Source organism: Pseudochaenichthys georgianus, chromosome 7 (assembly GCF_902827115.2).
Source record: "Pseudochaenichthys georgianus chromosome 7, fPseGeo1.2, whole genome shotgun sequence".
NCBI classification, from domain to species: Eukaryota; Metazoa; Chordata; class Actinopteri; order Perciformes; family Channichthyidae; genus Pseudochaenichthys; species Pseudochaenichthys georgianus.
In genome coordinates this window covers 24,759,258-24,903,436 of record NC_047509.1, presented here as the reverse complement: position 1 = coordinate 24,903,436, position 144,179 = coordinate 24,759,258, and the positions used below count along the sequence as shown (strand labels likewise).

Sequence of the window (144,179 nt, the reverse complement as noted above, 5' to 3'; positions counted from 1 at the left end):
CGGCCGTATACGGCCCGCGAGACAATTTTGTACGGCCCTCGAGGTAATTTATAAACACACGCAAAAAATAAAAAAATGAAAGAAATCTAGACCGCAAAAAAATTAAACAAGCGAGTACCTGTTTTTCCTGGCCAAGGTCAGGGTCCTTGAACACAACACGAGCCTAACGTGTCATCACGTGGTATATGTCTCGACTGACAGGGGTGCAGTTCTGACGGAGAGCACCAGAACGCCACTCCAGCACTTCAGAAATTGCAGTACCGATAAGTCCGTACACATGCCACAGTTTCTGCGTGTCTGTGTCTTTAGTTGTAAGCCCAGTGGCGATCTGCTCATCTGTCATACTATAATAACTGTGTTGTTGTCATTAGCATCTGGTTAGCTAGCTATGCTAACGAATATAAGAAGCTTTGTCTACAACCAGTGAGGTAAAGGCACATCTTTATATGATCATTATAGTTATAAAAAAAATAAGAGAATAAAGTAAACAGGTATAAAATACTATAAGACAGTTATTAATAAAGAAGAATACAGTTTGAAAGGGTAGTGATTTGTCAAATATCCATAAATTAAAAGAAAATCTGCTTACAGTTGTGTTTGGGTGTTGAGAGATGTGTCCATAGATCTCCTAATGTTGCTCTCAAAGTGCAACACATCTTGCCAGGGGAGCATGCCCCCCGGACCCCCCTAGAGGAGGTTAGGTCCCCCCCACTTAAACCATGTTCACATGGATAGGAAACTAAATACATTTGCACACATCTTGTGTCCATAAATTATCTTTCTGTTTAGGTGGTCACGCCACACCCTGCACGTGCATGCATACGCGAGTCATGGTGAGATATCTGGATTAGGAGGTTGCTTTTTCTTTGCACAGAATGAAATGAATGAGCTGTGATTTTAGTTTTTTTAAGCAGAGGTCAATAACTTGTACGGCCCTCTGAGGATATTGTAAAAATTGAAATGGCCCATTAACATCGTACAGGAGACAAATAATAGCTCGCAGCAACGTATTGAAAAAAGAACTATGAACTATAAATTAGTTCATTTTTGAAACCATGAACTTTAGTTCAAAATGTTGAATTATGAACTATGAACTGAACTAGTTCATTTTAAAATATGTGAACTGTGAACTGAACTAGTTCATGTAGAAAGTGAACTTTCCCAACACTGCACTTGGGGTATATTGTTTCTTACCAACTAGTATTCTCACTGTCTTGTTTTTTCCGCGAGTGCCCCCCTGACCACAAATTGAAGGGACCTTGTCAGAGGGTGAACACAGGCAGCAGTTACGGAGCTCAACAGAGCGCATCAATCTCCTCGGTTCCTGAACGGACGTGGATGTGTTTCGTGGAGGAGAAATCGGGAGAGCGAAGGTGATAAGGGGGGGGGGGGGGGGGGGGGGAAGGAGGCCTGGTGACCTGAACGCTTTAGGAAGCAATTAGCAAGATGCTTCACAAACTTTAAAACCCTTCTAATTAGCTGCTATCAAAGCTGCGGAGCCTCTTGCTCTGCTCCACTGCAGATGTTTCCAGTTCTTTTTTCCTCCTTCTGTTGAATCTTCCTCTTAATTGCCTTTACTCATTTGACTGAACGAGCCATAAAATGCAGATATGCGGAACAACAGATTGTTTGTTTATTAAAATACAATAGAGTAGGAGTAGAGTGTGATGGAGGTTAATACTGGAATGCTTTGACGCCAATGGAAGCCATGTTAAATACATTCCATTTCATTAGAAGCTTGACAGTTAATTATGTGCATGAAGCCTGACATAAAACGTTTACAAGTTTTCATTTTTTTCTGCAAACACATGTGTCAATTAAGATGTTGGACATGCACACATGAACAGATACACACTAATCCACACCCACCTTGCTGTGAGAAGGACTGCTCAAAGACACACTTGTAAAGACTGCGGAAAGAAGCGCTGAGGTCCTCGAAGTCCGAGAAACAGAGCGGCTTGTCCCGCGACTCGGGGACGGGCAAACCGTACTGGGGCTGGGTGGGAGGGGGGGGAGGCGGGTGTACGGGCTGCTGGAGACTCAAGGACTGGGACGAAGGCTCCGAGTGGCTGCTCACCTTCAGAAATACAGACAGAGGGGAGAGAAAACAGACGGGCAGAGGTTTAGAAATACAAATCAATGAGGGTATTGGTTTGAGAAAAACACACATCAAACGCTGAATTCACATTGCAGTTCAAAGTGTAAAGATTGTGGTCAGACCAGCATCAGCACTGCATCTAAAAAACACATCCCATGCACTTCAATGAGACCAATATGGCAACAGCGGTCATATTATTGGAGTCAAAAAATGCAACACCAAGAATGAAGCAACTAGTTGTGTGCACAATCCTGGTACTTCTGGGGTTTTTAGCAGTTATTGTAACAGAAATACACACATTGTAATTAAATATCACAAGAGAGGCAGTTCTTTGTGCCTGTAGCCATCAGGCTGAACAATCAAGGGTTAACCATGTAACCCATCAAAAATAACCTGCACCTAACATTAATAATATTGGCACCGTATGCACAACCTTTACCCACTCTGGTACCTGCACATTTAAATATGTATATTTACCATGCTAACAAATCTGTATGTACCGGATCAAAATGTAGTTCACGTTATTATTGTCATTTCTATTCATACTGTTAATACATGTTTATTCTTATTTAATTTGTTCATATTTTATTGTACTGCCTGATTATATTCCATGTTTGCTATCTGTGTTTCTTTCTTATTCTGTTGCTGCTATGACAACTGCATTTCCCTATGGGGATCAATATAGGTCCATCTTATGTTATCTTATTACACAAAAGTGTGGATATTAGGTACAGTGACTATGATAAGCAGAAGCAACTCTTACACTAGGTATAATAATGACAAACACCAAACAACCTAAAAGCAGCTGTTTGGGTAATGCATTAAAACAAATCAGCACAGGTAGACACGGACTGACAGTGAGCTCACAACTCCAACAGAGATTTACAACATTTAATGAACATCAACATATACTGTTTTTAAAATCCCTGAGAAACACTGGAATAATAATAGAGGAGGCTGTGGTGGCAGGGGTTAAACTGCTGAAGGCAGGTAGCGGCACGATAGCCTGGTATGCAGATTTAATGAGCGGCAAATGTTTAGATGTATGGTGTTGAGACAGGACAAGGACATATTCAGTAGGATTGGAAGATGAGACTATAACAAAGTCTGTGCCTGTCTAAGCTAAATTGAGGCTCAAAATTATATATTATACCAAATACAGTATATATAATAAAGATTGTAAGATTAATAGAACAATGATTACACGAAAAATCCGCTGAGTTGTCACAGTGTTATATAAAACTGTGCAGTGTTTGGTATTTAAAAAGTATCTTGAAGAGGCCTCTATGCATTGCAGTGGGCTGCTGCCTGTTAGTCACTGCACAGGGCAGCACAATGTTCCTCGTAGGTGAAACTAAATTAAGAAACCTGAATTTCATTTGGGAGAGCTGCACTCTGAAATAGATAAAGAGTTACATTCAATAATGATCACAATTACTTTCAAGAAATGCAATTTATTTTCCAATTGTGCCATTCAAATTAAAATGTTCACATTAATTCTTCCTACAAATCATTTTTTTTTTTATTCAATATGATAAACATACCAAATTCAATTAAAAAGGAAATCTTTTGCTGGCACGGGTTTCTTTTCATATGAACACACAAAAACAAAATCCACTGCTTAAATTTTCCTTCTCATATTGTGAATGCAGCCTGTCGTCCTCTACCCTCAATCATCGCATCCCAGCTGTCATCCTCCTCACCATCCGCCCGGCAAACACAAGCAATTTGCTGTGATCAGTGTGCCTCCGCAAATATAAGCCAACTTAGCATGACACATCCTCCACACATCTACCTCCACCCAGCAATGGCCGCCTCTCCATCAGCTCTCTGTCTTTGAGGTCTCCGCCAGTGATGCCACCAGTAATCACGTCAGTTGAACTAACCCTGATCCCCCCCGTACCACACTGCAGATGAGGCCTGGAGCGGAGGAGGAGGAGATGGTGGGAGGAGGAAAACAAAAGATGGCCTCTAGAAATGAGAGGTTAACGAGATGAGATTGCGCTGACCTTTGCTAATGCAGGTGGGAGGTGAGCGGGGGAAAGTGATTGATGGTAAAAGGTGAGCAGCTGTGACAAGGGAAAAATAATGAAGAGTTGGAGGTTTTTTAAGCGCTCCTGTAATTTCGGACCAAATGTTTGTGAGACTGGCCTTTGATATTGTATTGTATTTGGTTTGAAGGGACGGACAAAAACATATTGATAAACACGACAAATGCACCACAAGTCCTTCAGAAGTTCCCATAATTACATGAAGGAAAAAAATAAAAATGAATAGCCACAATGAGATTAAGCTGTTGAGTAATATGGTCAAAAAAGGTTAAATAAAAGGATATACACGTTTAAAAAAAAAAAGAAGCTATTTTCTTCTAAGGGAATTGCCTGTTCTTTTGTTTTGTTGTTCTGTCTTTGAATTTTTTTATTGAAGTATTCCAGTAAGGCATGTTGCATGTTTTAATTTGATTGTATTTACTTGTTTAAAATGAAATGTGTTTTAGGTCGACTTCTACAATCAGGAAGATCAGGAGAAACAAGATGGAAAAGTTATTGTTCAGCAGCCAATTTGCATCTTAACTTGGGTGACATTTTACATTTAAAGGTCAGATAACTGTTTTTGTTGTTATATCAGCTGGTGATAATAATTTCTTGTTTCTATCAAATATGCTGTTTTAAATCTCTCAACATGTGACAGTTTAGTTCATGACAGAAGAGGTGTCAAGTCAAGTTCCTCCTTCATACAGTAGAAAGACAACTTATCATCATGTCACACACACACTGCTTGAGACTAAGTAATTTGAAGGACCTTGTCTCATAAAGGACGAGGAATCCTTTAAACAGCCAGTGTAAATCTTGCCAAATATGTCTCAGTGTATCAGTGAACTGCCAAGTCTGCAATTTACTTTACACCGGCCAAGACTGTAGGGTGAGTGAGTGAGAGAGGGTGAGTGTGTGTGACTTTGTTTCAAATTCTAGTGGTCAGGCATCATTTATATGCATCAGAGATGATAAAGGGGAGCTGTCGAGACAAAGGGATGACTGGATGTTTCCTGTTGTTTTATTTGTGCTCTAATGCAGCTACTTCTATCAAAGCAAAGCAGCATTTCCTAAAGGTTCAGCATTTAAATGTGCTGGTCGACCCTTAGGGGTGTCAGGGGCTGCTAGCGGTATCGATAGTCATCTGCAAAACAAAAATTCAATTCACAAGCTAAATAATGCAAATGTCTATGCATATAAAGCAACTGTGAAGAGGCAATCTACACTTTTGCAATTGCAGTTGAAGCAAAAATACATGAAGTTTTGATAAAAATCTCTATGGCTTTTGTTCTGAGAGGTTAAATAAATGTCTATTTGGAAAACAGGGAGTTATATTCTTTCTTGTAACTACTCGTTTGACTCCATAGAATAGACAAACAATAAGAATGTGTCTATTCATGCCATCTGTACACCTGAATGGACATTACACCAACATTAAAATGTCATCCAAGCATTGCAAAAGCCAACTGAAAATGTATTTGCTTGCAAAGAATGAGCATGAGACAGGAAATGAGCGTTTAAGCAGCTGGTTATCACCTCCTCAGCCTGCTCAGGGTACAGCAGACACCTTCTGTACTGAGAGTGTCTGCACCGGTGACCCAATCCTCCAGATAATGACAGAATCAAGGGACCAGAAGAACATATAGTACAAATTATTTGAAATGCTGCTGGTTTAAGATATAGCAATTCTAGATCCGTTTTTAATAGCAGGATTAAATGAAATGCTATTAACAAGAGTCTGAGGCAGCATCAGATCAGCTGTCTTCCCCGTGCAGAAGGACTTAAGGAAAAGAGAAATGAAGGAGCTCTCACTAGACTTTCACCTCAAATAAAGAAAAGGTCTTACTGGTGTGTAGCCGTGTACGTTGCTGCCGCTGCTGACAGCGGTTGTCAGGTTGTTGAGGTTGACGGACGCCATACTCTGCTCAGAGAGGCTGTTGCTCAGGCTGCCCAGACTCCCTGGACTCTCACTGCCCTCTGCCTCAGGGTTGTACAGTGCTACCTAAACACACACACACACACACACACACACACACACACACACACACACACACACACACACACACACACACACACACACACACACACACACACACACACACACACACACACACACACACCCACACACACACACACACACACACACACACACACACACACACACACACACACACACACACACACACACACACACACACACACACACACACACACACACACACACACACACACACACACACACACACACACCACACACACACACACACACACACACACACACACACACACACACACACACACACACACACACACACACACACACACACACACACACACACACACACACACACACACACACACACACACACACACACACACACACACACCATGTAAAAACAACATTAAGGAAATCCATGGGCCAAAATGTCGAAGCAATACCCCATATTAACTCTTTTAAAGGCAGTTATTCATGAGTTTATTGCTCCTCTTTCCCCACTTTAGTACTCTCGCTTGTTTTGTCCCCTTGCAAATCCAGTCTGAAGTGAACACTGTCCACCTCAACACGTTACCTACGCACCATTAACTTATGGGACAACTCGTGAGGAAATATGGAAATTAAAGTGCTGGTATATAATAAGTGGTCCTGCTACTACAAAACATCACAGAATGTAAACTAATGATGATTTTCTTTTCTTCCCTGAACATGGTGATTATGATTAAATGTCATGACCCAGAAACCACTGGGTCACTTCAGAAATTACTTTATTGTCTGAGAGTTTGGCACCGATGGAGACACGAGTTGCGCTTCAGAGGAAGTGTACTGTGTATTATCTTGTGGTGACAGATCACAAAGCCTTTAAAAGAAATGCCTCAGGATTATGTTGAATCATGTTTCTCTTGTTTTGTTTGAATGTCAGTACTTGTGAAGCAGAGCGCCAGTGTTACCTCCAGGCTATATTTAATTGTACATACACAAGTGAAATTATAGCCTTCGGGTGAGACAACAGTAAAGGATCTCTGGGGTGGTGCTCTACCCTGTAGAGCATCTTGTAGCTGAAAACAAAGAAGTGTTTTCTGTTTCCTCAAATGTTAATCCTGAACCTTTTTTTGTTCTGGTGTATTTGGTGACATCTCAGTGAACCTGTAATTCTTCTTGCTGTGTTACTGTACCAACAAGAAAAATAATTGTGTGTTTTACTTTGAACATTAGTAGTTTATATACATGCATAAGGAAAGAAAAGGGAAACTGGCAATGACCAGGCATTCACCTTTGAAATTCTTTTTTTCTTCTTAGACTTTCAGTTACTGCAAATTAACAAACTCAAGTAAAAAGATCTCTGAAAGTAATTAATGACTAGAACAACCCTCAAGGTAAATATATCTGTTATTCTAAGCTCTTGAATCATCTTATAGGAATGTATTTTTCAAAAGCACAGGTCCTCTCCAAAGCAAACTGAATATAGTGAGCCAATGTGAGTGAAGCACCGAAGCACTGCTGTGCCTGCAGGACACCGCCTGTCTGGATGTGGGTGGAAATCATTGACGTTGGCATCATTACCATTAAGGTCCTCCTCTCCCTGCTCTGAATCATTTGTTCAAAAATGCATGGTGACGACTAAGACGAGTCAAGTTGTAATCCTCTCTTCAGAAAAAACTGAATTACTTTAGAACAACAGGTTTCTTGTTGTGACACACCAAACTGTACGGAGAAACATGAACTACTTGATGCTGATTTCCTCCGCTGTTAATGATTTTGTTTTCTGTTGTCACATTTTTAAGACGTCCAGAAAACTGGAGAAACTTTAACAGAGTTTCTTATGTTTTAAAATGTTGTTCAAACTATGTTGGTGCAAAATGTGTTGGTACCAGCTATGTGTTTGGGTTCACAACTATGTAGGTAACTTAATCCACAGCACTTCAGTGGTTAGTTTGGATGAAGTAGTAACTTTTAAAGTTCCAATTATATCAATCTATTAAAGGTGGGGTAGGTAATTTTGGAGAAACCAGCTCGAGTGCGCTAGAATTTGAAAATACAGAACCGGAACAAATCTGCCACTTCCTTACAGAGCCCCTCCTCCAACACACACAAACGCGCACATGACCAATGAGGGCACGAGATAAGTTTGTGCTGACAGGCAGGTAGGCCATCCAGTTATTTTAGCCAGGCCGGCTAAAATGATTGGTCGTGCTTTTTACAGTACTATGGCTTCCACAGATGACATTTTTTTGTTTAGAGTTAAAGTTTGATGTAAAGGGTCTAAGAAATGTCAAAAATAATTGACAAATACCTACTACTATCCAAGTGTCCACATTATCACAGAACAGGAACCAGACAGTAAATACTATTTTTAGTGGATTCATTATGATACATTGGTTGTAAAAATTACATTAAGTTAATACAATTGTGTGTATATATCATTTTGTATAATATTGTTGAATTACCAATTGAATTGTTAATTGAAATGTTAATAATCTGTGATAAGTGTTGCATATTGACAACTGCTGGAAAGTATGAGTCAAGACATGTGAAAAGAGCAGAATGGAAAACTGGAACAAGTCGTCAAGTCCTGACCTTAACATCACGTCCAGACCAAACACGCAAGAGCTATGGGAGCTGCTGCTGTGGGACAAATGTGTCTTTGGTTGGGGTCAGACATAGAGGTCACGTACCACACAGTCATTCTGAGAGTGTGTGTGGCCGATCAGACAGGAGTCAGAGGTCCCAGCCGCCGCTTGATCTCTGACCCTCAAACAGACAGTCACACCCAGCTTTAAAGTCTGTGTGTGTGTGTGTGCGCGTGCGCGTGCGTGTGTCATTGCATAAGGTTGTGTGAAAGTGATTGTAAAAAAGAAAAAAAACAGATCTGTCTGCTGCTGCTCTCTTTCCAATGCGCTCATTTCCAGTTAGTAATAATTACAGCCTTCGACACATTCTTCTCAGCTTCAAGTACAAATGACTATATCTTCTTGAATGATTAATTTGTTAAAAATCATATCAATTACACATTGAGAAATTAATATTCATTACTTAGCATCATCTTTCTGAGCTTGTTCATCTATTTTAAAAGTTCTGTATGTGATTTTGAATCAATCGGCATGCCAACAACGTAACACTTACAGAGTTGCCGTGCCGTACCTTGTTGGTGACAGCGTTAATGGCCAGAGTGGGGGACGCCCCCCCCGACATAATGCAGTCCATCCTCAGAGAGTCTGACTCCAGGCTGTATGGAGTCGATGCCTGGAAGTAGAGGGCAGAGGACTGAGAACAAGGGTGGACACACCAAATGATGGATCACCAACAGTAGGACTTTTCATTTTGAAGTAGAAAAGAGCAGGTGTGAACAACCCAAGAATGTAAAAGTAAGGAAGAAGTAGTTGTGCACAGATTCATATCGACTGAAATGTTAATACTCTTCTTTCTGTAATAAAAGCATAAGGAATACAAGATTTCACAGATTGGTTATATGCAGTGTTCAGTGACAGTAAAAGGGAGGAAGGCAATTTAATGTGACAAGGTTATGAGAAATTACTGAACGCTCCAAGTTCATGATTCTGCACTGAGCCTCCTGAATCAGTGCCGCGCCTCAGGCTACAACTACGTGAACTAGTCGAGTCGCACTTTAAATTGCCAGACACTAAAACAGCATGAAACGTGAACACATCACTTGCACTTGATAAGAAATCAACCCATCCCCATGCATTATTCAAGTATCAAATGTATTCAGCAGCAGTGTATGTGCTGCTGTCCTCATATAGAGCTAAAGTCGGGTTAACTCAGTGTGGGGATACAAGGAACTATTCAAAGATCGATGAGGGGCTAAATTGAAGGTCGCAGAATGGGGGAAAATAACAATAAGGACAGTATTTTTTCTCCATGTCTGACTCCTTTCAGGGTTCAAGACGGCTTGCCTGCCTTTCCCAAACTGCTTACAGTAAGAGGATTGGTTGGTAACAATGCAATCTTTAATTTATGATAAACTCCCAGTGAAACGGGTTGTCGGTTCCCTGGTGGAGGCACTTAAAAAGAAGACAACAGAGAGGTGAGCAGAGGAGTGAGGAAGGCTTGTGGAAGAAGGGGAGAGAAAGGGAAGAATAGGTAGAGATAATTGAGTGTTGACGGACAGGCAGACAGAGAGGCATACAGGAAATGAAAGGGAGTGATTATGCCGAGGGCACCGGAGACGCAACTACTAAACTAAGTGTACGCTGGCTGTCTACACATTTACACAATGCATTTATGCAGCCGACGTTTAGCCCCGCTGCCAACTTCAAATCTTTTCAATTGCACAGCCCCTGTCATCAGGAGACTTGAAAGACTTTGACTGTGTAGCCTAGGTGCAACAAAACCCCAATGAAAACACAAGTGCATATTTAGCCTACCTTCTTTTTTTTCTGTTTGACGGAAGCACTGCTATAAATCTTAGCACTTAAAACCTCCCTGTTTCTCCTTAGCCCATGTGACAGCCCACAGTGAGTCTGCCAGCAGTGCAAGTGAGGCGTAAGAAAAGGGGTCGAAGGGCCCCTCCATGTAAGACAAGATGACAAGGCTCTGAATTAATTAATGTTTGTAATAAAAATTAAAAAAATGGTGAAGAAAATATGTCTAACGGCAGCCCCGGGGCCTTCTGTGGTAATTAACTGGAACACAAGCCTAGCATACCCTTCCTCCTCCCCCTCTTACTTCTTCCCTTCCTCCCCCATGATTTTCCCTCTCTGCTCGCTCTACCTTGATTTCCTTCCGTGTCTTTTCCTTTACACTTCTTCCTATTGTTCCCCTTTTTCTATCCTCCCCTATCCTCCCCTCTTTCTCTCGCTTTTACCTCAATTCTTCCTCCAATGAGAAACTGTGATTGTGCACTTTGCCGCTCCACGCCTGCCTGCATTCCCTGGAGAAGAGAAGGCAGCTAAAGCAGCAGTACAAGCAGGGAGAGAGAGACAGTGGCAGAGAAACAGACGCACAGAAAGATAATGATCAAGATACACAAACAGTGACGGAGACGCAGGAGGAGAAAAGAGGGAGAAATGACCAGCTGTGCTGCACCATGATGAAAGACTGCAGGTTTTTAATGTATCAACCAACAGTTATGTGTACATTCAGAAGAAACCTCATTGGGTTCTCAGCTGGATACATAGAGTGTAAGAACAGGAGGCTCTCTGCGTGCTGGAATTAAAACTCCCATTTGAATAAGTTGCTCGACCTTGGCTGAAGAAGGGTGTCGTGTTACATAAAGCCTGCTGTTAATATCGGATATTATCAAGTTATCAATCGTTATCACTTTTCATGATCTGCAGAAAATGCTAACATTGCAGGTGAAATATCAAATCCTAAAGCTTCATTAACATTTTAGAGATAAGATTGAATCAAAGTCTTGATGAGCTGCTAACCAGCTGCACCATTTCTTCTTTTTTGTTTAATCAATGATATTTAATGCCGCGATACAATTGTGTTGTCTAAATTCATAATAACCAGCACGTACTATCTTTCTCATGTGAAATATTTTGACGGAATATCATTTGAATGTTACATTTCTTTCTCACACTTTGCACTAATGTTATCAATTAAATGAGAAATGTAAATTTCAATACATTTGACAAGTATTTAGTTCACATAGGAGCAACCAAAACAAACAACCATGTGTTTGATGTTATATTTATTAATCAAATGACCAAAAAACATACTTTATCGTAATAGATGGTGTTATCAGTATAATTAATGATCTAATATAGATTGGTGCACATACTGTATCATGCAGATGGGAGACAGAGGGGAAGCAGGAGCTGCAACACACCATGGAGCTCACTGCTCTGTGTTGCTGATTGAAAGTGCATTCTGCCGGGTTACAAACATTCACAGCCTCGACTGCTGTCAATCAATCTACAGTACCAAAACCCATTTTCATCTGTTCTGTAGCTTGTTCCTGTTGTTTCTGTGGCATAGTAAAAACTGGAAATCCAAGAGCCACAGATGTAACTTCTATATACAAAACATGACCATGATCTTGTCAAAGTGGTTATCGTATGGCATGTGATATAGAAATTGGCACATGTGCTGGATATGGGTTTTTTCTATCAGACACAGGCACGTTTTCTAGCTTTCTCCAGTGGGAGAGGTCCAGTAATAAGCAGGTCAATATCAATCTCAAGGCACAAAGCAAACCTGATGTCAAAGATAACCCCGTCCGTTCAAACCAGCCAAAATTGATACAAAAGATATAATAGAATGATAATTACAGAATCCTATTCAAACTCTGACCAAATTGTTTTCGGGTATGATAGACAACTGAGGACCTGCGAAACAAGCACAGTGTGCAGCAAGTGGGATGCATTTGTAGCAAAGGCAGGCAGGAAGCTGTAGATGATATGTTGTTCCTTTTGGGCTTTTTTCTTGGTACTGCTGATAAAACATAATCCCAAACTATTTTTTAACAATGATGCAGAATCACCATGTGCAAGAAACGACTCAAAATGTGTCATCAAGCCAAACAGAATCAAGAGCTTGGATATGGACTCTTTACATTACATCTTGACATGCGCCTTTGCCTGCAGGTGTATCCTGTTAAGAATGAAATCATGGAAAAGGAAAAAGATTGGAGGTCTCTTAACTCTTAAATTAACTTCTGTTTTACTTTTTCCGACTTCCACTTTTATATTAATGCAGGCTCAGGCACGGTTATGAACTCTGACCCTTGAAACTTTCTCTCAATTTGTCCTCCAGAGATATGTATGGTCAAATGAAGTAATCTCGATTTCATTTTGTTTCGACACCAACATATCTGTAGCATCTCCAGTGACCTGAGCAGCTCTTTCTCAATTTATATTTGTTCTGATCATGTGCCTTTTTACACGGCTACATCATGTGACACAGTTTCTTCCCCTCCACTACCGGCCTCTTAAAAAAGGCCCGGCCCCCCCTACAGACACTTTACCTCAGCCACAACGTAGACTATGCATTACATTAATGCACACAATGTTCAAATACTGCTTACTGCACATATTTTATATTCTATAATTCACTGCATTCTATTTCCCCTTTAAATTACTGCTTTATTTTATTGCCATCTAACTATATTTTTAGTACAGTGTCCTTAAACATTTGTTGTTTTATATTTTATGTTGCACCATGACATCAAGTCAAATTCCTCGTATGTGTGAACCTACCTGGTAATAAACCCGTTTCTGATTCTGATGACAGTGAGCTTCAACTGGTATGAAGATATTTAATGGCAGCCGAAACAGGTTACAAATAACTTAAAGTTTAAGGCATGGTTAGTACTCACCCTTTCTCCGGAGCGCGGCCTCTTTTTCGGCCTGCTGGGTACCGAGTCTTCTTTAGGGTTGGTGTCTATAGCCCAGTAGGAACCCTGGAGTGCAACCCAATAAAACAAGGAGTTAAGATCTTGGTGTATTCATTTACTGCTTTGGATTGCTCCGTTCGTTTAGGTAAACTTTCATATTGTTTTTAGCCTTTAACGAACAATTTAACCCAACCAACAACAGCCAAAACAAGGCACTGGTTACATTTAAACATAACATTACATGTCATTTGTTAGATGCTTTTATCCAAAGCGACTTACATACATTCAGTACTGTGGAAAATTCCCGCAGGAACAATTTGGGGTGAAGTGTCTTGCCCAGGGACACAATGACATGCTGACTGCAGTGGGACTCAAACTTGCTACCCACTGATTTGAAGTCCAGCACTCTAGCCACTGAGCCACAGCCGCCCATAAAATAAAAAACATTTAGTTACCTCAAAGGATTTTAATTTCCTTAGGAGAAATGACAGACGGTTACATTTCATGTCTATATGAAGCCCCAGATATTCGTGTGAGGAAGCCATTTCAACCCTAAATGTTACTGTGAATAGTGCGCTGTGCTATCATTAAGTTTAATTTAATATTTTACTCATAGTACATATTTGTTAAGGTGGTACAATTCAACACATATGGTTTTGTCAGTCCATTTCCCCCATTTGTTTCAGATGCATCTCCACCTATAGTGGATACCATCTAGTGTCTCTCTTCCCTACTTCTTCTCAGTGAAGCTGTTCAGCCCCTCTGATGGGGAAACAAGTGGCACTAAGAAGAAAAAGCAATGGATGGATCTCCCCTGTAGCTGATAAGACCAATGTATGTGTTGTTATTCCAGCTCTGTATCCAATCAGTTTTCTCTGGGTTTAGTTTCCTGTGGTGCATGCTCCTGCTTCCTTTCCCACAAAAATCCACTGCAATCCCTTTGATACCCAATGCTGAGACACAGCACACTCCAAAATAAAAACTCTGTTTTTTCTCCCCCTTTCATTTCCCCCCTTTTCCCCTCACAGGGACGTATAAGGCTGCAGACAGAATTCAGGAGGTTCAGGTAGACCACACACACAAACACATCTCATCTATGAACATATATCCCCCCACCCCGCTCGCCTCTTCTCCTCCCCCTGTCTCTCAGTCCCACATCAGTGAACAGTACACAGCCAATTAACGTTAGCACATGCATGATTTAGCTTCTCCCCTCTCTCTATGGCTTCAAACTGAGCTTGTACATTCAACTTCTCTTCACACAGATGACCCCCCCCCCCCCACGCCAAAGTATCGACCACTTCGATCCAAGGTGTGAATTAAGGTGCTGGTCAGGTCCAAGTCCAGCTAATCAGAGGGGAGCTGCTCTCTTTGTATCTTTGCAGACTATAGGCCTCCACTCAAGCCCAAGGATTTTGTTTGAATTATTTAAACCTTCTTCCCCCAATTCATTTTTCAATGGCTCCAAAATCCCTGCAGCCTGGAGAAACTCCCTCCTCCGCTTCCCCGCTCAAACAAAATTAGTTTTGAGCATTCAATGAAAAGTTTTGGCTTGTCAGTTTTTGTAAAAGTTGATTGCTTCCCATATTAACCCTGTGATGAGTTCAAATGCAGACATTTGAGCTTTTTATTAAGAAATCTTGTAAAGGGCAAGCCTCAGTGATTCAGCACAAACAAAGCGTTGACAAATTGTTGTTTTTCAAAACGGCCCTGCTGAAGTGGCCGTGGCAACTGTGCTTCCCAACCAAAGCAGAAGCAGTGGTGAAACATACCAATGTTTCCTCAGATTTTGTGTGTGCGTGCGCGTGTGTGTGTGTGTGTGTGTGTGTGTGTGTGTGTGTGTGTGTGTGTGTGTGTGTGTGTGTGTGTGTGTGGTGTGTGTGTGTGTGTGTGTGTGTGTGTGTGTGTGTGTGTGTGTGTGTGTGTGTGTGTGTGTGTGTGTGTGTGTGTGTGTGTGTGTGTGTGTGTGTGTGTGTGTGTGTGTGTGTGTGAGAGAGTGAAACAGGGCCTAATAAAGCAGAACAGATGCATGTTCACCGCCAAGATCGTCTGAGACCAGCCACTCGGACAGCTGCTGCAACAATCGGTTTGCATAACCAAAGAATTTCTGCACAAACTGTCAGAAACCGTCTCACTGAAGCTCATCAGCATGCTCGTCGTCCTCATCGGGGTCTCGACCTGACTCCGGTTCGTCGTCGTAACCGACTTGAGTGGGCAAGTGCTCACATTCGATGGCGTCTGGCACGTTGGAGAGGTGTTGTCTTCACGGATGAATCCCGGTTTTCACTGTTCAGGGCAGATGGCAGACAGCATGTGTGTCGTGGTGTGGGTGAGCGGTTTTCTGATGTCAATGTTGTGAATCGAGTGGCCCATGGTGGTGGTGGGGTTATGTATGGGCAGGCGTATGTTATGGACGACGAACACAGGTGCATTTTATTGATGGCATTGTGAATGCACAGAGATACCGTGACGAGATCCTGAGGCCCATTGTTGTGCCATTCATCCACGACCATCACCTCATGTTGCAGCATGATAATGCACGGCCCCATGTTGCAAGGATCTGTACACAATTCCTGGAGGCTGAAAACATCCCAGTTCTTGCATGGCCAGCATACTTACCGGACATGTCACCCATTGAGCATGTTTGGGATGCTCTGGATCGGCGTATACGACAGCGTGTTCCAGTTCCTGCCAATATCCAGCAACTTGGCACAGCCATTGAAGAGGAGTGGACCAACATTCCACAGGCCACAATCAACAACCTGATCAACTCTATGCGAAGGAGATGTGTTGCACTGCGTGAGGAAAATGGTGGTCACACCAGATACTGACTGGTTTTCGGACCCCCCCAGACCCCCCCCAATAAAGCAAAACTGCACGTTTCAGAGTTATTGTGGCCAGCCTAAGGCACACCTGTGCAATAATCATGCTGTCTAATCAGCATCTTGATATGCCACACCTGTGAGGTGGGATGGATTATCTCGGCAAAGGAGAAGTGCTCACTATCACAGATTTTTTCAGATTTGTGAACAATATTTGAGAGAAATGGTTATTTTGTGTATATAGAAAATGTTTTAGATCTTTGAGTTCTGATCTGGGAGCAAAAACAAAAGTGTTGCATTTATATTTTTGTTCAGTGTACGTTTATTCATTTAGTGGGAATGTTAATCTACGGACGAAAAGTTTACTATTCCGCCCGTTATTTTGCCGGTCTTCTCCTCCCGCATTGAACATCGCAGAAACTCCGTTCAAACTTCAAAACGTTCAGCTCGGTCGGGAATCGATGGCTATTACTTTTCTCATTCATAACTTTCATAATTCCAGAGATACATCCCATAATTAATCACATTTTTAACATTAAAGTCAATGGAGAAAATCTTCAGACTTCAACAAATCTTCATGCGACTTCAACTGCTAACTGTTCATTCATACTTTCACTCAGAAACGTCATTCTAACTTTAAAATGTTACACATCTTTCTGACATTATTCGTGTAAAACAACTTTTAAATCTGATTCTTACTTTTAGAGATATTAAACATTGTTCAGACCTTGTTAAAGAGGTTTTCTTCAGATTTTAACATTAACTAGAGTGCGTGATGTCACAGCTCGAGGGTAGAACATCTTGAAATTTGCCTTCGTATATTTTTTTTAAACTGCCATAATTCCCAAACCCTACATTCCTGAGACATCATTTATCATGACAAACGTAGGAAAACAACTTGTAGCTTGAAAAATGACAAATAATTAAAAAAAATGCCTCTTAAGGGCATGAAGTGACAAAAACGTTCAACATTCCTCCATTAAAGCCCATTAATGCTATAACTCCTATGAAAATGTTCAAAAAGTGCTCAAACTTCACATGTGTGCTAACAGTCCAGACATCTACGGGACAGTTTTGAGATTTCTTCAAATGCCGTTACCATGGCAACACAATGCTCACCTTGAATCAATGAAAATACTACAAACAGCCCAGAACTTCACAGGTTTTGTAACAATGCAGCCATCAACGCATCTAAGCGTAGTATGGGGTGTCATCAAATGCCGTTGCCATGGCGACAGACCACTCACCATGAAACAGGATGTGGCTGTAAGTCCAATCGCCTCCCAATCTTCACTTGTATATCACCGGTCCATGCCTCAACAGCTCTACCCCAAATCTGAGATCTCACCATATGCCGTTTCCATGGAAACGCATCCCTCGCCATAAAACATAATGTCGCTATAACTCCTATGAAAATGTTCAAAAAGTGCTCAAACTTCAGATGTGTGCTAACAGTCCAGCCGTGAAGACATCTACGGGACAGTTTTGAGATTTCTTCAAATACCGTTGCCATGGCAACACAATGCTCGCCATGAAACAGTTTTCTCATAACTTCAGTGAAACTGCTCCAAACGCCCCAAAACTTCACAGGTTTGGTAACGATGCAGCCATCAACTCACCTAAGCGTATTATGGGATGTCACCCAATGCCGTTGGCATGGCGACAACTCATTCGCCATCAAGTTAGTTCAAAAGTTTGCAGTTCAAATATTCTGCTGCTTTTCCAAGCCTTTTTACTTTCTTTTCTTCTCTCATCACACATTCAAGCCCCTTGTGTTCATGTATCATTTCAATCTAAATTCTTCTTACACATTTCTTTCTTCTTACATTTCAGCATAGCAGTTTAGCGTCAGCTTTTCAGCATAAAGCATTCCCACTAGCAATTTCTTCAGGAATTGCATTCGCTAGTTACTCTCTGTACCACATTATTACTTGGCAGAATCAATATCGGAAGAACTGCAGAAAACACAGAAAGTGGCATTAGGCATTCAGATGGAGCTACAAATTGCTTTCAAGTTCAGAAATGTGTTGTGTGTATGTGTGTGTCTGACAAAACATCAGAACACGTGGATTTATCTGTGTGGGCAGCCAAACACACGAGTAATCGCTGAGGCCGTATTTGTAAGCTTGCCAAAAACAGGCTTGTATTTTCGTTGTGTGTCGCACCGTAATTCAAACTGAGTTTTCCGGCATTATATTGTTCGGGAAATACTTACTTTTCCAGGGTCATCTTTGGAGCGAGGCACTTTGAGAAAACACTTGTTCAAGGACAGGTTGTGTCGTATAGAATTCTGCAGGGAGAGACAGGCAGAGAGAGAGAGAGAGAAAAGAATGGGAAGAAAAGTTCATTTATTATCACCTGACTCTTATCCCTATGAGTCCCTGGCACAGAATGCCTCTAATATTTGAGTTGCGGTCTCGGTCTTTTTAAATATTGACTGCCCTGTTCAATGGACTGCATTTATATAGCGATTTTCTACTCTATGGAACCATTAAAAATGCTTAACATAATCCAACATGACTAGCATACAAATTAATTAACAAATTTGGAGTTTAGCATTTTCGACATGAAGACTGCAGGGGACAAAAGCACTGATCTTTTGATTAGTTGACAAACACTCTACGCTCAAGCTGAGGTCCATTTAGGAGGTGGAGAAAATCAATATCATCCCAGAAACCTAGACACATTATATTTCTCCATAGCCACTGCTCCATCTGCTGAAGCCGATGATAGCTACAGGTCAGAACAAGTGTGGCTCTGGACCTCAGTCTGAGCCAGTAGAGCAGTTTTTGACCTTCCACTGTGCACCATGTAAAGTGAAAAGTGAGCCGTTATTCAGCTAAAGTAGACGGATGTATTGGTTCAAACTAAAGCACGTCAGTTTAGTCATACACACCGGTAACTGACATTTGAAACAGGTGTTTAAAACGCATTCAATGGGGAGAGAATGGAAAGAGAGGGAGGATGGGGCAACAGGAGCTGTGAGGAGGGGCAATGAGGGGTAAGATGAAAAATGTGAAGGGGGCTTGGTAGATCTCGAGCAGGGTGTTTTATTTGGCTTTATGGAAACTCAACAATTTTTTAAGCATATACCCAATTCATAGTGTTTGCAATAATGAAGGGAAACGGACATTCCCTCCTAGTATCACCTCTGATTATTTGTGGATGTGCTGTGAACATGTGAATAGAGGTATATACAACAACAAAAAGAGAGAGAGAGAGAGAGAGAGAGAGAGAGAGAGAGAGAGAGAGAGAGAGAGAGAGAGGCAGGCTAACCTGACATGAACCTGTTCTCCACTCATCTGCTGCTGCTGCTAATTAATACCACTGGGGAGGAGGAGGGGAGAAGGCAGAGGGGTGGGAGGTATTTCTCTGCTCTTTCTCCTGAGTGCTCACCGCTCAGCATCAGCTTTGTTTCTCCTACAATAACCACGTCCTCTCTCTGTCTGTAGCAAAGCACAACAGCCAGGTCCTCCTCTGCCTCGCCTTTCTCCTCCTGGAAAAAAGCTCCAGCAGGTTTATGTGCTGTTCCTCTTAGCAGGTCAATGGCTGAATATAACCGTCAGTCCAGGAAAGTGACGGTCAGGTGATGGAAAAAAGGCAAAGAGGACCGCCATCATCTTGGTATACAAGGCAACTGTCTCTTCTAGAAACCTTCCTACAAGAAGTGGCGTTGTGTCATTTAACAGTGAGTCTGATCATTACTTCAGCAGACAGACCATCTTACTTTGCTAATCACCATCTACTGTTTGATAATGTACACACTTTTTGCACACCTGCCATCTCCTCACAATGTCTGCCTAACCCCATGTATGTTAGATGTCGCACTCTTTACCTTCTTGCGTGCAAGACTTTTCCGTTGGGGCTGGGCTGTGTACTGAAAATGTACCAATGTGGCGACAGTGGTGACATATCTAACAGTGCTTATGTGAGGTTGAACAGAGGGGCGTTATGATTATGTGATAGCGACGTGGGTAGGGACGGCAGTATCAGTGGTTTCAACCGAAATAGCTCAATGCATGTGGAGAGTTACGACCATGTTAGCAGCTTTGGAAGCTGGATTCTGGAGAGGCGGTGCTTGGAGCTCAAATTTTAATATTTTACTTTCATGGAAATCAATACTGCACTCGTTGAGATATTTTGGATAATGGTGTACCAACCAACAGAGAGAAAATGTGAATATCATATTATCATAATACAGCTCATATTCGTTTCTTGCTCTCACTGGTGTCTTCGCCTGAAAAAAAACAATGAACGCCTCAACTTCAAGATCTTCCCCAAAATGTTCCTGTCAGTTATTTTCTTTAATCTCCCATAGAGAGGCGAAGTCCCTCCCTTTCCGGGGGAGCTCGATGGGACCTTATTTCGGAAAAATTATGTATTGAAGTCAATGGGGAGAGAAAGATTATCTTTCGATTCCATTTGAATTGTGCCACAAATTACACATAAGATGTTTGTCAATTTAAAAGATAATTTTGCAAGTCAAATTTTTTTAAATGTGTAGTAAAACTGCGAAGTAACACTTTTTTTTTGTGTGAAACCGCTCAATGAACTACGTCTCCCGTCTCGCACCACACACCAAGATGGCCGTCACATTGGCACATTTCACTTCTTTCTTTCAGAATGAGCCGAAAAGTATTAAACGAGGTGAAGATCACTACAAGTCTGGGCATGTTGAGAGCTGTACATACACACAAGGGGAGTTAGTCGGTTCCGTAAGAGCCAACATGCAGGACCGGGATTCTGGGATTTGTAATAATAATAATAATAATAAATTTTATTTATATAGCCCTTTTCACAACTCAAAGATGCTTTACAGTATGAGGGAGGGTAGACAAACAAGGACAGGCAAACAAGTAAGTATAGTAAAATAAAAAATAAATAAAAAGGCAGTCAAGAGGAAGTTGATTGAGAGGGGGGGGGGGGCTTATGGGTAGTGAGTTGAGAGTTGTAGTCTTTCTAGTTGCGTATTTTTCATAGTCTTATATTTCAACAGTTTTACGACAAACTGACTTTTTTGACATGGACATTTTTTAAGATACTTTAAGATGACAAATATCATGTGTAATTCGTGGCACAATTCAAACGGGATCGAAAGATACGTTTTCTCTCTCCATTGACTTCAATACATGATTTTTCCGAAATAAGGTCCCATGGGTCGGAAGTAGATGAGCGGGACTTCGCCACTCTATTGCCACCCACAAACTACTGTCAGCCTTACATCAATACATGTTGATTTCAGTTGGGTTTTCTTTGTGACTTTTTAGTGAAATTACATTTGTATCAAAATCACAAAGGCTTCAAAATAATAAAGTGTATCTGTTCAATTCCATTTAGATTTAATATACTTTCTATTTATACTATGATCATTGACCTTAATACAAAAGTGTATCATCTTAATATCAGTCAGTCTAAGCCTGCTTTTTGCAGATACTATATACACAAGACTGAGTGCCTTCTTTCCTACATGTTATGGAAACAGTAATAACCCCTCACTGAATGGGAATAGACATCATCAATACATGCACTGATTAGCAGCTGTGAAGTACGATAATGAGATCTCTGCTGTGTCCTCCTCCCACCCACTCCTCACCCCGCCTGATTAATGAGCTTATTGGGCCGGGCTGGGCCAGTGCCCCTCCTGCCCAGTAGCTGAAGGAGGACACGGTCACGAGCATTGTGTGTGAGTGTGTCTATGTGAAAACGAAGAAAGGACACTGAAGACTATGGGTCCAAATATGACACAATATGAACCCTCATTGTTTCCACGGAAGGAAAATGTGTCAACATTGTCTTAATATAGTTGTTTTACTTGACACCCCACAAAATCAGTTCTGTTTTTCAAATACAACAGGTATTTGTCTAGAAAGCCTTAAAGAGCCTGTGACACGAGTTTCCCCCATCATCCAAACCCATCAATTTGAGTAAATATTTTCCCCTTGAAAACCGTTACTGAACTGATTTTGGATATTTGTACTTTGATAACCATTAATCTGCCTTCAATGTTGACAATTTTCTGGATCTTCTCGCGGATTCTTCAAGTCCCGCCAAATGATGTGACGTCATTGCGGGCACAGCGCTCCAGCTGCACCGTTCAGGATCCCAGCTTCTGCATGTAAACGCACGACGGCGCACACAGCAGCAAGCTCAGACAGCGATGACAGGTTAATGTTGAACGTGTCTGAGAGCTCATATGAGGCTGAAGGATCGGTTTATGTTGTATCTGTTAGAAGTTTAGGAATGAGGTGCGTCAATATGGGCGATCATATGGTCATGTAGCCAGTGGTGGAATGGGACTAAAAATCATCCCGGGAATCTCGACCGGCCCACTTCGGTACCGCTCCAGCTGAGAGCGCGTTCACGTCTAAGACACGAGTGGATCTGACTTTAATTACATTTGACTCGAGTGTTTCGTCAACATAATGTGTTGCTTAAAATAATACTTCTGCATACAGTCTGTGACACTGTGAGTGTTGCACGGCCAGATACGGCTCAGCTGACTCAGATAAGGAAATATATGATATATTATGATATTATATGATCGATGATCTGATTGATGATGTAATATGAATGATAAGTGCGACACGTCGGCGTCTTCTCTGCATACGGCAGTTTAAACTGTATTTCCTATATCCTGTAATATGACTTGAGAGATTTAAACTCCGCACACTGAGTTGATCTCTTTTCTATAGACGCCGGAGGCGGGCAGCGTCGCGTAAAAAAAGTGAGCTTGGGAAGTTAGCCTTCCCAAACCTGAGCCTCACGCGCCGCCTATGGGGGATGTGCTAGTTACTTATCCGACCGGCCCACTTCGGTACCGGCCCATCGGGATACGTCCCGATGGCCAGTCCGCCACTGCACCCAGCCCACGTAAACTGTCAACGGGGCAGCCTCGCTGCGGGGAAACGGTGGACCTCGTGTCCCGATCGGAGTGGGGAATAATAATAATAATAATAATCCGTGTATTTTATCCATTAATTTCCCCAACATTGTGGTAAAAAAAACACGTTTAATCCATGTTGGTGTACTACAACTACAAAAAGCATCGGTTTGTTTTCTCATCAGGAAATGCAGACCGGCACAAACAAATGATTTTTTAATCATCATCCTCACGATCATTTAATGTATCATATGTTCGCCGAATTGACATGAAAGCACTAATAAATGTAGTTTCATCCACTTGAGTTTACAACAACAAGAATAATCGATTTGTTTTTATATCACATCCTACGGTTCAGCAGCTCTCACTACCGATTTTTAATCCTAATGTAATCATCATCTTCACCACGATTGTTTATGTTTATATCGCCGAATTGACATGAAAGCGCTGACACATGAATATACTGTAGTCAACTTAATTAAAACGTTATTAACGTGCCTAAACTCAGTAATTCACCATTTCTACGCATGACAACACACTTTGTCCGTGTTTGGCTCTCGCCGCACAGTGAAGCGTTCCCGCATTGACGTCACTTCCGGCTTCCCCCAAAACTTCAAAATGAGTCGAAGGAATTTCCCCGCGATGTTCGAAATTATTGATATTTAACGGGACGGTATCGCTTTTTCTTTTTTAAACTGACGGTTCGAGATGACTAGTAGCCCAATATTTCATTGCACAACAGTTGTTGGGATGCTGTCACAGGCTCTTTAAGATGCCATATGCAAGTTGCTTGGGAAACCTCTCCCCAAAAACCTTTCCGACATTGGATTACTGGGGGTCGGTTCCCAACATTTCTGCAACTTTCTGAAGCCAAGAATTTACACATACACAGATTGGCCAGCTGTGTAAATGTGAGATGAGTCAAGGTTTGGACTTCTCCCGTGTCTCTTTTTTATTTGAACAATCAAGAGAAATAATACTATTATGTCTTGCAGAAGTGACAGTCTTAAAATGTGTATCTGTCCCCCCCGGCTTTTTACTTTGCTTTCTGGTATGTCAAACCAACTATAAAATACTTGATTTACAACTACTACTGTGTCTGGCTTGTTCTTACCCAAATATTTTTATTTTATGGTAGGCCAAAATAAATGTAAAATACCCTAATGCACGCACAGTGTGTGTACGCTATAGTCGCTGCTGCTGCTTAACGTAGGGTACAGGTTCCTGGAGTTAAAAGAGGTTAGTTATATAAAAGTCGGGGTTGTTAATTAAGCATGGATGACTTTTAGAATAAATGCAATGTGATATAATGTGATGTGTGACTAAAAGTCAGGTTTTGGAAACATGCTGTCGGGTGGAAGGCGTGTGAAACTGTGTGTGTGTGTGTGTGCGTATGTGTGCGTATGTGTGCGTGCGTGTGCGTGTGTGCGTGCGTGCGTGTGTGCGTGCGTGCGTGCGTGTGTAGATATGCCATGGAAACAGGTCACACAGAGAAGACTGAAGTTACATAAGAAGGTAGGTTTGGAAGATTTGTGTCAGGGCCGCTGAGTTAAATACAAAAGGGGCAATGAGTGGCGGCTTTTCCTCTAAACTCCTCAAAGTTTCACGAGTGAGGCAACAACCCTTGTTCCATTTTTACAGAACAATGCTGACGACACTGACATGGTTGGTCGGTAAAGAGTTGAAATGGGAAGAAGTACATTTGGGTGCCTTGGTCTCCAGGAGTAACAGTCCTATTTATTTCCCGCAGTGACAATTCAAGGTGACACATAGTTTAAGCATGAATCATCGGGTCAACCCCTGTGTTAGAAAAATATCCGTTTTTTTGAGGAGTCAGTCAAATGTTAAAACATGTGTGCATAAAAACAATTGAGGTAATCGCCGAAACAACTCTATTTAGAACAAAAGCTTTAAGTTAAAGTTAATCGGTAGTAAAGTCTATGCAGATACGCAAAAAATGTGGTGTGCACGAAAAAAATACAACTGAATCTGTGTTTCATCCACTACCGTTATGAAATTGTTATGTAACATTAAGTATTAGATGTAGTGCTTATTCCCCAGTCGGGTGAAATTAAACCAAAGTAAGACAAGACCGAAGTTGCGTCATCGCTCCAGACATATCTGATGTTTTTATCTACTGCAACTTTATTCATTTAGCTTTTTTATTGCACTATAATATACTACCTAATGTGGTCTAGCAATCTTTAACAGAAATCTTGAGGGCCTCTGTATTTAAAATGTGAGATATGAAGCCTTCATGTATGTGCTTGTGTAAATCCCTGCTCAACTGTCTGCAGGGAAGCTAAGGTCAGAGAGCATTAGGTTTGCTAGCCATGAAATTAACCTGTTGAGGGCCTGTATGGAGCTCTATGTGAACACACAGCTGAACACCCACACAGCAGTATTCAGGAGCTTCCCATGCCCTTCAGGATGAATGCATTGTGGTGTCATAAAGATAGTCCTTGTGCGCCCACAGACAGAATTAGAGATGCAGAAACAGAGAGGAAAAGAGAATAGAAAAGATGGAGGAGATTTTATTAACTTTCAGCTGAACCCATACAGTGCATAAAGAGAGGGTAATATGTGGGTAAGTTTGAAGGCAAGGCAGAGAAGGAGCTGGGAGGTAGGAGGGGGGTGAAAGATGCACAAAGAAGTAAAGAGCTGGAGTCGGCTGGGAGTGGGGGTACGGGCGCATACGGACAGGTGTCTTGGATGTGAAAGTCTCCTGGGTTCTGAGCATCATCGAGATGCCTTATTATATCCTGATGGTGACGGAGTGACAGACGCTCCGTGAGAATGCAGTGTTGAATACAAGTCACTACTTCAAACCCTATCTAATACATATTCATTTCATTTGATGGACCATTCCCCCGCCCTCTTCACTCCCTCACTGAAGTACTTCAACACAACTATAGGATTTTTTTTTTTTTGGGTGTGTGTGTGTGTGTGTGTGTGTGTGTGTGTGTGTGTGTGCATTTCAGTTTTGCTTTTGCATGCACCTGCGCCAAACTACAGTATGTGTAGCCAGGTGATGAGTGATACAGTGTTTATCACAAAGTTAACAAAGCTTTGTTTACAATGCAAAGTAGAAGCAGAAGCAGTCGCAGTGAGCTGTCGAATGAAGAGCTGCATGCGACAGGCTTTTCTGAAAAGACCTGCACACCCCCAACACGTCATTAAAGGGAGGCAATCCTCATGACACGCATTTTTAAATAATTATCATCCGATAAAACAGACCAGTCTCTCCCAGTCTTTTTTTTTTTTTTATTAATCCGATGACGTTATCAGTGATTTTAAGCTGATTAATTACCGAAATAACATCAACCCTGTGGGCGGCGCCATTTTGACGAGTCACATGACTTATTTTACCGGAAGTGACGTGAACTATGCGTTTGGTGTCGAGGACAAATTGACGTATGTGCTTTGTTCATGTTGTTTTCTCTAGTTACTCTCACAATTCTATTGAAATATGCCTCATTGTATCGCGAAACATTGCCACAATTCGGATAGGAACAATCCACGGAATGCTCGGTTCCATCTATTGCCAACGGGTAAGCGTAGGAAGTACGTTCGGAGGCAGTGGCTAGCGAAATGTGCTCGGCCCGAACCGAAAGATCCACAGGCGCATGTATGCAGCGAACATTTCAAGTTTCCGGACGACTACTCAGAGTATGATGAAACATAAAATGGGATTTATTAATCAACCATTACTTAATGGGGATGCAGTGCACTGCCAATGCCAGCCAGCGTAAGCACATTACGCAGCAGACTTTACTTATTTGTTGCGGACAGTAGTGCTGGGGGGAAACGACATTGGCACAGAACTCAAGATAAAAGTACCCTTATTACTTATCGTAGCTGCACATACAAGATATCCGATTAAAGTTGAGACTCCACAGATTATGTAGGTATATAGTATCATCACTGAGTGATCCGGACTCGCGACAGGGGAAGCAAATACAGTCATCACAATACGTACTTTTACAGAGCTTCTAGGGAGATCGTCTCACCACCGTAGCTGTCAATCTGATCAAAAGACGTGTTCAATGGCATTAAAATGAGAAAAAACGCGGCTGAATCGGTTAATCCATAGGTTTTTAAGGTCTATGTATAAAAAAAATGATTGAATTTATAATCCATAACTCAATTTTTATGTAAAAATCGGAGAGCAAATGCTAGCTGCTAATGGTAGCCACCACAGCTAGCTGCCGCTTTAAATGTTCCAACATAGCCGTTGTGCTTGTGTGATATGCCAACTCCATTTGGCAAAGACTGCAAATGACAATATCTTTGCGTTTAGGACTAACTTTAAAATATTCCCATGCTTTTGAAGACCTAGGGCGAGATGTTTTCGTTTGAGGGCTTCGTGCGCAATCCTGTGAGGAGGAGGTGGTAGCCGTTTCAGTCTCCATTGTGTTTGAAGTGCGATTGCGAACTGCTTTGTTTACACACCCACGTGTGTGTAGCGACGCGTCGATGCGGAAATATGTCGTCGACGATATTTTGAAGTCGACGCGTCGCTACAGCACTAGCGGACAGCAGATAACGGAATTGCAGTTTTATTGCTTATAGATTATCAGAACATTTCAAAGGGGACACAGTCACATTGGATATTAACCTATGGATTAACATCATCGTTTTTATCGTTGTAATGCCATTGAAGACCAGTTTAGACCAGGCAAAAGCGAAGGTAAGCCATGTAAGCCTAGCGCATGTTAGTACCTAGCGCCACTTGTTTTGATGTACGTTTTTGTTGATAACGTCGCGAGTTTGTATCTTTCAGTGTTGAGGTGAGCACCGTTAGATTCTGTGTCTTTACGATCATAAACGATGTGTTGGATGTGCAGCTAGGATAAGTAATAAGGGAGCTAGGAGTGATTTTCGGTGCAGTAATAGGTTAGCATTTTTCGCTCGGGGCTAATTCAGAGGCTCACTGTTAGCATTGTGTGTGTTTTTTGAAGAAAAAAATGAAAAAGATCAGTTAAATTAGTTTTTTTCCCATTATATGGATATAAAATATTCATAGTTTACTAAATATTAAGGTTCCTTAGACGTCATTTCCTGCAAATGACGCGATTTCGGCCCCGGAACCGGGTCCGTAGGGCCTAAGAGGATAACAGACTATGTGTTTTATTTTTTTTACAGTTGTATTTGGATGGAATGAATACCTATAGTGATAATTCAAAGTAATAAAATGATTTTTACAGTGAAAAAGGTCAAATGGAACTGATGGTTCCCAAATTACCCAGAGGTGAGTCCGCCTGGACTTTATTTTTCTAAACTTCTTCCTCGGCTGACGAGTCCGAACTCAAATACCCCGCCATGTTTTAATCGAATGAGCTGTTTGTGTGTTTACAAAGTGAACGCATAGATGACGTCACGACCTAGTTTTTCGGATCATGTGACTACTGAAAATGGCCAAAATGGCAGCTGCCTGACGGAATATACAGGTTTTGATAAAAAAGAGCTATAAAATCATTATTTACCGGGGAATATCGCTGATTTCTTCAGGGTATGGTTTAAACATAATGTTTCACTAAATACTGAAGTTTTTATTAACTATCTAATGACTGGAGCCTTCCTTTAAGGTAAACACCTGTAAGGGACTGAGAGGCAGAGTAGTGGGAGACACCTACATTCCCAATAGGTGGCTCCACCCGCTTCCAATTAGCAGTATTGGGAGCAGGTGTGGAGACCTCACACCTGGTGGATTCATCTTCTTATTACAGACACATGCATTTCCTAACATTCGGTCTATATGCTGTAAAATGTATTATCTCATCGATTTACACACGTCATCTATTGCACGTCTGTCCGGCCTGGGAGAGGGATCCCTCCTCTGTTGCTTTCCCTGAGGTTTCTCCCATTTTTTCCCCTTAAACTGTGGGTTTTCTCTGGAAGTTTTTCCTTGTACGATGTGAGGGTCTAAGGACAGAGGATGTCGTTTTTCTGATACTGATATTCTGAACAATCTGTGTTGTTGTATTTGCTGTAAAGTGTCTCTACTGTAGGCTAATTTTATTATATGTACAGCACTTTGGCTCGACCAAAAATCGTTTATAAATGTGCTATATAAATAAAACTTGATTTGATTTGATTTGGTGCTAATCACTCCCTGAAGGGAGACAAAGCACCCAGAGTTGCTCAGTTGTGTGTGGCACATGGAGGGAGCAGGAGACTCCCAGCGTGAGGAAACAGTTTGTAAGCTGGTAAGTCGGTTAGCTGCCCGGCTACGTTAGCCTTTGTATAGTTAAAGGTATTTTTGAGTTTAACAGCAACAAAGCCTTTTTTTTGGACTTGAACACTGCCTCTGTCGTGATTGCTGCACTACCACTTTTCTCTTCATCTGCCCAGTCCTGTTACAGAATGGCTTTGGTGGTCGCAGTTCAGCAAGACTATTCCCACCGCTCTCAAGTCATTTCCTGTCATGAGCATTCACACCATAAGCTGCTCTCAGACTTTCATTTAAATAGTTATCAGAGGCCTGAGAAGGTAAAACTATCCCGCCTTTAACAATTAAAAAGAAAAGAATATAGAAAATAACTATCCTGCTACATCTTTTTTTACATATTTTGTACATTAATTTATCCTCTCTTTTCATCAGTTTTATGTCTTTCTACAACCAATTTAGAAAGACAAACGCTTTCAGCTGTTATTTTAATAATTAGCGTTTCAGAAATAAAAACAGACACCAAACTAGGTTGCAGAGCACACTTTCTGTGGCTGGTTATGTCGAGCAGAGCAATGTGGCAAAGTGACAGCTTTTGTCAGCGGCTTTCAAGGGAGAGGAGTCGAGTGAGCAGAGGAAGGAGGGGAAGGAGGAAGGAGGGCCCTGGTTACCCTTTGCATCCAATAATGTTTGACAGCCTCCTTTTTTCTATTCTTGTTCATTTTTGATTAATTGAAGAACATGCTACAGTAATCGACTATTTAAATCACTTGTCCGTCTAAAAAAAGACAAGACAAAACAAGCTTAGCAGGTGTTTGCTGTGACGCAAAGAGGATGATACTTAGAGCCATTTTGTTTTGGTTCAGTGTATACAGTGATAACTAGCACATCAAACTCATTGTTATTGCGGAGGCATGTCGTTTCAACATCCAAAGTTGAAACGCCATTGTAGTGTGGATGGTGCACGGCAGTCATAGAGAAAGATTTGAAAAACAAACAAAAAAACAGAGAATAACAAATAATCGCATTCTGTGGTATAATTGTTGCATTCCTGAGTGCAACGGAAACCAGCCTTAAGCCTATTATTAGCCATATGGAGAGCTACAGGCCTGGCTGGTTAGAGGGAAATGCGCTGCTGGATAGGTGCCAAATCCCCGAGAAGATAGCAAGAGAAATTCCTCGCTTTTAATTAAGAATGTAATACTGAGACTGCTATTAGTGATTAGTATGTAATTAAAATCTTTAGCAGCGTTACACACACACACAAGCTAATAGATTAATGTACGTGTGTGTGTATAAACATGTGTGTGCATGTGCATGCGTGTATGGAGGGAGCATACAAATGAAACTCTGCTGATAATCTCAAATTGTTCTTTAAACAATAGCAACAGTTTGTATTAAAAATACAGGTGAAGAAATGTGCCCCTGGTACATATTGCTCCTTTCGGAAATGTCATTACATTATTTCACAGTTTAGTTTTTAATTCCAGCAGAATGGGGAATAATACAAAATGTGTTGCATAAGGGATGAAGACAGTTATACATCTAGACATTAGTCGTGTATGCTAATGATGAGATATTACATGATAAAAAAATTATTTAAAAAAATAGTTTCATAAGATTTGTATTTGGAAGAATCCAAATCTGTGTATTTTCTTTCTTCTACTATTTTTTTTAGATGTCCTTTAATCTTGTGTTGGTTTAAACACTTCACACACTTCTTTTTGTTACTATCAGATTCCAACATGTCTGACCCATGTGTCAAGAGGTAGACTTTGACACAAACATCTGGACAGCAGATTGGTCTGATGTGACATGTAAACTGGGACCACTGGGGTACATGTAACAGTTGTGTATGTCTGTTACCTAGTGACGAGGGGGTCAAACAGGGTCAGAGTTGAAACTCAATAAAACAAACACATCACTGACGTATTCTCCTTTACCCAAAATGACTCAGGGAAACGCAGGCACGTGTAAGCAGCTGCACACACATACAGACCGTGTTGTGCACAGAGCCATACATGTTCCCCAACACTAAGTACTGCAGATGTACAGACAAACACTGCCTACACATTGTCACTAAGCTAATTCACATCAAGCACAATGCTGCAGTGATTTCAGTTCTGCTCTTAGGAAACAAGCTCAGGAGTCTCAGTGCAGCTACTCCCAACAGCCTTTCTCCACATATGCAAGTACACTTGACACAGCGCACCGATCTCTGCTGAGCTCAGTCGCATATCTCCCACAGAGCACGCAGGAGAGGATGGGAGCCAGAATAATGGTCCAGTGCTGATTCATATCAGGTGATTGTCTGTGACATGTGGTGTTCAGCCAAAGGCCAAAGGCCATGGCGGTAGCACTGCCCTTTACAGCGCCACATTAGGCCAGGCTAATTCGCAGGCAATTAGCCTGGCTGCATGGGAGCTAGCCTGAGGCGACGGGGGGTCGCAGGAGAGCAGTTTAGTCAGCACAGACTGCATAAAGCCATGTTGAGAAGGTACAGGTCTAGACTGCATTTCTCAAGCGGTAAATAATAGCAAGACCTTCACATTTCAATAATAACAATATAATGGTAAGGTGAGCTTTAAAAACAACATTTCCCAACATTATATTTATACTCTATAGAATAGAGCAGCATAGAATACAGATACAGTTGTGTACAAATACAGTTGTGTTGATCTACTTTTTCTTTCATTAAAAAAAAAAAATCATTAATTTGTCTATACAATGTCAAACAAATAATATGTTTTAAAGTAACATTTTGTAAATGGAAAGGTAATTAAGGCAAAACACAAGACCTTAATCACAAATATTGTAGGACGTGATCAAGGTCATTTTCGGAGTTTCTGAATGCACTTCAGAAAATCTCAAAACCCCAATTTAATCTCAAACAAATTGACACAAAACAAACAAAGACAGAAAGCTTTGGCCTCCCGCTGCTTCTCCCTATGAGTTGGGGTAAAGGTGGACCCTAAAGTGGAGGGACACGAGGGTGTGAAGGGCTGCGGAGGGCATGGGAAAGTAGAGCGGAGCAGAGTGTAGGACAGAGACAGAGAGAGGTAAAGATAACACTAAAAAGGAGATAATGCTGTTCTCGTGATGACAAATAACGGGGCAATGACGCAGCCTCATGCAAAGCTGTTAGCATTCTACTCCAGTACACTATCTACATTTGTTTTTCTTGAAAAGAAAGCAAAGCCAGATGCATTTAAGGGACCTAAAGAATTGCTCTTATGCATTTGTGTGCGTTTTAATTTGATGTTCTTTTTTTGTTTTTGCTTTCTTAACCTCCTCCACCGCTCTGGAGGAAGGTTCCCATTATAACTCTTTAGATGAAAAGAGCTTTCCATATTCATTTTCAGCTAAGACACAAACATCTCATGACCTTGGAAAGTGTGAGTGTGTGTAGAACGCTTCACCATGAAACATGTGCAACAAGCATGTGCTGTTCAACCAGCGTACGTTATCGTGTGATTTCTAAGGATGGATGCTAGTGTGTGTGTGTGTGTGTGTGTGTGTGTGTGTGTGTGTGTGTGTGTGTGTGTGTGTGTGTGTGTGTGTGTGTGTGTGTGTGTGTGTGTGTGTGTGTGTGTGTGTGTGTGTGTGTGTGTGTGTCCTGGTTTCAACTCCACCATTCCTGTGCTCTCACATTATCATACAGAGCAGACGGCGTGCGTGTGCTGGGTAGTAAAACTCTCCTCTGCTCTCTGACAGTCTCCTCTCTCTTCTCCGCCGCCAACCCCCCCCCTCTCCTCTCCTGCTGAGCTCCTCGCATGTAATCTGCAGACTGCACACGTTCACTGCCGACCTGAGTGGGAGTCTTTCTGTGTGTGTACGAGCTCGTGTGGGCACGCATGTGTGCACAGAGGGTGAAGGAGAAGGCAGGAGCGACGGACCAGGTATGAGGCGTTTCCTGAAAGCTCGAGTGTTCTCCTCGAGTCGGTACATTCAGAGAAAACTAATTTCAAAGTGTGTACTATGTCTGCTGAACGTGGCAGCCAGACAATCTGTGAGTCTGCGTCACTGTGTACAGCTGACGGCAATCACCTGCACTGGAATGACTTATGTAACTTTCCCTGTGACGGTGGGCCACGGCTGGTATAAAACAAGCCCCCTGTTCAGAATCGGGTCATCCAGGAAGCACAAGTGTACAGCCTTTTCTCAAACACTTACACAGAAATGGGACCTGTGCTGTACTGCTTGATTTGTTACTCAACATGCTTCTAAAATGTCAGCTCTAGCACAGGTAAGTGGTTGTGAAAAGGTTTCTGTTGAAACAAACAAGAGTCTCAAAGTGCTGTGCTTTGAAGAACATTATCATGCTTTGTGTAAATGGCCCTAACCTATTAGGAAAGAAACACAACTTTGGGTTATGTATCCTTCAACAAACTCCCTGCACCGATAGCATGGGAAAATGCCAGAACATGCGAAAATATAACCACAGCGGCATCAGAACAGTGCTTTAATGATCCTCCTTGAATGCAGCCACACACACAAATCAATGGATCTAGACTGAGGTGTAATTATGGGATACTAAAACATCCTGGTATCCAAATGCAGCCGACGGGAGAAGGCAGGCATGAGCTGCAGCGAGAGAGAGCCTGAATGGTCTTAATAACCCCCATCCTCTCTCTGCGAACAGAAAATGAATTGATTGAATCCTACATGCAGGTAAGAAGCTCTGCCAGCACAACCTGGCGTCTATCATAACCTTTTTGTCTCCGTCATGCATCCCTGCTCAGGGAATGGTGTGTTGAAGATTATAGACGGGGAACAAACACAGGTTGGTGAAAGGGAAAGAAGAAGAGAGAAGAGGAGTGACTAAGATAGAGGAAGAGGGTTGGTGGAGTGCATGATGCTTGGGAGATGAAGATAGAAAGTGAAAGAGAGAGAAATAATGAGAGAAGAAGAAAAATGTCCCCGCTCTCAGAGAGATGAATAGGTTGATAGTTTGCAGACAGCCTTTTCCAATGTGTCAGTGGAAGGACTAGATCCATTCGCTTCTTCACTAATAAGGTAGAGAATCCCCAAGACACAACCTAGGGATCTATTCATTCGTCTCCAATAACACAGCCACCTCTCTGCTCATATTAGGCAGGATTTGCATAGCTGCATTTACATAAGGATTTAATAATGTCGTCTGAATGAGACCAAACGCATCTGTCAATCACTCCTGGTTCAGTAACAGGTTTCTGTGCTCTTAGCGCTGTGCAATAGATTTGAGGTTTAAAAGCATTTGATCGGTTGAGGAACATATTTGTTGAATCCAAATCCAGGTTTAGCTCCCAACATTTGTAGGTTATAAATAACTTAAAATGTAGATCATTTTTTGTTGGGAGGGAATGTTTGAGCAAAATTGTTGCCCACTTATCCTTTCAACAGTTCCTGACTAAAAAATGGAAGGTCCTCATTCGGAACTACTACGTTAAGTTAATGGAATTATTAATATGACATTGGCAGCGAGGTGATTCTCCCAATCCATGGTTTGGTTCAGACCTCTGCTTGTTTGTTTTTGGGTTGGGTAGTGGTAGGGGTTTCGCGACACAAGACTACAGTCATTAATTCCCCTGAACAAAACATTTATTGTTTATTTTCATAATTGTTATCCCCCCAGATGTAACAATGAAATTATTATAAAAACATAAGTCATTCATAGGCTTCAAAGCCTTATTTTGTATGTGATTGCCAGTTAAAAGCATAAACCTTGAAATAAGCTAGTTACTACGGGCACAATTATTAAGGCCTGGAGTGCACTCTGATCCATTTGGACTCATCAGGTATGTTGACACACAGAAATGAACCCAGCTATAAATCTTAACCCTAAAAATCCAAAATGTATATTACAAAGTGTATGTTTTGTGTCTGCTCTTACCTTCCAGCCGCTTCCTGCTTCTTTGTAGTAGGGGAAGTTGTCACAGATCCACTGGTAGATCTCGCTGAGGGTCATCCGTTTGCGTGGCGAGCCGTTGATTGCGAAGGTGATCAGACTGGCGTAGCTGTAGGGCGGTTTACCGTCTCTGTGCTGAGCCGCCTCCTCCTGGTCCAGCGTGGTTCCCGGGTCCAGATGCACAATTTTCTTTCCAGGTCCGTGCCCGTGATGGTGGCCGTGGTGATGGTGTCCATGGTGGTGGCCGTGTCCAGCGTCTGCCTTCTGGATGGCTGCCCTCATGCTGAGCTGGGGAAGCCAGTCCATGGAGGTCAGGCTGCTCTCCAGCTCAGAGGTCATGGTGCTTGTAGGTTTAGGGGTCCAAAGGGAAGGGGTGGAGGCTCAGTGACGTGGCGTGTGGAGGATCTCCTGCTGGCTCACTGAATGGGTTCTGTGCAGCAACCGTGGCTCAAGTCTGGAAGAGCAGGAGGTTTGTTTACTACCTCTATACATCTCCTTTAGCCAGAGCAGAAAGCACACTTGGCAGAGACACACAGATGTTAACTTGCACATTCTTTTCCACATACAGTGAAGCTTTGTATAATGGAAAACTAAACATTGTGGCATGTTCATCACTTGGTCTTTAACACTGCACATTCAAATGATCTGCAAGGTGAGCTATGGATAAGAAACAAACTTGAATCAAAAAGTGGTTTTCCATTAATAACAGTGAAAAGCAAAGCATAGTGGGGGAGTAGGTATGAGTTAAGTGTCTTACTCTTCCCATTCCTTTCCATCTTTCTTTGGGCCAAAGCATCTGGGGAAGTCACCGAAGTGAAAGGTGGAGTCTTTCCCTCGAGCATGTTCACAAGTTCTTCATTTAGCCACTGCAATGGCTGCTGCTGCAACGCACAAACACAAAACCACACAAGACGGTGAGCTTACACTGCCAGACAGCCTTCATAAGATATTAATATCGCACAAGCGCTCAACTGGCCTCGGCATCTGTCCAACCCGATTAAAACTCTCCTCTCTTTCTCGGTCTGTGTTCTGTCTATCTGGATTGCCTCTCACTCTCGGTCTCTCCCAAGTGGAAATGGCAATTGGATCTGCAGAGTGACTAAAAGCTGGGGAATTGTTTTCACAAGTGCCTGCCAAATGGGGGGGGGTACAGCTCGGGAGGAATTCCAACGCTCTAGAGGAGCCGAAAGCTTGTCCCCTTTCCCTCTCTGTATAACCCCCCCCCCCCCGCACAAGTCTTCCCATTCTCTGACTCTCGACGTGCTTCACTCTCCTGTCAAGTACACCCGCCCTACTCCCCCTGCGTCTCAGATCCTGTTCAGACAGACACAAACAATGAAAAAAGACTCAAGAAGCCCCAAGTTTTTAATTTGGTAGCTATTTTTAGAGCGGCGCGGAACTTGGAAAATGTGTCTTCTGCAAGTAGAGAAGGAATGTTTTGTGTTTTTTTTTTTGGTGGAGGGGGCTTTTTTTGAATTCTTCTACCATGATGATTCAGAAAAACATAAAAAACTAAGACGAGAGAAAAATTACTCACCCATTGTTCTGTACTCAAGTCAGTCACAGAACATTCGTACATTTGTCACTACTGGACTGAGAATGTCATGTAACTGTTACTCATCATGGAGTGAAGATGTTGCTTTCACTCCATGATTAACAAAGAAAATGGCCTCGTTAGAGCTTTGTGTGTTTGGAAGATAATCGCTCTGCATTCTGGGAAATGCAGGTGAACCTACAGGATTTACGAACGAGATAGGAGTGGGCAAATGCCAGTGAACACTTAGCAGAGGCTGGATGGATTCAGCCTAAGGATAGAGAAATCTTCATCTAAACCTTTATCTGCCATCCCATGCACTAACCTTCCCATGTCCTTGAACAACAAAGAGCCCACGCATTTTCCATTCAGGCTCACTGTATATAATCAAGGTGGGAGAACTTCAATGAGCCTGCCTACCAAGAGCAACAAACCCCTCTCTCTCTCTTTCCACCAATCCCCCGGGGAGCCCAATACGCCAGGATGAGGAAGGGAAGTATTCCGCAGCTCCTGTAAAAACCTCGCTTAATTACAAGCAGAAAAAACAAATGTTTAGCAGCAGACTCATCAAGCCAAACAAACCAGGCAGTGGGACTATGTGAAGGAAACTGAGCAGAGATATGCCCGATGAGGACTCATGCACAACACCACCCCCATCTCCTCCTCAAGGCCCTGCCTCTGTGGGAGAAGCCAGAGCCAACCCCCTCTTCCAAATCACAGGAAGCCATCTTAATTAGTGCACCTTTTTTTTCTCTTTTCGCTGTAGGGAAGGTAGCATTGCTAGTGGTAGTGGTGGTGGGTAGGAGGGGATGGGGGTGGTGACACAAGACACAGAACAACACGTACTTATTTTCCCCTCATTAAAAGGAGGCTCAAGCTGCAAATCAGCCTGCCACAAGCCCTGACCTGCTGTGCTGCCGTGGCTGTTGTTGTCGAGAAGTTTTGGAGCGTGGGCAGGCTGCACGGCGGCACGGTGTAGCTTCGCACCGCTAGCCGGGTGAGGACTATGAGTAATAGAAGAGAGCGGAGAGGGAAGAGGAGGGGCATGACTTGGCTTCTGGGGAGAGGGGCCCTACTGAGCGGGTAGACGCAACCAATTACCTAGTCGACTCAGTCAACTGGTCCCACAGTGACTGGGCTCACCTCAGCACTGTGCCTTTTGTCTCTGATATCCGCCGTGTTTCACAGAAGCCTCAGAGGCCCACACGGTATCAGGGGAGGGAAATGATCACTGCAGAGGAGACAGCTTACATCTCTGCTTATCTTAGAGCTATCAGTTTTCAAAATGTACGCATTGTTCTGCAGGCGTAGATGATGAGTATTACATTCTCATCTCAGGTAATTGTTCATGATCATCTAGGAGTACTGAAACAACAGTATGTATTCATGAGGAAATGAACCTTTCAGTCAATGTTGGTCTTTGTAGATGTTCACAACATCTGGACTGGTAACATTCATACAGTATATTTGAGTAGTAGACTCACCTCTCTTACGCAGCATGAGATGACTACAGTATATCCTCCTCAGGTGCATATTCATACCTGAAGGGCCTTTTATGTCATATTTTATCATGTAACTAATGGAAGTCACTTTAAACACTATACTTTTACAATTAAATGCTATTATGTTATGAGTAAAACATGTGTCTGTTTTCATACATATGATTAACTGATTGTTGTGAAATAAAACTGAACAGTTTAATTGAGTTAATTTCCTGAAAGCAGATCTCCTTGCTGCAGGGCAGGAGAGGACTGATTGTAATGCAATAATTGCAGGCTCATACAGACACCATAATAACAATTCCTGCACATACTCAAAACCCAATAAGATGTAACTCGTTATCATTGATGAGCACACATCAAAAACGTAACCAACTAGACAGATTTCAAAGAGATGTAGTTGAATAGAAAATAAAGGTAGCGAAGAGGGGATATTCTGGCAACCGATCATACAGGATTAGGAGCGGTTGATTAAATAGTTTAAATGCTTGTCGTATAAATATGCATGGCAACATACATTTTCAGAGATAAACATTTGGCTGACATTAGTAGGTATCAAAAGCGGTTCAAAATCGGGCAAAAAATAACATGTGGCATCACAGATTTCTATTTACAGATTTTAAAAGTTAACTTTGGTATCTTGAAAGTTGAAAGTTAGTACCTGGCACTTCCATAAAATATTACAAGCATGAGTATAAAAAGAAGAGCAAGGCTTTGGCTTTTTCATCCAAAGAATTTTAGTACATCACTCTCTGCACTGTGGAAGGAGCTTTCATGACTGGGAACATTGTCCCTTTAAAAAGAGTTGAGGGTCTGTATGTGATTGAATGTATTCACCCATTAGACTTTGTAGCTGTGATGCACTCACTCAGCTGTATGCATCACTAACAGCTAACAGTCTCCCGCTGCTAGCAGGCTTTTAGACTGAGAGAGGCTTTACAGTTCTGCATTTTAATAGAGAACTTTGAATGGAGTGACGGGGGATGGGTGAGGGAGGGAGCCAAAAGAAAGAGGCATCAAAATATTTTCAGAGGAAAATGAGGTAATGACAAAATGTATTAAATACCCATCCGGAGCGTGCCGAGCAGAGGGGGTTTCTTGGAAGAACTGCCTTGGCAACGGTAATGCTAATGTGTCAAAAGAAAGTCTGTAGGCATACTGAGCGCTGTCATGTCGAAGAGTGTGGGCCTTTCAGACGAAGGGGGAAAGGTCCAAAAAGCAGTATTGAAAGTCTTAATTACTTTTGGCTTCAGAGCCAGAAAGCATACCCTTGAAAAGGTTCAATTATAAGATATCAAGGCAAATCAGCTGCCCTTATGGAAGATGCTTACTCATCTCTCAATGGAGCTGGGTTAAGCAATTATCGCTTGATACTGTAGTGTGTACTTATTCTCAAAGGAGACCTGGAGAGCCGTCGATGTAATGCACCGTTTCAAACTGAGATTTAGTGGCCTTACTCCTTAAAGCGAGTGGTCAAGAAAACTAATCCTTTAAAAGGAAAAAGTAAGGCAAAAAGAGAGATTCAGAGAGAGGGAGATCATTTATCCCTGACAGTGCAACACTTTAATCAGAGGTTTCTGAATACTGATCGCTGGCCCAAGTCCACCAAGTCAATCAAGTGGCATCTCAAATGAAAACATAACGTGCTGATTAACACAGCTTCTGTCAGGTCTGAAAGAACTTCTGATTGTTAGAAGGAAAGACAAATCCAGAGGTTTCAATTAATTCCTTAAGGCTTAGAATAAAATATTTAATTCGCTAAGCCCACACAGAATATAACACCTGAAAACATCTGCCAAGGTAGAGGGAGTTAGCGACCCAGAAGACTTACCACTGCCAAACTAGAAAAAGCTATAACAATTCCAGATTCTGACAACGGCAAAGTTAAAAAGGCATTTTTTGTCATAAATAAAACATAGGCGTGCAGCATTTCGGCAAACTCCCTCAACGATCGGTCCCAAGAGAGAGAGACGGGATGCTGTTTGTGAACTTGTGCTTTGCACAGTAAAGGAGGCTACAGCACTGCGTCACCGCGACTCAAACCACATTCCCACATCTAGCTCTATTCAGCAAGGACTAGTCCTCTTTAAAAATGCATTAATTTACAGCAAAAATAGATTAAAGCGCCCAACCTAAAAAGTTTGGCTTGCGAATAGCATTAATAATGGAAACGAGCATCCAAAACCTAGAGGCCCTGGCTCCAAGGCATGGCTTAGGTTTTGTTGCACTTTATAATAGAGTCATTTACATGTTTTAGAAGTATTACAGCTTTTTGATGCTTGTTTATAATAACATTGTTTTACATGCAAATTGGCTCACAATTGTTGCTCATTAAAACATAACCATGAGAGTGCAACAGAGCTGAGCATGTGTAAGACAGAGGCTTTACATCAGGATGCTTTGCACTGAACTCTTGTTGCTGGCAGCCCCACTGCCGAGTTCAATCCAAACGACAGCCTTTTCAAAGTGATCATCCCCCATTTTATCTTTTACATCTTGCTCTTTCAAATCATAGCAACGCTTTCCTAACAGAATCAAAGAGGATTTTGACAAGATAAAAGGATTTGCTGCATTTGAATCCAAATTGTGTGTACTTTCCTGGGAACAAGACACAAATTACACTGACTGGGAGCACTCGGAGAACTTAAAAAGGTACTTAAAAAGGGGAGTAAGAATACTCTAATGCGTTGTCAAAATTGTTCCGCCATCCCAGGCTCAAGATGAAGGAGTTTGCTGTGAGTATATAGGCAAACCAACAAATAAGAGACAGCTGATTTGAGATAAAGGGTTTTACACCCACAAAATAGCAGGGGTCAGGTAATTACTTCTAATATCGGGTCATTCCTATAATCACTTTTTCCTAATGATGATTGAAACAGCTGATAATTGATATGACCCGAGGTAATGAAAATGACCTGTTGACCTAGTGCCATTGTACAGGCCTGTTCATTGCAAAGCAAATTAGAGGGCTTTTTCTAGCTGAAGCATACGAGACCTCCTCCTCACCTCCTAGGTTTAGCTACAGCGCTCTGGCGGAAGTGTTCACGACAAACAGAAGAGGACAGAGATGCTCGCAGGCATCAATCCATACAACTGAAGAGAGTGGGTGTTTGCTAAAAGCATCATCTTACTTGGCAAGTCCTTAAGTAAACAGATCTTCTTTCCAAGGTTAAACACAGATTCTGTATAATGGAGGAGGTAAGAAAAGGTGAGCCTATAGTCGATCTGTTTACAAGAATCAACATGTTTACAGACTAACATTTTCAGCAGAGCAACTGAAAGCAATTGGTTTGTAAAAAAGCTGTAACATTTCTTTTTTTCTTTAAATGATAAATGGCAAACCTATGACCTCTGGAAAACTGCACAGAAACCAGGATGCGGCGAACATCTTTCGATTCTATTATGTATTCAAACAGATATCTTCATCTTTTTCGAAAATGTAAAAATATGTATACAGTATATAAACTGTACATTTTGTTGCCACCAGCTTGCTTAGTTCAGGGACTTCACTTTTGTTGGGCTGTAAAATCCTTCTGGGCAGACAGTGAGAAGACAACATTACTTATGGATTCACACAAAAAGAATATATTACAAGCCATATGAATATATGCAGAGAGACAACTCCAAATCTTTACAGCCATGAATGATTCACAGTTCCTTATTTCTTTGTGAATTTGATTAATTATTTAATATTTTTTGAATTTTTCTAAGAATTTGATCTCATTGAGCAGCCTGAGCTATTTTTATGTACCAATGTAAACCTGTGATCAATAAGTCAAATGGCCCTTAAAGTACCTGCCAGGTCCCCATAGCACCCTCCCACTGCTGCTGCTGCTTTGCATTGACTGGGATCAGTTGTTTGGTGTTATTTTACTATTTTCTTTGAGACACTAATCATTTATTTGTAACCTTAAACAGATATTATCTACCATTAGTTTGTGGTTCCTCTTTTTTTAAACATATTTAAACAAATTGTTTTGTAGATCATTCTTAACACGAAACCAGGCCACCTTTTTTTTTTTTACACTTGAATCACTCAACCATGTAAAAACTCTGCAGATATTTTGTCAATATATGTCCAATATTATGCTTTGTGGTGATTTGATTATGTTATTTAGTCCTAAATACAATCATCTTAAAACACTAGATTTTTTAATGTACCATTGTTAAACTTGTCAGTAACATAGTAAATGTTGTATTGATTATTTGATTTACAAAAATAAAACAATAAAAAAAATGACATGACAACCTTTTGTAGTATTCTTGTGTTGCTTAAGACATTGTAAAAAAAAAGTGCTCAGTGTGAAGTGAATGATCCAGATGTGCAGTGACCAACCTGGAGGCAAACCTCAGTAGGCTATATGTTTGCGATATAGTCTTCCTCCAGAAGATGGAATTAATAGTGGAAAATGGTACGCTGAGGCTTTCCCAAAGAAACTCAAATGCATGTCGTGCATCCACACAAAAAAACGTAATGCAACTTTCCAAAAGTCATTACGACACTTGTTTCTCAGCATTGTATTTGCTGACATTGACGATAATTAAAACGACCTTTCCTATGATAAAACAGAAATCAGTAAACATTATGAGGGTCCCTTCTCTTCACGTTTCATGCGATTTTGCATAACGTTTTAATGAGGCATTTAGGGGTCTATGAGTGATCTACTGAGAAAGTCTACAATGGCAATCAGCAGTGAGTGTGGCAGCTGTTCGGCAATTAAAAGCCAAATTACCCTCAATCAACACCATTTACAAGCGCAAGTAAATCTCAGAGCAAATAATGATGAGAGAAATCTGTTCAGACAGCTCTCATCTTGATAGGAATTAGAGGCGCATCCAAATCAGGGACAGGGTACTCTCTAAAACGTTTTCTCAGTCTGTCGCCCACCAACACACATACCTCCCCTTGTCTGTGTGCTTTTGGAGAGAAAAAATGTACAGTATTGTCTGGCTCTCCCCACTGCAGCATGATGAAAGATAATTACTTCTTTACAGTATAAGATGGGCACCGTTTATTGTTGGGTTGTAGTCTGTTCATGGAAAGAGAATACACCAATCCATTTAAGACAGCCTATAGAAAAGAAATCCATAGTGGGGGGGAATAACTGCTCTCTCAAAAAACTCTACTGGAAAATGGCACAAGAAAGTGCTTCATGCATTGTTGAAAAAACTGTTACTCAAGAATACAAATTATAGTAGCTTCTGTATGGTAAATTATGTACCCAAATATGTTAAATGTAGTGTTATCTGTATCAAATATAAAGCACATGCCTGTAAATATGGTATGCCCAGTGTATATGATATATATCTGACTTGGTATTGTAGGTCTCAAGCTTGTATTTATCCTTTTCAATTGTCCATGTGGAGCCACTGAAAATGACATCCTTTAAATAGTGTGCTGACTGATAACAACGAACCATAGCATGATGCATAGAGGCATAGCATGTGCATGCAAACACACTGTACATTAGTGCTTTCAAATTAAATACTGTACACAAAATCTACACAAAAAAGAAAGCAACTCAAATGTATCTATATGGAAGATGTTATGCTGTGAAACAAAGTTGGTATATCTTCAATGAATGCTTTGACTTATTCTCCCTTCTGTTACTACTTTCCTTAAAACCATCGAGTTCATTTGTTTTAAATTGTGTAGTAGCTGATTAAATACAATAATTTTGCCTCTACATACTGTAACGTTGTCACCAATACAGACTCTTTGAGCTTGGTTGTTCCTCGGTCAGGCTCTAATCTTCCACTGTTATCACTTCTAAAGTGTTTTCAGCTGTGCAAGCCACTGCCCTTACCATCGTCCAACACAATTCACCACTCCAATATGATCTGTTAAACACCACTTTATCCACAGCCTGTTAACCGACAGCCTCACCGTCTGAATGGAAAACTTAAAATAAGTTGACTTTATCTGACCGACATTAAGGATAAAGACCAATGCTACGGTGTCTGAATGCATGCATACTGTGACAGGCAGCGAACTTGTCATAGCCTGCCATTAAGTCAAAGCACTGGGCTTTAGAAACACTTATTTCCAGGTAAACCACGATAATGTCACCAACATTCACGACTGACATTCAAAAATGCTTGTGGACAGACTACTCACCGTCGTAGGTGAATGTGAACCGGCTCAATGTGGTCTACTGTGTCTCTCAGAAGCTCCAGACGCCTTTTATTCTGCACTTGAAAATCCCACTCGAAGACAAAAGCTCCGGCGGTGCCTGGGCGCTGTCACCGGGCAGCATGCACGGTGCTCGGGGCCGTCACACTGACCGCTGCTGTGGTCAGTCGACAGTCATGACGGGCAGACTCTTCGTGCAATTCGCATTTGCGCTCAACACGGCGGAGATCCCGGGTCTCTGTGCTGCGCTCGGCTGCTACACCACCGGAACTACTTCCCAAGCCAGCCGGAGCACGTTGAAGATAAATTCATGCACCACAATGGGAAAAATGAAATCACATCCATTTAAATAGTTCCCAATTTCCTAATGAGATTCTACCGGAACACACATACTCCCGCCATAAATACGTCAAGCAAAAAGCCTATCTATAGGCTAATGGCATAACTAATATTATGAATAATGTGACATAATTATCATACTGTTGTGTTCAGGTTTATGTATTGTGAGTAGGCTTTCACCATTATCTAGACTCTAATCATTGTCACTATTAGAAGTATTTAAACATGGCAGTTATTTTTAACCGTTTCACAAGGAAAACTATAAAAAAGAAATAGATAAAAAAGAACATTGTCCAAATACAATGAATTATTGTAGGCAAGGAATTGAGGCCTAGACTCAAACATAACACTGATATTATAACAGTATAGCATTAATTGGCATATTGGTATTATTCTGTGCTGACACACCAACACATTGAGGTGGTGTATTATCTGTTACGGTTGAGATATAGGCCTACAGTCTAGGGTTGAGGTATTTCTCAGTTAGGCTACATGACTGTGATTTGAATGCATGGAGAGGCTTGATGTAAGCCATAGCACACCCACCTTGACATGACATCAGTCAGGACACCTTGTTGCTTTAACACACAATCCTCTTTTTCATATCTGCATATAGCACTATGTTTTATATTTTATGTATCTCATCTCATCTTCCTATTGTCATTTTGATCTTATTTATTGATAATAATAATAATAATAATAATAATAATAATAATAATAATAATAATAATAATAATAATAATAATAAAGAGCTTTTCTAGAACTCAAAGTCACTTTAGGCTGGGACGAACAACTGACAACTCGGACATCCACACATATGACTTAAAGTTAAGCTTAATGTTGTTGAAGCTCAAGATGTGTGTGAGAGAGATATTTGTTTGGCATTTGAAGTCAAATCACACTTCTCAGGATGTGTATTTCAATGTATGGATCCATACTGTTGCTGTATTATTGACCAACTGACTCTTATGGTATTTACTTTATTAAAGTTGAACATGTACTTTCTTCTGAGAAATTCAAAAGTTCAGCAAACAAAGGTATCTTTATAAACGGGAGCTGATGCAGTTTGCTTGTGAACAACAGCTTTGTCTGTTACAGCTCTTCATGATGTCCTTACAGACAGCCTTTATGTGTTTGTTGTTGTTTTGCTATAAGTTGTTAACTATAGTGAGTTAAGTGGATGTAGCTCTATGATATGTATCAGCATGTTAGACATGAGAGTGGAACAAGGATGTTTGACCTTCAATGTGCAGAATTATGTATTTTCATATGTTGCCAGAAGGATATGTTCACATGTATCTGTTGAAGGGGGCTTATGTCTCTGCTTCACTTAAACTCTTACTTTAAAACCCAGGATTTTGTGACATCACAAAAGGTTGGGAAACCATCACTCATGGTCAAGTGCATAGGAGTTATTGTTGAAGTATATGTAATAATAAATTGTCTGTGTTTGTTTGAAAGCCCCAATCTGTTAGAGCTTGAAAATATCTTCAACTTTGTGTTATTTCCCCTCAGTCTCTCATTCTGACTGTACCTGAAAAATATCTATTACTGGGGAAATATCGTCATCTATAGGCACACACTAAAAGTAGCAGGCTCTGTCTTGTGTCTGTTGTGTTAGCCATAACCCGTTCAGTCGTGTCACCGCAGCCAGGAAGCTAGCCAGTTTATGGCCTATGGAAAAAAAACAACCAGGGTTCAATGAGTGAAGCTCAGAGAGACAGAAAAGTTAAGTAGAAAATAGGTGGCAGGAGAACAAAGTGACCAGGGGCCTGTACTACGAACCTGGTTCAACCTAACCTGGATATGTTTGAGTTAGCCGGTTGGCCTAATCCAAAACATACGCGCTCTCGCTAAACTGTACTACGACGCTGGTTATCAAGTGGATCGCTCAAGCCAGCCGTGTCCTATCTAGTTAGGTGCGCGTTCACATGAAAGGGGTGGTATTTGGAGCATTCGACCAATCACAAACATGGAGAAGCGTACTGACAGCGCAGCGTCATACTTCCTGAATGAAAAGTGAACTTTAATACTAGTCAAAAATGAAGAAGTTAAACTTTAAACATCCATGACTTAAACACTTTATCCAGGATAAAAGCCACATAGCTGCACCTGCAAGGTGAATACAGCTGGTAAAAGAAAAAGTGTTTGAATGCGTACATTAACAGGTTTATGATATCACTGCCCCGTCTAAAACACGATCTGACTTCAATTACATTTGTCTCGAGTGTTTCGTCAACTTATGTGTTGCTTAAAATAATACTTCTGCATACAGTATGTGACACTGTGATTGTTGCACGGCCAGATACGGCTCAGCTGACTCAGATAAGGAGATATATGATACATTATGAAGTGATATGCCGCGGACTGTACTTAATGTACTCTGATCCGGTTACTTATGTTGTGGCCGATATTTAAGTAAGCTTTCTTAACGCTAATGTTATAATAGTCAGATTGCTCTGAAGATGGAGGTGATATTCTATTCATGTTCACGTTCACACAGTCGGTGATTTTTGCCGGCCGTCTTTCCTGCGACGGCAGTTTTTCTGTATTTCCTTTCTCCTGTAATATGACTTGATCGCTTTAAACTCCGCACACTGAGCTCTGATTGGTCAGCAGGCGGTGCTTTCACTGAGTTGAGCTCTTAGGCTGCGGCCCCACGAGGACGAAAACGGCTAAACGCATAGGATTAACGCAAACGCAATCGCAAACGGCTTCCGTCCACATGCAATAATTATCCGGATAGTGTCTGCCCACACGAGACCGCTCCGTTTAGCTCCAACCGCTGGAGAAGCTGCAGTACATATGCAGGAGCCTCTACGTGGCGCTGTAACTTCCTCCACAAAAGCAGCGAAGAAGCATGGTTGTCATGGTTGCCCTTCTGTTTATTCTCCGCGGTGGGGGCCGAGGGAACCGGGCAGAGTTTTTCGCCAGTCAGCGTGTATTAAAGTTGAAATCTTCCGGACAAAATTATAAAAGTGCCGGTCAAAGGTCTTCTTTGTTATTTATTGAGCTTTAAAACAAATGAATAACGACTCTATATAATATAATGATAAAATACACGGAGCCTCTCTTTTTCCTCCTTCTCTTCGGACAGCGTCAGTGTCTGTCTCATGCAGCAGCTGATCCAGTAATGAGTGACCCGGCCGACAGTAAAAAATAAACATATTTATAACTAGTTTAGGGAGTTTGAGAGGTAATTAAAATAGCTAAGGGCGATGATCTGACTTGAAGTGTGTGTTTTGCTGCAGCGGGAGGAGCTGTAGGTGGGCAGAGCTGCGTGTCTCCGTCCTGTCAGATTAGACTTCACTCGCGAGAGAAAGATAAATAATCTGAATTCAGGATGCAGTTTACTTTGACGTGGGGGTGAGCAGCAGAGGTGGGGAGAGGCGGGGCTATTGCCTCATCATTATTGCTGTAGATGTTGCACAAACAACTGTAGCATGGTCAATAGCGTCCGGAGCACGATAGCAACTCTGCGATCCGCCATTGTTGTTGTTGTTGGTGGCGAAACACTTCAGCACTGGCGCGGGGTAAACGGAGGTGAGCAGAAGAGGTGGGGAGAGGCGGGGCTATTGCGCAATCACTATCAGTGATCTGAAAATGTCCGTATAGGGCGCACACACGGAGCTGTTTGACCCCCCAGAGAGTGGCGTATGCATTTCTATCCACCTTGGGACCCGTTGTCGTTTCCTCAGTCGTTTAGTGCCATATTCGGTCGTCCTCGTGTGGCCGAACGGTCTATATGACACTAAACAGTAACGCAAACGACCAAATTCGTCCTCGTGGGGCCGCAGCCTTAGCCTGCAACCTAACCTGGGGGGTATACTGCGAAGCAGGATTTTCGCTTAGCCAGCTAAATTCAGGGAAAACTCCGGCTTTCCGGTCATCCGAAGCTGGTTCTCTTTTTAGCAGGCTAGATCTCCATGGTAATATATGCTAAGCAGCTAACCTGGTCTGTAATCAAAAAGCTCCTCAAAAACACTATAGAAGCAGTTCCTGCCGTTGTTACGTTAGTTCAAACAGTAACAACGGACTACTTTTCTTAGCGGATGCATGTCAATTTAAATCAATACATACAACTATTTTTTAAATCAATAAAATCTTTTTCTAAATCCATAAAAGCATTTCAATTATTATTGGGAGTCATGTCGTTACTTTGTTGAGAATGTGACCATGTGTAATAAGCGGGATAATGTCCACATTGCACATTGCATAATGTGCCTTCATGCCGATCTAGATCCCTCCGCAAAAACAAAACAAAAAACGGCTCGTTCGCGGGCGAGAGCCGGCTCCCGTCGTTCACTATAGGAAACGCCCCTATAGGAAACGCCTCCTTGCTGCGGTCTGCAGCCAGACTCTATTGTTACATTGACTTAATTATGAATATTGTTACATCAAGGCCGAAAATTAGGATGAGCCCCAACGGTAAAAAATGTTTTTTTGCAACTCGCAAATATCTCTCTCTCTCTCTCTCTCTCTCTCTCTCTCTCTCTCTCTCTCTCTCTCGAACCGCAATGACACGTCCTAAAACCCGGAAGTAAACTTCTTCCGGTTCCTTCGTCAAAAACAAAATGCAAATTCTCCATAGAATTTGGAAAATAGCTCGAAATAAGGTCTGTGGTTGACACACATTTAAGAGAGGGATCACGTTTTGTTCAGCCGGATAATCTCCACATGTCTACCCTACATTTATAATTTTTGAATCATAAATCTAGTCGCCAAAAGCGAAATGCTAACGTTATGCTATAAACGAACTACAAGCCAGTACAGCAGCAGGGTTGCACGACTTCAATGTCACGCCAATTTAAGATCTTTTCAACTGACTTGCACTGAAACTGCACTTTGAACACTTTAAATATAGTATTAACATTTTAAACTGTATACCCCGGTTATCTAGGCCCTTTTTGTTTTGTTTAATGTATACCACGTGTATCTAGGCCCTTTTTGTTTTGTTTTATGTCACACTGTGGGAAATGATATTTCTGGATGTATAACACATGTAGAATTTTTGACAATAAAGCTGACTTTGACTTTCGCGTGCTTGCATATTTTAACAAAGCTTTTCATTTTAGCCACACAGAATTTAACTAGAAGTCATGGCTGTGTCAATTACCAGTCTGATATCGTTTTACAAAGATGACAAGAAGAGTGTATAGAGGAGAGAACCACTACAAGTCAGGACACGTAAAACAGTGCAGCCTAGATGAAGGTGTGCTTACCGGTGTTGTCAGGGCTAGCATGAGGGACAAGGTTTATAGTGTCGGTGAGTAGTGATAGCAAGAGTACCGTTAACCTAGAGTTCATTTATTCACATTAGTGACATTAATTCCCATCAACAAATCCATTTTATGTGTCACATGAAATCTTTATTAGGCAAGGCAAGTTTATTTATATAGCACTTTTCAACACAAGGCAATTCAAAGTGCTTTACAAAAAATGAAAGACATTAAGAAAATGGCATTTAAAATCAGTCATTAAAAATAAAAGCTAATAAAATAAACATTAAAAGAAAAAATACATGGATAAAAGTTGCAGTGCAGTTTAAGATATGAATAGTTCAATTAAAAGCAGCGGCAAAAAGAAAAGTCTTCAGCCTGGATTTAAAAGTAGTAAGAGTTGCAGCGGACCTGCAGGTTTCTGGGAGTTTGTTCCAGATATTTGGAGCATAATAACTGAACGCTGCTTTACCATGTTTAGTTCTGACTCTGGGGACAGAAAGCTGACCAGTCCCTGAGGACCTGAGAGATCTGGATGGTTCATAATTTAGCAGTAGGTCAGAAATGTATTTTGGGCCTAAACCATTCAGTGCTTTATAAACCAGCAGCAGTATTTTGAAATATATTCTTTGACACACAGGAAGCCAGTGTAAAGACTTCAGAACAGGAGTGATGTGATCCACTTTCTTAGTGTTAGTGAGGACTCGAGCAGCAGCGTTCTGAATCAGCTGCAGCTTTCTAATAGATTTTTTAGTGAGACCTGTGAAGACACCATTTCAGTAGTCCAGTCTACTGAAGATAAAAGCATGGACAAGTTTTTCCAAATCCTGCTGTGACATTAGTCTTTTAATCCTAGATATATTCTTTAGGTGATAGTAGGCTGATTTAGTAACTGTTTTAATGTGACCGTTGAAACTCAGGTCAGAGTCCATGACTACACCTAGATTTCTGGCTTTATCTGTTGTTTTGAACATTGCAGACTGAAGCTCAGCGCTAACTTTTATACGTTCTGCCTTGGCTCCAAAAACCATTACCTCAGTTTTATCTTTGTTTAATTGGAGAAAGTTCTGACACATCCAGTCATTGATTTGTTCAATGCACTTACTCAGTGTTTGAATTGGAGCATCGTCTCCTGGTGAAATGGTTACGTAAATGTGTGTGTCATCTGCATAGCTATGGTAACTTATTTTGTTGTTCTTCATTATCTGAGCCAGTGGTAGCATGTAGATGTTAAAGAGAAGAGGCCCCAAGATTACAAATATTACACACCAGAAAACACATGGAAATATCCATGAAATAAACATACAGTAGGCTATAAACAATTAAAGGGATAATTGGGAAGGCATTACAAATGTAAATATATTTTAAATAATAAAACAATCCCACCACCACAGGTATCTACAGGAGAAGAGGGAATGCTCTCCACAGAATGTGAATGCCCACGTGGAGAATGGAAATGCAGTCATGCGGCTGCATTAGCCATCTTTGCCATCCACAATTTCAGCTGCACTGACTCCCCCTATCAGTGGAAGAAGCCAAAGGCAGCTAAACGTACACATTCAGTGGAGGAGCTATTTCCTCCAACCAATAAGTCATTCAACCCGCTGACAAGAGAGCCCACCTCCGAAGATCGTGACTGGCTGAGGGACAGACTCGGGGGCAGGTTCTCAGGAATTTCTTGGCTTCTCTCCCCCGAGCCAGAAGAGGAACACTCCAGCTTGGAAACACTTACTGTTCCTGAAATTCTCAAATCTGTTGGGCATCAGGGACCTGAGGCAATTATGGCAAGCATGGCATTGTCTGAGGAGCAACAGAGGGAAATTCATGTTGCTACCACTGGTCAGCGAACCAACCCAAACTGGCATTTGTTCAGGAAAGGAAGGTTGACTGCCAGCAACTTTGGAGCTGTCCTGAGGTCAAAGCGTGTGACTGCTTCCCTTATTGCCAGGGTGCTAGGGCAACAATAGGCCCTTGATGGTGTTTTGTCTGTACAGTGGGGGGACTATGAATGAATGTGAGGGCGTCAGGTCCATGAGTCAGGTTTGTGGCTCTCCCAATCAGGATTGTTGGGGGCATCTCCAGATGGTCTGGTAGGGTCTTCCGCTGTGCTGGAGGTAAAGTGTCCCTACGGAGCCAGGGAAATGACAATTAGTGAAGCATTGCAAATCAAGGGCTTCTGTGTCAGTAAGGAGGGAGAAACATTCAGCCTGCGTGAGGAACATCCTTACTGGCACCACGTGCAAGGTCAGCTTCACCTCACTGCAAGAAAGAAGAAGAAATTAAAAAATTGTGAATCGTTTTTAATTTACATTTACTCGCCTTTGCAATGTTGTGGTTGTTAGAGTGTTAGGTTTCCTGTCAGCTCGTCTGTTGGGAAGATATCAAATATTAGTCTCATGGAAGTCACACCGTCACATATAAGAGCATTAAGACATACAGTACATAAGCTAAAACAAAACATCTAAAGATATAACCTTGCACTTTGTCTCGTGAACATTTTCACTATTTTGACATTTTTATAGATGAAAATTGAACTAAAGAAATAAATGGTAGATTAATGCATATTGAAAATAGGTGTCAGCTGCTACACTAATTATAATAGTTATATTTCTTAATTAAGATAAGATATTACTGTATTGATCCCAATTTGGGAAATGTTTGTGTTGCAGCAGCATAACAAGAAAAACAAAATATAAGTTATTATATATACAAAAGTATGTGAGGGATGGAATATTAAATTGAATATAAATGTAAAATGTACATGTGATTTTACGTCCAAGAGAAGCTATGGAGCAGAGTTCTCTGCCAGCCAGAGGTGATTTGTTATTAGTTCAATATGTCAAACTGATTTCCCTGACTACAATCTTTAGTTACATGGTGAAACGTTATGCTGCTTGTACTAATTAGACTTATCATATAAGCGACACAGGTTTTAATAGGATGTATTCATTATCTTTACTTATGTTGCGGTCTTTTCAGCATCGCCATCTCTTAAACGGCGATACAGTCACTACCCATCATTTAAATTTCACCGTGACATGGACAAAAATGTAACGTCAGCTTACCTCATAGCACGAATCCAGACTCTCCTTTGGAAAAAATTGGCCGGGAAACGATAGAACGAGCACGTTTCATGCGAAGACCTGTGGCTGCAACCCGGAGCAAAGCAACAAACCATTGCGTAGCTAACTAGTAGCGCTAGCTTTAGCTAACGTTAGCTAACGAAACGAACTGCCGAGTAAAATTGGAAAACACCGGTAATTAATTATTCTATAATTTGTAAAACTACGGTGTTAAAAATGACCATTTCAAAAATACAGATTCTAATGGTCAGATATAGATATACAGATACTAAAGATAGGCAGGTACTTGCTTTCAATCAGAACACAGGGGAAAACAAACTTAGGTGGAGTGTTTACGTGTTAGGCGTAATGACGTACAACGGCCTCGACAATTTCTGTAGTCCTATTCAGCCACTCGGTAACAACCATCGTTTTTCAGACACGTAAACTCTTCAAAAATCACCAGTGGGGTCACTGCTGATGTATTTAATGTCGTAGAACAAAACGTGATTTATCTCTTAAATTTGTGTCAACCACAGACCTTATTTCGAGCTATTTTCCAAAACCCTATGGAGAAAATGCATTGCTTTTGACGAAGGAACCGGAAGTGCTAAAAATGCTAACTTACTTCCGGGTTTTATGACGCGTCACTGCGGTTCTCTATGTTGGTACGCAAATGCGCGTTTTTTCAAATGACCCGGTGCTCTTTTTTTGGCGGAGGTGCGCATGGGGAGAGAAGGAAAACGGGAGTGAGTGAGTTTACACATAAAACACACTGAGGGTAGAACATATTATTCAATCTTTTGATCATATAAACAAATTATTCTTTAAGAGATTCTTATTCATGTGTGCATTTGGGGAAAATGTAATATGTTACAATATAGATCTACAGTTCAAAGGGATAGTTTTAGTAACCACTCTATAAAAGCAGACAAATCTTTATTTGAATGGAAAATGTTAAAGGTAGAGCTAGAACCAAGCCAAAGAAAGTATTCCAATCTAGAGTATTGATTTCTCTATTGTAGCATGGTTATTACCATAGGAGAACTGTTAAGGTGGAAATAACATTTGTTTGTCGTCAAAGATGTAGAGTTTTAAAGACACTAGGCAAAGAGCGATTGCAAATTTTAATTTTGAAAAACTAATATAATTGGGAGTAATACATGCGGGGCCTTGGATCACTTATTGTGATGGTGCATATTTTTGACAACCAATATCGTTCAGGGAGAAGGGGTCGCTCGACCCACCCTGCAGATGTTTTAAATCGTACTTGCTGCTTCACAGGGAGCGCACGGCACCAGACTATGAGTTTTAAAAGACAAGCGCCACCAGCTCCTAATGGTCATCCACACACCAGATGACCTGACATTTAGAGATGTCATTTAAAGGAGAAACATACCTGCCATAAGTGAAAATTCCTGAATTGAACTACAAACCATTAAATAAATGACTTCAGTTTTTAAAGTCCTTAGTAGTAGTTAAAGGAGGGAGTAATTATCACATGCTCGGGCACCCAAGATTCCACACACTGTTAAAGGGGTTAGCATAGTTATTTAAGTAGACCAGAATTGAAAATAAATTAGTATAATGAATTATTGATATTCCACTGGTTTTCACACCATTTCAGGGACATTATCACATCATTAGAACAGACCACCCAAAGGTACTGATGTAGGAACTTTTAAGTGATCAAATTCTACAACTGTTGTAACTGACCAAAATCTTCTCCTAGAAATGACAGTCTAGAATGCCGTTTCCCAGAGTAGGTGTTTGGTGGTATCATGGAACTAAAACCTCGTATTCAGTCTTGTCACAGGATTGGACTGGGACCTGTGCACTAGCACAGCCTGTGATTTTTTTTATGCAGTTAATCAACATGGCGAAACACCCCAAAGCCAGTAGGGCTAAGAGACCAGTCTCAGGGGGAGTTTAGGCTCCACAGTCTACAATGATAGCATAGGGGTCCACTGAGGAGGGCTATATGTTGCAGTTGTATTCCATGTCCTAACGTACCAATTGATCACGATGGCCTCTTCTCGAGAACATATTACTTTCATACCTTAAATGGTATTAAAGGAGGGAGGGTACATTTCTCATGAGGAGACAGTTACAAATGCTAGCAGAACAAGACAACCCACCATACCCATAGATATAGTTGAAAATCATGAATTAGATTAAATGATATGGATGTTCAAAGATGAGATTGTTCAATGAATGTCCAGCTGAAATCATGTGAAGAAGTGAGCAAACTAAAATGCTAAAATGGAGTGAATCCATTTCAATTTACTTTATACTATTCCAAGATAGTTTATTTTTCAATTTACTTCACACGATTCCAAGAGTTTATTTTATTCTTATTTTATACTATTCTAATATGGTAGATCTCGTGTTTTATAAATCATTGCTATTCTAAAATGGTTTGTTTCTTTTCACTTTGTAAAAACAAGTGCCTTAACACTGAGCGTGGTATGAGAAAGGTTTCTGTGAAAGGAGGGAGAAAGAAATGTTCTGATACCAAGCCATTGCTGCTATTTTGAAGAATGATATTGAATGTTAACACTAGAAGTTATGCACAACACTTTTATGTTTGAACAGTTATGTATGCAAAGTTCAGATGAAGAACTCATTCATTTCAGTATTATACACACCTTTTAGGTGTGTGTAAGGAGGGACTGTTAGAAATTAAAATCAACGTTTTGATGGCATAAAGTACCTTAAACATACCGTCAGTTTAAATGCTGATTTATACTGAAAAACCAGAAGTTCTTGTGCACAACCAGTTGTTAAGCTTTTATTCTGAAAATCTTTCATCTACCGGTTAGCATTTAGCATGTGGCTAATATACCATTTACTATAGAGGTGAATTTAGTAGCGATATGACACGGAGTGTTGCACACTGAAACCTACTGATTTTAACACTACAGACCATAGACATCGAGATATTATTATTGTTGATTATTAAATGAAGGTACAGTTTATTTGAATAAGTTATTGTTTACAGATGTGGGTAGCATGTGACAACATCCGGAACGACCGGAAACCAAACTGCCGTGAAGTATTTCCTGTATTTTTTGGAGTATTGATTACAGCGTTTAGAATGTGTTAAATGAAAAGTCATGAAAGAGTTAAGGAGGAGAAAAGGCGTGTTTAGATATATATTGGATGTACAATGTCTGTAACCTCTGATATGCGTAACAATGGACATTAAATACGTGGAGGGCCGGCCCCCAGCAGCGCCAACCGGCCCACAGGGAGGAGCCAGCAGAGGATATATATATAACAGCTGGAAAGGTGGAGCGGTCTCTTTCCTTGCTCATGAGAGCCAGAACACAGCTGTTTTTCTGACTGAACAATCTCCTGCTTGTAACATTACCACACCTATTTTTTAATTAAAGTACAATTTGAACCTTCTCAGAGACTCCATTTAGTCTCCTTTTTAAAGCCTCTCTCCTGGACGCGAGAATAACGAACATAGATAACAAAACTCAAGCCAGGCATCCCTGGAATCGTCTCAGAGAGTAGATGATCAGTGGGGCCTTGTTTTTACTGAATGATGTGATTTTTGATGGGGAATTCAAATATGAGCTTATTTTTAGGATTTTCGGAGACTTTGCACACGTTTTTCACAAACATTTTCACGCTAGGAGTATACTTCCATTCGCTTCGTCTTGATCTGTAGATGTGATTTGATGTGTCGTGTGTCTCCCAACTCCTCTCCAAAGTTCAGATACAATATAAAAATACTAAAAGGTAAATAAAACATTAAACATAATGACAAAATAACAACCTGAAAGATGTATTCTATCTACACATTTCGTAATTATCTAATCTAGTGGCCTTATAAAAGTGTTGGCTAAAGTAACGCAGAATATATTTTTTAATTGTAAATAATTAGAAACATTATTTATGTGCACAAGTAGGCTACATACATATAAAAAAGGTCCAAATGCGGGAATAAGTATAAACAGTGAATGTGTAAATAAATACATGCAAAATATGAAAAAATAAATTAACAGGGAAAGTAAATGAGATATACTGACAAACAAATAGCTACAGATCAAGAAATAAAAATTAGTACATAAATGTGTCATACTTAAATTAGTATTAATTTCTATTGTATTTCACTGTTCCTATTATTAATATTATTATTATTATTATTTCTTTCTTTTAAATCTATTTCCCGTGTCAGTTTTGGGACCCCACCATAGGACCCCACACATAACAAGCTGTTCCGAGTTCCTCCGGCTGCAGTTCCGTAGACGGCCGGTGTGTGGCAGCAGAGCGCTGGGAGCAGAGGGAGGTGAGTTGCGGTGAGTTGCCGTACAATATGACGGATGACGGATGCGACGGAAATACTTTTAAAAAAAATTATAAATGTTTTATCGAACATTTTTAAAACATACAAAAGCTCGGTGAGGATATCATCAACTTATCAACATAATAAGTGCAAGACATTCATTCACAATAAGACACAAATAATACATCCAATAAGAGCCAGGGGAAGAGAAAAAAGCATAAAGGCACAAAAACATTTGAGAGGCATTAAGCTTACTTAAAATAATAACCATTTGGAAATGTCATTACAAATCTTTATAGACATGTTACAAGATTGTATTTTCCTAAGGGACAGAAAAAAGGACTTGAACTCATTTATGAAACAGGGAAAGGAGGGCTTGCCTCCTCTCCATTTACTACAATGTAAATGGTATTTACCCAAAATAATAATTATATTTACCAAATTATCAATATAATATCAAATGTGATATATTTTGAAGGCCGGAATGTTTGTTAATTTAAGTAACAAGCAATCTCTCACATTCGACCAAAACAATTTAGAAACAGGGCATGAGAAAAATAAATGTTCCAACGATTCATCAGATAAATTACAAAAGGAACATGGTTCCACTTCAAATTTAAATCTTGAATTTTAAAAAGTAGAAACCGGGTAGATTTTATGAACAATTTTAAAATGAGTTTCTTTTGCTTTAGGAGCAATAGGCCATTTTATAAAATAAGATAGAGCTTTTCCATTACAGATAAAGTGTCTAAATCGGTCCCTTGTGGAAATAAGCCTCTGTTCAAATTGTGAAAAATGTGGGATTTAAATTCTATCCTGTGTTCTATAGGGAGCCAGTGTAAGGCAGCCAGAACAGGAGTAATGTGGTCCCTTTTCCTAACTCTGGTTAGTACACGAGCCGCAGCATTTTGAATCAGCTGAAGCAACTTGATTGACTTCTTGGTACTCCCTGATAATAAAGAGTTACAATAATCCAGCCTAGAAGTAACAAATGCATGGACTAGTTTCTCTGCATCGTTTTGAGGCAAGATATGCCTGATTTTTGCAATGTTACGTAGATGGAAGTAGGCGGTCCTTGAAATTGATTTTATGTGGGCGTTAAAGGATAAATCCTGATCAAATATAACACCAAGATTCCTTACAGTCTCACTGGAGGCCAAATTAATGCCATCCATAGTTAGTATATCTTTAGATAATTTGTTTCGTAGATTCTTCGGGCCAAGTACAATAACTTCAGTTTTGGTCGTGTTTAACATCAAAAAGTTTAAGGTCATCCACGTTTTTAAGTCCTTAAGGCAGTCTTGAATTTTATTTAGATGATTAATTTCATCAGGCTTGATTGATAAATATAGTTGAGTATCATCCGCATAACAATGAAAGTTTACAGAATGATTCCTTATAATATTGCCTAACGGAAGCATATATAATGTGAACAAAATAGGTCCGAGCACTGAGCCCTGTGGCACTCCATGGCTAACTTTGGTTTGCGTGGAAGATTCATCGTTAACACGTACAAACTGAGAGCGTTCAGATAGATAGGACCTAAACCAGCCTAAAGCAGTTCCCTGTATGCCAACTAAGTGCTCTAGTCTTTGCAATAGGATATCATGGTCGATAGTATCAAATGCAGCACTGAGATCGAGCAAAACAAGAATAGAGTCCCTTGTCTGAGGCTATTAGAATATCATTTGTGACTTTAACCAGAGCTGTCTCTGTGCTATGATGTGTTCTAAAGCCAGACTGAAAGTCTTCAAATAAATCATTGTTTTTTAAGTAATCACACAACTGTTTTGCGACCGCTTTCTCAAGAATTTTTGAGAGGAACGGAAGATTAGAAATAGGTCTATAGTTGGCTAAAACCTCTGGATCGAGGTTGTGCTTTTTAAGAAGCGGTTTTATCACTGCTACTTTGAATGATTGTGGAACATAGCCTGATAATAAAGACATATTCATAATATTTAATAAAGAAGTGCTAATTAATGGAAAAACTTCCTTCAACAGCTTAGTTGGAATTGGGTCTAACATGCACGTTGATGGATTAGAAGAGAGAATCATTGAATTGAATAATAAAATGCACACATTTACCTTTTTCTAGACTAAACACAGGTATGATCCTAAGTTAAAAACATATGAGGTTATCAAGAGGTTGTTAACATCGCAATTTATCAGTGGATGTTTGCTGGAACTACTTGTAAACAGCGTGTTTCCTGACGGACACACACAGCGTGACTCCGGTCAGGTAGAGACCGGTCTCAAGTCAGCACCGCTGCAGACTCGCTGTTTGAGGGATTGATAGCCCACTCCCCCTCCACACTCGTTGCTTTGGAACAGCCCTCAATATGGCGGACCCTCCGCGTGAACGCGCAAACGGAGGGGTAGGGTGTAGGGGGTGGTTTGGGAATGGGCCTTCGTCACACAAATGATGTCTGTCTGTTTGTCTCTGGATCATATGGATCCAGTCCCACAACTCAGTGCTGCACTCTTCTGGATGGTGGAGGTATTCGAATTTGGAAACATTTATCATAGAATTAGATGATTTGCAAAGCAGCAACAAAAAGAAACTCCAAGATGAGTTTTTATTTATTTGTTATTGTGTTTGTCCTTAAAAGAAAAAGTAATGCAATATACATGTGGAGAAAAACCATAATATTATCAACTTGTTATGAGTCACTTTAGAAATGTTGAACATCATGTTGCGTCCTTTGTGTGGTTGTTGCGCATATTGTTTTGAGCAGTCTTCTTGTTTACAGTCTTCCAATTTTATTCAGCCATAATAAAATATCTATGAAGAAAAATTCCAGCACCATGTGTTGCGGGCCATGGGTTGTAATCTGTGAATCCACCACATGAGGTCTCTCTAAACTAAGACAATATCGCCTTAACGTAGGTTATTTTTGGGGGGGTTAAACCCTTCTCTGAGTTTTACCTTGTATTAATAAAATGTCTTTAATCACATAAAAAATTAAAATATGTTTTATGTTAAATGATTTAACCATCTTTCATGTCTCGTCTTTGAAAATGCAACCATATGTGACCTCACAGCTAATTAAGAGAAAATGTCTTTTCACCTCATGATGAGAAAATGTGACTGTGGCCCATTCCCAAACCGCCCCCTACACCCTACCCCTACACCCTTACCCCTCCGTTTGCGCGTTCACGCGGAGGGTCCGCCATATTGAGGGCTGTTCCAAAGCAACGGGTGTGGAGGGGGAGTGGGCTATCAAGCCCTCAAACAGCGAGGCTGCAGTCGAATAGTCCAAAAATCAGCTCCTAAATTCTAACCCTATCATCTATTCCTTGACCTCTGAGTGAAACGTCACGGGGTTAAGGGATAGTGGATAGGAGAATTCAAAGGGATTTAGGAGAAGAGACTGCGGTACTTTAGAGAATCCGAATGCACTTTCACTATCCGACGTGTTTATGATGCGCCAGCAGACGTCATTGTGTGCGTCTGCTGCTGTGGGGAAACCATGGAAACCACAGTTTTCTATAGCGGACTACAACATGGATGTTTAATAAGAACGAAGGACTACTGTAAACTCATCTGGAGACTCTGCACCGTGCTCTGACGCTGCTGCTTTGCTTCATGAACGTGGACAACAGAGAAACATATTCTTCTTGACCAAAGTTGGAATTGAAATAAAAAAGGAAAGTGAAACTTATGCTCATCGCCTCTCCCTCCGGTCCACATTAATACTAATGATCCCAAAGATTGTATGAACTATGAAAAGATTTTAAAATCAATACAAATGTATTTATTATAAACGTTAGTCCTTACCATCTATCACTGTGTATATCACCATTCAAACATCTTTTAAAAAAACCCCCACACAGCTCAGTAAAGACTGAAATGTTGACTTTATTTGATCATTTCAGTCAAAACTAACGTTCATATTTCTCTTTTTGATTATAATACTGATGAACGTTCAAAACAAAGCACTTTGGCAACTTACCACCTATGTTTTAAAATGCTTAATAAGCACCGTAACGTTCATGATATAATTTCTCGGTCATAATCGGTTGTTTCCGTGAACGGCCGACTTTTGAGTGACGGCAAATGCTGCGGCTGCAATGCATTGTGGGGCAGCATTTTCTCCTCTCCTTTCGTCAAGGGAGGTCCAGTGGTTCCTAAGCTAAAGGAGGTTATAAAGGAAGTTTGAAACCTCCTTTCCTTTCATTCTCATCATTCTAGAGAATTCGAACGGCACTTATCATGGCTGCCACTGAGGGACTTCCGGGTCATTTCACTCCTTTAGGAAGGTTCCTAAGCTAAATGGACTATTCGATTTCAGCCCGAGTCTGCAGCGGTGCTGACTTGAGACCGGTCTCTACCTGACCGGAGTCACGCTGTGTGTGTCCGTCAGGAAACACGCTGTTTACAAGTAGTTCCAGCAAACATCCACTGATAAATTGCGATGTTAACAACCTCATGATAACCTCATATGTTTTTAACTTAGGATCATACCTGTGTTTAGTCTAGAAAACGGTAAATGTGTGCATTTTATTATAAAGTTGTGTATATTTACAAAACTAAAAGAGCTTTGAAACACAATGAAAGATGTTTGGAGTTTTATTTGAGTTATTCATTTAAACTTTTTGTCTAAGAGATGCTGATTTGAAACCGTTGTTACATACAGTTACGGCGAGGGGAGGCCGTCCCAAAGCTTGCTGCTGTATTTACTCCCTCCATCTGACAGGAGGGAGCCTCGTTGAGCTGCGAGTGTGGCTACAGACGGAGTTCACTCCGTCACGGAGGGGTAGGGTCGAGGGAGTGGTTTGGGATTGGGCCTGTGGGGCGCCGTAAGGGGGTGAAAAGTTAGGACGATTCTAAGGGCTCGTGACTGACAGGGGCCCCAAAATATTTTAGAACATTAAGAACTTAATGTGTAAGTAACCTTTCATCAATCATCAATAATGAACATTAATATAACGTTACATTGATAATGTACTCACTAAACTTACGATTCATTTCACTTTTTATCTTCCAAAAGTTAATTATCCAAAGCCTCTGTACACCCCCCTCTATTTACATGTAATGGTTTGGTCCTGCCTCCAAACGCTGTGCGGCACCACTCTTTCTGGTAGAGAGTAGGGTTGCGTTCCGATAATCAAAAAATCAGCTCCTAAATTCTAACCCTATCTCCTATTCCTTGACCTCTGAGTGAAACGTCACGGGGTTAAGGGATAGTGGATAGGAGAATTCAAAATGACTTAGGAGAAGAGACTGCGGTACTTTAGAGAATCCGAATGCACTTTCACTATCCGACGTGTTTATGATGCGCCAGCGGACGTCATGAATGTGCGTCTGCTGCTCTGGGGAAACTATGGAAACTACAGTTTTCTATAGCGGATTACAACATGGATGTATAATAAGAAGGAGGGACTACTGTAAACTCATCTAGAGACTCTGCACCGTGCTCTGATGCTGTTGTTTTATGCTTTATGAACGTGGACAACAGAGAAACATATTCTTCATGACCAAAGTTGGAATTGAAATAAAAAAGGAAAGTGAAACTTATGCTCATCACCCTCTCCCTCCGGTCCACATTAATACAAATGATCCCAATACGTATGATTGTATGAACTATGAAAATATCTTAAAACCAATACAAATGTATTTATTGTAAACGTTAGTCCTTAACATCTATCACTGTGTATATCACCATTCAAACATCTTTTAAAAGTTGAACAAACTCCACACAGCTCAGTAAAGACTGTGAAATGTTGACTTTATTTGATAATTTCAGTAAAAACTAACGTTCATATTTCTCTTTTTGATTATAATACTGATGAACGTTCAGAACAAAGCACTTTGGCAACTTACCACCTATGTTTTAAAATGCTTAATAAGCACCGTAACGTTCATGATATAATTTCTCGGTCATAATCGGTTGTTTCCGTGAACGGCCGACTTTTGAGTGACGGCAAATGCTGCGGCTGCAATGCATTGTGGGGCAGCATTTTCTCCTCTCCTTTCGTCAAGGGAGGTCCAGTGGTTCCTAAGCTAAAGGAGGTTATAAAGGAAGTTTGAAACCTCCTTTCCTTTCATTTGGAGAATTGTAACGGCACTTAACATGGCTGCCACTGACGTACTTCCGGGTAATTTCACTTGGTTATGAAGGTTCCTAAACTAAATGGACTATTGGAACGCAACCTAGGCTTGTTTGAGACGTGTTGCGGCTCGCCTCAAAAGTAGACGAGAATAGCCGATCGCAGCCGGGGGAGGTCTCAAAAAGCTTGCCTGAAGTCGGACAGCTCAGAGTCATGGATGTATAATAAGAACTGGATACAGCGTGGGAGGCGGGGCCTCATTCATTCCTATGAGAGTTGCTCATTAGCGCATGATGATAAAATGTCTCAACTTTTGAGAGAGTGAAAAATCACAGATTACCTGGCATGCCTGAGAAGTACCCGTATATGCGCTCATAGCGCATGCGCAACTTTAACCAAGATGCTCGTTCACATCAAGCACGTCAATTTGCGTACACGTAACAGCACCGTGCGTTCATGACAGCATGGTAATGGCTTGTTATTATGCAGTTAGCAGCTAGCTAGTAATTATGCTAATGTACATCAATCGTTATGTACTTCTATTATGCTGTAACAGGATCTAGTGATATCCAACAGAGCTTCATTTAGCATGAAAGAATTATTGTTATTATAGTTAATAACGGTCGGTAATATTAATGCGCATATATAATATGTCGTTTCCCATCAAGCATTTCGCTTCCGCAGCCCGTGGAGAGGAACTGCGCACAGCCTCGCCACGCCTCGCTCTCAAGGCTGCGGGCGTCTTTTTTCCGCGAGATTTCAACGTCTCATGTAGGCGAGCCTCCAGAGCAAGTCGGACAAAATGACTAACCATCATGCAACGCACTAGCAAGACGTTGATCGAAATTGCGCAGGTCTGTGCAGGTCTCACTTGTCTCAAACAAGCCTAGTGAGAGCATGTGAGGAAGGATCATGGATGCTAGTACTTACGTGCGTACGATGTCTCAAAGACTCACAAAGTCAGGCTTTCAAAAAAGAAAAGAAAGGAGAGAAAGACAAGAGAGAGGGACTAAAGGGCGACAGTATGTCACCCAGTTTTTCAAAAGAAAAGGTGGGTGTGGTCCATGAGTGGTGGAAATTAGTCTGTTCATTTTATTTTATTTGATATACTTTATTAATCCCTGTGGGGAAATTGTTTCTCTGCATTTGACCCATCCTAGTGTTAGGAGCAGTGTGCTGCCATTTTGAACGGCGCCCGGGGAGCAGTGTGGGGAACGGTGCCTTGCTCAGGGACACCTCGGTAGCACTTGGTCTTGCCGGGACTTGAACTGGTGACCTTCCAGTTGCCAAGCCAAGTCCCAATCGACTTCGCCACCACCGCCCCACTTTTCACACTTCATCTCAACTTTAACAGTCATGCCAGAGTCATGTATTTTGCTTGTAGGCTGCTAAATGGTAGCATCTGTTAATCTGGAAACAAAATGCAAAATGTTAAAGAGTTCAACATGACAATAAGAGGAGAGGTTGGTCTTGAAGCAGACCTTTAAGAATTAATTTGAAGTTTCTGTTTGCAAACTGGGCACACAACACTCTGTAGGCTAAACACATCAAACTATCACTGGAGTACTTTAACACAGCAACAAACTTAAAAACGTGACTCCAGAGTTTAAAGAGCGAAATGTTTCGGGAATCGGAAAATAGGTGTAATATGTGTGTTTAGATTGGAATGAGATAACCCTCCACATCCATGGTTAACCCCCACCCACAATGCTGGCGCAGGGACAGAGAGAGAAAGTGGGTCACTCGCAAACATTTCGCACCAATATCATGGGAGTGTTTTCCATCTCCTCCGCAGACACAGTGTTCCCTGGATGGCAGTGCTAAACCCGTAGCCTCTGCGGAAATACAAGTCATTGGTAGAATAAACGCCTCTCAGACATCAGTGCAGAGCAGAAGAAAGAAAAAAGGAAGAAGGATAGTGTCTTTAGTTTGTGATGACCTTGTTTAATTTCCTGCCACTTCGGCATGGAGACAGCGCTGTCGGTTTTCGCCAAACCTCCTCGCACCATCTGGTCTGAACTGGTTCGGGATGTGCGCGGTCTCGTGCTCACTGCAGAGTCCACGCACGCACTGATTCGCGCAGCAGTCCGCGCCCTCTTCACGCTCCGTGCAGAAACGCTCTCATTGGTCAGGATGTGCACGACCCACCCACATCTCCCGCGTGCTGTTTGGACGACGAGTGAGTTCCCCAGTTGTGATTGGTTGATGCCCCTCCAAAACTTTTATTTTGGGGCAAGCCCCGTTTATTGTGCACGGGCACGCGGAGAAATGGAGTTGTAAACGAAGCTCGTGCACTTTTCAGCACCAAAAACTCGTGGACAGCAGCCAACGGAGGAGAAGGGGGTGACGCTGAGGGTTAGCTTATTGTGATAAACACAAGACCGAGCGGTTTGCGACGCCATACTGCCGCTGCGATCGCGGGAAACCTTCACTGGTGGCACTGAGTCGGGGAGGGACGACACACAGCGGCACAGCCTGTGCTTTGTTCGCCCCGGCGGGCAGATCGTGCCGCGAGCTGGATATCGGTTAGAGACACGTTTCAGCGGGTGAACATACCGTTTTTCTCGGTTCGCTCGTGTCGATTTTTTCGCGGTCTGGAGCCCACTAACTGCACCCCGGGAAAACCTAACGCCTGCAGATGAGGGGAAACAAAGGTGATAACGACTGTTATTCATCGGTCCGCGCGACGGTTGAGCCGGGGTCCTGTTTTTAGCCACATAGCAACCTGCTCGTGCTGCTAGCCTCTCCATTGTGTGAGCAGCTCTGCCGCCAGACCCCCGAGTCACTCTCTGCCGCCACACACCTGCTATAACTGTGTGTTATCCTCCGGATTTTTTAACTTTTTTGAATCCACCCATCCAAAATGTGCTCTCGGATTTGGTTCGTGACCGACCGGCGGATCAGCCAGGAGTACCCGCAGGTCCAGATCCTCCGGGCGCTGAAGGAGCGCTGCTCCGACGAGGATGTTGAATTCCGCTCGCTGCTCATGGATCAAATCGTGCTAACGATCAGCGATGGACAATTAGGCAAGTATCTCACACTTACTCAAAGCACTGGATGTGTTGTCGTAAAATGTGCACATAAGTGGTGCAGTGTAATTAATTCAGATGTACACAAAGTCAGTGGCATGCGGGTATTGTTTGGGTAGCTCGCTGCTGTGAGGCGGGGAGAGGGCTAGCCCGGTCTGCCTGCTAGCAAGGAAGCGGATGGTAACCACAGACGTGACCGCCTAACCCACTTTCCAGCTAGACTGCCTCCAGAGGGGAGCGATGATGCTTGATTTCATTTCGCTGAATACGGTACAATCCCAACAATGCCGTCGATTATTTACTTAAGCATCAACGCACTGGGGATATTCATATTACAGAAGCATAGTAGCTGAAACAATACGATGAGTATTTGACGTGTTAAAGTGGGGTTTTCATGTGGTAACCTGGCGCCAGGCCGAATAAGCCACACATGTTTCACATAACGTTAGAGAAAAGGCCGCCAGTAGACCAGTCTGGTGATTACTTTAATGTTCTCTTCATTGATTAAAGGTTATGAATAATACTACACCAGATGTAACCAGCACCAAAGAGGCTATTTTAGAATGTATTCTTATATGAAACAAAAGCCCCCCTAAAACGTATTCAGAATAAACAAATGAAACAAGTAAGCACATATTGCATCTGTAGAGCCATAATCTGTACCTGTTTATTGCTATTTATTGATTACTTACTTGTTTTGATCTGATTTGTATTGTTATTTGTAGCAACGAGATGTAGACTAACAATCAACAACACAGGACTGAATACAACAAAACACTGTATGAATGCTAGAGTATAAGGCCTAGTAGGAATACTATGACAGATCCACAGAAAGCACACTTGTGTATAAAGACAAATTAACTTCAGCTCACTCTTTCATATTTTCTGTTTTTGTTTTACTTTATCTATGCTACTAACATCGTGTTGTCATTTTGGCATTGCTATGTCCAGAAGACATAATGTGTGTTCTGCTTATTATGAGATGACAATGTTTCCCAGTATGGACTCAGGGGGGCTTGATAATATGGTGGTAACAGTAAGAACTCTCAACAAACAGACACACATTGAATGTATCAGGGCGGTGTGAAGTGGGGCCGGTGTCACCAGATGAGAGGCGTGCAGGTCGCAATTAACACATAAACGGTGTAGGCTGCCCCTGGCAGAGGCTGAATAGTTGGGAGAGTATGTTACATTACATTGCATTTAGCTGACGCTTTTATCCAAAGCGACTTACAGTACATTCGACCAGGAAGACACAACCTTGAAGAAAACAGAATCATATAAGTACATCAGGTTTCATAGAGCCAAACATTTCACGTGCTACTCAACTGGCTTTAGATAAGCCAGTCCTTTATTAGGCCCCGGCCACACGAGGATGAAAACGGTCGTTTGCGTTACTGTTTAGTGTTATATAGACCGTTCGGCCACACGAGGACGACCGAATAACGGCACTAAACGACTGCGGAAAGATAACAGGTCCCAAGGTGGATAGAACGGCATATGCAACGCTCTGGGGGGTCCAACGGCTCCGTGTGTACGTCCTATACGATCATTTTCTGATAATGATGAGGCAATAGCCCCGCCTCTCCCCACCTCTGCTGCTCACCCCGGTGTCAAAGTAAACGGCACACTGAATTCAGATTATTTATCTTTCTCTCGATATGGACATAAACGCGAGTGAAGTCTAATCTGACTGGACGGAGACACCTCTCAAACTACCGAAACTAGTTATAAATATGTTTATTTTTACTGTCGGCCGGGTCACTCATTACTGGATCAACTGCTGCATGAAACAGACACTGACGCTGTCCGAAGAGAGGGAGGGAAAAGAGAGGCTCCATGTATTTTATATAATATATAGATTCGTTATTCATTTGTTTCAATAAATAACAAAGAAGACCTTTGACCGGCACTTTTATAATTTTGTCCGGAAGATTTAAACTTTAATACACGTTGACTGGCGAAAAACTCTGCCCGGTTCCCTCAGCCCCCACCGCGGAGAATAAACAGAAGGGCAACCATGACAACCATGCTTCTTCGCTGCTTTTGTGGAGGAAGTTACAGTGCCACGTACAGGCTCCTGCATATGTACTGCAGCTTCTCCAGCGGTTGGAGCTAAACGGAGCGGTCTCGTGTGGACAGACACTATCTGGTGAATATTGCGTGTGGATGGAAGCTTTTTTGCGATTACGTTAATCCTATGCGTTTAGCCGTTTTCGTCCTCGTGTGGCCGGGGCCTTAGTATATAAGTGTTCTGTTAGCAGTTATTTGTTAGTAATTCTATTGCTCGAAGTGGAGTCGAAAGAGATGAGTTTTCAGTCTGCGCCGGAAGATGTGCAGGCTTTCTGCTGTCCTGATTTTCAATGGGGGATGGATAGGGGTGAGATTGAGCAGCACGTCCTTCACAGACTGTTACATCAGGTCAGCTGTACAGACCAGTCATGGCAGAGCTTTGAACTCAACATGGGTTTAACTGAAATGCCAACAATGGAGTATTTAAGGTGTTTTAACTAGTGGTGCACGATAATTATCGGTCCGATATTAGGAATTATGACGTCATCCCGATAAACCCGATAAAAGTATTAATAGCCCCGATAATATACAATATATTTTTTGGGTAAAAAAAAAGAAAAAAATGCTGCGGTGTGGGTGGATTGGGATGAGGGGCGCTTGTTTTTCACTCGGCTCCTCCCGTTTTGCCAGTACTGTGGTATTAGTGGTTTAGGAAGAGGGGAGTTCTTCACAAATCCAGCGCTCCCTAACTCATGCCTGGCTGTGACGTAAATGGTGTGCGGCCGTGAAGCCAGGACAGTAAACAAACATGTCGTCGGTAGTATGGGACTATTTCAAAGTTTCAGAGTTAGATAGTCCGCTTGCTATTTGTATTTACAAATGCAATGCAGAAGTTCCACGAGGAGGGAAAAAGGCAACGAGCTATAATACTTCCAACCTGATTAGTCACCTGAAACATCGGCATCGCTACGATGGTGTGTTAAAAGCGTACGAAGACGTCTGCGCTGCTAAACTAGCGTCGAATCCAAAGCCAGCTGCAAAGGCACCGGGGCTTTTACCTATCGGCGAGGCTTTTGAAAAAGGCAAGAAGTTTGGGAAAATAAATATGGGTCAAAACTGTTCTTGGCTTTGTTTTGTTCATAGTAGTAATGCTCATGTCATTTGCTCACTACTAGTCTTTTTTTTACCACCAGGTGTGCAAAAACTACAGGTACATTTAATATATTAGGGCTGTCAGTCGATTAAAATATTTAATCGCGATTAATCGCATGATTGTCCATAGTTAATCGCAAATTAATCGCACATTTTTTATCTGTTCTAAATGTACCTTAGAGGAATATTTTTCAAGTTTTTAATACTCTTATCAACATATGAGTGGACAAATATGCTTTATGCTAATGTTTATTATCATTTGAACAATGACAAATATCCTCATGAATATTAAACACAACAACCTCTGAACATTACAAATATTCGCCTCAATTAAACCTGGAACCTCTCTCATTCAATAATACAATACAAATGGTGTGTGTGTGTGTGTGTGTGTGTGTGTGTGTGTGTGTGTGTGTGTGTGTGTGTGTGTGTGTGTGTGTGTGTGTGTTGTGTGTGTGTGTGTGTGTGTGTGTGTGTGTGTGTGTGTGTGTGTGTGTGTGTGTGTGTGTGTGTGTGTGTGTGTGTGTGTGTGTGTGTGTGTGTGTGTGTGTGTGTGTGTGTGTGTGTGTGTGTGTGTGTGTGTGTGTGTGTGTGTGTGTGTGTGTGTGTGTGTGTGTGTGTGTGTGTGTGTGTGTGTGTGTGTGTGTGTGTGTGTGTGTGTGTGTGTGTGTGTGTGTGTGTGTGTGTGTGTGTGTGTGTGTGATGGATCGTTGGAGCTATGTGCAACTCAAGGCATATTATGCTCGGACGGGAGCTGCCTGGACGCTGCAATCATGTGTGCGCTGACAGCTCCTACAATGTCCCACTGTCTGGCTTCCTGCATAAAGTCAAGTGCTCGGCGCAGTTGTGGCGAAATGTCGCTCCTCTGTTTTCATTTAAACAGCTAGACCCTCCAGAAAAACGCGATTCTGCGATCGCAGAATTTTCCGCATAATCAGCAAAATGGCGCATATTTTTAAAAAGCCGCATATTTATCAAAAGGCCGCATAATCCCCGCATTTTTCCACACAAAGTTGAAAAAAAAAGTTAACTCATTTTGACGTGAAGTGATGATGATGCGCGACGTCATCACAGAAGGTAAACAACACCGTAGAGTGAACGTGTGGAGCTCACACGATGAAAAAATCGAATCCATCTCATTTACCGACGAACATTTCTGCTAAAGACCGGGCAAAGCAGTACCCCGATGTCTTGCATGAAAGTGGGGGGAAACTATTCTGCACCCCGTGCAACTGTGTGTTGGAGCATAAGAGAACATCCACGGTGACGACCCACTTTGATTCATTCAAAGATTCGAAAATACTTTCTGCTGCTGCGGACAAGAAAGCCAAACAACTCACGTTCACCGAGGCATCAACCTCCAACGCGTTAACTTGACAGCCCTAATATATATATATTATATTATTATCGGTTATCGGTATCGGTCTTGAGAAGCAGGAAGTTTTCGGTAAAAAAAACAATATCGTGCATCCCTAGTTTTAACAAACTGCTTGTCTGTCACATACACTAGTAAGGCCAAAGGACTATTTATGAACATAAACAAATCCTAGAGGTGCTATTTGTGTCATTCATACAACATATCTACCAAATGATAATTCAATGCAGTTGTTGCTACCATGGCTAGATAATCTTATTTTAAGACGAAGCTACTCTGTAATCAAAAATGCTAAACATTTTCTAGGAAATATACTGAAATTAGACAATATTAGCCAACACAGACAGATAGGAAGCGGGCTGTCTAGATCTTTAGCTTAGCATGCAAGTCTAGAAGGGCAGTTAGCAGGGTCTGTAATCCATGCTGGACCCTAGTCTGCATGCATCTTCTGAGCCTTGGCTTGACACCACAGATTACCAGCCAGTAGGCAGATTAGACACGCTGTAGGCCTGCATCACAGGGAGCCATAGACTGCAGACTGGCTGGGCTCATGTGCATACTTGCCCTGAACATCTAGCATTACATTCAGCTTTTTGTATTACCCACTCTACATCTACAATACAGATGTATTGTATTGTATTAGAGTTGGAGGGCAACATCTAAACAGGAATTGACCAACTAACTGCAACGTCTTGATCTAGATAAAGATGGCAACCTTTGTTAAATGCATATTCTTCCAGGCTTTTACATCTCAATGTGGATTCACATACATACAGTATAAGATTAGTGTTTCTACAACGTTTCTACACTAGAAACATAAGTGATTGTGATTGGAAAAAGCACTTAAGGTAAATCACCAACTCTTTAAGTGGTAATAGTTATTTACCAACACGGTTCTTTGTCTTTAGTGCATTTATATTTGAATAAAACTATGCATTTGACTCAAGAAATATGTATCAATACAGGGCACTTCAAGCTTAAGAATGATATGCTACCATAGGGCTGTAGCGATACACTAATCTCACGATACGATACACGATATTCAGCTCACAATACGATATATATCACGATATTCAGCCAACGATACGATTCGATACGATTCGATATAATTCGATACACATATCATTTTCTGAAAGATTTTAAAGGGACAGTGTGATTTTGATGATATCTTGTGAGTGTTCCATTGACTTCGATTGAATTAATTCAACTGAAAACTGAAAGCATCAATTATACAATATATGGCTCTGACAGAGAGTCTACAGCTTGCAAATGCTGGACAAAATAAATCAAAAGATGTGGTGAGAAAATTACTTTCATTTATTGAAACAGTGCAAACTGTAGCTTACAAGCCTTTGAAACGTAAGTACATAAAGTGCAGTATCACAATGGACAATGGAGAATTAAAAGGTGCAGCAGGTGGCGGAACACGGGGGATTTGAATGGGACTTGTTAGAAATTAAAATCAATGTTTTGATGGCATAAAGTTCCCTAAACATACCGTCAGTTTAAATGCTGTTTTATACTGAAAAACCAGAAGTTCTTGTGCACAACCAGTTGTTAAACTTTTATTCTGAAAATCCTTAATCTCCGGTTAGCATTTAGCATGTGGCTAATATACCATTTACTATAGAGGTGAATTTAGTAGCGATATGACACGGAGTGTTGCACACCGAAACCTACTGATTTCAACACTACAACTATAGACGTCGAGATATTATTATTGCTGAATATTAAATGAAGGTACAGTTTATTTGAATACGTTTGTTTACAGACGTGGGTAGCATGAGACAACATCCGGAAATGATACCAGCCGTGAGGTATTTTTGGAGTATTGATTACAGCGTTTAAAATGTATTAAATGAAAAGTCATGAAAGAGATAAGGAGGAGAAAAGGCGTGTCTAGTTATATATTTAATGTACAATGTCTGTATCCTCTGTAATGCGCAACAACGAACATTGGTGACGTGGAGGGCCGATCCCCAGCAGCGCCAACCGGCCCACAGGGAGGAGTCAGCAGAGGATATTTAACAGCTGGAAAGGTGGAGCTCGCTCTCTTCGCTCACGAGAGCCAGAACACAGCTGTTTTTCTGACTGAACCATCTTCTGCTTGTAACATTACCGCACTTTTTATTATTTAAAGTATACATTTGAACATTCTCAGAGACTCAATTAGTCTCCTTTTTAAAGCTTCTCTCCTGGACGCGAGAATAATGAACACAGTTATCAGACTTAATGTATCGATACCCGCGGCTGAAATATCGATACTTTCTCGGAAAACTAAATATCGATATATATCGCAGGATCGATTAAATTGCACAGCCCTACTACCATAACTGGTTCAAAGATGCCTTTAGACAACCTCAACCAACTAAAGCTGAGGCGTTGCATGAGTATTTGCTTTAGGATAGGGTAGGTCAGAATGCAATCCTAAAACTGATAGGCTAACACCCTTACTGCTTGCTATTTCAAATGGCTCTGCATTCTCAAATCAGGTTGAGGTCCAGGTTTCACACTGAAGTTAATGGGTTCAATGTGTCCCTATTAGGGCTGCAACTAACGACTAATTTGATAATCGATTAATCTATCGATTAATGAAACGATTAATCGATTATTCGGATCGTTAAGGTTTTAACTGTACTACTACTTATATCGATACTGCTTATCGATCCGGTCCTTTTAACGATAGTATTAACGGTTCTTTTGACAAGAAATAAGGTAAACTAACTAAACAAATTGTGAACAAAACTAACATCGCTTTTTATTTTAATTAAATACATAATATTTCACATCAAAAGAAACAACAATGTTTTAACAAATCATATTAAATAATCTGATGACAGAACTGTAAACAGAATAGCTGAAACTTTAACAAAATAAATAACTCAGTTACCTCTAATCATTAAAATGTTTTTATAACTGAGTTAACTCTGTGTGTTGCTGCTAGCATACATAACACCTGATGTGGAAACGTTACTCGTGGACGGGGCTACAGAGCTGTTAGAAAGACAGTGGAACCCGGTGCATTTCTCCGTCTGGATCTGGAGCACTTTTGCTAAATGTTTAGACAAACTGCTCGTGTTACCGCCCTTACATGATAAACTGTTATTGCACTTTTGGTAACGAGTATTGTCCACATCGAGACGGCTAAAGTTTAACCACACCTCGGAGCGCGTTCTCTCCGCCATCTCCTCCGTGTGTGTGTGTTGCTGCATGTAGCAGCTGCGTGTGTGTGTAAACTGCCCCGCCCCCTCGCAAGCAGGCGGGGGAGAGATCTCTCGTCTGAATTGGGAAGATCGAAAATACATTATAGACGTATTTTGTAGTCATATTGCATATTAGAAACGGAGTTGGCGACACTAAGACTGCGATATAATGTTTATGTAGCAATAATACATATGACATGTTTTAAATGTCTCCTGTACCAATAAAAAACAGCGATAACGTTGGAGCTTAACGGGGTGTAGAACACGTGATGACGTCACCAACGAATCGACGACTGAATTAGTTGCCAACTAATTTGGTAATCGATTTTAATCGATTAAGTCGATTAGTTGTTGCACCCCTAGTCCCTATGGGGGAGAGATGAGTGTGCGCGCACACACACACACACACACACACACACACACACACACACACACACACACACACACACACACACACACACACACACACACACACACACACACACACACACACACACACACACACACACACACACACACACACACACACACACACACACACAGTTATGTTTTAATGACCAATGATGGCCCCTCACATAAGACAGCCAAACCCAGCATTCAGCTAGCTAGTGGCATTTCACATCCCATGATTTGCACTGAGGGGTGTTTAAACAGAGACTGAATATGAACGCCTGTCGCAATGCTTTGTGATCCCTGCACATGCCAGTGGGCACACTTATACCCAGAAGATGATAAATGCAACGCTCCTGTGTCAGTAAATTAGAAGGTGGAGCACTAAGGAAGACTCAGAATCTTAATTTACCTCCAGACATGTGAGTGTGTATCAGCAATTTTACATGCAGTTGAGAAACTGTAGCTCTAATGCCAATACTTGTCTACTTATTTATGTAGCACAGATCCCCTTTGATGAGAAATGAACTTTATGATGATCAGCAGTATGGCTGTTTACCTGATTTACATTCACAAGCTGTTGTGCGTTATTTTACAGGTGGTTAAAAAACTGAGTTCATGCCATAAATTAGGAAGATTTGATAGGCCTTTATCATAGTAATAACCTGAAACCCACTTTAAATTCAAAGCTATATTATACAAAATGTTTACCTTACAAATACATTGTTATTATAATAAGAGATAATAATTGGGCATGCCCTTTGCTCATGTCACACCCCCAGAGGAAAAGAGCTTGCTCATCTCATTTGCAGGTTCTGACGTGCAGACCACAAATATTTGCATTTTATTGGTATCACCGAAGAGGCTCACAGTGCCTGTTTTTTCCTCTAGATAGAAAGAAGAATATATAAAGGGAGCTCACATTCTAGTGACGGCAAACACTGGACTTTTTTTCGTTTTAATGTTATTGTTCTTCCTGAAAATACTATTTCGATAATCCAGAGGATTAAAGGGCCTGTGGCTTGGGTGCTTCGTCATATAGCCAGGGGTGTCTCATTTGGTTCTCACAGTACTTGATTTCTTCTCTATATATAGGAAGAAAGAAATGATATATGAAGGGAGCTCATAATTCAAGTGAGGACAAGACTGATTGATAAACCCTGAACATATTGACTGTCTTCATTAGCTGTAGTGAAGTTAGATTTGCATTAAAATCGTTCTTGTGCCAGAGTCCAGTTAACGTCCCAAGCTGCTGCTCCAGACTCTTGTCGGCATGCACCCACTGATCTGAAAACCAGCCAGAGCAGCTGCTCATCAACAACATTTGTGTTGTAACTGCAAGGCAAGGCAAGGCAAGGCAAGGCAAGTTTATTTATATAGCACCTTTCAACACAAGGCAATTCAAAGTGCTTTACAAAAAACGAAAGACATTAAGAAAATGGCATTTAAAATCAGTCATTAAAAAGAAAAGATAATAAAATAAACATTAAAAGATAAAAGTTACAGTGCAGTTTAAGATGTAAATAGTTCAATTAAAAGCAGCGGCAAAAAGAAAAGTCTTTAGTCTGGATTTAAAAGTAGTCAGAGTTGCAGCAGATCTGCAGTTTTCTGGGAGTTTGTTCCAGATATATGGAGCATAATAACTGAACGCTGCTTTTCCATGTTTAGTTCTGACTCTGGGGACAGAAAGCTGATCAGTCCCTGAAGACCTGAGAGATCTGGATGGTTCATAATTTAGCAGTAGGTCAGAAATTTATTTTGGGCCTAAACCATTCAAAGCTTTATAAACCAGCTGCAGTATTTTGAAATCTATTCTTTGACACACAGGAAGCCAGTGTAAAGACTTCAGAACAGGAGTGATGTGATCCACTTTCTTAGGCTGCGGCCACACGAGGACGAAAACGGTCGTTTGCGTTACTGTTTAGTGTCATATAGACCGTTCGGCCACACGAGGACGACCGAATACGGCACTAAACGACTGAGGAAACGATAACGGGTCCCAAGGTGGATAGAACGGCATACGCAACGCTCTGGGGGGTCCAACGGCTCCGTGTGTACGCCCTATACGATCATTTTCTGATAATGATGGCAATAGCCACGCCTCTCCCCACCTCTGCTGCTCACCCCCGCGTCAAAGTAAACTGCACACTGAATTCAGATTATTTATCTTTCTCTCGATATGGACCTAAACGCGAGTGAAGTCTAATCTGACAGGACGGAGACACGCAGCTCTGCTCACCTGCAGCTCCTCCCGCTGCAGCAAAACACACACTTCAAGTCAGATCATCACCCTTAGCTATTTTAATGACCTCTCAAACTACCTAAACTAGTTATAAATATGTTTATTTTTACTGTCGGCCGGGTCACTCATTACTGGATCAGCTGCTGCATGAGACAGACACTGGCGCTGTCCGAAGAGAGGGAGGAAAAAGAGAGGCTCCGTTTATTTTATTATTATATTATATAGAGTCGTTATTCATTTGTTTTAAAGCTCAATAAATAACAAAGAAGACCTTTGACCGGCACTTTTATAATTTTGTCCGGAAGATTTAAACTTTAATACACGTTGACTGGCGAAAAACTCTGCCCGGTTCCCTCGGGCCCCACCGCGGAGAATAAACAGAAGGGCAACCATGGTTCTTCGCTGCTTTTGTGGAGGAAGTTACAGCGCCACGTACAGGCTCCTGCATATGTACTGCAGCTTCTCCAGCGGTTGGAGCTAAACGGAGCGGTCTCGTGTGGACAGACACTATCCGGATAACTATTGCGTGTGGACGGAAGCTTGTTTGCGATTGCCTTTGCGTTAATCCTATGCGTTTAGCCGTTTTCGTCCTCGTGTGGCCGCAGCCTTAGTGTTAGTGAGGACTCGAGCAGCAGCGTTCTGAATCAGCTGCAGCTTTCTAATATATTTTTTAGTGAGACCTGTAAAGACACCATTACAGTAGTCGAGTCTACTGAAGATAAAAGCATGGACAAGTTTTTCCAAATCCTGCTGTGACATTAGTCTTTTAATCCTAGATTCTTTAGGTGATAGTAGCCTGATTTAGTAACTGTTTTAATGTGACTGTTGAAACTCAGGTCAGAGTCCATGACTACACCTAGATTTCTGGCTTTATCTGTTGTTTTGAACATTGCAGACTGAAGCTCAGCGCTAACTTTTATACGTTCTGTCTTGGCTCCAAAAACCATTACCTCAGTTTTATCTTTGTTTAATTGGAGAAAGTTCTGACACATCCAGTCATTGATTTGTTCAATGCACTTACTCAGTGTTTGAATTGGAGCATAGTCTCCTGGTGAAATTGTTGTGTAAATTTGTGTGTCATCCGCATTAGCTATGGTAACTTATTTTGTTGTTTTTCATTATCTGAGCCAGTGGTAGCATGTAGATGTTAAAGAGAAGAGGCCCCAAGATGGAGCCTCAGGTACCCCACATGTCATATTTGTCAACTCAGATGTGTATTATTTACCTATAGAAACAAAGTTTTTTCTATCCTTTAGGTAGGATTCAAACCAATTTAGAACTGTTTCCGAAAGTCCCACCCAGTTTTCCAGTCGGTCTAGTAATATGTTGTGGTCAACAGTGTCAAACGCAGCACTGAGATCTAATAATACTAACACTGAAGTTCTGCCACTGTCTGTGTTTAAGTGGATGTCATTGAAGACCTTTACAAGAGCAGTCTCAGTGCTGTGGTTTGGACGAAAGCCTGACTGGAACACATCGAAACAACTATTTAAATGTTGAAAAATAACTTTTTCAATGATTTTACCTAGAAATGGCAGGTTTGATATGGGCCTGTAATTGTTCATTACTGAAGCATCTAGATTATTCTTTTTTAAGAGCGGTTTAATGACTGCAGTTTTCAGGGCCTGTGGAAAAAAACCTGAGTGAAAAGATTTGTTTACTATATGAAGTAGATCTGAGGCCATGCAAAGAAAAGAGATCAATGATCTCAATGGGATTTTATCTGTATAAATAAAGGTTTGAAATGAAATGAAATGAAACGAAAAACATCTTTGAAAAATCCTGTTGGAATAATATCAAGGCAGCAGGAGGAGGATTTCAGAAGTTGAATAATTTCCTCTAGGTTTTTATCATTAATCTGATGGAATTGTGTCATGGTGTTTGAATTGATATTAGGTGGACATAGGGACAACACATTTGCTGTACCTGATGCAGAGGCACTGACTGCTTGTCTGATTTTCTGAATTTTGTCAGTGAAGAAGGAGGCAAAATCATTGCATGCCCTGGTGGATAGAAATTCAGAGGCTACTGACACTGGGGGGTTAGTTAGTCTGTCGACGGTAGCAAGCAAGGCACGTGCATTGTTTTTGTTTTTGGTAATGATGTCAGAGAAGAAAGACTGTCAATTCCAAATTATAAAGGCCAAGTCTGTCTTTATAGATTTCAAAGTGAACCTGGAGATTTGTTTTTCGCCACCTTCGTTCAGCTTTTCGACACTCTCTTTTTTCTGCTCTCACGGTCATGGCCTTTCTCCATGGAGATATTTTCTTCCCAGTCACTTCCTTTACCTTAGTTGGAGCAATGGCATCTATAACATTTTTAATTTTTGAATTAAAATGATCTACTAGCTGTTGTTAGCAAGGGCAAGTGTGGAAGAAAAATTCTGAGTAAACATTTCCCTAGTATTTTCAGTTAAATATCGCTTTGTGGTTACCTCTTTTTGAAAAATGTTGTGAACAGAAATAGAGCTCTCAAAGAAAACACAGGAATGGTCAGACAGTGCAACATCAGTCACCACAACCGTAGAGATATTCAGACCCTTTGAGATAATTAAGTCCAGAGTGTGCCTCTTATTGTGCGTGGGCTCCGTCACATGCTGAGTCAGTCCATAGCTATCAAGAACACAAAACAGTTCTTTAGCCCCTCTGTCCTGGAGGTTGTCAACATGGATGTTAAAATCACCAACAATGACTAGACGGTCAAAGTCAATACACACTATAGACAGCAGTTCAGTAAAGTCATCAAAAAAGCTTGCACAGTATTTGGGTGGTCTATAGATATTTAGGAACAGAGCTCGAGAGGAGCATTTCAGCTGAAGGGCCACATATTCAAAAGAAGCAAAGTTCCCATAAGATGTCTTCCTGCATTGAATGGAATCATTGAACGAAATAGCAACTCCACCCCCTTTCTTATGCATTATTTCCTGACTCATAAAACTAAAGTTGGGAGGGGTTGATTCAATAAGAACAGCTGCACTGTTATTTTGTTCAATCCAAGTTTCCGTTAAAAACATAAAATCAAGACTGTACTCAGTGATAAAATCAGTGATAAAAAATGTTTTTCCTGCCAAAGACCTGACATTTAATAAAGCTAGTTTAAGTTTGTTAGATACACTATCAGTAAGATTTTTTTGTGACAAGCTGTGGCTGACATGGAATCACTGCTAAATTAGATAAACTCACATAAACGTTTGAGCACTTTGTTTCTAAGCTGATTCACCGCTCTTAATCTATTACCTATCAACACAGATATCGGCAAAGCTACTGGCAGGCAGTGCCATACGCCCTTGAGCCTGGACCCAGCACATATCAGTAAGAGTTTGTTGCGTTTTGTACACACACATCCTTATCAGGCTTCGGAGACTGCAGATGCTTTCTTAAAGGGAGGGGAGGTGGTTGACGTAGGCACGGTGATGGAGACGGGGGAGATGGTGCGCATCTCTGCAGTGATTTTGGTGGGTGTCGTTGAGGAGCGGGGGTAAAGGACATGCTGCCAACCCTGCGTATCGCCTTAGTTTGGTCTTTGAACTCCAGGAAGGAATCGGTGCCAACCCTCTGTATCTCCTTCGTGTGTTCAGCGATCTCCAGGAGGGTGGGCGAGGGTGAAAGGGTGAACGGAGAGTAGAGAGAGCTGTGGGGTGAAGGAAGAGTATCCTCAGAGGTGATAGGGGGGGTGAAGGGCGGTGGAGACTCCTCCATTTGTCTCCCATAATCAAGACATTCCTCAGGCGGGTGCAGTGATAGATTTTCAAGGTTTTCTGAGCGATGTGTTGTGTCTTTCTCTTGTTTTGATTCCTCTTGCCACTTGTCCTTGGTAGTGTTGTCACGATACCAAGACTTTGGTTTCGATACCGATACCAAGTCAAGAATTGCGATTCCGATTCTTTTTCGATACTTTTCTTAAAAAAAGGGAAACAGTCTTAAATATAATCAGGGATGCAAACTCATCAGGTATGAAAAAGGTGACAAGGATCCGAGCCCCACGGAATATCGGCTTTAAAATTAGGAATAACAGATGATTTTAGCAGTCAGAACAACTAAAGCAGCAGTGTTACTAAGAACAGAAACGCCAAAGAGTCACATCTAATATAAATATATATAAAAGCATTTATTTTAATTGTGTAGCAGTGAGTTTAACATTTTGGCAGCACTGTTGAGCATTTTGAAAATGTATTTTCATGCCTCTGTGCAAGGCTTAGTCTTTCTATCTTTATAGCCACTGGTGTAAAGTAACTAAGTTCATAAACTCAAGTACTACTTGGGTACAATTTTGAGATACTTGTACTTTATTTAAGTATTTCAATGTTTCTTTTGCTACTTTGTACTTCTAATCCACTATAGTTCAGAGGTACATGGTGTACTTTTACTCCACTACATGTATTAATCCCTTTAGTTACTTCACGGATGTGGAGGAATGATGTGAAATATAACCAAGTGTTAAATCAGACTTTAGTTCCACCTGGAGTAAATTCACCAGCTGCAGTATACAAAGTCATTCAAACTAGCTGCACCTTTACCAGCTTTGAGAACACTTTCATGATCAATCATTATAAAACATATCCTATATATTATTCTGAAATGGACCAATCTGCACAATGACTACTTTTACTGTCGCTACTTTAATACTTTTACTTGAGGAACATTTTGAATGCAGTACTTTTACTGTAACAGAGTATTCCTACACTCTGGTGCTTCTAGTACAAGACCTGAGTACTTCTACTTTTACTGTCGCTACTTTAACTATATTTTGATGATAATACTTTGGTACTTTTATTTGAGGAACATTTTGATTGCAGGATTGTTCCTACATTCTGGTACTTCTACTTTAACTCAAGTACAAGACCTGGGTACTTCTACTTTTACTCAAGTACAAGATATATACTTATACCACCTCCGTTTATAGCCTATGAAAAAAACTAATAGAAAACGAAGGCTAAAGCTAACGTTAGCCGTTAGTTATGCTAGTTTGCTAGTTAAGTTTGCTCAACGATAATATTGCGACTTTTCAGTGCTTTTCAGTGCACATCACGCTCTGCCGCTCCGACAGGGAGCTCTGCTCTGAACACCTGAACGGCCCGTTCACAGACTTCTGGCGTCTTTTTTGTCAACAAGCCGAGGCGCAGCGGCAGTTGCACTCCCACTTGCAGCCATGCTTCTCGTTTTCTCACATGCTCTGGCAGCTAGCGCGTGGCCGCGTGCACGAGAGAGGGGAGGGACTTAGAACGTGCTTGAGAGGAGCGGGACTGCAGGCACGGCTGCAGTGCAGGGAGTGGAAGCAGAGCGCTGAACACACACGGCTCTTAATAAAACGGCCGTTTCATTCTTAAAGTACCGATACTAATGAAACGGAGGAATCGTACCGTTTTTAACGGTAGGGTATCGCGGTACCTTTCAAGTATCGGTACACCGTGCAACACTAGTCCTTGGCAGAGGGAACAGATTGATGACGTAGGCAGTTGAATACGTTAGAGATAAACAATTTCACTCCTGACTTGTTCAGACAAACTCCATTTGCCTTAAAAAGATGTCTGCGGTCCCAGAAAAAGTTAAAGTTGTCAATAAAATGGACAGAATGGTCAATACAGACAGTTGAAAGCCAGGTGTTCAGTGCAAACAATCTGCTGAATCTCTCCACTCCTCTTTTGACTGGCGGTAGAGGGCCACTGATGAACACCTCTGTATTTAGAGAGCTGACAGTTTCCAACAGACATTTAAAGTCTTTTTTCAGCACTTCTGACTGTTGTTTCACAACATCATTTGTTCCAATGTGCAGTACCACATTCTTCACAGTCGGATGTTCAGCCCCAATATGCAGGATCTTCTCAGCCAAGTCAGAGACCATATCCTTGGGAAACAGAGTTTCAGGCCCAGTCGTTAGCTTTCCCTCTAGCCTTTTACTTTTGGAGTAGCTATTGGTCCTTACCCTGCTGTGTGAAGAGGACAGGTTATCCAGGTCATCAGAAAGAGATCTCCGGTTCTGTGTCAGCGGAGCGTATCTGTTCTGGATTGGCACACTCGGTGGTTTAGGAGGATTGTTTGTAATTCTCCCTTTAGCAGCTGTACACGGCTGTTTCCTAGTATGAACAGGGGTTGAAGAGGCGCTCTTCCTGGGTGATAACAATGCAGGCCAGCCGGTCGCATCACAGATTTCAGAGCGCTGGGCTCTGCCTGTTGTTCGTCCTCCCAAATCCCATGGAAATGATTTACTCTTCGGCTTTGCACCCAGAGAGTTCGAGGGAGGACTACCACTTGTAGATTTATTACCCGGTACACAGCCCTCCTGTTCCTTGGAATCCTTGTAGCTGCTAACTAGCTTTGAGTTAGCATGCCTTTGTCCATTCTTTTGCAACACTGGTAAAGTGGTGTCATTCCAACCTAGTCCATTCACTTCCACATTAACTTCCAACCGTTGCATTTTCATTTCCAACACGGCCATCTTCTGTAGAAGTTTGTGGAAGTCATCTGTAGAGAACGGAGGCATTTTGCTGCTAACTAGCTTAAGCTAAATAGCATGCAGTAGCCTACCAGGCTTTAGTTGTTGCTAGGCCATGCTACTGTAAGACTGAGGTCGTCGTAAAAATATTGAAATATGGCTGAAACCCTCCGTCTATTTACGAAGAACAACTGTCCCAGTGATAGGTTAATGTCCAGGAGCCGCTGCTCAAAGTTTTCAGAAAAGAAAAACAGCATAAAAAAGTAAGCAGAGGCAAGAGCAAGCAGAAAAGCGTCTGCACTGTAAGAAGGCTAGTACACACAAGCAACTACTGTGCTTGTTTTTATATTATTCTGGCATGTCACAGAGATGTTGATTTATGACTAAACAAGAGAGCATGTGGAAAGTAAAGAACCTTGCACAACACAAATCTAATCCATAAATCGGTCACAAACCTACTAAAATAATCCATCACTAATAACTGTTGTGAATCTGTGAATGTCAAGCCTTACTTTTTATATATCATCATACCAATCAGACTTTGTCATTTGCATAGTTGCAGTAGCCAAAGATAGCAGTGTCTACATATGGACTCTTAAAAATGTCGAACTTCACACTTTCTGATCCGAAATGATGTTGAAAAATGTGGTGAAAATAAGCTGAAAGTTATCACAAACACACAGTTAATATTTGAAGAATCAGGATCTTCTGCATGCAAATGGCCTAAATGGCACCCCACTATCTGACAGCAGGCATCATGCCAAAAATATTTCCTATGTATACTGGTCACTCTGGCAGTCAAGCATCATTTGGAAAACACATCAGTTAAAATGGCCTTGTTGAATGTTTTTTTTTCAAACCAGTTGCTGTGGCTAGGGGATTCAAAATATTTCCTATGCATGATTATGGCAAAAATACAAAAATAGCCATTATGTAAGGCTTGGCGAGAGTGTACGGACTCACCCAAGCACTTACTCCATTCCACATACAGGGTTTTTACGGTCATTAAAAACCTGGAAAAGTCATGGAAATTCAAAATGCTAATTCCAGGCCCTGGAAAAGTTATGGAAAACAATATTTTTCCCAAAGTTTTGGAAAAGTAATGGAAATGTAACTAAAGTTGCATCAAATATAATTTATATTTTATCTAATCGCCAAAATAGTAATACTATAATGATAATAAATACTGTATCGTATAGTAATGAAACGTAAAATGGCATTTAACTGATGAGGTATTTTGCTGGTGAGAGATTTTAGTTGCTTTAGCGTGTAGTAGAAGCTAGTAAGCCTACTATTTGATTTGTTTTAGATAGGCACAACATGTTTCATATGCATACCTTATTTTCCTGTTCCATGTTAAAATAAACCATTTTCAGTGGTACCGCTGTGAAAGAGTAATGTTTTTGGCCATGGAAAATTAGGTAAAAGTCATTGAAAATCATTGGTGAAAAACTGTATGAACCCTGTACATAGCAAACATTATTTGTATTAAGCGTTGGTAGCAATTGACTCTATTGTATGCTTATAGATTAATATTTTACGATATACATTACAAATATGTTAGAGTCCAGTGACTTGTAATATTGATTCAGGCAATTATGCATGTGCTCCGAATTGAAGTGCATGATGCTGTAAAGTGTGATATCAAAGAAAGCTGGTACCTTCAAAAACATGCAGCTTTTATCAGTACATAATTGTGTTTCCATCATATGGCCAAACCAGAAGAATAAAATATTTTAGTTTTTTTGTCTAATGATAGTTGAGGTACTGTGAATGCTAAATTAAAGTATGCTAACTATCGGCTAAACAGTACACAGGCTAACTAACAGATGATGTCCAGGATAACAGGGCCTCTGTGTTTGATTATCAAATTATCTTTTAGCTTGGGCTCACAGTAGGAATGCAGTACATGTTTTTGCCTGATGAGGTTAGTGCAAATTGACCATTAAAGGCATTATTCGCAAAACCCTATCAAACCAGAAAAACCATGGGTGAACCTGCTGCCCCATCAGGCTAATTTAGACAGTATCCCCAGACACAGACTGCATTCAGGGCACCAATCAAACATTGGCACAGCGTTTGTCGGCATTGCCTGCTTTGTGACGTTGCAACGGTATGCATAGAATGCTCGTGCTTGTTTGCTTTGTCTGGCATATTTAAAATGGGATGCACATATACAGTCCATTGAACATTATTATTGTCTGTTGTAGAAGTCAAGAACACATTGTAACTACAAACGGGTCACAACCACACCAAGTGTAGACACTAAAAAGCCCATGTTGCTTTTGTTATAGAGCAAAATGGTCAGGAGGGGGTCTGAATGTTTTCGCACTGGTCACATGACGTACAGTGCACACGAACACTTGCTCAAATGAATAGGACTGATTCATCTGGCTGCCTCATTGCTCTCTGTTTGGTTCCCCTGGAGATGGAGACGAGCACCATGAACAGTGAATACTGTCTGTCAAAAAGCATGAGACCACATCCCCTGGCACTTCCCACTGTAATACCATTCGCAGTGCTTTCAGTGACTGCACAATCAGAGCAGTGTGGCTGCAGAGACCGCCAATTCTCCTGCTTCTGTACTGAGATTGTGAGAAGGAAGAGGAGGAGTAAAAAGGGAGGGTTGGCAGTCTTTTCATGGCTCCATACTTATTTTTTCATTCGCCCATTTGCCCCTCCCTTCCCTTCCTTCCTCTGTGGTGAGTCTGGAAGACATCCCTGACCTATCCTGCCTCTCTTTTGTTCCCTCCTCTACCTGTCTCTGCACAGAAAGAGCTAAAAAGCGAACGTTGGCCACACCCAAAGTGTAAACTGCAGACACATCTAGCTGTCTGTTCTTATTACTAATCAACCGCCGAGCTTCTGGTGACCTGTGATGATCTCAGCCAGAGGTGCTGTCACTATTGTTAGCTTGCAGATTCTAAAATGGCTGAAAATCAGGTCACAGAAGAGGTGAAGTGCTGTGCAAGTGACAATGCGTCTCCTCCCGTCCCCCTGTACAATACACTTTAAAATACGTGCACACAGGTTTCGTTGTCACCCAATCTGTTCTTCCCGATGTCGAGCTGATGGGTCGCGTTGCCTGCTAAAAAATCTCACAGTCTGTCTCCGTTTCCTTTTCTCATCCATGGTGGAAAGAGTAACACCATTCACAAGGGAAATGCTGCCAATCTATAGCTATGGCAATGGCTGGTGAGTTTGCCATCTGTGTTTGGCAGTTATCAAGCCAATATTCAGCTTGAATCTTGTTCTAATCTGCAGATTAAGATGGCTGTTGATACAGACTGGGCAATGCTAGTACATGTTGAAATGTAGCTGATATTTAGCCTTGTAGTAGAGTTAGTGTATGCCACTTTTATACTGCCATTCTACCATACAGGCTTCTTTTTCAAGTCTCCCCTGTTTTCAATGGCTTGTACATGCTGTGCTGAATTGAAATGGCTGATCAGTGACCTATTCAGATGTGCTCTGTTAGCCTGTTGTATTCACTTTGCTCACATTTGCATAATAAAGTGGCCACAGGCTGAGACATTGAAAACCAATGTCATTTTAACATTCAATGAAACAAAACACCATTATGTTTAGATAATAGTCACCAAAAGACAATGATGTTGCATTGTGACAAAACAAGATTACCATAAAATATCAGGTTACCACCCTGATGTGTTTTGCTGTGTGATTAACATCAAGACCCTTGGGGTTCAAAGCATCTTTCTCTAACCCACTGCCCTACATTTAGACAAACAGTCAACAGTGTGTCAGTACAGAAACAAGGATATCTCTTTTTCAGTCAAAGAACATTGGCCAAAAAGGTAGTGGAGCTGGCAGTGCTGTCCGTCGACTTTGCCTGCAGCATGCAAATAATTGTATCAGCTGGCAATGTTTTGTAAGTCATAATTTAACACCATCATCCTTGGAACTGGATGCCTCTTTCTAGTCACTATAACTCTGCCAACTCTCAGTCAGATCTGTGTGTTCTGTGGGAGGAGGATCGGAGCATATTCCACAAATAGTCTCTATAAGGAGATGAGTTAACTTTTCCAGCAGGAGTTGGTGTTTTCTAAATCCCAGCAACCCATTTCACAATGTTTCCAGTTCCTGTAAACATGACCTTAAGGATATAATGGAAGCTATAAACTATGACATGTTGCTTTTTAACGTGGCTGTGGGTCCTTGAGTGCAAGAAACAGTATTGATGGGAGAAAGTTTTCTTTATTAGTGGCTCGGAATTGTATTGCTCTAAAAAGTTGTTTTGGTTGGTCAGAGAAAAACGTTTTAAAAGATACTGGTTGGTTTGTACTTCTTGTTAGGGCTGCTCGATTATGGCAAAAATCATAATCTCGATTATTTGGGTCAATAATTGATATCACGATTATTAAAAACGATTATCCATTTACTTTGAAAACATCCATTTATTGAAAAAAAAATGTGAACAGTATGTGTTTAACAGTTGATTACCCTGAACTTTAAGTATAATTCAACTGAAAAACCAATACAAAAAATAATCGTTTTATTTCGATTATGTTTTTTTCATAATCGTTGCAAGCCAAAATCGTAATTGCGATTAAAATACGATTAATTGAGCAGCCCTACTTCTTGTCAGTGTTTTAAGGTGTTTTGCTTATTCTTTTCAACAAAAAATCCATCTTCTTGATCTTTGTCATTCAGCATGTAAACTTGTAATCTAAGTGCTATTCATATCCTCAGAGGAAACTACTCTGAAGAACTCACTATATTTATCAGGATCTAAAGTTGTTTTGTTATTTGTAGCTTTTTTTGTGGCTAACTTTTGTTTCACTATAGTAATCTTTCTTCTACCCCTCCTGCCTCTAGGTCTGCGAGTGGAGCAGGAACTAGTGACATCTTATCCACAGGTGGTGGTGGTGCGGGTGCCCACGCCCTGGGTGCAGTCAGATAGTGACATCACCGTGCTGCGCCACCTGGAGAAGATGGGCTGTCGGCTGATCAACCGTCCCCAGGCTATACTTAACTGTGTCAACAAGTTCTGGACCTTTCAGGAGCTAGCCGGCCACGGAGTGCCTCTTCCTGACACCTTCTCTTACGGTAAATCAATAGTTGTCATCTTTTTTTCACAGTGTTGGTGTGTTGTGGTAGCACTGTGCTGTTGTAACCAAGTTTCTGTTCAGACCTGGCATTGACATGCGTCTTTGTTGATCCAAACACGAGTGGTCATCTCTAAGTAAATCAGTTTACAGCTGGTATTGGAAAGTATCTTGAGCGGCATCATTTTTGTTTCCATATATCAACAAAACACATTTTTCAATGAAAAAACGTTTTGTTATTAGTTTTCTGCGTGTGTATACATTTCAGTTCTCACACTCACCTAAATTACATGCATTGACAATACAAAAACCTGCAATGACTAATTTAAAAGCGCCACAACAGTCTTTGTCTGCCTATTGGTGCGCTGTTCTCCACCCAACAGCGGTAACCGAGACACACAAAGCTCCAGAGAGCCGAGGATAAGAGCAGGTGGTCGGTCCTCAGATCTGTGCAGAGCACCGGAACAAAAACACTGACAGTATGATAACAACATCCAAACACAACACTCACTCTTGGTGGTTTCTGTGACATGAGAACGTTCAAAATACTAATGTTTAATATAGAAACTGCTTGAATACACCAAGCTATCCATAGAAAAGACCTTATTGGTCAAAGCCAGTGACTGATTACTTACTCTGCATTAAGCAGAGGATATTGGTTGATTAGACAGTTCTTTAATGTGGCCCATGATGCATTACTCCACCCACAAAAAAAAAAAAAGGTCCACAGGTGGCGCAGACCACCTCTGGATGTGTCCTGAGCAATCAGATCTCCATTCACAGCATTCACATGTGTTGTTATAGGTCACCAGAGAAGAATGTACTCTATACGCCTCCTTTGGGAAATTAATTTTTTTAAATGTAATTGTACCTAATTAACAAAAACACACAAACAGGAAGTCAGGATGATGGGTCTTAGCAGGATAGGTTTGGTACCTTGCTCTAGGGCACATCAGGAAGGCCCGGGGGTTAAACTGCCACATCTTCAGCTTCCAGTCCACACTCTGTATTTGGACTTGATCCGGCTACCCTCCCGTAACCAAGCCACGCCCCTGTGGACAGCATCACTGCAGTCAGTTAATGAATGTGGACGCATGTAGCTTTATTAATGCTTCCACTTCCAAGAGTCCACACTGCATTTGACCTGATGTGTTCAGTGCTTTAGAATGCAGACTGCTATTGCCTTAGCAGAGTACATCAAGTGTTGCATATTCTGCAGATGAATTCATTATGAAATGTATCACTAGTTGTTGTTATAATACAAATAGATATTCTCTGTTAGTACCGATAAACAAGTTCTAAGGTAATATAACTGCACCGTCCTTAATGAAATGGATATGAGCATAAACAGCAGCACTGCTGTGTCACGTATGTTGTTTTTCTGACATTTCAATCACATTAGTTGCATCACAGGCTTTAGTCTGTATAAAAGGATTAATAAACCATCAGTAGCTCATTATTCTGCTGCAATGACTCAAACAACAGAGAGAAGATTACATTTACATATCTGGTCAAACCATTGACACAACCTAAAGACATGAAGGGAGGCAACATGAGCCAGACTGCTGTTTTCATTTGTTGTAGTTTCTGCTTTCCAAAAATCCCCAGTGCTGTGGTGTTTGTGAGAGCAGACAGAGCAGGATACAGACAGAAACAGAAAGAAAGAAAGAGGAGGGGGTGTTTGGCCTACATTCCTTTCGTCTCTGCACAGTGGGCCAGGCGATGCATGCAGAGCGGCTGGAGAGCCTATGGAGAGCCCCTTCTAATCGCCCCACCCCATGGTTTTTCAAAATAAAAGATGCCAACGCCTCTCTCCTGCTACCTCTGCAGCCAATGGCTGTTCCCACATTTGCTATCCACTCCCCCTGTTTCCTCTGCTGTTTCTCCTGCTCACTGAAAACACATGTGAATCAGCGCACGGGGAAACAGCCGTGTGTCAGAGCAGTTCACATCTGTTCCGTTGACCGAATGCCAGATAAGAACAGACAGGCAAACAATGATCGAGAGAGGGAGAGGAGTGGAAATGGATTCTTACACATTTTTCAATCACTTCTTGAGCCGAAGTAGAGAAAGCTGGATCACATCTGCTGCTGCAAGCTGCCTCTCTCTCTTCTGCTTCACATTAATGCATCCCTCTGTGACCGCTTTGTTCCAATCTCATGAATCAAGCCGCAAAATAAGTATAAGCTCAGGACAGCACTCCTACAGCCTTGCTTTATTGAGTCACTTCAGTTGCCATAGCGACAGGCTATTCACCCTGTTCAGATGGCGGTAATGTGTGAACCATGCTATCAAAACAAGAGCTTTGTTTATATATATTTCACCCCTCTGATTGGCTTCATGTTTCTGTGTTTGTGTGCATGGGCATTTACCAGGAGGGCATGACAACTTCCGAAAGATGATTGACGAGGCAGAGCCACTCGGCTACCCCGTGGTGGTGAAGAATGCACGGGGCCACAGAGGTAAGAGCGTCAGTCTGTTTCTCCCTGTCACCAGCTCTGTTCAACACACCTCACCCCAAAAATCAGTACGCAGCTACTGGCAGCTCAGTCCACTTTGACATGAAATTCATTGTCAGTGTTAAATGATTTAGGACTGTGGTGCTGCAACAACCCAACAAAAGCATGTAGCTGTAATGCTTGCATCATGGCCGCTGGGCTAATCATCTCTGTTCCTGCTAAATTGGCCATAGTTTTCTCATTTTGAGTGAACTCACAAGGGGCTTGTGGAACATTCTAGCTTTCCCAATAATGTTGGAGATGAGCCCCAAGTGTCTGCTGACCCATTAGCCTTTCCCTATTCAAATTATTGACACTTGGCTAGCGTGCCAAGGAATAACAATGCACCATGGATAGCCCAGGCTGCCGGCACAAGGCATTGATGGGGAATGCAGCCGTTGGTCAACAACTAACTTGAACCTTTTTATGGGGGTCTTCCTCTCAAGGGTTGCTTTCCTCCCCTCAGTTGTTAACCTTTGTCATTGGCCGAAGTCCAATTCCTTCTCTTGAGCAAATACAAGGCTTGTTAAACATATTTGAAGGGTTGTTTAAAATCTTAACAACCCTTGTTTTTAAAGGGTCAAAATCTAGTGTATGCATTTGTGGGCAGCTCCGCATGTTTTAGTACCATCGATACAAAGTAGTCATGTGTCTCACTGAACCCTGAACAATGACTCGTGTTTTTCTAAGCATGCTAGCTTGACAATGTCCTTCTTCACATCTTCATGATGTTACCCAGGGATTGCTTTGTCATCTTATTTGGATCGTCACCTACACACAATGTACAAACGCACAGCAATCACAAGATTTCCCCCAGTGCCGGATGAGGGCTTGACAACAAGGAGACGAGGCCAAGTGGTACTAATTAAAACAGGCATTCTCTATTCTATGTGAGAAGCAATTCTGTGGCCGCTAAGAGGAGTGTCCGATCCATTATACAAAACACAGGAACTGGCAACAGACTTAGTCAGCAGATGCTTCTAATTGTCAGCAGAATCGAAGACAATGCAACTTATTTTCATGTTAAAAATTGACATTATAACACACATCTCAGACCCTGCAAGCATGCAAATATCTTTGTTATCCTGAAAGTAACTCATATTGATTTTTCTTCCTTCATCTTTTGTCTCTTCCTAGGCAAAGCTGTGTTCCTGGCCCGGGACAAACACCACCTGACAGACCTGTGCCACTTGATCCGCCACGACACCCCCTACTTGTTTCAGGAGTATGTCAAAGAATCGCATGGCCGTGACGTCCGGGTGGTCCTGGTGGGCGGCCGTGTCATCGGCTCGATGCTACGTTGCTCCACGGACGGTCGCATGCAGAGCAACTGCTCTCTGGGTACGCAAACGCCTCCGAGAGCCAATGATGACACACTGAATTACTAAACTATTGAGCACTGTCACACACTAATTACATTACTGAGCTGCCCCCCCCTTCCCCTCATTACAGTTACCAGCACTGCCACACTGGAACTTTTTTTTATTGCGTTTTTTTTTACTCTGACATTTTGAAGATATCTTTTATGATCCCAAATTGGGAAATGTTTTTCACAGCAGCATACTAAAACAAGGCATTGCACATCATTTGATAAATAAAAAGAATAACAAATTAACCAACATAGAATAGAAGCATCTCAAAATAGAAAATAAAACTGAACTAAAAAGTAAAATAAATACTCTTTCTACTGTGAAAGACAAACATCAGTAGACTACCTGTCAACTAAACACTATTAAGGGCCAAATAACAGCTAACACATTTTAAAAGTAGGATATTATTAACAATAAGTGTGCAAGGAATAGCATATTAAATACATATAAATGTGAAATATACAGTGTTAAAAAAAGTCCAGTTATAAATTAAAGACAGGCTTTAATTATTTAAAAAAGAGCCGTGTGCCACATTTAAGGTGTCATGGCTGCTCTTATCATTCCTGTGTATGCGGGTAATATTTAACAGTCATAGCATTTTTGAAATTGTTTATCGAGAATAACAGTCCATCTGCTATATAAACCAGTTTTTGGAATCGTGGCCAAGTCAACAAGCTTGTCCCAAATGTGCCCTGCAGACATCGAGTGAGACAGCATTCCAGCTGATGAGACTGATTTTGCGTGACAGAGTATGAGCAGTGCTGCTGGTGTAGGCTGCTTATTGGCTGTGACATATTTAGGACGCTAGTAAGCAGGTTGTTCTGCGTTTATTAAACAGATCGTGTAGACAATTGCACTCACTGTATGTGTATCTGGTGTTGTATTTATATTATGTATCAGAGTTCTCACATATTTTCATGAACAAAATGTCACATATTTTCCATGACCTTTCAAGGACACACTACAAAATGTCCATGGTGAAGTAAACAAACAGAACTGTGACTCCAGTTGGAACAGCAACCTTTTCAATATCTTATAGGTGTGTTATGCCCATATTAACTTCATATACTACGTCAATACTTAAAACTAAAGGCACAGTGCATACATAGTTCTGTGTTTAAAAACTGTGTTTACATCACTTATCAGTCTTCACTGGCTTTTAAGCATGAGGCCAAACAGAACCCACTGTACGATCAGTGTATTCAAATGCATTTGATAAGACTCTTTTCTGGATGCAAGTCTAACAATAAACATTGCCGCAACATCATTATGTATCTCTTCACAATTTAATTAATATTAAATTATATATATATATTTATATTATTAATATTTGCTTTTACCACTTTCATTACTTTTCCTGGCCTAGAACATATTTCTTAAATCCTCCGCAAACACTGCATGATAGCTCTTGTTTGATAGTAGATTATTCGTGACAGTCAGGAGGTTGAAATGAATGAACCTGGTTGTTGTGGGTATTAACCAGCGCGATGTCTCTGTCTGGACTGTTAGGGGGTGTCGGTATGATGTGCCCACTGAGCGAGCAGGGGAAGCAGCTGGCCATCGAAGTGTCCAACATCCTCGGCATGGACGTGTGCGGCATCGACCTGCTGCAGATGAACGACGGCTCCTTTGTGGTCTGCGAAGCGAACGCAAACGTTGGCTTCATTGCCTTCGACCAGGCCTGCGGCATGGACGTGGCGGGCATCGTCGCCGACTACGCCCTGTCGTTGCTCCCCAGCCGCCTCACCCGTAAAATGTCCCTGCTGTCCGTGGTGTCGAACACCAGCGAGACCAGCAGCGAGCCCGAGGTGTGCCCCGTGCCCACCGGGGGCGAGGGCTCGCTGCCCGAGGCCGTCTGCAACATGTCCGTGGGTTCTACCTCCAGCGAGAGTGACCCCGAGCTGGCGGAGCCCTCCCAGTCCTCGCCCCGCCAGTCCACAGCCCCCCCCCTGCCCGACCTCCCCGATCCAGCCTACAACTTCAACACTCTTCTTGCCAATGAGATCAAATTATTGACTGAGTAAGATGCAAGCAGCTTCATGCACACACACAAACACAACAAATGCATATGAATAATGAGCATACACAAACACACACACACACACACACACACACACACACACACACACACACACACACACACACACACACACACACACACACACACACACACACACACACACACACACACACACACACACACACCTGTACGCATGGCAACTGACATTCCTTTTGTAAACACATATCAATCCAAAAACCCTTCAAACACGTTGTTTAATGCAAAACATGAGCGGTGAAAACACATTCAAACACAACCACGGGAATACAAACACCAACACATGAGCCTTATCCTACCAACTCCCTTAAAAAAAAAAAGAACAAAAAAAAAAAAGATCTGAGGCTGCTCCCCTGACTCCGCGCTCTCCAAAACTGCAAACCCCAATTTTCAAACTTAGCTTACACTGCAGCATGGTGGCGGGAGTGGGATATAGTGCATACGTTTACTAGTTTCAATTTAGCAAAAATACTGAGGGTGAAGGTGGCATTTTTTGGGGTGGGTGTGGGATTCCAATAAAGGCATGCACCTGTCATATTGTTTCCTTACTACACCGTATTATTTAAAGGAGAGTCTATGGTATGTTGTCTTAAAAGAGGGGTTTCCTGCTGAGACTGTAGTACGGTTAGATGGATTGAAGTCGAGATGAAGTGTTCATTCGCTCCTTGGGAGAGCGATACATCCTCATGCTGGGCACATTACCCTGACAGTTCTGATGTAGCCATTTAGTGCTCCTGTCGAGGACACAGAACTAGAGGGGCAGAAACTGAAGCTAGGCAAATGAAATGTCAATTTTACTGCTTTTCATAACGAGAGTTAAATTCACTACACCTTTCATATGTTGTAAATCCAACTACAACACAATGTTTTAACTTTTCTACAACTAAAATCCATGAAATGCCAATTTTTAAAAACTAATATTAAAATGTAGCCCAAGTTGCTACATTGACACTGAATAAGAGGTTACCTTGTTCATGCGTTATATTATCAACCCTCTGTTCACTGTGAATGAAGCAGGATATTAATGTAAGCAGAACTGCGCTAACCGGTGTGAAGTAGTAGAAATAACAAATAGCATTTCTGTCTGAGTCACAACCTGGAATATCAAAATGAATTGAGTGCAATGACTCCATTTTTTTATTTTATATTCCTAGCCTGTTTGATAAGCCTTACCAGCAGCAGTTTGTTGCTTTTTAAAAATATAAAATGTCTAGCACTTTACGATAAACTGATGTATTTGTTTTCTCGCTCAGCGGACATATTTAGGAAACACGAGACAGAGTTTGAAAGCTGCGTCCACACCTGTAAACAGAATATACCTCAGAACAGTGACTCCTCACTGCCATAGCATGACATAGATATTCAAACATACAGAACATATCAGCCGGGATGCTTGTGGTTTTCAAAAGGCCCCTGACCCAGGTGTTCCTTCCTTTATGTCTAAGAGCTGTAAGTGTGTATTATTTTGTATTGCTTTACAGCTTTTTTTGTAAATATTTAGATAGGGATTTAGCTTCGATGCATACTAGTATACAGCTGCTGAAACTGGAACGGCTGACATAACTGCCAATATTGACATTTACATAAGCTATTGTGGAAAAACTTCTTTGTATAGACCTGCCATCTTTAAAGGTTTCAAATGAAATTTGGTGATAACATTTCTGAATTTGATTAGATGTGTTTCCTCAGTCGTATGAGTTGTAGATTTTTTTTATAACAATGAAGTATCCTAACCGTTAGAATATGTTGGCATAGTGTACAAATAATATGGGAATTATATTTTTGCCGCATCTTTGAATAGAATGTTACTTTTTATTTTTCTTGGAGAAGATATGGAAAAACAAAATCCAGGGATTTCAGCGGCCAAGAGCATATTGCTTACGGTTTTTGTGTTCTGTTTATTTACCTCCTGTAGGCCTTCTGAAATATCTACTAAAATAGAGGTAGGGCATGGGCGTAATGCCATTCATTAGGACAAATGGGACAAAAGCACAAACATTAGTTGTTCTCCATAGTGATGTCCATGTTTTTAGACTTATAATAACCCTTCCTGTTGAACATATCTCAGGGAAGCAGCCTGGATCTCACCCCCGACCCCCAAAAGCACGACATATCCATTCGAGCTAGAGACATGCAAAACATTACACATAGCTACAGGCAGACAGAAAGATACACAAACAACAATAAATAAAAGGTTGTGAACTACAGTATAAGACATGTGGTGTATACCATGGTTACCATTCACCTTTTCTCCCTGCTTGTTTTATACTGTTCCTTGTTTTCTTCCTAATTTATGGTCTTTTTAAAGAAAAAGTGGTTTGTGTACACTAATGTCTCAATAAAGTGAAACCGCTGTGAAGCTTAATAATATTTTCCTCTTTTGTGGGCCGAATTTACTAACTGCCTGGGTTCTAACAGGGGCCTGCTTGAGAGTGCCACATCTAAAACCGCCAGACAACAGGAAAGGCAGCTTTCACTCTAAGTCTGCTATCAAGTGATCACAGTGGCTCCACTGAGAGAATTACACCGTTTACACTACTGTGCTGATGGTGTCCGCTATCTCTAGTATCTGACAAACAAACTGGGAAATCCGCTGATGTCCACTGTCCTGACATGCAAGGGGCCGGTGCTTGATTATCAACAAGTCCCATCCTAAAATAAAAGCTTATATGAGTATCTCCAATTGTTGTCCCCTATTTTTCAAGTCTTCGTCTTTTCATTCAAGCCTTTGTCATCCCACATGGTGTATGTCAGTGAAAATGTCAGATCACATATCCTTTGAAGACATAACAAGCCAGCCATAAGAAAGAGTGAATGTGCGTATCTCTCTTGAAGCCCTGTTGTTTAAATCTGTAGTTGACACATCATCCATATCCACACAGTGCACATTCAGCCTCTTCAGGTTCATTTGACTGTGCCCCAACAACTGTTGGAATGCCTTTTTATTGCCTGGCTTCCTCTGGGAGCAATGATTTGAGGATCAGTCGGGTCAAGATCCCAATTCAGGTGGGTTTCTTTCTTCTGCTTTGTATTCGTAGACCAGTGGCCATGATACACGGCATGGAACCTACTGGAAGAAACGGGCACGGCATGTTGTGACACAGGGAAGGAAGAAAAATGTGTTAATCATGAAATGATGGAAAGTGTATTGCCCTGTGGTGCTTGGCCAGCCTGGAACAAATATGAAAGGACCTTTGGACTAGTCACTGTGTACAACAACACAAAAGAGCACAAGGTTACTATTTCATTCCAAACTGCTGCTAATGTATATTTGGCTACAAAATTAAAAAGGGAATATGCGGAAATCAAAGTGTTTCCATGTTTTGCTGCCTCTCGACACATGAAAATGAATCTGAATGCCAAAAAACAAACATTTTGTTGTATAACTTAGTACTAGTAACACTAGTAGTGAGATGATTTTAAAAGTGATACTTTGTTTTGATAATGAATTAATTTTTCAGAATTGTATATAATATGTAGGATTTCTCAGCAATCACCAGGTTCATTTTATGTCAATGTGTTTTAAAACGAACCTGAGGTTTGCTAAAAGTTTACAACATTCTTTGATTTGCAGAAGGAACATGCAATGTTTATGCTCTGTTGATATATAGACATTAAATGTCTTCAATTACATCTGCATAGCATATGGTGAATTGATGAATGGTAATGGTCTGCTAGGTACGAGGTGAGCAAAAACTTTGCAAGAAAAACTGTTGAAGCAAATGCCCTTGCCATGATTCTGTTCTGTATCATTCTAACAGTGTTACAAAACGGATCGAAAAGTCATGTTATTCACAAATGTGCAAAAGGATGTAAATATATATCCCTCTTTTTTTTAGAGTCAAATAAAGATGAGCATTCAAAACCAACCAGTGTTTACTCCTTTTTTGTTTCTACAGGGTGTCCGCGGGGTCTTAAAAAGTATTAAAAGTTGATCAATCAATTTAGCGAAAATGAAGGCTATTAAAAAGTATTAAACGGCATTTTCCAAGGTATTACATTTTGTAGCTTGTTTTCAATAAGTATATAAATTGTGCAAAGAGGTTGTATTCTAAAGTCTGCCTGAATGTAATCATTGCGTAGATGTGTAGTGTGATTCTGTGTAGTTTATGGCATCCCGTTGGATTTGACGTCATCTAAACAGGACATCGCACTTTGATTGCTTGATAGCGTGCAACGGTCCGTTTACGCCGGTTGTTAAACAACTTCGTTATAGGGGAATGCAAGTTTGCGTCAAAATGGTTGGAAGATAAGGAGGAAGGACAATCAATACTGTATAATGTGAGGTAAAGTGTGTCGCCAATGTAACCGGTTAAAACTCGAAGTGGCGATGAGGTGTTCAAATGTATGGAAAGGGTCTTAAAAGGTAGCTACTACATTTGACTTCCGGATTCCTCCATATATCCTGTGCTATGTTAATATAAAATGTTCTCTAGGCATTTTTATTTGCCTGGGGGTATTCGACTGAGCACAAATGTATTTTTCTTCCCCCCATTGTTTTTCATTGTCCGCTTACACAACATCTGGATAAACCCTAAATGACATCATAAGCTCTGTACTCATAAACTTTTTATTTGTGACCAATGCAGGGGGGTTTCTACTTATACATGTGGGAAGTGGTGTGGGGCTAAACAGATGTCCCGGGGGTGTAGATCTCCAGGCAGAGGGCGGGGCAGGGCAGGTATGGGGACTAGCGGGCGGTGTGCAGCAGCTGCAGCAGGCCCTGGATGGGCTCCGTCAGGTCATGGTTTGGTATCAGCTGGCTGGCCTGCAGGGCAGTGTTGCCAAATCCCAGTGCCTGGCACACAAACGGAAACAAAACACTGCAGCTGTTAGACTCACAGGGGAAAGTAAAGCTGACTTATATAATAATATCACTGAAAATTGGATTGCTACCCAGTCGGCTTAATTTATCCCACTTCAACCCTCCGACCACCTGATGTATAGGCTGTCACACTGTCCTTTACAGTTTAGAACAAGGAGAAATATCAATAAATAATAATTGTTTGATACTGTTGACAAGACCATGCTCAGATGGAAACATGCCATCGCAATGTGGGATTCAGCAGTTTTGCGGTGGCATCTCTGGAATGCCTGCACTTTCCATGGATATGCAGCTGGGACTAATCATCGTGTATGTATTGCTCAAGTTTGAACAATGTTATATCTACGGCTCTCTCATTTGTAAATATCCAGGCTCCTGTGCGGCCTTTTTTTTGGAGTTCAATAAACATCAAGAAAAGTTGGACTGACCATTTTGTGTGCTTTGTGTCAGAAAATGTTACTGTTAACAATCACAAGTATCTCCCCTCTCAATCGGCATCACCACCTCTGTCAATCAAGTGTAGACCACTCCCCCACAAAAGTCTTTAAAGCTCCGCCCTTCAGGCCGGTCACTCCCAGAGACTCACCAGAGACTGAAGAACATAGGAACTGTGAGTTGGCACATGGAGCTGCTAATTGTTTGTACTTAAATCAGTTGATGAAATGTTTAGCTTAACTTTAACAGACTGTTTTGTTTATGTTAGATCCGCCTTCTAGATTCCCTTTGACCCACACCTATGTTTAAAGAAAATAGTTGAATCCTGTGGATCAGTGGTTCCCGACCTGGGGGGCGCGCCCCCCTTGGGGGCTCCAGGCCTCAGATGATTTGAGGCCAAATATCATATTTAGACTTTTCTTTTGTTTTTACATTTTTTTTTTTTTTTTACATATAATTGTAACTCAATACATGATTGTCACTAAAAGCCTTGTCTCTTCATTACAATACAATATACAACATAATTGATTAATTCATTTGAATAAAAATTGAAGTTAGTAGCTATTAAAGGCATACAAATACAAAAATGTATAATTTTTTCTTTGATAAAAATGTTTCTTCTGCCCGTAAAGTGTCCAAACCAGGCTTTGCTGGATAAGCGCATTTTTAAAACATAGTCATTGTCCATGCAGGTTTCAGTTGGATTATTTGTCACAGTTGCTCCGATCAGATCGGTCTCCTCCATTTTGTAGATTATTTACGACTTTTTAATCCACATAAACACATCAGCAAAATCCGGCTTACTTTGAGCATGTGTTTTAAACAGTTTAATCCCTTTGTGAATTGTTTCCACTTGTGCCGTCCTTTAATTTCTTCATAGAGCGGGAATCCAAATTAATTAATCTTGAGTCCAATAACCATCAAAATCACTCCAATAGTGCTCCTTGATTACGCTTTCATCCTCCTTTAACAAAATACTTCACATTCATCCAGTTTGTGACAGTAGTTGCAGCACGTGTGTGTGTGGGGGGGGGGCGGCCCTTCCAACAGGAGTCATTTGGGGGGGCTCTTGGGAAAAAAGGTTGGGAACCACTGCTGATGCATGAAATTATGTAAGTGGAATACTGAACCTTATTTATTATTATTATTATTATTATTAGTATTGTGGTTATTGTAAGACTGCTAATAGTTTGTAAATATCCCTTTTATTTAAATAAAGTCATCCACAGCAGCGAAACCGTTGTCAACCATCATTTGAGAATAAAACGTTAAACGGCCTGCTGGATCCAGTATTTAAATGTTCACACCACATGGGATGTTCGATGAACCACCACTCCAACAAATTATAGTTTCTTCAGTTACTGTAAAATAATCAAATGTACTTAGGCTAGTTAACCACCGTCCTGGTAAAATGAACCCGGATCCTTTGTGCCTACAGCTGCCATTTTGCCACTTGAAGTAGGGGTAACATTGCTTTTTCGGCTCTGCTTGCCACCAGGGTGTATTTCACATTTTGTTTTGACCTTATAGAAAAACTGTTGGTGAACTCCCGCCGTACTAACCCAAGACACCGTAAGATAAAACAATGACGGTAAAACAATCAAAGTAACTAATAGTGTTTTAACTACGTTTGTATGCATGTGCTTGATCCTGCCCTATCTCTAATCTCTGCCTGCCCAAGACCCAACCTATAGTCTTACACATTCACTTCACCATTGCTGCCTTGTTCTCTGAACTGGACGCATAAGACATACACTCATTCACCCCACATTTAAGATGCAGTTAACACACACCCAAACATTTTCCAAGGGCCTTACAGAGACTCTAGGTGGATGTCGGAGTGTCAAGGCGGTGAAATAAACTCCCGCTAATTCCCACCTCATCTTTACTTTACCAATTAGAGTTAATATCATCTTGAGTACGACCATCCAAAGAAGTAGCATACAGAGGAAATGGGGGACTGTGTCACTCTGTCAAACTGAACCTTTAATGCCTGGACGTCATCAGGGGTCTTACCTTTAGGGAGTCACCTGCTAGGAACCACAGCATGGCCAGGCAGTGAGCCACCAGTGCAATCTGAGCTGAGTCTTTTCTGGAGTCATTCTGCTCAAACTCCAGCATTGTTCTTAACATCTCATCCACTTCAACTCGCTGGGCTTCATCTGATTAAAAACAATGGATAGAGAGAAAGACGTCCTTTTGTTTTTACAGTATTCAATAGGTCAACATACATTCTGATCTCTGTGCATCTTTTGTATAGATTGTGTGAGCATATTTCCTTCCATTCCCAATATTCCCTGGTAAACCTTCCAGAAAGCCTAGGAAATTACATTGCAGCTAACAGGCTTAGCATCATATGTAGGGCAGCAGCTGCGGTAGAGGGTAGCGGTGCGGATGCTGCACAGCCAGAGATGGTCTCTAGTCAACCCTGAGCATACTTGTGTTAATCTGGGGTTTAGCTTTTGGATTGCACAGCAAGACAGCTCAGATAAACCTAGGCCTTGTTGACGCTATTTGTTTAGTGATGCGATGGATTGCGAACATACTTTTCTGATTCTAAACCGTTTGAACAGTGAGTTGGATTTGGATCGATTGACAAAATCTAAATGTATGTTTTTTTAATTTAAATAGTTCTATATTACATTTAGATTTAGCTTATTTGATGACAAGACTCACCATATGGCTCCATCTCTGTGTAAGGACTTTGGACATTTTGTACGTGGGTGTCGAGGAGTTTGGTCAGATGGCAGTGCCAAGTTTGTGCCACCTACAATATGAACAGTAGAGGATAAAATATGAAACGCATAAGCACATTTCTTGGCCAAATTGCCTTGTCATAATAATGTTTGTTTTATGTTACCTCAGAGTACAAGGAACGAACAATAGGCAACCCCCCAAGTTTGGCATACACATTAGCCATGAGAAAGTATCCTCCACGAGTGACTGTGCTATCCAGGCCATACTCCTCACTGGCAAAGTATATCTGAAAAAAAAGAAAATTAGCTTTTTTTACAAGGTGCATTCATAAATAGTCAGTATTTCCAACATCCTGAGAGACAAACAATATGCGTGTATAAGCCATTGTGGTGAGTGTGTTACTTATGACACTGACATCATTTGCAAAGTTGAACAGCGCCGCCTCCAGGTTTCCAGTGACTGTGTGGAGGCGACCCAGGCACCTGTGCAGACGTTGGTGGACCGCGTGATCTGAACTCTTCATCGCCGCCCACTCCGCCTGGGACAGGAGCTCCGCCGCCCAGGCTAGATTACCCATACCTGGAAAGCACATATGTTTCAATATAAGATAAATGCACATAGTCATGCGTTAAACACTTTATTTTGGAAAGAGGAATTTGAGAAAGCAATCTGTGGTGTTCATCACCCATGTTAGCCTCAGCCAGCAGCAGGTAGGCTGGGACCATTTGGACAGATCTGGGGCCGTGAACATCTTTAGAGCAGCGCAGGCAGAACTGGGCCGCGGGCAGAGCTTCCTGGTGCTTCCTCTCAGACAGCTTGCTCTGAGCCACCAACCTGCACATCTCAATCAGCTCCGCCTAGGTAGGGAACCAAAACCAAGGTACACTTCAGGTTAGCTACAGGTATATTCAATATAAGATGGATTATCACTTAAAGGTCACCTATTAGGCAAAATCCACAGTTTCATGTCTTTTACACATCAACATGTGTCCCCTCTGTGTAAAGAGATTCTGAACGTTTCAGGAAAAAAAGATTCGCTCTCTTTTTATCCTGATCCATTTATATAAAAACCTGTCTGGAAATGAGCTGATCAGATTTTGGCCACTTTGTGATGTCATAATGATTTTTTTTTGGCTTGTGTAACCATTAGCCAATAACCAACCAAGGTAACCCCCCCCCACCCACCTTATCACCTGAATCTCCTCCTAGAGCACCATTGTTTGTTTTTTTTAACCAAATATCTCACAGAGGGGCGTGGCACCTTATTTTCATCTAAAGTAACAGACACCTTTGAAACAGGGCTGAAACAGAGGGGATTATGGGATGCTACAATGTACGATCTGTTTGGTATTTCGAGCCAAACACTTCAGAGACATGTTTTGGATACATCTGAGACCTATAATATATTGTTGAAAAAATAGTATAATAGGGGACCTTTAATCTTTCTCTGTACACTTTAAACTCAAAACAAGATGAGTCTGAGTGTGAACACCGAAATTCAACGCATATATCCTCACCTTTACAAGCTGTGATTGAATGCATCCTGCATGCTGGAGGCTTAAGACTGTCGGGCTGCGGATGGTAACAAGCATCTGACAGATTCTCTCATGGATCCCCACCCAGTCAGCCTGCTGGTGCTCTGCATCACTGAGCAATGAGATATATATTTATTTAACAGATTGCAAAACTTCAAGTCATTGTTATGTTCCCACGCTGACTTACAACATCAAGTCATTTCAATATTGTATCCCAATCATGTCATATGCCTTAAGAGGCTTTGTGGCTTCAGTTGTCTTCTGTCAGCCACCTTACACAGTCTTCATCTCCCCCCGGGTACAATGTGGCTTATATTGGCTCACACATCAAGCCATTGAAGAAAAACCTCCTGTGATCTTACAACTGAGCTGAGATTTTCACTGTGTTGAAGTGTTGAACAGTAGCCTCAGTAAGGATGGTTTTAAAGTGTACATCATACTGACACATCACTAGACAGACACAGTCATGTGTACCATTCACTTTCAGGGTTTTCCCTTTCATTCTAGCTATTTTGGTCCCCACCTAAGATGAATAATGTAAGCTCTATGGGTAGAGCATTACTGTATTAATGTATTATGTTCCTTCACTTTTTGTACACAGATTTGGCAGTGATCTTGTTCCAGAATGATGTGAAAAAAATATACTTTTGATTGAAAAACATAAAATTTTCCTACACAAAACCCTGACAGTGAAATGTTTCCCTACGGTATACTGTGCATGACTTAGCTGAAGGGATAAGATTTAAAACAGACTTTCTATCCCATTTAGAAAATAACATCTGAGTGCAGAGAGGGCATACTAAATTGTAGGCCATTACATAACAGGTCTGTAATTGTGTTCATCTGACTCCCCTCTCCTGCACACTGTATGGAAACTGTCTTGGTTTTTCTAACTTAGGAGCATGTGTGTTAATGCCAGCAAGTCTGTTTTTCTGAACTTGAGACGGAAGCAGTGATCTGGCCACGTCACATCGACAGTAGCACTGGCAGCCAACACAAATCATGGGGTCTTCTCAGGCCGCAGGGGCAGGGCTACTCGACTTTATAGTCTCTGCTTTGATTTCCTATAGGCTACTTCTCAATCTGCCTAACACACACATTAGTTATTATAGTAGGTGCCAGCAGCATGATAAGATGTGGCTCATTAGACCTCCAATTAACCGTTTCACCCCTGTATGAAACATTTGGAGCAAGGACTCGAAACACAGAGTTCGAACTGATGTCAGACATTAAAGATTTATTGGAAGTTATCAATTGACAAAGATAGTTTTCTGCAGCAACAAAGTGATACAGCTCCTGACCAAACAATTCTATTCTGAAGCTCTATCACCCAGTCCCTAGTATTTAGCTATAGTTCTCAGATAATCATCAACATTGGATAACCAGTCAAAGCAAGCTCTGCTCCTGGCTGGGAGTGATTAGCTTTGGGGAGCCACACTATAAAATGGATTACTGGATGTCAGCCTTGTCCTGTTATTATCTAAAAGAAGAGATTGTTTTATGAATGTTTTGGGCAAGCCTAATCAACTATCTGGGTCATACCAATTCACAGCTGTGGGGACAGAATGTTAAAGCTCCAAGGCTGTAGCCTTCATTAGACAGGGTGGTGAGAGGAGAGGCAATAGCTAAGACGACTGGAACTAAACTAAAGGGCCATGAAATTCTATATCGACCCCTTGCCGTGATTTAGTATTATCTTGAGACTTGCTCCAAGCCTCCAACATATTAATTATAAATACAAACGTGTTTCTTACAACATGTAGCCTACTGTATTTGATCAGTTTGAATATAAACTCTTGTTTACTCCACTACATCCTTTGTTTTGATATCAAATGTAATGTGCATAACGTTTGATTCAATTTCAGAAATGTGCAGCACAATAAGTGGCTGTAAGCCCCCTTTAAGACACTGGCTTTAGTGGCTCATCCCTCCACATACATCCCTGCAGGGAGGGATGTCAGCACGTTCTCTTCTCCACTCCCCATGCTGTGCCAATGAGGATTTCAGCGATCACCATCTTATGATCTCTAATAGAGTATGAGGAGATGTCCCCCTACGCCAAAGGTAATATTGGCTTACAAGCATCAAATAAAAAGCTGAAGTTCTCAAACTCAAATAGTCGAGCAGACGCATGGAACATTTCCCCCGTCGCATGAAAAAAAAGGAATTTGGTAATTTGATTTCCAGCTGTTCCTCTCTTCATCCGCTCCCCCCTTACGACACGGTCACGTGACCGCTCTTCATGCCTACGTGTTGATTTGTGCTGTGAAACAATATGGCTGACACTGCCACCTAGCGTTCAAACCGGAGACATGTTTGAGCAAGCTGACAAACGATGAACACAATATTTACTTTGTGGAAAAGGGGAAGAAGTACTCAGATGTTATACTTTAGTAAAGTAAAAGTACCAAAGTGTAGGAATACTCTGTTAAATGTAAAAGTCCTGCATTCATAATGTTACTCAAGTAAAAGTACCAAAGTATTTGCATTAAAATATACAAGTACCACAATTCAAAGTACTCATTATGTAGATTGACCCATTTCAGAATAATATATATTATATGTTTTTATTATATTTATTGATGCATTAAAGTGTTATCAAAGCTGGTAAAGGTGTAGCTAATTGTATATACTTTGTTTGTTGTAGGATAGGCTAGTGAATGTTACTCCAGGTGCAACTAAAGTCTTATTTTAGTCTTGATTATATTTCACATGATTAATCCAAATCTGAAAAAACTATACTAAAGGTATTTGTATATTTAAGCACTTTGTAACAATGTTTTGAAAGGTGCTATGAAAATAAAGTGTATTATTATAAACACATGTTTGTGTTTAAGTAGTGCTTTAGAAGTACAAAGTAACAACACAATTGAAATATTCAAGTAAGGTAAAAAATCCCTCAAACGTGTAGGCTACTTAGCTTGTAGGCTACAATAGGCCTACTTGAGTAAAAGTATACTACTTGGTTACTTTACACTAAAACTTTGTGGCATTTGGAAATGATGTGATGCATTTAGAAATATATGGCCAGAGAGTCATGAACAGCCTTAGACGTTTAAATATAAAATATGTATTTGTTGATAGTTTAAACTTACCAGTAAAAGGTGACCCGACATTTGGTGCATTGCAGGTGCGCTGTTTTTTGACAAAGTTCACACAATTTTTCCGTTCCTTTGGGTAAAGCAAGGGAAATGATCTTGGATGTTTTCCCCAAAACACGAGGACTAGCTTCCATTATAGCGAGAAATGGCTATAAAAAGGATACACACAACACACGACCGGTATTATGCTAGTTTTCAACATATAATTAGCTGATGAAGCTAACGCAGTTGTTGAGAAACTGTAAGTTTACTGTCGCTATGGCAACGACGTCAGTAGGCCTAGTTTCCCCTCTGCTGGTAAATCTGTTACAAAAACCTTAAAAACATGAAAACCTTTATAAATACAATTGAAAAAAAAAACTGGTGTAGATACTTTCATTAAAATAAATGTCCTACATTTGCTCAAATACCGTTTGAAAGGTGTTTTACAGATTTATTTGGTTTCAAGTGTGCAATGTATTATCACATAAATGAAAACAGTGGACTTTCACACATTGTGTTTCTTGGAGTGATATTTATTGAAAGATGTTACTAAATATATTTTACATAAGCTTTAGGTACAAAAATAGATTTCCAGTTTGCTCTAGAAAAAAATATAAAAGCAATTCAAATGCCGTATATGCCTTAAACTAACACAAATACATTAAACTGATTTGGTATTTATTTTCCTTGGTCATAGGCATTATATATTGACTTAATGTTGAGGATTCAAAATGTCGTCAAGGGAAAAACAATATACATGTAGGCCTAGTCATTTATAATAAAAAAAACATCACATTAGTTGAAGCCTGAGCAAAGATTTGTGAGTCCTGAAAAAATACATTTCTGATTAACAAGAAGTCAAACCAATTGTTTTGTTACTTCAAAAGAAGAAGAAAAACGTTGTGTTAGACATTGTTTTCATTTGTCTGGTCATTCTTTCTTACGCAAGTGGATGTATATGACCCCACTAAGCAGCAACAAGGGGACACACACCCAGGCCAGGATGAAGCAGTAGCCAAAGTGTCCTGATGTCAGCTCTCTGGAGTCCTGAAGGATTTCCCTATTGTTTAATGTGTAGATGAGAGCTGCAGAAAAGGCAGTCAACCCTAAGAAAAGACCGTAATAAGTTTAGTTTATGAATGGGATGTTTTAAATAGTGTGTTGGTTTGTAACATCCTCTTGTAAACAATGTCAAAGCATTATAGTGATAGCAATGTTGACAGGGGACAGTGTGGCAAAGTAATGAATACATCACTATTAACTTTTACTTCTGACTGTGTCGCAATAACAGTAATATTTCAAAAGGAGACTAAATGTGTGGCAGTGTTTGAAATAATAATTAAATATGTTCACCAAATAGTTTTATTTGATTGCAGGTTAGCCATAAGGCTGCACATTACTAGTAACCTTGTTCAAATGTAATAAATGTAGTAATTACATTTTTTCAATTAATTCATTAAGGTTATTTTATTTAACTTATAACATTTTAATGACTTATCAAATATTTTGAACTGGGCTTTTTTGCTAAAAAGGCTAATAGTACTCAACACTTATTACAGTCAAACATTTATGACAAGTCTTTCTCAGTTTACCTTGATTTAAATTGGAAGCAAACAACAGAATACATTTCACATTCTTCATATGAGCTTTTTATATAATACTATCGAAAATAATACATTTGGATGAAACCCCTATTGTAATCACCAACATTTCTACCAGTAGCATAACTAATAATAATAATTCCTTACATTTATTATAGCGCTTTTCCAGTGCTCAAAGCGCTGATACTAATGGCACATTTTTTCTCATTAAATTGAAATGTATTTTGTTATTTAATTACATAACTAGTGGGGAGTAACTAGTAATTGTGGACTTTATCATAATAAAAAAAGCTTGAACCAATGCAGCCATCAGAAAAACGTTATGCACAGTCACAATACTCAAGTAACACTGTTGAAATAAACGTACACATGTTATATAATATTTAGCTTATTTCCCAACCATGAAATTTACATTTGTAAGAGAAAGTGTAACCCTTTAAAATTGTCCCATGATGCACAAAGCGGTCAGAGGGACATTGTTTCACTCCAGTGTTACCTGCAAAGACTTGACACAGCCCAGTGAAGTAGAAGAGCCCGCCTTTAGACATGGTGAAGAGTTGACCAAGGAACACCAAGAAGGAGACTGAGGAGAAGACCACTGAGATAACCATCAGGATCTGCACTGCATGAAGCCAGTCTGAGAAAGGAAACCACATCAAAAGTGTTAGTTCTCAGATTTGACTTGTGGAAGAAAAATGATCGTGTGTGGAGGTAGACAAAATGACATTGTTTGTTACCAGTTTCTTTGGAGGATGTACACAACCAAGATCCTGTGAAGTTGTCAAACCTACAGTTGTACCACAGGTCTGAGTTCTCCAGGCCATCCCACTCCCACCAGGACTTTAACGAGAGATTAGAGATGATACTGTCAGCTGGATATGTTGCATTTATGAGGTAATACAATAAAAGTCAACAATCAAGCCCCAGATATGAATACTACCTTCTCCATGGTAGCAATGAACTGCATTGCCAATGTGATAAGATGCAGCAGGGTCACAAACATAAGCAGGTACGCCATTTTCAACTCCCTGCCGAAAATAAACACAACTGTTTAAATGTAGGCTTCCAGAAAGACTGCATTCAACAGTAAGCGTGGAAATACTTGCTTGACCAATTAAACTTGTTTACTGGGTCTCTATAAAAATCAGTAATTGAGAACTTTCCTGTTTTGCCCCGAAGAGTTAAATGGAAAATGTCAGTCACTGAACAGAGTATACTGTGTTTTTTAAAGCCCACGCTTCAAAACAGGGGGCAATGAGTTATTTCTAAAATGTAACTTTGACTGGCCTCTGTGTTGCCATCATACAGCTAACCTCAGAGAACCTGGGAGGGCCTGTTGCAAGCTAAACCTTTTCAAAATATATATATTTTGTATAGGGTAAACAGTATGTGATTGACTTAGATTTGGATTTAATAAAGAGGCACTACTTGTTAATTAAGAGGAAATTAAAGTCTGAGGAAAAAACAGGGATTTAAGAAAGCTATTTTCTATTAGTGTATGGTAGTGCACGAGCAAACACTAAATTGGCTACCAAAGCTTTAGTAACAACATTTTACTTCATATTAAGGAGACATGCAATGGAAAAGAAAAAAGACAGAAAAATAAACAGACGGACATAAATTGACTCTGTAGACCTTTATCTCTATGTCTGTTTGGGTGGGCGGTGGAGTCGTACAGTCAAATTATCTCATTACACTTGATTCCATCCATCACATGAGAGTCAAAACGTTTACATATTTAGTAATGGTTATGAAAAAAAAAACATTGTGTACTGTTACAAAGATGTGATGAGTAACGGTTTGTTAAAAAACGTTATATTGTATGGCAAACCAAATCTGTTATAATAAAAGCATGAGTCTTTTGCTACGCACCACTCTAGAGTCCATTAGGGAATGTGATGCAAGAATCCCTACTTTTTTTTAAACAACTGGAACCATGATTTAACTAATAATATATAGAAGTCATATGAAATGTCAAGGAATGATGTACTCACACTGAGTATTGCCAGTCCCTCTCAATCGGATTTTAGGAGCAGCTTAAACGCAGCTTCACCACTCTACAGTTGTGTCCCTTCTGGTGGTCCTCTATTTTCAGACTTACCACACCCCCCTTATTTTTACAGCAACTCCATCCAAACTTTCCAAGTAGCACGCCCATTTCCTCTGTGCCGAACAGAGCTCTCTTTCAGTACAACATCACCATCCAAAATAAGTGTTCCACCCATCTAAAATGGGATCCACCCATGGGAAGTTGAGGCACATAAGACCACATGAAAATAACTCCTCGGTAAACACTACACTTTGGATGCTTTTTTGGCATAATGACCATTCTACTATGCATTCGTGATCCCAGTTTTGTTATAGGGCAGATGTGAAGAATAAACACACAACTGCAAAATAACTCACATTTCAACACCCAGGCATCATGATTATTGTGTACTGGTCACACAGGAAACATCAGGGTGGGACTCACCGTGTAGGCCTTCATCTTTGATCATGTAGTCATTTTAGTGGAGGTCAAAGCAAAACAAGACAGGCCTGAATTATAAGGTTTCAAAACATATGTACACATACACATATGTACATGGTTCAATAGAATAGGCAAGAATAAACATTATTTAACTTGTTTTTGTATTATTGATTATGAATACCTGTACCCCTTCATTAATTTAGGAATCAAACATTGTATAAATAGCCTACTATTGCTAGATTGAGCTAAATAAATGGTACGCTACAATTATACAAATGATTCTGATATTTCACATCTCAGGAAATACTAATGTTTCTTTGTCGACACCTGGTGTTTAAATCCATACATTTATGAGATATCATCAAAAGTCCATTAACTATCAATAACAGTGAAGTACATACTATATTGATACAGATTACACCACGTTACATACAGACACAGAAACATTCCTATCACTTTTGTTTACCTGGTAACAAAAGACGAAACCAATTAAAAGACCGTTTAATTGCATTCAACTTAATTATCTAGATTTTGTCAAACTCGTCAAAAGTACAACTTTTACCACATCTCGAAGCTGTCATTTACTAATATGATATTCCCTGGGATATTTTTTTTCTAAACTGAAACAAACAGCGTAAAGTAGTTGGTTTCGTGCGGTTTCATGGCTGCAACTGTGCTGATGGATTCTCCCTGCATCATTTAATGGTACAGTCCGTTGCCTAGGTGCTTGTAGAAGCCAATCCGCTCCGCCACGCCTGTCCTCAGCACTTAGCTTTCTTGTTGCTTTTACCCTTTGAAAGGTGAGTAAAACTTTAACGGCACATTGCATACCCTGCTAAATCATTTCAAATAATGTAGCTATTCAACAGTAGCCTTCGGTTATCGTAACAATTCCCTTACGGCGCTAACAAGTGGCTGCCAAGCGGTCATCGGAGAAAGCTATGGCTACCGTTAGCGAGCTAGCTTTAGCTGTGTGTGTGTGAAGTATACTACGGTAACTTATGAGCGAAGTTTGCTAACTAGCTAGCGCAGCGTGACGTCCCAGTTGCCAGTGTGGGTTATTTAGTAATTTACTTTAGCATACAAATATATTTACTTAATGACATATTTCTGACCAGTGAGCTTGCGTTGACAAATGGAGTGCAAGTTGTCCCACAAAATCCCTCATTTGCTCCTCGTCAGACATTTTGGGAAGAACAGTTGGCTGCATTTTTTTTTTAATGGCACATGAGAGGAAGGTCGTCACGTTATAACCACTGCTGTGCAAACTGCAGGGATTTATTTTGTAGTGTATACATATTGTTGCTTACGTGCAATGTTCCCAAATGCAGGACAGAAAAGTGCCTACTTCAATGATAGAGATAACATTATTACTGTTATTGCTGTCCGTGTAAAATCCTCATGATAACATAGCTAATCATCCTGAAGCTTTGCATAGCCTCAGGTGATGCAGTGTTCCTCAGCTGTTAAACTGCAGTCTGCCTATCCAAACTAAGGTAGCTAGTCTGATCTCTAAGCATGCAACTGCAGGTCCTAACATGACTTGAATGCATTGAATATTAATTTTCTCATCTTTTGCAGGGGAACTCGAGGACAAGACATGTTGTCATGAATGGATTGCAACAACAATGGAAGAGAGGAAGTTTGAGGATATGCTGATCTTCACTACATCAGTGCAAACTGACTTGGCTTCTATGGGATACCATGTAGGCTAGCCTTTTGTTTTGGATCAATACTTTTAACACTAAGGGAAAAGGCCATCATCAACAGATGCAGCTTCCTCCTGCTTAATGTATGGCCATGGATCATGAAGAGGTATCAATCACATCTGTTCATTTACTTAGAAATAACATAGTGACATTCACTGTGAAGATGCTTTGTCCCAGTGTTCAACACCAGAAGTACTTTATGAGTATGCAAATGGTCCTTGTTTTACATCTAATCTTTTGGCAAATAGTTCCACAAAGGCAGGCTCATATACCAGTTGGCGTGGTGTTTAAGTACAACAGGCACATGAGACCTGATACCTAGCAATATGCTGCATGTTGTCGGAGTAGTTGAAATGCTGCACAGGGGGGCTGCTCAGATTACAAGCCCAACCATGTACAGTATTGAATTCAGCAACAGGTGTTTAGTGCTGGCATGACACTATAATGTTGTGTCTCTCTCCTATGGGTCCCGCAAAGAGATCCGTTGTCAGTGAGACTGACAACCTTGATGTTGAAAACTGTTGTTAACACTTTAGTTTGCAGGATAGTTTACCTGATCATTTAGTAAAAGTAAGTAATTTAAAGGACGAAGGATAGATAATTTAGTTATTTGTGTTGCAGGTGTAGTAGCATGTCACATATAACCACATAGTACTATTAGAAGTAAGTTAAAGGCATTTGAGCAAAAGTATCCTTGGAATTGTATCAGGTTTTTAGTTTAATGACAATACAGGTTTTGCTATAATAGGCAAAGCTTTGAAAAGCAGTGAACCCAAGGCTACCCATTCACAGACAAGCTTACTATGTGGATGCTTCTTGATTCACTACATAACTGAGAGGTTTTATTTTATAATATCTTACAAGCTTTACATAACAGTTTAACACTTAGATGATCAATGTGATATTGGGTTTACAAAACATGAATCTCCTCCTCTGGGTTCTCAGGTGCAGACGGAGCTGGACAAGATTTCCCTGCGTCTTCAGGAGGATGGCCTGCCTCCAGGGGCCGGTGTGGAGGAGCGGCAGCGCCACCTGTGGCAGCAGCTGCTCGCCAGGGAGGCACACCTTCAGTCAGCCACCCAGGAGCTGCAGACTTTACGTACCCAGCAGGCCTGCGAGATGAAGGAGGTGATTATTTTCAATACTTTGGGGTTCGCAAACTGTAACACTGTCAGTCCTCTTGTTCTGATTATGTACGATGGAAGTAGGGGTCAGTTTGCACCTTTTTTAAAGTTGGTTTGCAGTTCACCAATAAACCAAGAGAACAAGTTCGGCACCCTAACTGATTAGTTGTGTGGACGTTTTCCATAAAAGAATGTTATGTTTAATACAAGAATAGGATACAAGAGTCTGAACTGCTTTTTTTCCAGTAATACTGACAAACATCAGTAAGATTAGGTTGTCAGAGCTACAGAGTAATAACAAGTCATCCATATTTGCTCGTTAAATCTTTCTTTAATGAACTGAAAACCACAACAATTTGATATTATTGGTGATCTTATCTGTGTCGCCTGAAAATCACCATAATCATCAAAGTGTGCTCCTTATTTTCATTAAAACTATAGACAAATAAAAGTGCTGTTTTTGTGCCCATTTTGATGAAGTTCTTGAAGCAAATAACTGGATAATCAAGATGGGTGTGACATTGATGTAAGACACTGAAAATGTACTGGAAGTAACATTCAGAGTATTGACAAAGACATTTGCTGAAACATCGTAGTGGCAAAGCCTCTCGTCAAACCAACTCAGAAGTTCTCTTTCCCTGTCCCTGATACTTAACCACTCCTAAGAAAATAATCAACATTTTACTAGAAGATGCTGCAAGTCCTGTCCCTGGCAGAGTCAACCTGTCCTGCTATTGTCTGAAGAAGAGATGTCTAAATGACATGGTTGAATTTCTATTGGATTTTTGTCTTTTTTTCATCTGTCAGGTTGAGAGCTATGTTTCACATATTCGTGGGCTGCTGGAAGAGCGCGAGTCTCTTACTTCGGAGTATGAGAGAGACAATGAACAGCTGCGCGAAGAGCTACACCAAATCAGACAACAACAGGGTGAGTTCAGTTTAAATATAGTGCAATGTTGGCATAGCCTGGCTCACCTTACCCCTGAGCAGTATATTTCTAAAACACCATAGCGTATTATTTGTATTTGCAAAGAATGCTTTAGAATCTTTTGTGTTAATATATCAAGGCATACGTTTCTACAAGCTATGTTCACAATCGGTCTGCTTCCCTATAGAAGTTGTCATGCAGCATTTTGTTGTGATTTTGACAATCCATTCAAATCTCCCATTTCTTCCAGAGGGTCAGAGCAAGGAGCTTGCAGAGATGTTGGCTCAGGAGGAACTCGGGGAGATGGGCTTGAGCAGCCCCAGTGAGCAGGTGGCGTACCTGCTGGTGGAGAGGGCCACACTACTGGAGAGGCTGGAGGCTGCTGAGAGGAGACTGGAAAGTCAGAGCCTCACCGGCAGCTTCATGGAAGTCCAGCACCAGGTACAGGACTGGCTTTTGTAAGGGGGGGGACTGTTTGAATTTCTAAAGGACTGTTAACATTTCGTATGGACATGTAGGAAAGGAACCATACTAGTCCAATTGGAAAATACTGTAAATGTAAGGTATCCTGCGAAAGTGCACAGCCTCTATTATCTGAAATAATTAGTCTTCTTCAGTCATATTGACATGTTTAGTAAACCTATCCCTAGGCTTGCTTGTTTTAGTGGAATGTAATATTTGACTATCCAAGGCAAATACAGAGACCGTATAAACGTGGATGAATGATGTTATCGTCTCTCTGACTGGACAGGAGCATATTCGCCAGACGATGGGGGAGGAGCTAAGGCAGCACAGGGTGGATATGCAGAAAGCCGTAGATAACATGACAAAGGTGAGGTCATTGTGCTTGTTGCTGAGTTACAGGTCTGTATAACATCAGGTTGAATTAAGTCTGAGAACAAAAAAGAACATCCCTTATATTTCCAGTTAAAGGGACAGTTCATACAGAATGGTCTCGTTCCAGAAATCATGAATGGTTAAATATAGTAACTATTTTCTTGAGTAAGCTTAATACAATGTAGTTCCTTTATATTCAAGAGAAGGCAGACGACCGTTATGTTCAGCACTGGGCATCTTACATCCCAACAATCTAGACTGCAGGATATAGGAAGAATGTGTACTTTTGATCATTTGGGTGAACTGTCCCTTTTACTATTTCTATTTTATTTGTATTTACTTGCACATCTCAAAACATTCTCTTGCACTATTTTATCTGTTTTATTTGTTCTATGTCCTATATATATATATATATATATATATATTAATGTGTGTGTGTGTGTGTATATATATATATATATATATATATATATGTTGCACTGTTGGAGGAGCCTGTGACCTATGTTTTTCATTGCCATATCTACACTGTAGCTCATGTGCAAAGGACAATAAAGCCTTGAATCTTGAATCCTTTAAAAGACAGGGATACCAGGTGATAGTAATGTCTAATGTGATTCTGCACACATGGGTCTTTCCTCTCAGCAGTGTTCATCCCAGAGTCCATGGAAGAAGCTGTTTGGGCTGCGCAGGTCTGGTCAGAGCAAACACAATATTACCCCTGTAGGTTTCCACCTTAAGGCATATACTAACTGAGTAACTAACACTGGTGTAATGATAAAGAGGACATCACTGGCCTGTTTCACATTATGAAATGTTCCATGCTGATAATGTGCCTTGATATCCGCATGACCACTATGATGCAGAGGACACTGCTTATCTCAGAAGCACGACTGTCAATATTTGTTTCTAACAACCTATGTGTGCTCGAAGTGGTTTGAAAAATTACGGCATGTCACGGGACAGCATGTGTACTTTTTGTCCCACTGGTGTCTCTATGCAGGTGAATGTTGACACTATTGCTTCTCTCCAGGCCAGCGATGATGATGATGATGATGACGAATCTGAAACGTCTGAATGCATGTCTCTCACATCAGCATGTTGGGCCATTTGCTTCTCCCGTCAACCTATTAATCTTCGCTGCTGCCACACTCCTCCCACTCTTACCCTCCACACTTTTATTCTTTTGCGTCAGGCCCACAGTGAGCAGGTTTCACAGGAGCGAAATGAGCGCCATCGGCTGGAGCGGGACCTTGAGGAGGCGTCTAGGAGGCTGGCCATGGCTCATCAGGACATCCGCAGACTCACCAATGAGCTGGATGCTGCAAAGAACAACAACCTGGACCCAAGTGGTATGGTGCAAACACGAACAAGCCTATGTTAAACACTATTGAAAGTTCTGTGCACATTATTGTTATAAACATACAAATGATGGCATTGACTTGTCATATTTTTTTATAATGTGTAAATCACACATACAGTAGCTTGAATGTCTGCCTCGAATACTTTTCAACATGTTTTGGTTATGCAAGATAACAACCTCCTTTTCTAATGCATACCTTTTTTAAATTGTAATAGCTAGGTACAGGATTTCATTAGGAGCTTGTAAAAATACATGTTTTGAAAGGCATTACATCACAACAAAAAATATGCTTCTAACCTCAGGTTCTGAGCTCCAGGGAACACTCGAAGAAGTAGAGAACCTGAGGAAGGAAGTGGACAAACTGAAACACTGTGGTGAGATAGACTTGGGTGTGATCTTGAAAATGTCCATTTAGTTGAGGTTTTCTGGAGTTTTTATTTTCTGCTTGAAAATTCCTGTTGGAGGAGAGTTGTTCAAATTGGTGGGTTTATAGGACTCTGTAGGGTTGAACAAATAGTTTGGATATTACAGATTTCTGCAAAAAAAATGACGAAATATAACATTTTTATTTTATTTATTTAGGTTGATTTCAATTCTTCACACACATTTATTACAATTATTTTAGATACCAGTTACTGCAGTGGCGAACCGTGTCTATCACAACTGGACCTTCTGTAGACACACACACCCCCCCGCGGCCGCCCCCCCCCCCCCCTACCCCCCGCGGCATTATAATGTCCGTCTTTTCACTGAATTGTCGTCTTGAATAGGGTACTCACAACAATTCCGCAACAACTTCATCTTCACCTGTTGCACTTGTCATTTCAACGTTAGAAACAATAAAACGTGAATTGCTTCGTCGCATTAGATCCTCTGTCTCGAGCCAGTTAACTAGTGGGCCTTCTAGACGAGTACCGTGGAACCGAGGGGAACTCTGAAAGAATACGCCCATTGGCTACAAATCAATATATGATTGGTTGATCAAACTGTCAGTCCAAACGTACACTCTCATTCAGTGCAACGGCCAGGGCATTCGATCAAGGATGTAGAATACCTTGGTTGAAGGATATTCTACCCAGAGACCCAGAACAAGATCTGATTGGTTGCTTTCTTTTCAACACAAAACCACTGAAATGCGTAGTGCATGGTCCGAGAAGGACAAACAAATCAACGTAACACTGTAATATTAGATCAACAACACAGATACGATTCTCATTTATTCATTTTATATACATTTTATATAATTAAATCGATTTTTTGTTTGTTTTATCTGAGTGTTCCAGGGTATTCTCTGAATACCTTGAAGGCCCTGACGGTTCGCCACTGAGTTACTGATGTAGAAACTACCTGATTTACTTAATATTCTTACTTGTTCTTGAATTATGAACTTGGATCATGTTGGTTTTTAAGATATAAGTAAACAATCTCACTTTGACAAATGCACAAAGTTCTGAATTTATTCCTCACCCTTCTAAGAATTGCAAATGTAAGCTTAAATGTTTCGTACAGTTCGCTTTAAGGACTGAAGAATCATTTTAAACCTGCATCTCAAACTAATTTCTAAGCAAATGATGGACAAATAAAACACTGTGAAGTCATAACTTCACATAGTATATAGCAAAACTAGACTGAAATGGTTTTTCCCTTCACAGATATGATGAAGCTGCAGCGATCCAAAGAGCAAAATGACAAACTAGATGTTGAGAACAGAGCTCTGAGGGAGAGAGTCCACACTTTAGAGTCAGAGAAGAGAAATCTCTTGGACCAGGTATTTGAATCATTATTTTTGTTCAAATAACTTATTATGTTGTCGCAGAAGTTTGACATTATTTGGTGTTGTGTTTGTCCAGTCGGCAAAACATGACACAGACGTAGATGTTACCAAAGAGGATGAAAAGAACAGGAGCATCAGTAGTGAACCACAAAACAATCTATCCGGCTCGCCAACCGAAGAAAAGGATAACATGCACAAACGGTACACATAACTGCCGCCTGGGAAACGGAGCGATTAAATAATGTTGACGTTCGTTTAGACTGTTTATACTGCTTTGACTTGAACCATTGTTATTCTCTGTCAGGTGTCATGAGGCGATGGAAGACAGGCTTGTTCAGATGAAGGAGCTGAAACGGCAGCTCCAGAGGATACGCAAGGAACAGGAAGAGCTGGAGGAGAGGAACGAGGAGCTGGAGGCGCTGCTGGGGGAGGCCCAGAACGCCAGCAAGGGGGAGAGGCACCGGCACGAGGGGGAGCTGGAGGGACTGCACAGGAGGGTAATGAAAAGCGCACACACTTCCTAAAAAACGTTTTCTTAACTGCAGGAGGGTTGTATGGATTACTTAATAAATTAAAGGAATCTTAGAAGTATTTTACTTGTGGAAAGTATGATGGCGTGTTTGATAGCGTGCCATTGTAGGGTGGAACAAATTGTACCACAGAGCTTTTGGAAGGGGGTAATATTCCTAATAGAAATCTGGGATATTCCCTGAGATTACAAAATCGTAAAATTGCAAGTAAAAGCTCAGAATTCTATATATGAAATTACAGATGTGTTCGAAGAGAATGTTTCACTTCCAGAAAAGGATCAACCTCATCCCACTACCACGTCCTTTTCTTCAAGTATTTTCTCATAAATCTTGGAGTTTATTTTACTACTCTAATTTCTGAGAGAACCTGATTTTATTACTCTGAAATGTATGAGTCATCCTCTGAAAGTTTGAGTTTTTCCTGTAGATCTAGCCCCGTTGCCTGGCATCATCATTGATTTGACATTCATTAATGCCAGTTGTTGACTAGAATTACTCAAACAGTGTTGTGTGAACCATCATCTCTCTAATGGCTGAGTGAGTAATCATCTTAACTTGTCTCTGCAGATCAAAGGGCTGGAGGCAGAGCTGAAGAAGCAGGATGTCCAAGACAAAATGTTAAAGAATGGAGAAGAAGCCACCGAGTCCTTCTTACAGCTGGTAAAACCTCAATCACTCAATATCACTGTGCTCATTTTACAGTGGGGTGACAACACAGAAAAAACACTTAGACTTGTGACAATCCACAGGTTCAAATAAAGCACAACGAGTTGTTACTATTGCGGCAGTAATCTTAAACAAAGTGCCGCGAGGGACTAAACAAGAGAAAAAACACTGTGGACGCGCAAAAACTCAGTCTTTCCAACACAGTATGCGTTTGACCTTTTATTTCCAAAGCAAAAATGCAATATTCCATATCCATATACGTATATCCTTGTATGCGTGCGTGCGGTCAACACAAATTGTCCTTCTCTAGCTCACTCCCCCATCTATTACCAAGTGCGCAGGTAAAAGCTACCGGATATAAGCACAAACGTCCCCACACAAATCCAATGACACGCCCACCACCTATAGTGACTCAAAAAACATGTATCGTAACAAACACAGAAATGGCTTCATATGTGGCTCCTACAGTTACTAATGCTTATCATTTGAAATAAAGTTATTTTGTCTATTAGCTTCAACAGGTCAATAAATGTAGCTGAAAGAGGTATAGCGATTAAGGAATAAGAAATCTCCTTTGGATTTTAACAGAATAACATAGAAACAGGTTTTATTGTATCATCAAGTTCTTGCAATAGTTCCTTATCACATTTCCATTCATATGATGGTTAATGTAAAAAATAAGAATACACTTTAATGACCCAACTATAACTTTAACAATCAGCCTGCGTAGATTAGATGATGGCCCATAAAGAGAGTTTAAATGCTTCAAATTCCCTATTATTATTATTATTATTATTATGATTCCCTATTAATGCTCTCTGTACATTATGTATGAAGCACCTAAGGGACAGCAGCCTGGAGAGATTGGCTCTTCTAGAGGCCCGTCTGACGGAGGAGAAGGACTGGAGGAAGCAGCTGGAGGTGGACCTCAGTGCTGCCCAGGCCGCACTCAAAAAAGACAAGGAGGTAAAAAAAAAACAATAACATCACAGCTAAAAATCTATTTTGAATTAAAGAGATTTTATCTTGAAAATAAGAGTTCTGGTTGTATTTGTTTTAAAGTACAATATTAAAAAGAGTCACAAACAACACAGGAACTCTAATTCATCTCTACACCAAAGGCTTTGCAGATAGGTGAGCGAGAGCTGAAGAAGCTGAGGCTGGAGGTGAACAGCCGTCAGACAGAATGCCAACAAGGGAAAACACTCATCAAGAGCCTCACACAAGTCAAGGGGGAGAAAGCAGTTCTGGAGGAAAAGGTATGTGCCTTTTTTCAGGTCAGACATGGTGAAACAAAGCATTCTTTCTTCAGGGTTAGATTGTTGCTGTTGTAAAAAATATATATATATAAAGAAACGACCTTCCTGCCTGAATGTATAGTGGAAAACTAGACTGGTAAATCAGAATTTTAATAAGATAACACGTATCTGTGTTTGAGTTCCAAAGAATATTAACGAAGGAAATATATAGAGGGATGAAAATGATAATGATGTGACATTAGTGTTTGGGTGGTTTTGTATTTAGCTCCTACATCAGACACGCCATTACACTTTGAATATTAGTTTCGCTATCATTGTTATCTAAGAGCAAGGAAATATTTAAATAACAAATAATTAGGGAAATATCAGAAGAATTTAAATGAAATCATATTATTAATGTATTCTTAATTTGAACACATTCAAGCCACAATTCTATAATATCAAAATGTACTTATTACATTATTTACAAAACAAATAATGCATATAACCAGTTAAAAATAGATACATGAAGAGCTAACTAACCAGGTTGACTGATAAAAAGAAGTCAGTTTCTCTCCATCTTGATTTCCTTGCCTCTCTGCCGGCCAGGTGGCTCAGATGGAGCGAGCCCACAGCCGCCTCCAGAGCGAGTTGGAGCGCTATAAAGACATTCACCGGACCCAGGAGGACAGAAGAGAAAGCAGGCTTCATGTTGACCAGCTGAAGGAGCAGGCTGACCGGCTCACTGCTGAACTGAGCAGCCTGCAGACAGCACACAGCGCACTCAGGTTGTTATCAGTCCTCAATTCGCCGTACAAAAAGTATTGGTGCATGCAGAGGTATTTTAAAAATAGATCAGAGTTGGGATTATAGCACTGTCACAACCGGTACTGCTATCATGTATCATGGCTGGGCCTATCTTGTCTCTCTAATACACCCAAGCTGACTAGTTTGCACAAATTTGCATATGTTCCAGGGAGGAGATGGTTTCCGAGCGGCTGCAGACTGCCGAGCTCCAGGCCAAGCTTAGCTCCACTGTCCAGGAGAAGCTGACAGCAAAGGGGGAAAGAGAGAGACTGGAGATCCAGATGCAGTGCCTCAAAGAGCAGCTCAAGTGGCATCAAGAGCGGCTCTCCTCAACAAAGGAAGCACTTCTTAGCAGTCAGGAGCCTGAACTGCACACAGCTCATATCGAATCTAGGCTAAATCCAGTGGAGAGAACCAAGGATGATGATCAGGTAACAGCAATACATTGGTAAGGTCATTCGGTTTGTAGAAAAGTCCATTATGTGAAATCATCTCAGTAAGACTGTTGAGATATATAGAAGTTTAGTAATGTGGTTTACAGGGTGAAGTAGAGAGAATGTCCTACAACTTCACTCAATTCAACTTAATTCTGCCCTTCAAAGTGCTGAATGACTAACATCCTTACCTAAGTGTAAACACTAACACTTCCCTGTGAATGCACTCTCTTACAAATAAAACTGCTGCTTTCAAAATCTAATGTAAGTAAAAGTGTGTGAGTATTGAAAGCAAGATTTAAGTATTTTAATGAGACATTTTTCAGCTGATCAAAGAGGTGTTTTATCCTAAACACTGGAGGATTTTCTTAACCCCAATAGGAACACTAAATAGGTATTACAAACTGTAACAGAAGAGTTACTAATGCTGTCTTTGATTATATCAGAGTAAAATGTGGAAACTTTCACTCGTAGGGGCGAAGTACAATGTTACATAAAAGGAATATAGTGGCTATGAATCTCTGGAATAAGTAAAGTTAAAGTACTTCTATTGCGGCTTTCACACCAGCGCTTTTCAGTTTCTAGCTCCGAGCGGGAGCTTTTCTGGTTCAGCTCCGGTTTCCCTTTTCAGCTCCCGCTCTGTGCACACCGCCCACTGGCGCCCCAGAGCTGCCCCTGCTGCGTCATGACCTCACCGTTTACATCGCTGATTTGCCCCCCAACGGCAGCCATTACGGCGCTCACAACAACAACAACGGGGAACTGCGTCGGGTCGATGATCGTGTTGCTTTTAATCACACGAAGCCAGAATAAATTGAATAACGACTTCTCCAACCTTATACTTTTCTCCAGAGTGCCGTGGTTCATTGTTTATTAATGTGTTTCTGCAGCATTTACCGACCGCTGCAGTATTGGCTGCTCTTCCACGGGAGTTTATTCTCCCGTTAGCTCCCGGTTAGCTCACACTGCAGCGGCCGCTCTAAAGTATTCACTGTCCGACTCACACAAGCAGCTGATGCATATCCCCAGTTCCCCTTAGCCTAAGTGAATGTGTGTCAGTCTGAATTGACACTGTTTGGTATCACAACGCTGTTATGAAAGTTTCTCTGGTATAAAACGGGTGATGTTGGCATAGCAACCGAAGCTAAACTGACTACTTGCATCCGATAGCTGCAATAATACAAAACAACACGTCTGCCTCTCTCCACAATGATCGATAACAGTGAACGGATGGTCAAAGTAAGGTACAAATAAACAGAATCACACAAAGCCTGGTTAGTGTTGCCTGACTTTATAAAGTGTGTTTATAAGCACTACTGCTTGTAGGCAGGCATAACAGTCGACCCATGTTCAGTGGGTTTAGTTTCCTGCACGCCTCGACGTAAGAGAGACGTAAGCGACGCCACCTCTTAGCTCCGAAGCTCTTGCCTCTGGACCGACAATTTTTTGGAGCTGGAAGTGAACCCGATTCCGGAGCTAAGAGCCGGCGCCGCTGCGGTGTGAACAGGAAAAAACGGCGCTTTTCAGGCTCCAGCTCCGAGCCGGAGCTGAAAAAGCGCTGGTGTGAAAGGGGCATATGTGTACTTGAGTAAATGTACTTGGGTACATTCCACAACTGTCCTTGATTAAGGCATATATCCCGCCACCAGTTTTTACCTTCCTGTAGGGGAAGGTGACCAGAAAGGGAATTTCCTCTGCTAGAATAATGTGTGATTCATGTGTGTGTGTGTGATAGTTTTCATGTTTGACGCAGGAGCTGAATCATCTGCAGAACCAGCTGGAGGAGAAGCAGCAGCTGGCCGCTCAGCACCAACTGGCCCTGCAGGCTCAAGTCAGTGAGGCGCTGGCACACATCAAGGTGTGCAGGATCATAATAAACCCTTAACATGCACAGATATTCAGTATTCTTGAGTTTGGGTTAATAACATCATTGTATTTGTACTGGTTGACTTCAGCTTACACAGCAGCTGCAGTAAGTCCCCTTCTTTAGGCAATCAACTGTAATACATATTATTTGATTGAGTAACATCCCTTATATGAATTTAAGTTACGATAAAAAACACATTTTCAAAACTATTCTAGCTAGTTGCATTTCTGGCAATCTTTCTCTCTTTTATAATTATAATATATGCCAATGTTAAGTATAAAAACTCCAGTTGTGAATCATGCCTTTACGGTTTCTGACTCTTTATTCACGGCTAGTGTGTTTGGTTGATGATTCACAGCAGCCACAAGAACATCTATGATGTGCTACCTGGACATGATCTGTACTTCCCCTTCAGTGCAAACACATCCCAACCTTGTCTCTCATTCCCCTCTTCAGTCCCAGGACTCGGTGCTGAGCCAGAAGGCAGAGGAGGCGAAGCAGATGAAGCAGGACCTGCAGAGGGCCCAGAGCCTGTTCACCTCCGCAGAGAGGGAGCTGCGCTACGAGAAGGAGAAGAACATGGACACCAAGAGACACAACACCCTGCTGGACCAGGAGAAACTCAAGGTCAGTCTTTTACAACGGCAATCTGAAGAATAAACTTGGAAGAAAGGTGCTGTACAAAAAGCTGTAATTGTCCGAATACTTGTTACTTTGGTGTTTTTGTGTTTATGCTCTTTTATGCCTTCAGCTTTGTGCAGAGCTGAAGCAGCTCCAGACCAAGCTGGTGCAGTTGGAGCAGTGCGTTCACTCTCAGGCGGCTGAGTGTGAACGTCAGCAGCAGAGAATCAGGGAACTGGAGATAGAACTGGCGCGTAACTCCACAAACCGCAGCGCCACCACCAGCCTGCAGGAGGACCTGCAGAACGAGAGGACCCGGCTCATTGTTACTGACAAGAAGGTCAGTACGCGCACATGCTAGACAGACTTCAGTGCTTTCATTCCAACTTCATATTACATCTGGTGATACATAAACTCTCTTCGTTCGATTGGTAACCTGGTGTCAGGCAGAAAAGACCCGATGGGATTTTCAATGACTTCAATGTCCTACTGTAGTTTGCACTTTGAGTTTTATTAAAGTTAATAAATAGGTGCACATTAGAAGCATTTGCCCCATGAGAAGATCCTTGGGATCTGTGTGTGCTTTTGTAGAGATGTAGCATTTGTTCTTCCTCATCTGGCATAGCTCTTTCTCAGGGTTATTCCCCAACATTATTGTCTATTTCTGGCCGACACCTTCAGGGATTCTGGGGTTCAGGAGCTCATGTTATCTGTATGTCACTCTGAGTGAAGCCTGTGGCTCTGTTTGTTGGCAGGTATTGGAGCTACAGCAGCAGCTAAAGAGCGCCCAGCACCAGCTGCGTGTGGAGGAAGCCCGGGCGGGGGAGAGCAGCCGCCTGGAGAGGGACAGCAGAGATCTGTCCGACACCCTGTCAGCCCTGAGAGCCCAGCAGCAGGAGGAGCACATCACCAGGTCACTGCAGAGCTGCTACGCTAAACTTGCAGCAATAGTGGCATAACCAACATATACCACACAATTCTGACAGTGTTTTTGTTAACCACCATTCCTTTCCGCCATCCCTGTCTCAGGAAGCTGGTAGAGCAGCGTGAGGAGGAGCTGCAGCAGCAGGTGCGCTCCCTGAGGCTGAAGGAGGCCTCCATGACACGGACAAACGCAGAGCTCAGCCACCGCGTGCAGCAGCTGGACACACGCCTGGCTGTGTTAGAGGCTGAGCTCAGCAAGGCCAGAGAGGAGGTAAGAGCAGGGTCCAGCCACTGGTCTCAGGTTATTGTCTTTATTGGCAGTGTCTTTGGATGAAAGGGTCAGCTGAATGAAATGTAACGGGATGTATTGGTGCTGCAGGGTTTCAGACACACAAGGCACCACTCATACTTTTAAAGGTCCCCTATTATACTGTTTTTGATCAATATATTTAGTTCTAGTTATATACAAAACATGTCTCTAAAGTGTTTGGCTCGAAATACAAAATAGATCATGCATTGGAGCATCCCATAATCCCCTCTGTTTCAGCCCTGTTTCCAAAGTGCTGATTCTCTGTCTGTTACTTTAGATGAAATTAAGGCCCAATGCCCCTCTGTTAGATATTTGGTTAAAAAGAACTCAATGGTGCTCTAGAGGAGATTCAGGTGATAAGGTGGGCGGGTGTTTCCTTGGTAGGTGATTGGCTAATGGTTACACAACCCAAAAAAACATTATGACATCACAAAGTGGCCAAAATCTGATCAGCTCATTTCCAGACAGGTTTTTATATAAATGGATCAAAAAGAGAGAATCTTTTTTCCTGAAACTTTCAGAATCTCTTAATGCAGATGGGACACATGTTTTTGTATTGAAGACATGAAAAAGTGGATTTTAGGTGACCTTTAATGTCTTTTTAACATCATTTTAGACCAAATGTGATTCAGAACTTTTATTCTTAGCCTGTACTTAGCTTTTCAGTGAAAGTTCAGTTACATTACTACCCTTTTTTTATTTGGTATTGTTTGTTTTTACTGCTTTTTATTCATTCTACCGTGTTGTGTACTGTCACTTCTTCCATAAAGTGGGGTGATCAAATATTTTCATTCAACTATTCATATGTTAGAAATCGTTTTTTTATTTAGTTCTACTTTAATTTGACTGACACTTCACCAAATAGTCTACACAGTCCTCACAATAACTGGCTAGCCATATTCATTGTTTATATTTTACATTTGTGTATTAGCTGAAAATGCATTTTGAATCAAGAAGTGTTGTATATGTCTTCAGGCGAGAGACAGCCAGAAATCAGTTAACAGACTGCAGGAGGAGCTGATGGCCAGTCAGCAGGAGAGTGACAGGCTGCACGGGGAGCTGCAGCAACTCCTCCTCCAACTGGACACACACATCAGGTGGGGGACACACTCACATTGATATAGATATTTATTTGGAAATAAAACTAACTCATGTTCTTTGGCAAACAAATAACTACGCATTTCAGATCAACTGGATGGGGTTATAGCATCATTAGTAATAATGACACGTGGAGCCCCTGAGGTTAATTCCCTCTGCTCTGCCAACCAGGAAGTACAACGAGAAGCAGAGTCAACACAAGAGCAAGCTGCGTCAGGCCAAGCAGGTGTTCCTCAAGGAGACAGCGCAGAGGGATCGCATCATCCAGACACTGGAGAACGACCTGATGCTGGCCTCCAGCCTCTCTCACAAGGTCACACACACACACACACACACACACACACACACACACACACACACACACACACACACACACACACACACACACACACACACACACACACACACACACACACACACACACACACACACACACACACACACACACACACACACACACAATGCAGAGAGCTGTCTGTGTTCTTTTAGCTCTACAAGAGATGTTTGTGAGAGACAAATGTTTTCTAAAGTATCTCTGTTTTTGTATATTTCTCCCTGGTGGTTTTCAGGAGAAGGAGCGGATCCACACAGTGACGGAGGAGAATGAGAAGCTTTTGGGGGAGAAGAGGGATTTGTCGAGGAAGATAAGCGAGGCAGAGGAAATGGGCAGCAACGGCATGCGGACCGCCTCCACTATCCAACACAGGTATCTTAAAGGGAGGCAATCCTCATGACACGCATTTTTAAATAATTATCATCCGATAAAACAGACCAGTCTCTGCCAGTCTTCTTTCTTTCTTTTTTAATCCGATGACATTATCAGTGATTTTAAGCTGATTAACTACCGAAATAACATCAACCCTGTGGGCGGCGCTATTTTGACGAGTCACATGACTTATGTTACCGGAAGTGACGTGAACTATGCGTTTGGTGTCGAGGACAAATTGACGTATGTGCTTTGTTCATGTTGTTTTCTCTAATTACTCTCACAATTCTATTGAAATATGCCTCATTGTATCGCGAAACATTGCCACAATTCGGATAGGAACAATCCACGGAATGCTCGGTTCCATCTATTGCCAACGGGTAAGCGTAGGAAGTACGTTCGGAGGCAGTGGCTAGCGAAATGTGCTCGGCCCGAACCGAAAGATCCACAGGCGCATGTATGCAGCGAACATTTCAAGTTTCCGGACGACTACTCAGAGTATGATGAAACATAAAATGGGATTTATTAATCAACCATTACTTAATGGGGATGCAGTGCACTGCCAATGCCAGCCAGCGTAAGCACATTATGCAGCAGACTTTACTTATTGTTTACTACGTAAGGAAGCAGGAATTGCAGGACCCAGAGCGCACGGAGCACAGAGCGAACAGCAGATAACGGAATTGCAGTTTTATTGCTTATGGATTATCAGAACATTTCAAAGGGGACACAGTCACATTGGATATTAACCTATGGATTAACTACATCATCGTTTTTATCGTTGTAATGCTATTGAAGACCAGTTTAGACCAGGCAAAGACGAAGGTAAGCCATGTTAGCCTAGCGCATGTTAGTACCTAGCGCCACTTGTTTTGATGTACGTTTTTGTTGATAACGTCGCGAGTTTGTATCTTTCAGTGTTGAGGTGAGCACCGTTAGATTCTGTGTCTTTACGATCATAAACGATGTGTTGGATGTGCAGCTAGGATAAGTAATAAGGGAGCTAGGAGTGATTTTCGGTGCAGTAATAGGTTAGCATTTTTCGCTCGGGGCTAATTCAGAGGCTCACTGTTAGCATTGTGTGTTTTTTTTGAAGAAAAAAATGAAAAAGATCAGTTAAATTAGTTTTTTTCCCGTTATATGGATATAAAATATTCATAGTTTATTAAATATTAAGGTTCCTTAGACGTCATTTCCTGCAAATGACGCGATTTCGGCCCCGGAACCGGGTCCGTAGGGCCTAAGAGGATAACAGACTATGTGTTTTATTTTTTTTACAGTTGTATTTGGATGGAATGAATACCTATAGTGATAATTCAAAGTAATAAAATGATTTTTACAGTGAAAAAGGTCAAATGGAACTGATGGTTCCCAAATTACCCAGAGGTGAGTCCGCCTGGACTTTATTTTTCTAAACTTCTTCCTCGGCTGACGAGTCCGAACTCAAATACTACGCCATGTTTTCGTGTATTTACAAAGTGAACGCATAGATGACGTCACGACCTAGTTTTTCGGATCATGTGACTACTGAAAATGGCCAAAATGGCAGCTGCCTGACGGAATATACAGGTTTTGATAAAAAAGAGCTATAAAATCATTATTTACCGGCGAATATCGCTGATTTCTTCAGGGTATGGTTTAAACATAATGTTTCACTAAATACTGAAGTTTTGATTAACTATCTAATGACTGGAGCCTTCCTTTAATGAATCCTACATATTTTATATTTATTTTTTACAATCGTACCTTCTGCTCTGTGTTTTGAAGTGGCAACATGAGTATCTGGGTATCAGTATACTTTTATTCCGAGTGGAAATTAAGTGTTATTATAAAAAATGCGTATGTTAACTTGTCTGAAATATCTCAAATGGGATTTGGTTCATTGATCAGAACCCCTGTTGTTTTTAATGGATTGTTGTCTACTGATAGGCACATTTTAATGCTAATTGTGTGTGATTACTATCGTCATTATATTTGTTATATTTTTCTATATTATGTTAACCTAGTTTTCTCTTTTTTGCTTTTCATATTGGTCTGCCTTACAAGCCAATGTTCTTATTATCTGTATTTTATGAACTTTTATGTGTAAAAAAAAAATAGAATGAATACTATAGAAACATGTGTTGGTAAGTGACACACAGGGTAAATAGTTTTGTGAGTGACTGCTAACATGAATCTGCGTTCTAGGGTCAACGTGTTAGAAGTAGAAAACAGACAACTTCAGGATCGATCCCTGAAGCTCTCCAACCAAGTCGGTTCCTTAGAGCGAGCCCTGAGGAACGTCCAGTCTTACTACAGCCTGGAGGTAACGCCATTCAGATCTGCAAGCCTAAATGGGAAATTTCACCCCAATTTCTCAGGTTTCATTTGTTGTTTTAAAAAAGCTCATCAAGCATTAGCATTAGCAATTGCCGGTTTACTCAAAAGTGTTTCAAATGCTCAACAGAATGCCAAGAAAGTGATCCCCTCTGAAAATCTCAGTGATGGCTTCCCACATACATCTGCGCTAAGGTGAGGGGGTTTTTATGAAGGGAAATTGTTTTATTAAAACTATTTGATTGATATTTTCCTTTTTTTGGTATACTTACAATGCTGTTGTTGGAGCAAAAGAATATCGCTTTAATAATCCTCATAAGAATTCCTAACATAAATGGTCTGCTACACCACACATTGATATGCTAACATACTGTATAGGTGAATGCTTGTTGTGCATTGTCGGCCATTTCTCACGACGTCTGTATTTCCAGTCTGACGTCAGGCTCGTGTGACACTCTGGACATCCTGGATGCAATCTGCCGTGTGAAGGTGGGCGGCCCCCGGGTGTCCAGCCACCAACCATCGGAGCAGAGCTACCTGAATCTCACCTCTCCATTGGTTCCTCCAGACATCAGAGGCCCGGAGGGGAGTTCTAATAACAGTGAGCAGGTATGAGAGGTGGGAGGTTTACGTAGGGACGTTGTCTGTGTTTGCGACAGACAGCGATCAGGGAGGATCAGATCTGACTCTACTAAAATGAGTTCTGTTCAAGTTCTGTGCCGGGGCTAGTGTCGGATTTAGTTCAGCTTGCAAACTTCCTAAGAACCCGTTTGCTTTTCCACTGACTAGATCCCGAGAGGAGCCCCGTCATGACGACATCATGTATGTCACAGCTTTTACGTCAGTGCACATTTTTCTCACAATAAGAACAATGAAAGAATGCATCAGAGCTGAGCACCTTTTGCACTTACTCTTATGAAGCAACATTGAATTGCAAGACCATTTTCTCCTTGTCTCCAGCAACTCTCTACTGCGCTTCGTACACACAATGAACTGTTGCTCCAAGTATTCTCGCTCCAGCCTCTGACGAATACGGCTCTGGGCTCTTGGTGCAGGCGGAGCAAAAAGTCGGTGCAAAAAGTCGGTGCTCGAGTTGAACCAATTTTCAGTAAAAGTGGATTCAAAATGTGGCTCCAACTCTAAACCCGCCTTGGAAATGCCTCTTGAAAAAGCACTAAAGGTCAAGTAATCCGCCACTTCCATTAGAGACTCAATATCTCAAAATAATAAATAATCCTTGTTGAAAGGCAGTAATAATGAATGGGAGCTGGCACTGCGGCTCTGCTCAGGGTGATATCTGTTTTGTATTGAAAAGCAGAAGCTTGTTTGGCTTATTTTTTGTAGTCCAAAGTGATAATGTGAGGGATTTTAAAAAGGCATGTGCAAGTGTCAAAACATTTGAATGACAAACAGGGTGTAATGAGAGCTTTGATTTGGGCGGCACAACCTTATACAGTACGTTTGCCCCAATGTGTGCATACGCCTGGAGGTTGTTTAGTTTTAGTTTGCTTTCACGAAAAGTATACATTTTTTACAATGTCGAGGTACAAAATAAGACAATGTAATTCACATGAGACAGCGAATGTCAAAAAGACATTTAACAACGAATATTTGTTTGAGTTTTAAAATGAGCACTTTATATGAAGTTTACTTTTTTTGTGTGGAAAATGTAGCAGTGGATACTAACGGTATATCAATAGAATATATTTCCTCCAGCTACTTCTTGCAGTGTTTTCAATGAAGAAATGCCTTAAGTGTTGTTTTTTGAGTTTTTAAGGTGTCAAAACATTTTAAGTCACATCAACATTCTTACAAGTTTACAAAGTCGTACCTATATTGTAAACAACATTGATAATATTGCGATCTACTTTATGTATAATAAAAGACTGTGTGGTAACAGAGTCCAAACATTGGGGTCCTCTCCCAAATCCCTCCCTCATAATATAGCTTCTCAGCTGCTGACACTCCAGTATTTACAATATGCAGCTTTGCCTGTGTAGATCTTTACACCGCTTTAGATTTCATGCACCGAAAGCTGTGTTTTTTTTTATACATTGGTCAACCTCAGTGGTTTCCTCCAGGGACATTCAATCATAAAGTACTCTTGTACTAAAGAGACGTGTGTCATGGGAATAAAATACACCATTTTTTGTCACTAATAGAATTGTACACGATGAAAATGTGCCTGAAATTATGAAGTGTTTATCTTTATCTTGCTGCTGCCTGAACAAGAAAAGCCTTTTTGCGACTGACATGTAAACTGAAATCTAATCAGTATACATCTTTCACTTTTGTTGTATCTTTGTAAATACTTTTTTAAACATACAAATATTTTCATAAATAAAAAAAAATGCATAAAAACTGTAATGTTTGATTTTTTTCCCCCTCCATTCCATCCTGCTCTCTTAAAAACACAGATTCAAAACACATCTTAGTAAAAACCAACCAATCTGATGAATTTATAACAGTCTGTTTATTAAACAAGGTAAAGATACAAAGCTTTTTTTCCTTTTTTAAACATTGATAACCTTAGTTTAACTCCTCAATCTTGGCTGTGCATATTTAGTTGTCTAGAAACTGTATATGAAACCACAATGCAAGACAGGAAAAAGTGTAATAAATCTACGCAATATCTTTTCATAGAGAACATGGGTTAAACAGTTATCATACAGGTTACAGCTCAGGAACTCCATGCGGAAGGAAAAAAATGAAAATGCTTACACGACTGAATACTGCAGAACACAATACAGAGTAATGGAAATGGGATGATAAAACAGTTAAGGCTTACATGTAAATAACTGATATAAAACATGAATATTAATAACATATGGGTAGACTAAAATAATTACAGTTAATACATAAACTTTTACAAAACCCAAACAAGAGCATGTTTATGAAAACTAAAAAATAGGTACTATAAATGAGTAACATGTTTTACAGTACAGCAACATGTACATTTTCCCATTATCTCAAAAGAGAGAGTAAGTTGAAGAGGCAGGGTCTGTTGTTGGCGTAAATGTCTGTTTTCAGGCCAGTGGCTTGAGTAATACGTTTTTATTCTTTTGAAAACATACTATATACTGTATATGTATTTTACATTATTCTCAGTTCCATGTCAGACGTAACATCTAGCTGTAGCACCTTTTTCTGCAGTGCCCTGACGAATACAGGGTACTCTATTAGTACCGTCCAGAGGTTAAAGTTACAGTAAAAATACAGCAAACAATACTGTGTACAATAAAAAGAATACTAAAGGAGAAAATAACCTCAAAAGGAGAAGTATCAGCTCCACATGAACTCATAACATAGGCCTATGGAATATGACTTATACTGCAGTTCATTCCAAATGGGTAAAGCTTATTTAAGATTTAAAAAAAAAAGGATGTAACTGGGTTAGAGTAGCTGTACAATAACTTCACATTTTGGTCCAATGTTTGGGTTTTAAAATTGACCACTCAAGTAAAATTTGATTTCACCTGAAGAGGGTTTAAAAGTAGAGCTGGCACTGGTACATGTGCAATTTATTCAACCTTTTTAAAACTACAAAAATAATAGTCAAAGCTTAACGGAGTAGAGAAAGCAGACACACTATAACAAGAATAGCTTTCTCTTAAAACCTCAACAAGGTTCATATATGGCACTAGTTAACTGGACGCGAGGAAAACACAATTTAAAAGCAGTGTTTGATCATACGTTATATGATCATAAAGGTGCCGTAAAGATGAATATGGAGTGAAAGATTTTGGAATTTAAAAAAAACATTCATCCTTCTTCCCTTCCATGTTGCTCTACTTTTTGCCTCGCCAAGTCAATAATGCAACTTCTTAATACAATCATTAAATGTTATAATTGTCATCTACCGATTGCCTTCCTCAAATTTAGATGACCCTGTAAATGTGTACTTGCACAAATATGTGAGTAAAAAACAAAGAAAGTAAAAAAAAAGACTGTATTTTATACACAGTCAGTGCTCTTAGCTGCCACAAGTAATGCCCTTTGGCATTTTTCCATCCAAACAAGATTGATACAATTTGAGCAAAAACCACAAGGCCTAAAAGTGCTTTAAGATTATCTTTGGATGTCTCCAGAATACACCCAGCAAACATGTTTTTCTATTCTCTCAATTCTCTATAAAGGGCAAATATCATCTGGCACATTTTGGAAACCCATTTCATGGAAGAGGAAAAAAGAAAAGTAAAGGAACCTAAAACTAAAACATTTCTGATGGCCAATGCATCCGGCAGTTTACATGACGCTTACGAAAGTGCTTATTAAATCTGACGCAAGACATTCTTTGCCTCTCGATCCTCCGGACAACATCTAGCTGTATTTTTTTTTATACATTCACAAAATAACGCTGTGCTCATTTTTGACAGACAGCCTGTGTCGAGATGGATCATGGAGGCAGCCTGTTTACTGAATCTAGCACTGAATGCTTATGTCAGCTGTCATAATGCTAATGTAAGCCTTATGTAGATGGCTGTGGGTGCATGGCCTCATAAGCTCCAGCCTAACATAGACTTTGAATCCGACCTGCTGCCGAGCGGGGGGGCTCAGATGAGGGAGATGCGGATGGGGATGTTGGTGGAGTCGGTCCTCTGAGGCGACTGGTGGCTCACTAGGTGCTCCACCACCGTGTGTTTGGACATGTGCTTCATAAGGTAGGTCTCCTACAAAACACAAGAAAACACACCAAATGGGCCAAGTTAAGTCAATGACATTAATGAAAATAAACATTTTTGCTTAGGCAAGGCAAGTTTATTTATATAGCACCTTTCAACGGAAGGCATTTCAAAGTGCTTTACAAAAATACAAGACATTAAGAGCATTAAGAAATAGTGCAGCAGAAACACGTTATAAAATGACATTTAAAAACAGTCATTAAAAAGCAAAGATAATAAAAAAACACATAAAACATGAATAACACAGGTATATATAATACATGAATAAACCTGTCTATCAAAGCCTCCCGAGACCTTTTTACATTTCCCAGAAACTTCCTTTTCTTTTTTAGATTCCCTGAATCTAGTATTTTAAACAAATTTCTTTTTAGACAACGAGGATCGAGGGCTTTCAACCTATTTTTGATTCCCAGAATCTGGACTTTAAACCTTTTCGATTCTCAGAATCAGGATTCTAAACCTATAGAAATGTCTTTAAGCCTCCCGGAGAAAAAGGATACAGTGCATTGTACAAACATTTCATCTGTAAATGACATTTGACCCTTATAATTCCTCATAAACTAAGACATATTATAGTCTAAGACATCACTCAGTAAATAAATCAAGATGTCCAAACTGTAGCACACTTCTACCTTGGAGAGAGCTAAAGTAAACACATTAGAATTGGCGAAATAAGCTTTTATTGTGTTTTGTTTGAAATTAAACCTGTCCTGCATAAATGTAACATGGTTGAGAAGCACTCTCTGTAAGGAGCATAAGCAAAAGCTTTTTTTTTTTTAAACCCACAGATACTAATATTACTTACTAAAAGATGAAAACAGGCAACATTTATCATTTTAGAAGCTAGGTCTAGCACGTTGTTGGCATTTAGCTGGATTTTTTGAGTAAGAACAAGTTGAAGTGCTGACTATGACAAACAGGAAACGCAGCTAGTTTCAGGCGAAGTCAGGCCGAGTGTTATCAAAGGCCATCATCTCCTCAGTTGATATAGAGTTAGACAGAAGGCCACAACTGGAATACCCTGACATACATCAAATCAACAAACTCATAACCTGTGGTCTACTCACTGAGGTGTATGCCCGGCCACACATGCTACAGCAGTAGGCCTTAGCGTTTTTGATGGCGTGCGCTGACAAGTGGATCTGCAACGATGCTGAGTCTGAGTAGGCACGGTAGCAGTTAGGACATTTATACGGCTTGTCTTTATTGTGCTGCCTCTGGTGAGACTGTTGGGAGGAAACAGAGAAAATCTGTTAATTGTAACATCGTTCTACTTGTTGTATTATCAACTGTGTGACCATGTACTGACCTGGAGGTTAGACAGCTGGGTAAAAGCCTTTTCACATCCGGGGTGAGCACATTTATAAGGCCTATCGCCAGTGTGGATTCTGTGGCAGAAGAAGCAGAAACATTTTAGATTTGTAATGACTTTCACAACAGACTCTATAAATCCCAAGGCACGACTTAAAGATCTCCCATCATGCTATTTTTAGGCATATATTACGTTTCTCAGATATATACAAATATATTAAAAACATGTCTATGATGTGTTTTGCTCAAAATACCAAACTGTTTACTACAAGGTGAGTTCCTTTTTTTATTTCCTACTTTTTTACACATACTCTCTTCTGTACAGGTGAGCTCTGAGTGTTAGCGATGGTTGCTAATGTAAACAAACACCATATTACTTCCAAAACACGTACCGCATTGTTTCTGATAGCGACGTTTCTTAGAGATTTGGGTACGGAGGAAAAGAGAGAGGGTTTTATTTTCTGTCGCTTTGTGAGTTACCTGACACACCGGGGACACATATTTATGTATAAAAGACATACAAAAGTAATTTTTGCATGATAGGAGACCTTTAAAACATCTCATACTCAGTAAGAGAAAACCAGAGCCACAGAAATAAAAAGAAGTGTGAAAACACAAGAAAATACCCACTTCAAAATGCTGTTGTAGAATAGTATCTGAGTGTAGCATAGTAAGTTAGCGGTAGCTGCTAAACGGCTATTACTTTCCCTCACACTAGCTTGACCTCTGCTGCTTTGTGTTCACAGAAGCACCGACCTGGTGTGCTGCTGCAGGTGTGACAGCTGACGGAAGGAGTTCTCGCAGTAGGAGCAGTGGTACGGTTTGATGCCCAGGTGGATGCGCAGGTGCTGGGACAGGTAGGAGGCGTTGGCGAACGTCTTGGAGCAGTGGGGACACTTGTGTGGTTTAGCCTCCGTGTGGGTCTTGGAGTGAATCTGCATATCCGACTTGGTGAGGAAGGTGAGCGGGCATATTTTGCATCTTGGGGATGAAACAAGGACACATGAAACGTGATCAGATCAGGTTCATTTAGTCAACATCGTATAGAAATAGAGGTTCAAAGAGTAAGAACATTAATGTTTTGATGTATTAAACCACTGCTGTCTCAACACCAAAACCACTTTAGTCCTTTTCTAGACAATAAAACCAAAATATGACCAATTCTGAATCATCATTGAAATCCAAACTAGCACTTTGTCCCAATCATAGTAAGCAAGTATAGCATATTCAAGATCAGTTTACAGTCCACTGAGGGAAACATTCATCCAATCAGGTTAAAGATAGTTTTGTTATGATGTCTCAAAGGAGCACATCCCAATCACCTACATTTGACTTAGGACTAAACTTGTCTCAAGCAAATGTCTATTGGTCTATTGTCGACCACAATTCAATTTGGCGATTTGCTTTAAAAGGCCAGTGCTGAAAGAAAAATATCCTCCTCCCTGTAATGCAGTAAAACCGTAAAGACAACAGCAGCAACTTCCTGTGCCCTACCTGTAGATTTTTCCCTCTTTGGGCGCTATGGTGAAACAGCCTTGGTCGGCGAGGATGGGGTAGGGCACCACCAGCAGGGGACCAGTCGCATTTTCAGCTTTGATCTTCTTCCGTCCCCGGGGTGTTTTGGGTGGGGGGCCCAACAGACAAGCCAGGCCGCCTATCTTCATGTGCTCCATGCCAGGACCGCTAGCCAGCCCTGAGATGATGTTGATCGACGGAGAGCAACCCAGACGGTTCTGGCTGCTGGAGGTAGGGGTCGTGGGGGTCAGAGCCTCGGAGGTGCTGTGGCTGTCTTGTCTGGATAATGGAGCCAGGCCTGTGGAAATGGAAACCACAACTGTTTTAACACCTAGCAACACACTACATTTGGCTGTTCAGATAAACATTTTATATCACACCTACATTTTTAACGACATTTGAAAGCAAGCAACAGTTTGAATTTTTTAATGTGCAGCTAATCCAAAGAGCTATTGGTTTCCATTTGTTTCCACAGTGATGCACGAAGCATTTGACAGCTTTAGTTACTTTAAAGATTTAGATTAATAATAGAAAAGATAAACTAAATTAATTGATTGTATTTTTATAGGCTATGATAAACTTTATTGAACCCTGCTGAAATTCACCAGCTATACCGCAATAAATATATCAAATAACAACATTCTTATTTTCTTAATTGTTGAATACATTAATGCATCAGTAGTTATACTTCATTCAAGAATGCATGATGGTTTGTAACAAATGTGCTACAACTTGCAAAACCACTGGTATGGCGGTGTAACATGATATCCATCCACCTGCCATTCATTCATTCTGAGATATGTTCGGTTGTTTTAATTCTCATAAACTCACTGATGGTTATACCGTTTAATGGTATGTTTTCCTGAAATGTATGGGTATATATTCTTTGTATTTAATTGTATTTTTTAGTATTGCCAATGCTCAGCCTGCTGGAGATACAAACTATGTGTTTATCTTCCCACTTCAAACCTCAGGAACCATTTAATAAATAGTCTTATTTGAGAGTTTGCACACCTTTATTCTAACAAACTAAATACACAATCAAAAATATCTCACCATTTATGTATGCTGACTATCTAATGCACTCTTAATGTTAGTTCAGTAAACGTACTTTACGTCTTATTTATGGTAAGTCTATTGTAATTTACCAGCAACATGTGAGTATCCTTGTCTACTGAGACAGTTTCACAGAATGACAGAACACGCTGCTGTTTGATTTGAACGACAGCAGATAGTGATGTTACTTCCTATTGTCAACAGACCACAGAGACCACCTGACTGCAGTACCTGAGCGATGGTTGAGCCGGAGCTGTTGCTCGGTGAGCTGCCTCATGTGCCAGTCCTCCCACAATCCTTTGGCCTTCACCCCTGACTTGTCGTCCATATTGCCATCTGGAAGATGTCAGGTGAAGGCATTTTAATCGGTCCAAAGTAAATTGTTTCTTGATATAGACAGACATGATCAACACACTGTATAAAGGTCTGCAGATACAACACAATGGGAAGTGAACAATAATTGTCTAATAGAGATTGTCAACAACGCAAAATCTGAGGTCCTTATGCTAAATTATTTCATAAATAATAATAAACCACAGGCCATATGGTTTGACATTTTTTAATACCTGGGCCAATATAGTCACATAACAGCAATTATTCCAAAAATGATGTACGATATAATGCTGTCTTGATACAACCAGCATTACATGGACATACGATTTTTTTTAAAACAAAAATGTATGATCAAGAATAACATAAAGAAGACAGAAAATCTGACCATGACAACTTTCACGCTTGCCAGTTTATGTTACTTATTCTAACACAATTGGAAAGTAACCGTCCTAATAACAGCAGAGTAAAGACTGTACCTTGTCCGGAGCTGGAGGTAGGGCGAGCATGCAGAGCGATGTCCGGCTGTCCGGAGCCCTGCTGCTGCGAGTGGTGGCCCGGCACCTGCTGGAGCTTCTGCAGTGACATGATGTGCTGAGCGCTGCCATCCGGGGACGAGCTTTGCAGCAGCAGAGACTGCTGGGAAGGGCTGGAGGTAGGAGGCAGGTGCAAGGGTCTGATCTTCTCGGCCATCAGTTGCTCCTTGATCTTGTTAATGAGCACCATGTTATCCAGCTGAAAGGGTTAAAGGGTCATGCTCAATAGAACAACCACCGTGTGTGAAAGTCATTCATAGCCCGAAAAACACATCCGGGGGTTAGGAAACACTGACCAGTAGCCCATAGTACATGCTCAATTATTGTTTTTATATCTACAAGTTAAACAAACAATGACAGATCCTTACTTTAAGAATGTGTTTCACTGAAAGGCTGATAAAACATTCACACATGGAAACAGTTTGCAGTTGAAAATGAAATGTAGTTTTTACAAATGTGAATGGACTTACCTGGCCAGGCATGGATGGAGGTGGCGGCCAGAAATACGGGTTGTTAAATCGAGGCTCCGCCATCCTGAAATTAATCAAATGTATTTTAGTCACAGGGGTGGGGTGGGTAACACACAGCTGTAATTGTTATGTAAGCTATGGGTTTTGTGAACTTTTAGAACTTAAATAAATCAAATAATTTGGTAAAAAATACATTGAATAAAGACTTTATAAGTGAAAACATAAGACAATTTAACATATTTTATAAAAAAAATTATAGTTTGAAAATAAATCTACAAATAAATGTCTTAATTCAATGTACACTAATTAGATGTTTCTTTATTTTACTGACATGACATCTCATAGTCTCCCTCAACAGTTAAGAAGATCAAACTTTATTCCCAGAGGAGGACCTTGAGACTTTGAAAAGTGCTCAATGTAATAAATCCACCTCTCTTTACACTTCTTTGACACAAATGTAATTTCATAGATTATAAAAGATGTTAAGGAACTGTTTTGACATTAAAGATAGTGTATTTATTAAAAAGAAAATCCTAATATAGCCATGTTCATTTATAAACTTATTATAACAGTGTGGGAAGTTGCTATGATACATTTGTGTAAATAACTCGGTGTGTAAGTTAGGCCTACAGTGCGAGACTTTCACCTTTTAAGTTTACACAGGTCAAACATCAAAATGCCACTTAGAAATATGAAGTCACTTAAAGAGACAGCGGTGTGTGTGACACAGCCTAGCCGATTAACGTGGACATTTTGCCCCTCTATTCCTTTTGTCAGAGAGAGGAATCCTAAAAATAAGTGAACGTCGCTTTAAATGTGCAGATAAACGCAATGTTTTAAAGAAACAACTTAGCATTGTTTGACTTTTGGGACATGGCTGCAGCCTGAAAGCATCTCAGCCCTCGGACTGAAATAGGGTTTTTTGCCGTTCGACCCTCCCGGTGCGATTCAGACATTCTCAGACAGTTTTCTTTAAACATTTCCAGACAAAAGAGAAACAAAAATGGCAGCCTTATTTTTATAAGGCGGGACGCCATATTCTGCAGACCCCAAAAATGTAGGATCGTGAACATCTGATCGCGAGGAGTTTGTTGGGGGGAATAAGCGAGGCGAGGCGGACACAAAGGTGTGTTTATCATGTCAAAGGCATGAATGATTGTTTACGGCGAATTGCAGGTTTGAATAGCCCGGCCTCCCCACCTCCTAAAAAAAACTGACACTTCCTACAACAACCATGCCCTGCAAAAACAGTACGGAAACGGGAAAGATGCAGCTCGACCCAAACAGCACATCGATTAAAAACAACCGTAGCACCGCGTTAAGGTCAAAATGTAACCGGCGCACAATGCCCTTCCTCCCGAAAGACGCTGTGCCATCCTAACCAAATTTCACTTTTAGGGCTGCTTTTTTTACATTCTGCAACTTTTGGACGAATCAAAGGACAGCAATTGCGATGTGTGCAAAATGCACGCATTTAGGAGGCTATCGGTTATGAGATGAATGCACAGCAGTGAATACACGAAAAACACATGCACAATTACCTTGTGTCCAGATTGCAGATATTGTCTTGCGAGTACAGCTATAATATAAAAGCTTCTTTCTGCCTGCCTCCAGTCGGACCACCGCTTCCGGGTCGCTTTGTTCACTTCTGGGTGCTGCTGCTGCGAGCTCCGTACAGTACACACACAGAGGGGAATATTGTGCTAATGTTGCTGTGGATTTTAACACGGTGACCTACTTTGTTCACGTTTAACGGACAGCGTGCATGCATGATTTTAATAACGTTATTTCAGCGCATGTTTGTGTCGGATTTAGCAGATCACATCCGCAGGGCTGGAAGTAGCACAGCCTAAAATAGCAACGCTACAATGTACTATACTCCATTCCAAAGAAAAGTACTGTATCCAAAACGTCACTCAAGTCAAGCTACGTTACCGACTATTGATTGTAGCAAGATAAAAAAGAAACATTTATAAAATAACGGCCCATTTCAGAGCGTTACATGCATCACATAAAAAATGCATCACATATACTGTAAACCCATCTTCATCATTATGTGTTATATGTGACATTTTACTATATTATTATAGGCCTGCTATAAATAAAACTCCCAGTCAGATAAATACAGGGAAGACACGAATGTAATGTTTCTCAAATGTAAGTGAAAAAAAGTAGAAGTATTTAAAACTTAAATGCACCTGTATCCCAATCTGAGTCAAAGCCATGACTCCATAGAAAAAGTTGATTTGATATTTCACTTGATATTACCAGACGTATCATTAATAAAATGTTACAACAATGAATTACATACAAAACAAATAAACAATACTTTAAATACAAACTATTGACCAAAACAGGATTGAAACAGAGTTGTTTTAATGTGTTGTTACTTGCTTCATTTGACAATTTAGTCATATAACGGAAGTTTTTCCTTGTACGATGTGAGGGTCTAAGGACAGAGGGTGTCGTATTGTCATACTGATATTCTGTACACACTGTGAAGACCACTGAGACAAATGTAACATTTGTGATATTGGGCTATATAAATAAACATTGATTGATTGATAACAGTGTTATAATTAGGTTTAATGTAGCTTGGACATGTGTTACGTCTAAACCTCCATATAACAAAAGTCACGCTTCTATGAGGATGGTTTCATATGATTCATTTGTATGTTAATACATCTGAATCCAAGTGTACTACTACATTTCCCCCCCAGATGTTGACATAGGTCCAGTGCAATTTCAGTGTTCCATGACATGAATAGGATTTTCTTTTGAAGATATTATTTAAGGTTGAATAAAACTAGATTTTTGTCAACTATTTTAGGCATCAGTTAAAAAAGAGGCTCCAATAATATATTTGTGCAAGTTTCCATAGTCATTCATTTAGCCTGCTGTTACACGTTATGTCTTGCATATACATTATATTTTATAAGCTTTAAGACACATATATATATATATAATAAGACAAAGACTATGATTTTATTTCTGTTAACTTGCACCCATACACAGCTGTTTTAATAGTCCTAAAAATATCAACACGTTGTATTGTGTGTTTAAAGTAGGGCTGTCAAGTTAACGCGTTAATAACGCGTTAACGCAAAAAAAAATTAACGCCACTAATTATTTTAACGCGATTAACGCATGTGTATTTTTTGTCCTCGGCCGCCCCGTAGTTTCAGAGCGCATCGAGTTTAAAATAGAGAGGCGAAGTCCCTCCCTTTCCGGGAGCCTCCATGGGACCCCGGAAGCGTAAAATTATACATTGAAGTCAATGGAGAGAGAAAAGTTATCTTTTGATCCCGTTTGAATTGTGCCACGAATGACACATATGATGTTTGTCAATTTAAAAGAATATTTTGCAAGTCAAAAAAATTAAAATGTGTCGTAAAACTGTGAAGTTACACATTTTTTTGTGTGAAACCGCTGAGTGAACTACAGGTCTCTCGTCTCGCACAATACGCGTCACCATCACAAAGATGGCCGTCACGTTAGCAAATTTCACCTGTTTCTTTCAGAATGAGAATAAAAGTATAAAACGAGGTGACTACAAGTCTGGACACGTTGAGAGCTGTACATACACGAAAGGGGAGTTAGTCGGTTCTGTAAGAGCAGCGGGACCGGCTTTACAAGATGTTGGTGAGTAATATGAGTGCAATGTGTAACGTTAATGTCAGCTAGCTAACATTAGCTAACAAGGTACACTAACGTGTTTTGTTTCAGTAACTAGTGTTCTCCTTTAGAACTTCGTGGTCTGTGTGTGCTGTGGATAACATTAGTGTTCACAAGAACAAGGTAAACTCCCGTGTTTTGTTTTAGTTGCTCTTCAGATTGAAGCGGCCTATACAGGATATTCTATACTGTATGTGTGATCTCCTTTTACATCTCGATGTGTCATTTGAGTTTATTTGCTGTGTGTAGATTCAAGGATTTTGGTGACATGAACATGACCATCGCGGAGGCAGTCCAGTTACCATCCTTCTGTCTCCGTGAGGAGGGTGGGTCATATATCACCCATACTGGCACCAGGTCCAAGGGCAGCTGCACATCACAGACCGGAGTCTCTGCTACTTTGTTGTGTGGACCACGAAGGAGGCGATCATCATCCTCATCCCCAAAGACCCTGCATGGCATGGAAATCTCCTCCTCCTGGAACAATTCCACACCCAGCATATGCTCCCTGTGTTGGCCAGTAGAGAGGAGGACATTTAAATAAACATACTCTTAACACCCTCA

At 40.9% G+C, this 144,179-nt stretch overlaps 6 protein-coding genes across 12 annotated transcripts in view; 2 read left to right on the top strand and 4 right to left on the bottom strand.

Annotated features, from left to right (window-relative positions):
* LOC117450175 (forkhead box protein J3-like) overlaps nucleotides 1–44,652 on the bottom strand; it is a 58,245-nt gene extending 13,593 nt beyond the window's left edge. The window contains exons 1-9 of one of the 6 annotated variants that reach the window (XM_034088255.2): nucleotides 44,337–44,652; nucleotides 35,943–36,066; nucleotides 35,171–35,639; nucleotides 18,465–18,539; nucleotides 13,410–13,493; nucleotides 10,953–11,018; nucleotides 9,251–9,370; nucleotides 5,978–6,133; nucleotides 1,870–2,077 (exon numbers count right to left, since the gene is read on the bottom strand). In XM_034088255.2, the coding sequence (XP_033944146.1) occupies nucleotides 1,870–2,077; nucleotides 5,978–6,133; nucleotides 9,251–9,370; nucleotides 10,953–11,018; nucleotides 13,410–13,493; nucleotides 18,465–18,539; nucleotides 35,171–35,524 (1,063 nt within the window). In that variant the 5' untranslated portion in view covers nucleotides 35,525–35,639; nucleotides 35,943–36,066; nucleotides 44,337–44,652. The remainder of the gene's footprint in view (nucleotides 1–1,869; nucleotides 2,078–5,977; nucleotides 6,134–9,250; nucleotides 9,371–10,952; nucleotides 11,019–13,409; nucleotides 13,494–18,464; nucleotides 18,540–35,170; nucleotides 35,640–35,942; nucleotides 36,067–44,336) is intronic. The other 5 variants (XM_034088258.2, XM_034088257.2, XM_034088259.2 and 2 more) reach the window with 5 other exon arrangements.
* Nucleotides 44,653–65,584: 20,932 nt separating this feature from the next.
* rimkla (ribosomal modification protein rimK-like family member A) lies at nucleotides 65,585–98,014 on the top strand. The gene is made up of 5 exons (XM_034087456.2): nucleotides 65,585–66,345; nucleotides 87,992–88,222; nucleotides 90,597–90,683; nucleotides 91,857–92,060; nucleotides 93,599–98,014. The coding sequence occupies exons 1-5, from the start codon at nucleotides 66,183–66,185 to the stop codon at nucleotides 94,111–94,113; spliced, it is 1,200 nt and encodes a 399-aa protein (XP_033943347.1). The 5' UTR covers nucleotides 65,585–66,182; the 3' UTR covers nucleotides 94,114–98,014.
* zmynd12 (zinc finger, MYND-type containing 12) lies at nucleotides 94,345–106,989 on the bottom strand. Its single transcript, XM_034087791.2, has 8 exons — nucleotides 106,733–106,989; nucleotides 103,620–103,749; nucleotides 102,788–102,959; nucleotides 102,518–102,681; nucleotides 102,266–102,388; nucleotides 102,082–102,172; nucleotides 101,422–101,567; nucleotides 94,345–98,943 (listed from the first exon to the last, which is right to left on the bottom strand). The coding sequence occupies exons 1-8, from the start codon at nucleotides 106,870–106,872 to the stop codon at nucleotides 98,836–98,838; spliced, it is 1,074 nt and encodes a 357-aa protein (XP_033943682.1). The 5' UTR covers nucleotides 106,873–106,989; the 3' UTR covers nucleotides 94,345–98,835.
* A 257-nt stretch (nucleotides 106,990–107,246) lies between these two features.
* On the bottom strand, nucleotides 107,247–110,417 carry emp3b (epithelial membrane protein 3b (MAM blood group)). Its single transcript, XM_034087795.1, has 5 exons — nucleotides 110,316–110,417; nucleotides 109,262–109,349; nucleotides 109,059–109,161; nucleotides 108,818–108,958; nucleotides 107,247–107,826 (listed from the first exon to the last, which is right to left on the bottom strand). The coding sequence occupies exons 2-5, from the start codon at nucleotides 109,337–109,339 to the stop codon at nucleotides 107,651–107,653; spliced, it is 498 nt and encodes a 165-aa protein (XP_033943686.1). The 5' UTR covers nucleotides 109,340–109,349; nucleotides 110,316–110,417; the 3' UTR covers nucleotides 107,247–107,650.
* A 1,987-nt stretch (nucleotides 110,418–112,404) lies between these two features.
* Nucleotides 112,405–132,361, top strand: ccdc30 (coiled-coil domain containing 30). Of its 2 annotated transcripts, none has more exons than XM_071203625.1 (27): nucleotides 112,405–112,606; nucleotides 113,446–113,628; nucleotides 114,432–114,552; nucleotides 114,803–114,993; nucleotides 115,304–115,384; nucleotides 116,582–116,738; nucleotides 117,052–117,123; nucleotides 118,402–118,517; nucleotides 118,600–118,724; nucleotides 118,828–119,020; nucleotides 119,621–119,713; nucleotides 120,557–120,685; nucleotides 120,841–120,978; nucleotides 121,567–121,745; nucleotides 121,934–122,195; nucleotides 123,934–124,056; nucleotides 124,522–124,692; nucleotides 124,817–125,026; nucleotides 125,442–125,599; nucleotides 125,716–125,881; nucleotides 126,896–127,017; nucleotides 127,190–127,331; nucleotides 127,588–127,724; nucleotides 129,912–130,029; nucleotides 130,171–130,235; nucleotides 130,472–130,649; nucleotides 130,830–132,361. In XM_071203625.1, the coding sequence occupies exons 1-27, from the start codon at nucleotides 112,586–112,588 to the stop codon at nucleotides 130,851–130,853; spliced, it is 3,675 nt and encodes a 1,224-aa protein (XP_071059726.1). In that variant the 5' UTR covers nucleotides 112,405–112,585; the 3' UTR covers nucleotides 130,854–132,361. The 2 variants fall into 2 exon arrangements, with proteins under 2 accessions (XP_071059726.1, XP_071059725.1); XM_071203624.1 differs by adding an exon at nucleotides 116,032–116,109 and having other exon boundaries at nucleotides 130,472–132,361.
* A 133-nt stretch (nucleotides 132,362–132,494) lies between these two features.
* Nucleotides 132,495–141,812, bottom strand: znf362b (zinc finger protein 362b). The gene is given in 11 exon segments (XM_034087889.2): nucleotides 132,495–134,710; nucleotides 135,790–135,948; nucleotides 136,032–136,110; nucleotides 136,790–137,014; nucleotides 137,528–137,846; nucleotides 138,836–138,940; nucleotides 139,414–139,669; nucleotides 139,941–140,004; nucleotides 141,482–141,515; nucleotides 141,518–141,623; nucleotides 141,625–141,812. Coding segments are annotated over 11 exon segments (1,551 nt in total). The 5' UTR covers nucleotides 141,712–141,812; the 3' UTR covers nucleotides 132,495–134,593.
* Nucleotides 141,813–144,179: the final 2,367 nt, after the last annotated feature.

Coding starts and splice junctions, on each gene's coding strand:
- rimkla (XM_034087456.2), top strand. CDS start 66,183: ATGTGCTCTCGGATTTGGTTCGTGACCGACCGGCGGATCAGCCAGGAG. Junction 66,346..87,991: donor GATCAGCGATGGACAATTAG/GCAAGTATCTCA, acceptor TCCTGCCTCTAG/GTCTGCGAGTGGAGCAGGAA. Junction 90,684..91,856: donor GAATGCACGGGGCCACAGAG/GTAAGAGCGTCA, acceptor GTCTCTTCCTAG/GCAAAGCTGTGTTCCTGGCC.
- emp3b (XM_034087795.1), bottom strand. CDS start 109,339: ATGGCGTACCTGCTTATGTTTGTGACCCTGCTGCATCTTATCACATTG. Junction 109,162..109,261: donor TCATTGCTACCATGGAGAAG/GTAGTATTCATA, acceptor CTCTCGTTAAAG/TCCTGGTGGGAGTGGGATGG. Junction 108,959..109,058: donor TACATCCTCCAAAGAAACTG/GTAACAAACAAT, acceptor TTCCTTTCTCAG/ACTGGCTTCATGCAGTGCAG.
- zmynd12 (XM_034087791.2), bottom strand. CDS start 106,872: ATGGAAGCTAGTCCTCGTGTTTTGGGGAAAACATCCAAGATCATTTCC. Junction 103,750..106,732: donor TGTCGGGTCACCTTTTACTG/GTAAGTTTAAAC, acceptor CTCATTGCTCAG/TGATGCAGAGCACCAGCAGG. Junction 101,568..102,081: donor CACAGAGATGGAGCCATATG/GTGAGTCTTGTC, acceptor GTTTTTAATCAG/ATGAAGCCCAGCGAGTTGAA.
- ccdc30 (XM_071203624.1), top strand. CDS start 112,586: ATGGCCATGGATCATGAAGAG. Junction 112,607..113,445: donor TGGCCATGGATCATGAAGAG/GTATCAATCACA, acceptor CTGGGTTCTCAG/GTGCAGACGGAGCTGGACAA. Junction 114,553..114,802: donor CCAAATCAGACAACAACAGG/GTGAGTTCAGTT, acceptor CATTTCTTCCAG/AGGGTCAGAGCAAGGAGCTT.